We start from the raw sequence: 139,611 nt of genomic DNA on the forward strand, positions 1-139,611 counted from the left end.
AAAGTCTCCTGGCTCCACCCTCAAATTTTAGTGGGCCACGAAGGAGAAGTGTAAATATAATCAGGTCACATGGGGGGGGGGGAGTTTATTTATTTATTTGATTTATCTCCCTCCCTCTCCACCGGGTGGTTTGGGAATCCCTGTTCTACTGTATTGCAACCCTTTCCAATTTAGTATCATTGACAAATTTAATAAGCATTCCCTCTGTTCCTTCATCCAAATCATTTATAAAGATGTTGAACAAAAGAGGTCCCAGGACAGATCCTTGAGGCACTCCACTTGTCACTCCTCTCCAAGAGGATGAGGAACCATTCACGAGCACTCTTTGGGTGCGATCCGTTAACCAGTTACAGATCCACCTAACGGTAACAGGATCCAAACCACATTTTACCAACTTGTCAACAAGGAAAGTAAGTAGAACCTTATCAAAAGCCTTACTGAAATCAAGATAAACAATGTCTACAGGATTCCCCTGATCCAGAAAGGTAGTCACTTTCTCAAAAAAAGAGATCAGGTTAGTCTGACATGACTTGTTCTTGAGAAACCCATTCTGGCTGTTAGTAATCACAGTCATCCTTTCTATATGTTCCAGGACTGACTATTTGTTCTAAAACTTTTCCAGATTTAAACGTCAAGCTGATGGGTCAATAGTTACCCAGATCCTCCTTTTCCCCCTTCTTGAAGATGGGGACAACATTTGCCCGCCTCCAATCTTCTGGCACCTGTTCTCCAAAAATTATGACCAGAGGCTCAGAAATTACATCTGCAAGCTGTTTTAGTACTCTTGAATGCAATTCATCTGGCCCTGAGGACTTAGTTTCATTTAAAGAAACTAGGTGTTTATGTACAACCCCTATGCTGACCCTAGGTTGGAACTTCATACCCTCCTTATATGTTCTGTTTTTGCCATGTTGAGCACCATTTCCCTCAGAAGAGAAGACTGAGGAAAAGTAGGAAATGACTTGCTGTGGCCCTGGGGAAGGGGGGGGGCTCTCTGTCCCCAGGGCTCTGCCAAGAGTGCTTGGTTCCCCCACCCCCTGCCCTGTGTCTTATTGTACTGGGCACTGGACATCCTGGGGGGTGGGACTGAGGCCCAGCAACAATAGATGGGGCTGGGAGCTGGGGGAGCTCCTTTTCTGACCCAGCCCCCCCATACCTTCTGGCCAGAATTGTTGGCCTTGTGGTTTGAGCCCTCACAAATCACACCGTTGTGGATGGGGGCAAGATTCACAGCTACAGTTGTCTTGGGTGGACACACCGTTTCCTTCATTCTGTTATCTAGTTTTGCTGCAAGGCTGGTGATCTTAGACTGCTCTCACTGCACTTTTAAAAACTGCACAATTCACCCCGACTCTCGTTGAGAATGACAGGTTGTAAAAGATGACCGAACCCCACTGGCCTCATCTTGTGCCCTTCCACTTTGTTCCGGGCTCTTCTTCGACCTGCCTCCTCCACTCCTCAGCAGAGGCTGTGTGTATGCAAGATAGACAGGCACAGTGGGGTGTCTTGCGTTCCCTCCCTTATAGCTGGGATTGATGCATAAGAAGCCCTCTTTCCCTCCCCCTCTGCCAAGATGCTCTATGCTGCCACAGGTGGGTGACCCAGAGTTTTCTGCCCATGCGTGTGCCCTCCCCTCCCTCCCCCCCCTCCTGAGGCCCGTCTGCAATTTCCACTTGGATGCCTCACCTGCACTGCCACCGGCTGTCTCAGACGCCGCGTGTGCCCCAGTCTCAGCTTCTCATCTTTCCTTCCAAGCAGGACCAGATCTACATGTTTTTTGAGGGGGGGGGGATTAAAAAATGACACCCCCTTATGGGCCACTCTGTTTTATGATTCCATAGAATACAATGGACTCCATACCCAATTTGGCGGCACCTCCCTCTGCCCCCCCCCAGATCCAGCCCTGCTTCCAAGGCAGTGGCCTCCTCCTCTTGCAGCAGCACTGGCTCCGGGCCCTCCCCTTCCCTCTCCAGGGGTGTCCTCAGCATGGCTCTTGGCTCCTCCAAGTCACGCCCTTTTCCTCCACTTGCAGCTGCTGGAGTGACCTTGGGTCAGCCATAGCTCTGGCAGAGGTTGTCCTTGAAAGGGCAGCTGCTGTGAGAGCCCTCTCAGCCCCACCCACCTCACAGGGTGTCTGCTGTTGGGGGAGAAGACATGGGAGATTGTAAGCCACTCTGAGTCTCTGCTGATTCAGGGAGAAGGGCGGGGTATACATCTGCAGTTCTCATCTTCTTCAGTTTGGTGTAGTGGTTAAGTGTGTGGACCAGTTTGGTGTAGTGGTTAAGTGTGTGGACTCTTATCTGGGAGAACCGGGTTTGATTCCCCACTCCTCCACTTGCACCTGCTGGAATGGCCTTGGGTCAGCCATAGCCCTGGCAGAGGTTGTCCTTGAAAGGGCAGCTGCTGTAAGAGCTCTCTTAGCCCCACCCACCTCACAGGGTGTCTGTTGTGGGGGAGGAAGGTAAAGGAGATTGTGAGCCGCTCTGAGACTCTTCAGAGTGGAGGGCGGGATATAAATCCAATATCATCATCATCATCATCATCATGACAGGCCAAAGAAAACTCTGGTTTTTACCCCCACCCCCACCCCGAGTTTTCTTGCACCAGGACGCAGCTGCCAAAGCCGAATATTCCCCTCATTCCATGCTGACAAGATACAATTTAACAAGGATAAGTGCGGAGTTCTACATCTCAGTACCAAAAATGAGAAACACACATACTGGATGGGGGATACACTTCTGGGTCGCAGTGTGTGTGAACACGATCTTGGGGTACAGGTGGACCATAAGTTAAATATAAGCAGCCACTGTGGTGCAGCAACAAAAAAGGCTAATGCCATCTTGGAATACATCAACAGAGGCATAACATCCAAATCATAAGATGTTGTAGTCCTGCTGTATACTTCATTTGTCAGGCCGCAGCTGGAGCATTGTGTGCAGTTCTGGAGGATGCGGACAGAATGGGGCAGTGCAGAGGATGATGAGAGACCCTAGGAGGCCAATTCCTAGGAAGAAAGGCTGAGGAGGGACTTGGGAAGGTTCAGTCTGGAGAAGAGGAGGTGAAGGAGGGGCAGGATGGCTCTCTCTAAGTCTCTGAAGGGCTGTCTCTTAGAGGAGGGGGGCAGGGAGCTGTTCCTGTGGGCAGCAGAGGAGAGAACTCATCATCACGACTCTAAATTAAGGGTGAGGAGGTACTGACTGGATATTAGGAGAAACCTCTTTCTCATAAAAGTTGTTCAATGGTGGAATCAGCGGCTCAGGGAGGTGGTGAGCTCCCCCCCACCCCCTGCACTGGCAGCTGGATGAACACTGGTCTGGGATGCTGTAGTCTGGTCTGGGATGCTGTAGGCTGATCCTGCATTGAGTTGGACTAGATGGCCTCTATGGCCCCTTCCAACTCTAAGATTCTATTCATTCACTGAACCGCACCCACCCCCAGCAGTAGGAGGGGGAACCTGCCTGCACCCCTTCCCTTCATCAGCCTCATGGGACACTTTTGTGAGGGCTCCTCTGGCTCCCATCAGCTGCATCATGGGTTATCTCTGGCAAAGAATCATAGACTTGGAGGTGACTTCCAGGGTCATCTAGTTCAACCCCCTGCACAAGGCAGGAAACTCACAAACACCTCCCCCTCAGTTCACAGGACCTTCATTGCTGTCAGAGGGCCATCTAGCCTCTGTTGAAAAACCTCCAAGGAAGGAGAGCCGACCACCTCCCGAGAAGGAAGCATGTTAGAATCATAGAAGAGTTGGAAGGGACCTCCAGGGTCATCTAGTCCAACCCCCTACACAATGCAGGAAACTCACAAACACCTCCCCCTAAATTCACAGGACCTTCATTGCTGTCAGGTGGCCATCTAGCCTCTGTTGAAAAACCTCCAAGGAAGAGAGCGCACCACCTCCCAAGGAGGAAGCCTGTTCCACTGAGGAACCACTCTAACGGTCAGGATGTTCTTCTTAATGTGGAGCCAGAAACTCTTCTGATTTAATTTCAACCCATTGGTTCTGGTCCGACTTTCTGGGGCCACAAAAATAATTCCACACCATCCTCTAGGTGACAGCCCTTCAAGTACTTGAAGATGGTGATCCTATCACCTCTCAGCCGCCTCCTCTCCAGGCTAAACATCCCCAGCTCCTTCAACCTTTCTTCATAGGACTTGGTCTCCAGACCCCTCACCATCTTTGTTGCCCTCCTCTGGACCCCGTCCAGCTTGTCTATATCCTTCTTAAAATGTGGTGCCCAAAACTGAACACAAGACTCCAGGTGAGGTCTTACCAGAGCAGAGTAAAGCGATACCATCACATCACGTGATCTGGACACTAGACTTCTGTTGATACAGCCCAAAATTGCATTGGCCTTTTTAGCCCCCGCATCACACTGTTGACTCATGTTCGGCGTCTGATCCACTAAGACCCTGAGATCCTTTTCACACAGACTACTGCTAAGACAAGTCTCCCCCATCCTATAACCATGCATTGGATTTTTCCTACCTTAATGCAGAACTTTACATTTATCCCAGTTAAAATTCATTTTATTGGCTTTAGCCCAGTTTCCCAGCCTTCCAAAATCATCCTGTTTCTGTCTTCTACTATCTTTGCAACCCCTCCCAATTTCGTATCATCAGCAAATGTAATAAGCATTCCCTCTATTCCTTCATCCAAATCATTGATAAAGATGTTGAACCAAACAGGCCCCAGGACAGATCCTTGAGGCCCTCCACTTGCCCCTCCTCTTTGGCCTGGGAAGCAGCAGGCAGGGGTCTCTTGCGGGGCACTTCCAGCCCATCTCATCAGCCAGGCCGCTGTGTCAGGGCTGACCAGGGAGGAAGGCTCTCCACCTGGCCGTGGTAGGCCTTCATCACCCGTGCCCCTAAAGCCAGGGACGCATGCGCACATCCACACACACACACAGAGTGAGTCTCTGTTCAACTTGCTTTAATGTATCCGGAGAGCCAAGTGGAGGGGGCAGTGCCTAGGCAGAGCCCCCTACAGGGACCAGCAGGGGCCCAGGGCAAGTGGGCTTCCCTTCTCCTGGAGGAGCCGATGGGGCGAGAGCGTGGGTCAGGGAGGCGAGGGGGAGGGGAGGCGGCTGGCCCAGCCCCTCAGAGGTTGTTCAGTTCCAGCAGAGTTTGATCCAGGACTTGATGGATGCTGACATTTTCCTCTTTGGCACTGGCCAGGTTCTCTGCAAACAAAAGGCAGGCGGGCGGGCCAGCAGGACACCCGGTCACATCCACAGCCCCCGTGGGGCGGAGGAAGAAACACACACATGTACATACCAAGGAAGAGCTCAGTTCAGCAGCCTTGCTTCTGCAAATGAGCAGGTTCTTCCAGTGCAAGTCCATCCCCCACCATGGATCCTGCAGCCTCTCCCTCCCATCCACCCACCCACCCTGACGGTTCTGCAAGGAGCCACCAGCCCAGCCCTCCAGACACTCTGCACTGCCAGGCTGCAGCTCCCGAGGAGAGGAGGGGGACTGGGTGGGACAATCAGAAGACCAAGAGGGTCTGCACAGACACCCCCACTCCTCCCCCCCCCCCGGTGACTGGGCCTTGCATGCGAGGAGAACCACCCCCCACACCCCATGGGCACCACCCTCCAGCAGAGCTCCCCGAAGGAAGGGCGAGACGAAGAAGAAGGGCAACAGTTCAGGAGCCAGTCAAGAAGAGAGGCAGAGAAGAGGGAGCCCAGCAGGAAACGCCTGGGAGGGCAGCCTGCCTGGAGACCGCCCCCCCCCCCCCTGGGCAGGCATCAGAAAGAACTTCCTGACAGCGAGAGCGGTTCCTCCTGAGTGGAGAGGGGGTGGGCTCTCCTTCCCGGGAGGCTTTGAAGCAGAGGCGAGAGCCACCTGACAGCAAGGCTGATTCTGTGAACTGGGCAGCTCATGAGAAGGAGGGCAGGAAGGGCTGCGCCAGTGCTGAGTTCTCGGGGCCCTTTCTGACACGCCCAGGGGAATGCCGACTGCCACTTTGGGGTTGGTCAGCAGTTTTTCTCCAGGCCAGTTTGGCCAGGGATCCTGGAGGCTTTTGCCATCTTCTGGGCATGGAGCCTGCAGGGGCCACTGGGGATGTGTGTGTGTGGGGGAGGGGAGGTATTATCAGAAATCTCTTCCTGCCATGATTTGCATTCCTATTAGGCTCTGTGTTACTGTATTCTGGCATTACGTCTCCTGAGTTCTGCATGGGGGGAGGGGGGAGAACGTGTAGCTAACACTGCTTGGGAAAGATCCTCACTCCCCTGGCTGTAGGAGGCAGCTTCCCTGAGCTCCTCCTTGCTGTGACCCCAGCCATGATCGGCGCTGCATGGATACTTTGGGAAACTATCTCTGGACTGAAGGTTATGAGAACTGTTTTGAATGAAGTTTGAACTTTGAGCAGGAGCAACTCAAGTGGCAGAAGCTGGTGCTGAATCCTGACGGTTAACCAAAGAGCTGTTTTAATCTAGACAGAAATCGCTATTCTCAATTCTGCCAAAGCTCTTCTCACGAGGACTAGCATTGCTTTCAGCTTACAATAAACTTTGTCTGTTTCCTCAGAGAAGTCTGTATTTGTGAGTGTCCTGCCTTGTGCAAGGGGTTGATAAGGGACTCTTTCTCCTCCCTTTCCCATGTCCTCCTTTGGGACCCCAGCCACCCACCCACGGCCCGGCCCAGCCCTTGCAGGCAGAGAATGCAGGAAGGTCCCCCAGCCCCACCTGCACCAGGAAAGGGGCTCCCTGGGGGGCAGAGGAAGGGTGACTCACAGGGCAGTGGGGAGAGGACGGGCTATTGCCACCTCTTGCCCACAGCATTCTGCGGAGGAGAGAGAGAGAGAGAGTTAGCAGCCAGAAAGGTGCATGGTGGTGGTGGGTGGGGGGGCTCTGAGGAGCACAGGAAATAGGGAGGCCAGCAGTGAGGGGGGGGAGGATGCCCCCTTGTGGACCCTGGATCCCTTGGAGGAGGGGACTGAAGTCCAGATGGAGCAAGTCTGCAGCCCCCCACCCAGGGAGGGGGCTGCTGGCCAAGGCTTCTCTCCTGCCACAAGACAGGTGACCCCCTGCCCCCCCACACAGAGAGGGCACAGTCTGAGTGACAACCCCCCCCCCCGCACAAAGGGCAGGGGCCTCAGGAACCGTCAGGAGCATGAAAGAGAGAGAAAGAGAGAGACAGGGAGAGGCTTCGTCTGCCGAGAGAACGTTTATTGATTAGATCAGAGTCAGAAGAGAACAGAGTCCGGAGGTGCTCAGGTTGAGCGCAGAGAGGCAGAGCAAAGCAGACACCGCAGAAGGGCTCTCCTGGGGACCAGCACCGGACGGTGCCTCTTTCCTTCCTTCCTTCCCTCCTAAAGGTGAGTCTGTCCTCAGACCTTCCCTGGAGCGGGAAGGAGGCCCACACATGACACAGCCAAGGGGGCCCCGCAGTCTGGGGAGAGTTCCGCCAGCCCCCCTGCTCTGCCTGGGAAGGCACTTCTGGCATGGAAAGGGTGAGGGGGGGCTAGCCCTCCTGGAGGGGACATGCACACACATGGGTGTGAAGGGGGTCGAGAGCAGAGGTGTGCAGACCAAGAGAGGGCGGGGGTGGGGGGAAGAGGCAAGGGGTCGTGGCTCAGAGCGAAGTGATGTCGTTCAGGGCATTATCCAGCTCCTCGCTGATGGCTTTATACTTCATCTTCTGGGCATAGACTTCGTCTGCAGGCAGCGAGTGGAGGACGGAGGGGGTGTGGCACAGCCAGCAGAGTGAGGGAGAGAAGAGCGTGAGAGGAGGTGAAGAGAAGGGAAGGGAAGGGAAGGGGGGACTCACAGCAGAAGCATGCATCCCTCCCTCCCACCCAGCAGCCCCAGCCCCCACCTCCCTCTCCAGCCCCACACTTACCCTCCAAGTCGTCTATGGTCTTCTCCAGCTTGGCCACAGACCTCTCAGCGAATTCTGCCCGGGTCTCAGCCTGGGGTGGGGGGGGCAGAGAAGAGGGGTCAATGCCCAGCCCACAGAGGGGGGGAGTCTGTGAACACAGCCATGCACACCAACGGCCTTGTGGGCAGGTGCTGGTGAGGGGGAGGGGGGTCTGGCAGGGCAGGGGGAGTCCGGCTGGGATTTAAAGCTACATTAGTTCCCTCATGCAAACTGGCCAGGAAGGTTTAACAACTACTCAGATCTACATAAAATCAGTCATAGAGTTTCTATAAAAACAAAGCTCATTTTAAAAGGAACCTGGAATACAACCACCGACACCTTTCCCTTTCTCTGTTAAACCTGAGCCTGAGAAGGCTGCGGTTTCTCTTCCCACCTGAGGCCCCAAGATCTGGCGTGAAGGCAATTCAAGGAGCCATCCAGAGCTACCTGCAGCGTCTGACCAACAATGGCAACCAGGAAAATACCCCTTTTGCACCTGCGGCAGCCTGGTCCTCTCTGCCCACCTACTCTGGATGGCACTGGAAGCAAGCCCTCTCAGCCCCTCCCCCTCTGCTGCTCCCTTCCCTCCCTCCCTGGGATTTCGGCCAGGGGGCGTGCAGCAGGGGGGCAGAAGGGAGGGAGGCAGATTCTTCCCCCACTCCCCAGAGGCAGAGGAGGCCTTTCCTTGTGGAATCCCAGCCCCACGGGGCAAGCCAGATGGCAAAGATGCCACTGTGTGGGCAGGACTTTGGGGCTGGGCCATCCAGGGCAACAGCAGGAAGAGCCCGCCAATTCTTGGAGTGCCTTTCCTTTCCAAAGCCGCCTGAGATTCCTTTGGAAGCCACAACCCCTCAGAACTCAGGTCCCCAAGCAAGCTGGAATGCTGCCACACAGACCCATCCCTCCACCTCTCCCCACCACCGTGGCACCCCCCCTTCCTGAGCCCCCTCCTCTGCACACCCCTCACCTCTTTGAGTTTGTCTGTCAAGAGCTTGATCTCCTCTTCATATTTATCCTCCTTGGTGGAATACTGGCGGGGGGGGGGGCGGAGAAGAAAGGGTTCAAATCAGAGCCAGGAGAAGAACCCAGGCTTTGCTTCCCAGGGGCCTCTGCAGACCTCAGGAGCTGCTCCCCCACCCCGCCCCCTCCATCTCCCCACGGGGCCCCCCTACCTTATCTGCCTGGGCTTCCAAGGACTTCAGGTTGTTGGTGACAATTTTCAGCTCTTCCTCCAGGTCACCACATTTACTGTGGCCCAACCAAGGAAAGAGGCAGAGGAAGGAGGCAGGAAGGAAGGAGAGAGAGAGAGAGAGAGAAAGAGAACCCAGTGAGAGGACAGAGCAGCACTGCAGGAGAAGGAAGGAAGGAAGGAGGGAAGGCGGGAAGCTGCATGGCCATCAGACCCGAGCAAGGACTGTTGGGGGGCTCAGCAGGACAGGACATGGCTGGCACCCTCTAGGTGGCCACCACGGCCAGAAGATGTGGGCCCCTTAACTTTTGGGGGAGAGGAGCTGATATCCCGTGCATCCTCCCACTTCCTCCTATGTTTCTGCTTCACAACATCTGCTGCATGGACAGACCAAGCCAAGACCCGCCCCCCCTTCCTGATGGCAGTTCTGGTGGCCAATCTAATCTGAGTCCCCCCCCCCCCCGTGGGCCCAGCGCCCAGGGGACTCTCTGCTGCTCCCTGGCCAGCTGTCACCCACAGTCCACAAACGCCTGCAAGGCTTTCTGCACCCAAGCCAAGCACAGCGAGGGGGGGGGGGGACAGAAGAGCACCAGGCAGAGGCAGAGAGGAGAGTGGAGAGAGAGAGAGACAGAGGGGGGGGGAAGCCCCACTCAGTACCTCTTCCTCCGCAGCCATCAGGGATTTGAGGGACTGATCCATGGTGCGCAGCTCCTCTTCTAGCTGCCTCATGCGGCTGCCAAGGCAAGGCGGGGCAGGCGACACTTAGCCACGGCCCTTCTGCCCTCAGCCCCCCTCCCCCCGAGCCTTGGAAGGCGAGAGGCACTAAGGGGATGCCAGGTCAGCTCAAAGACCGCAAACGGGCAATGAAATGTGACACGTTCACACTCAAAGGCATTTGTCACTAAGCATGCAATGGGTAGCAGGGAGCGAGGGCAACCGGTTGGCACCCCCCTGACCAGGGCACCACCTGCCCAGTTGTGCCAAAGGGGGATGGGAAGCAGGAATAAGTGGAAGGGACACCCCCCCCGCTTCCTCTTGCAGCCCCCACCCCAGCATCAGAGCGCCTTCGCCAGACTGGACGGAGGCTCTGCTGCCTTTCTGAATGCAGAGGGGGCCCAGCCCAGCCCTTGCCCCCCTCCCCCCCAGCATCCATGCTCACCTCTCAGCCACTTCCGCCCTCTCCTCCGAGCGCTCCAGGTCTCCCTCCAGAATAACCAGCTTCCGAGCCACCTACCAAGCCAAGGAGACACAGAACTTAGCCCTGCTCTCCCCCCGCTTGGAGCCTCCCCCCGCCACACCCACCTCCTCGTATTTGCGGTCGGCCTCCTCAGCGATGTGCTTGGCCTCCTTCAGCTGCATCTCCTGGAGTTCCATCTTCTCCTCGTCCTTCATGGCGCGGTTCTCAATGACCTTCATGCCTCTGGGGAGGGGGGGGGCACAAGCACAGCAGCAGAGATTGGGGGCTTCCGCCAGCGGGCAAAGGCTTCCTCCTTGGCCTTGGCAAACTGCTCAGGGCCCACCTGCCCCCCTCCTCCCCCACCTCTTCAAGTGGGAAGGCACCAGTGTGACATTGCTGACAGAGTCCTTCCATGCCAGCTGGAGATCCCCAACCACCCCCCCCCCTCAGGCAGCCCCATTTACTCCAGAGAAAACCTCCTTCCTTCCTGGGCATGTGCGCCCAAGAAGGCTGCCACCAAATGCCCTGCAGCCTCGAACTGGCTTCTCCAGCCCAGGAGACACCAGCTGCCCAACCGGGCACAGCAAAGCCCCAAACTCTCTCCCCAGGGAAGGGGCCTCAAGCAGAGAAGGGACAGACCAGATGGCAAAGGCCCCAGGGAGGACAGGATGTTGCCCCCACTGGGCAGCCAGAAGCCTCTCTCTGTGGGCCCGTCTCCTCCATGACATCCCCGGGAGAGCACTGCGCTCCTGGGAGAGCAATTTGCTGGTGGCCCCAGCTCCAAAGACATCTGGCTTTCCTCAAGCAGGACGAGAACCTTTTCAGTCCTGGCCCCAACTGAGTGGGACTCTCTGCTGAACACCGGCAGGGCCTTAGGGGACCGTATGTGATGGGAAATACACCTTAAATTCAGAGGCTTGGAGTGGCAATCATTGGAGTCAAGGCTTAAGTTTATCAAAAGAAATAAAGTTTACTAGAAAACATCAGGAGAGGGTACTTGGGATAAAAAAGAAAAACAATTTAGCATACCAGCTGGTCTAACCATGTCTGTCCTCTCCATGGCTGCATTATACAACCCTTTGTCTCACAGTTCTCCTTCCCAAAGAGCATTTCGCCAGGCAGAAGAGCCATTCAGCTTGCATACAAGATCAAAGCATTTCACACCTAACATCCTTTCTGACCAATGTTGTATTTACATCTTTCATGGGTAAAGGAGATTCCGCTCACAATTGGGTTTAGGTTACTATACATCACTTCCTCTTTCAGGAAAACAAACAGTTAACTCTATAATAGCGGGAATGTGCATAGTTTGTATTCCAACAGTATGCCATTCCGCAGGGCTGTAAGGCAGAGAGGCTCCGCCAGGCTTTGGCTTTCAGGGCAGCCCCCCCCCCATTTCCAGCAGGACTCCAGCAATTCCCAAATGGCTCCACTTCAGGCCCCGTTCCTGAGCTCACAGCTGTGCCTCTGCCTGAGAGGGGCCCGGGCTCCGCCTTGCGGGAAGGAGGGAGGGAGGGAGGCCCGCTTCAGCCATCCCCGCCCTGCACAGAAAGGGCACGCAGCCGGTTCCCACCAAGCCCAGCAGAAAGACCCTCAGCTGTGCCCCAGGTGTGCCCCAGTCAGGGCAGGGGGGGCATGATTTCAAGGAGCACAGGTACTGCTGCAGGGATTGGGGGGGGAGCATCCGCCAGAGCAGCCCCCCATGAGGCACTGAAGGGGGGGAGGGAAGCCTGGAGACTCTGACTGGAGAGGCAAAGTGGACAGATGTGCAGATCTACAGTTGTGGGCCCAGAGCAGCTTGCCACAGAGGTGGAAGGGGCTCCTCCCAGTCACGTGTGGGGGGCAGGACCACACCCGTCCTGCAAGGGCAGCATGCTGCTGCTTTCGCTCACTTCTGTAGGTATGTCTCTGTTCGGCTTTGCCTCAAAGCATCACGTGCCTTGTGTCTCCCCAGGGCGATGATACCCAGGGCAGTGGCCAGAGCCGTTCCAGCCCCCCCCCCCCCCGCCAGCATCAGGCTGCTTCTTGGAAGGGGAGGGTGTCACCCGCCTGGCCTGCTGAGAGCTGCACCCTCCCTCTGGCCCAGCCCAGAGAGAAAAACCTTCCTTTGCTGACTACAAGGCTGATGGCTGCGTGTGATCGATGGGGTGGGAATCCAGGCCACAGTTCTGGTCAGCGTATCTCAAAAAAGGACATCACAGAGCTGGAAAAGCACAGAGGACGGAGGACAACTAAGCTGAGGCCCCTTCCCTAGGAGGAAAGGCTAAAAAGTGGGGAATTTTGCAGCGTAGAAAAGGGTGCACTAAGCCGTGGGGCGGGGCGGGGGTTATTGAATGATCCATGGAGTGGAGGAATTTTGCTCCCTCTCATGAAAGACTAGAACTCGAGGGCATCTAATGATGGGCAGGAGGTTCAGGAGGGACAAAAGGAAAGACTCCTTGACCCAGATTGAGATGTGGGATTCACTGCCAGGAGAGGTAGTGAGGGCCACAGGAATCAACAGCTTTATAGGGGATTTAGTAGATCCATGAAGGATAAGTCTAGCAGTGGCTACTAGAGAGCAGTGGTTAAGTGTGCGGACTCTTATCTGGGAGAACCGGGTTTGATTCCCCACTCCTCCACTCTCACCTGCTAGCATGGCCTTGGGTCAGCCATAGCCCTCACATTGTCCTTGAAAGGGCAGTTTCTGTGAGAGCCAGTTTGGTGCAGTGGTTAAGAGTGTGGACTCTTATCTCGGAGAACCGGGTTTGATTCCCCACTCTTTCTCCACATAGACCTGAGTCAGTCACAAGTTCTCTCAAGGCTGTACCTCTCAAGAGCAGTTCTTGGAGAGCTCTCTCGGCCCCACTGGCCTCACAGAATGTCTGTCTGTTGTGGGGAGAGGAAGGGAAAGGAGATTGGAAGCCACTCTGTGTGAAATGTAGGGTATAAACCCCATCTCCTCTTTTTCCACCACTAGGCCTGGTGACTGAGGGGAACCTCACGTCCAGAGGCACTAATCCTCTGAATCCCAGAGCCAGGAGGCAACGCTTGGGAAGGCCTCGGCCTCTGTGCACTCTTGTTGGCCCTCCAGAGGAACTGACAGGCCCTGTCTAGACAAGACGGACCCTCCCTGGCTCTCCTGATGTTCTGTCTAAAGCAAAGGCTTCTGCATCTGTGTTTCGGCACTTGGGATGAGTCTGAAGGAAGGCAGGAGAGAGAGCATGACCCTTCCAGGGCCAGCCCCCGGACCCACCCGCAGCAGAGGCTGCCAGCTGTGGCCAAGGGGGGAGCGTGCCCAGTGGGACCCCTGCCCCCCTTACCTCTCGCTCTCATCCGCCATCTTCTCCGTCTCCTCCAGTTTCTGCAGGGCTGTGGCCAGGCGCTCCTGGGCCCGATCCAGCTCCTCTTCCACTAGCTGGATGCGCCGGTTCAGAGAGGCCACATCGGACTCCGCCTGGGGAGAAACGCAAGCCCTGAGTCAGAGCCGCAAGGGCAGGACCTCGGCCAGCCCCCCCCCCAAAGCACAGCAGGTCAGGATCATGGAGGGGGGCTCATAATCTCCTCCCCACCCCCCACAGAAAGACAAAGGAGCTCCTATTCACAGGGCCAAGGACTGCCCCCCACCCCCCCACACACACATGCTGCTGCCAACGAGGCAGAGTGCCCCATGCCTGGCTCCCAACCCCCAGGGGCCAAACCCCGCAGCATCCCCCCCCCGTACCCTTTCCCAGACTTCCTCCCCACCCTTGCCTTGTTCTTTTGGCTCAGGCCGGAGACACGGTGGCCACGGGAAGCAGCAGCCTTGCCACCAGGACGCAGCGCGAGGAGGCCCAAGCGGGCCATGCCAGGCACCCTTCTCAGGCGCCAGGGTGGCGGATGGAGGAGCAGAGGCGGCAGGGAAGTGCTCCCAGTCAGGACAGCTCCACATCCCGCCCTGCAGACCGAGCTGTACTTCTGGGGGGCAGCCCCAAGCCCCCTGCCCCAGCCTCCAGCCCCCAGCAGCCCTGGCCACCCACCCACAAGCCTCCTGGAGGAGGGGGAGGCGAGGCAGGCCCAGCAGCAGGGACGGAATGATTCAAGCAACAGGAATGCCGGCAGAGCAGAGAGCTCCCAAAAAGGAGAGAGGAGTTGCTCACGAAGGAAGGGCTGGATTTCCTGTTTATGGCAGCCCTCTAGTCTGTGTGTGTGTGTGGGGGGGTGCTCTTCTCTCCTCCCCATCAATGCTCTTGCTGACGGGAGGGGCTGAGCCAAGCCAGTGCTCCCCCCACACCCCCCCAACGTGGACTCTCTGCCCCATAAGGGAGATGTTCTCTGCTTGGAGAAGGCACAGGAAGGGGGCACAAACCCAGAGCAATGGCCCAGCTGCAGGGAGCCTGGGGGTCTGGCCCCCCAACCAGCACTGCACAGAGGAAGAGAAGGGGCAGCCACTGCCAGGCAGAGGGGAGAAGACCTTGTGGGCAAGCGGGGTTCACCTGGCCTGCCTTTCCATGTGGGAATCCCAGCACCTCCTCGCACCCAGGTCCCACCTGAGCTGTTGGGGCTCACAGCCATGTGCAGAAGCACACCCCACGGAGCTCCAGAGTTTCTCTGCCCCAAAAGCCAGAGGCAGCCTGGGTCCCTTTCTGGCCTGCAAAGCCTGGCCTTCATTCCTACCCAACATGCACTTCACTTACAGAATGCCCAGCCAAGGGGAATGTGGCGGGGGGGGGGGGCTATTTGTCAGTTCTGAGCGGATGTGACAGACAGACAGACAGCGGGTGCTCAGAGGCACACCTGACGATGGGGCGCCTGTGCAAGGGGCCGGCTGGCGTCCCCCCCTGATCTTTGTCTGACCACTGCTGCAGAAACAGAACTGGCACCACAGGCCTTTCCCATGCAATCAAGAACCGGTTTTCTTTAAAAGGAAGCTGGCAGGATCTGCCCTGCTTGTCTGGCCCCAGGCCCCGCTTCCTTTCCACTGCACAACTGACTTCCCCACCAACTCCTCCGCTTTGGTCTTGACCCCCCAGTGCCCCTCCCCATGGAGAGGCAGGCTCGGCAACCCACGGACTGGAAGGGACACGTTCCCCTGTGTGCCAGCCAGCAAGCACCCTTCTGGCACAGCAGGGAGAGCCAGTCAGGAGCGGCTATTGCGAGTGATTCCAGAACCTCCGCTGAGCTGAGCTGGGCCCGGCGGCCGCAGGCCTGTCTCTCTCCCCCCTCCTGGGCCACCTCTAGGAAACAGAAGAAGGGGCAGGGCGGGCTCCTCACAGGCAGCATCAGGGCAGGCGCTTTGTCCGCCAAGTAGCAGCTCTCCTACCCAAAATAGGCAAGGCCTCTAAAGCCAGTCTCCCTCCGAGCCCAAGAGAATGTAGCAGCTGAACACCGATGTGGAGGGAAGCGGGGGGGGGGGGGTGTTCTTTCAGAAGAAGAGCAAGCAGCAGGCGGAGGAGACAAGAGACCCCCCTCCCCGGAATCCTGAGCAAGCAGCGCGGGGGGGGGGAGGGGGGTGTTCCCCAGAAGCAAGGGCCCTTTGGGGTCTGCTCCTGCGAAGCGCAGGGAGGGCCCGAGTTTGCAGAGGATCTGGGGGGGGGCTCTGTTGAGGGGGGGAGGTCGCTGTAGGGGGGGGCGTGGAGGACAGGGGGGTGGAGGGGGGCTCAGTGACCCCCCTCTGCTGCTGCTCTTCTTGGCTCCGCCCACCGCCGCGCAAGGGAAGGGACGGCGCAGCAGATAGCCCTCCTCCTTCCCTCCCCCCTCCCTCTGGCGCCGGACAGCCAGAGGCGGCTGGAGGGGGTGGGAGCCCTTCTGCCGAGCCCGCCTTTGTGGCCCAGCCTGGCGGGGCGGACGGCGCACCCGGGCACCCCCAGGCCGGAGTGGGGGGGGGGGGAACGAGCCGTCCAGGCCGCCGAGTCGGGACCCCGCGAACGAAGGACTCAGCTAGCGCTCCCGCCCCCGCGGGATGGGGGAGAAGAAGGCGGCGCCGTGGGCCCCTCCTGGCCCGGCGCTCGGTGAGCGCACTCACCCGCTGGCGCGCCTGGCGCTCGGCGTCGGCTTGGCGCTGCAGGTGCTGGGCGCGCTCCTCGGCCTCGTCGGCCACTTGCTGCAGCGTCTGGATCTTCTTCTTCACCGCCTCGACCGAGCTGCCGCTGCCGGCCATCTTCCGCCCACGGGCCGGCGGGCAGGGGGGGGGGGGAGGAGCGCGGCGGCTGGACTTCCCTCCCTCCCTCCCTCCGCCCGTCGCCCCTGGTGGGTGGGGAGGCGGCGAGATGGGCCGAGTCCGCCCGCCCACCGACCGACCCAGCAGCGGCGGCAGGCTGGCCGCCCTCGGCGCCTCCTCCTCCTCCTCTTTCCCGCTCCGGGCCGCCGTGCTCTTCAAGAGGCCGCCCAGCCCCTTCCGGCAGCCCTGTGGGGCAACAGCCACGGTCTGGGGCGAGGCGAGGCGCCTGCTGCTAGCCACCAGGCGGCGGGGAAGGCGGCTCGGTTGCACGCGTCTCTTTTCTTCCGCTCTGTTTCGTTTTGGTTAGTGCGTTTTGATCCTGCTTTCGCTCCAAAGAGCTCACAACTCTTACTTCCCCCGTGAGGCAATTCACACCCAAGTATTTGGGTCAGAAGTCCCACTTCGCCTTGTTTGCACTTTGTGAATGCTCAGAGGTTCAGCTCAATTTCCCATGGAACTCCGTTCTTCCTGAGCGCTTCCGGCAGTGTTTGGCAGCTGCAAGGCCGCTGCGACGCCAAGGAGGATTTGGGGGGCAGGGCGGGCTGACAATGGGCCCCAGCCTTTCTGCTCCCCGGCGAGGTTCCAGAGGAAGGCCGTGCCGCGGCTGGAGTGGAGCACGGAGGCTCTAGAGACAGGGAGGCGTTAAGCACCATCTCCTGGACAGTCTGACCAAGATACCCGAAACCCGAAACCGGCTTTCCTGCAGTTCTCTTTGCTAGCACAGCCAGAGAAAGAGGATATGGCTATTCCTGTTTGATTTTCTCTGCGCTCAGATACTTACAATTGGTTACACTTCAGTTGTATGCTTGTACCAACTGTATTCAATTATTCAAAGATAAAACTTTCTTTTCCTGAAACTGGTCTTTCAAACCATGGACAAAGACGAAGAATCTTAGAATCATAGAGCTGGAAGGGACCTCTAGGGTCATCTAGTCCAACCCCCTGCACAATGCAGGAAACTCACAAACACCTCCCCCTAAATTCACAGGACCTTCATTGCTGCCAGGTGGCCTTCTAGCCTCTGTTTAAAAACCTCCAAGGAAGGAGAGCCCACCACCTCCCCAGGAGGAAGCCTGTTCCACTGAGGAACCGCTCTTCCTAATGTTCAGCCGGAAACTCTTTTGAGTCGATGTCAACCTGTTGGTGGGGCCACAGAAAACAATTCCATACCCTCCTCTATAGGTCAGCCCTTCAAGTACTTGAAGATGGTGATCATATCACCTCTCAGCCGCCTCCTCTACAGGCTAAACATCCCCAGCTCCTTCAACCTTTCCTCATAGGACTTGGTCTCCAGTCCAGACCCCTCACCATCTTCGTCGCTCTCCTCTGTACACCTTCCAGCTTGTCTAAATCCTTCTTAAAATGTGGTGCCCAAAACTGAACACAATACTCCAGGGGAGGTCTTACCAGAGCAGAGTAAAGGGATACCATCACATAACGTGATCTGGACACTAGACTTCTGTTGATACAGCCAAAAATTGCATTGGCCTTTTTAGCCACCGCATCACACTGTTGACTCATGTTCAGCGTATGATCCACTAAGACCCCTAAATCCTTTCGCACAGACTACTACTAAGACAAGTCTCCCCCATCCTATTGGATTTTTCCTACCTAAATGCAGAACTTTACATTTATCCCTGTTAAAATTCATTTTATTGGCTTTAGCCCAGTTTTCCAGCCTGTCAAGGTTATCCTGTTTCCTGTTTCTGTCTTCTACTGTATTTGCAACCCCTCCCAATTTAGAATCGTCTGCAAACTTAATAAAAAGGTAAAGGTAGTCCCCTGTGAAAGTACCAGTGGTTTCCGACTCTGGGCTGACGTCGAATCACGACGTTTTCACGGCAGACTTTTTAACGGGGTGGTTTGCCATTGCCTTCCCCAGTCATCTACGCTCCCCTCCCCCAGCCAGCTGGGTACTCATTTTACCAACCGCGGAAGGATGGAAGGCTGAGTCAACCTTGAGCTGGCTACCTGAACCCAACTTCCGCTGCAATCGAACTCAGGTCTTGAGCAGAGGTTAGGACTGCAGTACTGCAGCTTTACCACTTTGCACTACGGGGTTGCATTCCGTCTATTCCTTCATCCGAATCATTGACAAAGATGTTGAACAAAACAGGACCCAGGGCCCTTGTGGTCAGCCACAAGTTCTCACAGAGCTGTTCCTCTCGAGCAGTTTCTCTCAGAGCTCTCTCTGCCCACCTCCCTCACAGAAGAAAAAGAGATTGGATTTATTCCCCACCCTTCCCTCCCCGAAGGAGTCTCAGAGCAGCTCAGAATCCCTGTGAGGGAGGTGGGGCGGAGAGAGCTCTCCCAGAAACTGCTCTGGAGAGGAACAGCTCTGTGAGAACTTGTGGCTGACCCAAGGTCATTCCAGCAGGTGAATGTGGAGGGGGTGGGGAATCAAACCCGGTTCTCCCAGATAAGAGAATCCGCACACCAAAATGCGCTAACGAAAACAAGGCTGTGGCTCGCGGGACGCAGAGAATTCCTTCCTAGTCCACACTGGCTGGGTTAAGCCAGGCTGCCAGGCTGAAATCCTGCCAGTGGCCTGCAGGTGGCAGTGGAGAGTAAGGCCTCTTTGCCAAAGGGAGGAGGGAGGGAGCGCCGCCTGGGACAGTTGAGCGACGCCTTCGTGCTCTCCGGACCGTGGTGCAAACCGGGGCCCGCCCGAGGGGGCATTTATAGCAGCCCCCCTCTCCAGTTGGGCCTTGCAACAATCCCGTGCTGTAGGTGCTGAGCGAGAGAGGGATTGGCGTGAAACCCCCCAGCAGGCTTTATGGCACAGGGAGAACAGACCCTGCATGGAGCGGCGGTGGGAGGGGTGGGGGGCGGACTAGATGGGCTGCGGGCCCCTTCCGACTCTCGGAGTCTATGACTGGCCACAGTCTGGCGTCCATTTTTGATCTGCATTTTTTTTTAAATAAATGTCTTTTATTTGGGGGCAATCAAGAAGTTTGGGGTCCACCTGGTGGCTTGTCTCTCAACTGGGAGCTTTCTAACCCCACCCCCCACCCCCGCCGCCAGGCCATGCGCGGAGGAGGCTCCGCGGTCTCCCTCCTGCCGGTGGTCTGGAAGCCCCGCTGCAAACCCCCTGGCCTGGGAGAGGAAGAGCAAAGGGCTGCAAAGGGCTGCTTGTGCGGATTGTCCCCAGAGCCCCCTCCCTTTCCTTGCCCAAGGGGCAGGCCTGTCTGCGGCCATCAGATCACGTCGGGGGTTGGGGGGAGAAAGCGGGGAGAGCTCAGCAGTTTAAAAAAAGACATGGGATGGCCTCCAGACCAGCAGCCCCGCCCCCTCAGCCCCCTGTGGCCAGCCCAGCCATGATTGCGGCCCTGCCCCCCCCCCTCCATGGTGGCATCACCCACCCAGCCAGCCGGGTCTCTCCCTCGCAAGCCCACCGCCAAGACACCCTCCTCCTTCCCCGCCCAGGGCCGCAGCACTCCATGGGAGGCGGGCGGGTGCTTCAAGGAAGGGGAGTGGGCCCCACCCGCAGCGGACCCAGGCCTCTCTTGCAATTCCGGGCTGTGGAGCCCAGGCTGCTCTCTGGGGCGGGGGGGGGGGGGCTTGTGGGGCCCGCCTCTGTGTGGCACGCAGCACCCCCCCCCCCCCGCCCTTGCGGGAGTCACTGGGAAGGTCTGGCCCTCTGCTGGGGGCAACAGGCGCCCTTCTGCAGAGGTCCCAAGCAGGACAGCGGAGGGGCTGCGACTTCAGAGGGCTCCAGCCAAGCTACAATCCGGGCCCTTTCCCAGGCCTGCCCTCCAGAGGCAGAAGAGCCCCTGCCCCGTTGCAGGCTGGGGAAGCTCCCCCCTCTCCCGCCTCCCGCCGGGGCCTGCAGCAGGGCTCGTGCCACCAGATGCCCCCCCCCCACCCAAAGACGAGCAAGCATCCCTCCGGCAGCACCTGCGGGGCAGGGCGGGGCGGGCTGGCCAGCAGGAGGCGGCAGGTTGCTCCCCGGGACCCCGCTTGGCCACATGGGGGGGGGATGGCAGGCCCGGCTCCGTGCAGCTGCTCCTCCAGCAGCCTCTGCCCCACCCCCGCCCCACGGCGCGTGGAGCTCCGCCCTCCTGCTCGGCAATCACCAAATATGAGCAAAGGCAGAGGCGGCCGGGCTGGGGCAGGCGCCAAAGGCTCCGCGGAGGCCCAGAGCTTGGAATCTCACAGCCCGCTCCCCCCCACCCCCCGCCCCGAGGACTGGCGGCTGGAGCACTGCCGCCTCCCCCCCCCCCTCGCCCCCAGGAACCTCCGTGGCTCTCTCCCCCGCCAGAGACCCCAGAGGCCCCCGGGGCAAGAGGGCGGCGGAGCCCCGAACTCCCTGGGCCTGCGAATGGCAGAGGATTTCCCGGGGGGGGGGGGCGGTGAGAGGACGGCGAGGCGGCTTCCTTCGCCGGAGGAAGGAACTGGGCGGGGCGGGGGGGCGCATCAGCTCCCAGCAGGGACCACCGGCCTTGCCCTGTCCTGTCCCGCCGGTGCCCAGCTGTCCTTGCCCGGCGGCGGGTCCCCTGGCTGCCCTCGGGGCTGCTGCGGGCGGCGGCGGCGTCCTCCCTCCCTCCCTCGCAGGCGGGCGGCGCGCCAGGCGGCTCCCTTTAGCTTCGCCTTAAGTTTCCCGGATCGCCTTGCAGGCGGCCTGGGCCCGGGGACGGATGAGCGTTTATTTATAGGGTGTTAAATACCCCGGGCGGGTGGCATCACCTCCGCCTCCCTCCTGGCCGGCCCCCTGAGCAGCTGGCTGGGCGGGGGGCAGCGGGGGCAGCGAAGGCCTCCTTAGCGGCCAATGACAGCTCCATCCCCGCCTCGACGGCACGCGGCGGCGGGAGGGGAGGGGAGGGAGCGCTTGCGCGGTCAGCAGCAGGAGCAGAGCCGCCCGCCCGCCCCCGCCCCGCGCTCCCCACTCCCCACTCACGTCGGCCGCCTTCTTCTCGGCCAGCTCCAGCTTCTCCTGCGCCTCCTTCACGGCCTCCGAGTACTTGTCCACCTCATCCTCCGTGCCCTTCAGCTTCTTCTGCAGGCCCTGCTGCTCCTCTTCCAGCTGCAGCCGCCATGGGGGGGGGGGGGGAGAGAAGGGGGGGTCAGTGGGGGGCCTCCAGGGAGAGAGGGCGGGGGAAGGGGGTCACTGGGGGGCCTCCAGGGAGAGTGGAGGGGGGGGCTTCCTTCCTTCCTTCCTTCCCGGAGCCTGGCAGCTCGAGGGCCCAGCCGTCTAACCCGGGCGGGGGTGGGGAGCGCTAGAATCCGTCCTCCAGGCTCTGGGCCTCTACCTTCCCCGGCGGGCGGGCACCTGTTTGCAGCGGTCCTCGGCTTGCTTCTTGTCGGCTTCGGCCTGCTCGGCTCGGTCGATGGCGTTCTCCTTGTCCAGCTTGAGCATCTGCATCTTCTTCTTGATGGCTTCCATGGCTGCGGCTGGAGCGGCGGCGACCCGACGGGACGGACAGAGGCGGCAGAGGAGGCGGCGAGCGGGACCGGGCGCGGCGGAGACTGGCTGGGCCCGGAGCCGCTGGCGCTGCCTAAAAGCCGGGGAGGGGCCGGGCCCTCCTCCCTGGCCGGCCGAGCAGCGCCTTTTAGGGACAAGCCGGCCGCCCCACCGAGCGAGCGACCGACGGGCCAGCAGGAGCGCACCCCCTCCCTCGCTCTCGCCGAAGCTGGCTGCGGGCCCCAAGAGGCGCAAGAGAGAGGCAGCCCAGCCGGCCCGCAGCTCCTCCGTTCCTGCCTTCCGCCCTGCCCTCGGGGGGCTTGCAGTGCCCCCTTCCCCCAGGGCAGGCGGGCGGGCGGGACGAAGCCTCGGCTGCTGCTGCGACCCCCACTCCCCCCCCCCCGGGGCTGGTGGCCCTGGCGCTTCTCTCGCCCCTCGGGAAAGCCAGCGGTCCCGGTGCGCGGTGGGGGGGCATCTGCTTGAGTCTGGACAAGAGGCGCGTCCGGCCTTGGGAGAGTGGGTGCCCCCCCCCGGGAAGAAAGAAAAGGAGAGGGTCGGAGGGGATTTCTTCTGGCCGTTCTCTCCGCCCACCATCGCACGCCTCGGCTTCTTAGCAGCCTTGGCCAGGCCCGCAGTCTTGCATTTCCCACCCTGGGACTGCGCCTGAATCCCCCCCCCCCCCGGCCCCTCCGAGTGTTTGGAGGGTCTATTGTCCGCCCCTCCCCCGCAGGGTATGAGGATGAGCGTCAGGCCCAGGGGACTCCGGGGGGGGGGGCAGGCGTCCTTGAGGGTCCTTCGGCTCAGAGGGGGTGTTGGGGGGGGCTTCCCACTGCTGCTTGTGGGCTAGCCTTCGCCTCTGTGTCTCCCGGAGGAGCGGCCAGCTTCCCAGGGGCGCCTCTGCCTCCAGGAACCCCCCCCCCTCAGGAAGGAAGGACACCCCCGCCTCTGCTGCCCCTTGAGAATTGCTGGCGAACCCGCCAGCGGCAGCTGCAGGGGAAGGATTGCGCTGGAGGCTGGACCCATTTCAGCCTGACCCAAGACATGGGGGGGGGGCAGGTGGGTTGCAGCCCGCAGCCCCCGCAGAGCCATGCCGCCCCTCTCCCCTACCCCGCCAATTGGAATGGAGGCAGGCGGCAGCGTCTCTGCCCCCTTGCTCCCCTGAGCCCCCCTTTCACTTGCCCCGGGACTGAGGACTGGGGGGCGGGCTCTGCAGCGAGAGCCGGGGCAATTCTGCGCTTCGGGACATTCCTGGGGGCAGCAGGCCCCCCGCCCCCTCCCCCCGCTCCACTCCACAACCTGCCGCTGCCCCTCGGGGCGCTTAAGGGCTGCGGTTCCTTCCTCTCCCCTGCAGAAAGCCGCCTCCTGCAGCACAGCAGCCCTTTCGGGGGGTGGGCGGGGGGAGCCGGAATAGCCGCGGCTCCTGGGAATGGCAACAGGGTCTCCCCCCCGCCCGCGGGCCTCCCAGGACAGGAAGCGCCCCCCTCCCCGCCTGCCCAGGTGCTTGGCCTCCCACCTGGCTTTGCGGAGCTGCCTTGGGGGGGGGGGGAGCCAGGAAGGGCTGGGGGACGGCGGGCCATGCAGGCCCAGGACTAGGGGCAGCAAAGAAAACAACCTCCCCCCTGCCGCCGCCCCCAAAAGGGGCAACTGACTGAGCGATTGACTTCATGGATTCTCCCCCTTCGCCCCCAGCAACAGGACCAGATCTACATGTTTTTTGAGGGGGGCAAAATTAAAAAACGACGCCCCCTTTTGCGCTATTCTGTCTTATGGTCCCATAGACCTGCATTGTATAGGGGGTTGGACTAGATGACCCTAGAGGTCCCTTCCAACTCTATGATTCTATGAGACTACAATGGACTCCATGTGCAATTTGCCCCCCCCCCTCCGTCGGTGCCCGGGGCAACCACCCCCCTCTGCCCCCCCCCCCCCCCCCCCCCAGATCTGGCCCTGCCCAGCAAGAACCCAGCGGGCCTTCCATCTCCCCGCAGCGGCTCTCCAGGTGAGGACTCCAGCCTGGCTCTCCAGACAGGGCAGAAGTCCCGTGGCCACAAAGGAGGGCATCCGGCTGGGCTAGGCAGGGCAGGGACGCCCAGTGAGGAGGGACACAAGCCCCTCCCTCCAGTGGGGCTGAATCTGGAGCAGATGGGGAGGAGTGGGGGGGCTTCCTCCACCTTACGCCTCCCTGCCTTCCTGGGTGAACAGCAGCCTTTGCCCTCAGCCCAAAGGGGAGGAGGGGGCAGTGGCAGCGGGAGGGGGAGGGGGCCTGTGGCAGGCCAGGAGGGCGACAAGGAGGGCACCTGTCCCGGAGGCTGGCGTGGCCTTCCAGCCAGGCAGACAGGGGGGAGGGGACTCCTGCATCGCTGGGGAAGGCCCCCCCTTGACCTCTGGCTCAGGCAGGCTTCATCCACACAAGGCACAGGCCGGCAGGCAGGCAGCTCTCTCCCCCAGTGGCCAGGCCATAGCCACAGCCCCGGGCGGGTTCTGTCCCCCGCCCTCCCCCCTGCAGAAGGGTTTCCTTGGGCTGCTGTGTTGGAGACCCAGCAAAGAAGGCCTGCTGGGTGGGCGGGGGTCACGCTCTAGCCTGACAACAGACAGATGGGACAGGACGGGAGTCTTCCTAAACCACCACAGGCCGCCTGTCAAAACAGCAAGCCTTTTGCGACGATGGGGAGAGGCGGGGACTGGGCAGAGTTGGGGCAGACTGGCAAAGGAGGAATTCAGTCGGACTCCTGTGCTGCTTCTGGCCCAGCCCCACCCCTCATGCCTGAACTGTGCACCAGCACAACTTTAAATATCCCCGCTGAAGCCAATGGAAAATGACTCCCCCTTGCCTTTTCCACCCTGTGGCCACAATGGAGGCGGAATTCTGCTGACGCCCACCGTGGCACAGGCCCAGAGGCATGCAAGCCCAGCCAGGCCCAGAGATCTCATCCGTCAGGGTTGGTGCCATGAGCCTTCCTCACACTCCCCAGCAAGGAGCCCACAATGGAGGAGGAGGAGGAGGAGCCATGGACCCAAACAGGGAACTAGAAGGGGGGGCCACGCTGCTCTCCTCTGGATCCTCCTGAGTATTCTGCGCCAGGCCTCCAGTCACCCCGCTCCCCCCCCCTTTCAGAAGAGGAAGGAGACATTTTCTGGTCCCCAGCCAGATTAGACCCTGTGGAGGCCCCCAGGCAGTTGAAATCTTGGGGCCTCCTTGCAAATTATCTCAGGGTCTGAGGACCCACCCCACAGCCCCTCTTAAAGCCCCTTTGACTAAGCTGTGGGGGAGAGGCAGAGAGAGGCAAACTTGGCAACAACGCCAGCAGCAGCCCTATCAGGCAAGTGGGACAAAGAGCAGCTCAGTGGCTGGCTGCAAGCAGGGGGGAAACCAGAGGGAAAGCCAGCCTGGGGCCCATAGGGCTGTGCCTCTTGGCCTAACTGTTCATCTGCCTCTGTCACATCTGGGAGGGGGGATCAAGAGCTTCTGCCCTGTGGGGCTGGTATTCTGCTTGTTGCATGGAGCTGAGGAAGCCCACCCTTAGCCCTCCCCACCTGCTGCTTCTTTCCGCAAGGGTGGTCTTCGCTGGCCAGATGTGAGGTTAGCCCTGCAGCCCCCCTGCTGGCAGAGCATGAGAGCCTTCCTTCCCGAGGCTAGAGAACAACCCATGCACTTTGGGAAAGCACCGGCTGGCAGTGCAAGCATGGGCTTGGGATGTCCTGGCTGGCTGGAATCTATGGGGCCACCCTCTCCTGCACCCTGGGGAAGCCAAGGACACCACCGCAGCCAGAGAGCCCACAGCTGTTCTCACCAACACAGCAGCCCCCCATGAGCCAGTCTCAGGATCAATCCAGGGGGAGAAGGTGGGGCCAGAGCTGGGTCCCAGATACGGAACCAGCAGAGACACAAGCAACTCGAGAGAGAATTGTGTTTTCTTTTTAAAAAATGACGTCACGTAGAGCCTGCCTAAGCAAGATGTGCCAATAACCACAGGCGACTGGAACACAAAGCTGAGAAGAAAATGAAGCAGGGGGTTGACTGGTGAAGGTCTGTGATGAGAAGAAATTGTCCATTGAAAACACACGTTTCAGGCAGCCCAACAGGCCGTTATGGACAGCACCAGATGGCCAACGCAGAAATTAGTAGATGACAGAATGGGAAGCAAAAGATGGAGAAGGTGGATTTGCATGACTCACTTCAAGTGAATGTGAACCAGAAGAACTGTGACACCAAGCAACAAGTCACAAAGATTATTCTTGTATCCAAAGAAATGAAAAGTCCCGATGGAGGACTGAAGAAATTCTTGAATTGTTACATGAGAAGCAAAAGGTAACAGAACAGAATCCAAAGTCCACCTGCAGTGGAGCCAAAGTGAGCTCTTATAATGACCAAAGCCACGGGCAGGTGGAGTCGGCTGGCATCTCCCAGGGGGGCCAGCATTGGCATAGGGAGCCCAGGGACTGAGGGCAGAGGGAGGGATGGCGGTGGGAGAAGGAATGGAAGAAAACGGAGATCTGGATCTGCTCTCTTCTTCCAACCTTCGTCCCATTCCAAGGCATGCTGGTGTGAAGGCTCAGACTACTAACTCCACTTGGACTTGTGCAATGCCCGGACCATTGATCATAAGACCAGAACGCTGCATGACTCTCTGGCAGCACAAAATGTGGGCTGGGTTGCATGGCCAAGCAGAAGGAACAAGAAGTCCTAATATGAGAAGAAGACTATGACCTAATCAACATTACTGAAGCTTGAGGGGGGGTGACACAATTGGAATAGTGGGATTGAGGGGTACAACATTTAAAAGGGACAGGCAAATAAGGAAGGGTGGAGGTGTAGCATCATTATTCGTGAAGGAGGGTTATACTTGTGAGAAAATAAGTGAATCTGAGCCTGGCAGTTCAGTTGAGAGTCTCTGGGTAAAAATAAAAGGAGTAAGAAATAACAGTGATATTATGGTGGGGGTCTGCTATAGACCCCCAAGCCAGGCAGGTGATTTAGATGAGGCACTCCTAGAACAGATTACAAAGCTCTCAAAGAGAAGGGACCCAGTGGTCATGGGAGATTTCAGTTACTTAAAACATCTGTTGGAAGTCCAACTCTGCTAAAAATGAAAGGTCAAATAAATTCCTGACTTGTCTTGCTGACAATTTCGTTTTCCAGAAAGTGGAGAGGGAAACCAGGGGATCTGCTATCTTGGACTTGATTCTCACCAACAGGGAAGACCTGGTTGATGAGGTGGAAGGAGTGGGCACCCTGGGCTGTAGTGACCATGTGATCTTGGAATTTACAGTCTTGGGGAAGGGAAAAGCTGTACGTAGTCAGACATATAGATTGGACTTCAGGCTAGCAAATTTTGATGAATGTAGAGTTATGCTGGATAAAATCCCACTGTCCGAAATATTTAAGGAGAAGGGAGTTCAAGAGGGGTGGGAGTTTCTTAAAAGAGAAATATTGAAGGCCCAATCACAGACGATTCCTATGAGAAGGAAAAATGGGAGGAGCCTAAAGAAGCCAAGGTGGCTCCCATAAACGGCTCTCTAAAGACTGGAGAAATAAAAGGACTCATTTCGGAAATGAAAGGAGGGTCTTATGGCAAAGGATGAATATAAGCAAATAACCAGTGTTTGTAGAGGAATTTTGGAAAGCTGAAGTTCAGCATGAGCCGAGGCTAGCAAGAGATGCTAAAGACAACAAAAAAGGGTTCTTTACTTACACACAAAGTGAGAAAGAGAGCAAGGACATGGCAGGCCCCTTGCAGGGGCAGGAAAGTGGAATTGCAACAGGTGGTGAAGAAAGGGCAGAACTGCTCAATTCCTACTTTTCCTCAGTCTTCTCTTCTCAACATGGCAAAAGCAGAAGACATAATGAGGGTAGGAACCCAGGACCAGAATAGGGGTAGTACATAAACACCTAGTCCTTCAAATGAAGTGAAGTCCTTGGGGCCAGATGAACTGCATCCAAGGGTACTAAAGATGTAATTTCTAAGCCTCTGGCCATTATTTTTGACAATTTTTGGAGAACAGGTGAGGTGCCAGAATGTTGTGTGTGTGGATTATCTATGTGGGGGAAGGTTGTTATGAAGTTCCTACATAGTGCAGATAAAATAAAATACATACCACAAGTCAGGAAAGGCACAAACAGCCATAAGAAAAGTCCTGCGTGGTTAACAAACAAAGTAATGGAAGCTGTAAAAGGTAAGAAGGACTCCTTTAAGCGGTGGAAAACCAGTCCAAGTGAGATTAGTAAAAGGGAACACAGGCTGTGGCAAATCAAATGCAAGACTGTGATCAGGCAGGCAAAAAGGGACTATGAGGAGCATATTGCAAAAAACATAAAGACCAACAATAACACTTTCTTCAAATATATTAGAAGTAGGAAACCAGCCAGGGAGGCAGTGGGGCCCTTGGATGACCATGGGGTCAAAGGATTACTGAAGGAGGATAGGGAAATGGCTGAGAAGCTAAATGAATTTTTTGCCTCCGTCTTCACTGTGGAAGATGAGAACTTTTTGCCCGCCCCAGAACCACTAATTTTGGAAGGGGTATTGAAAGACCTGAGTCAGATTGAGGTGACAAAAGAGGAGGTCCTACAACTGATAGACAAATTAAAAACTAATAAGTCACCGGGTCCGGATGGCATACATCCGAGAGTTCTGAAAGAACTCAAAGTTGAACTTGTGGATCTTCTAACAAAAATCTGTAATCTTTCATTGAAATCTGCCTCCGTTCCTGAGGACTGTAAGGTAGCAAATGTCACCCCCATCTTTAAAAAAGGTTCCAGAGGAGACCCGGGAAATTACAGGCCTGTCAGTCTGACTTCAATACCGGGAAAGTTGGTAGAAACCATTATCAAGGACAGAATGAGTAGGCACATTGATGAACACGGGTTATTGAGGAAGACTAAGCATGGGTTCTGCAAGGGAAGATCTTGCCTCACTAACCTGTTACATTTCTTTGAGGGGGTGAACAAACATGTGGACAAAGGAGACCCAATAGATGTTGTTTACCTTGATTTCCAGAAAGCTTTTGATAAAGTTCCTCATCAAAGGCTCCTTAGTAAGCTTGAGACTCATGGAGTAAAAGGACAGTTCCTCTTGTGGATCAAAAACTGGCTGAGTAATAGCAAGCAGAGAGTGAATATAAATGGGCAGTCTTCGCAGTGGAGGACGGTAAGCAGTGGAGTGCCGCAGGGCTCGGTACTGGGTCCCATGCTCTTTAACTTGTTCATAAATGATTTAGAGTTGGGAGTGAGCAGTGAAGTGGCCAAGTTTGCGGATGACACTAAATTGTTCAGGGTGGTGAGAACCAGAGAGGATTGTGAGGAACTCCAAAGGGATCTGTTGAGTCTGGGCGAGTGGGCGTCAACGTGGCAGATGCGGTTCAATGTGGCCAAGTGCAAAGTAATGCACATTGGGGCCAGGAATCCCAGCTACAAATACAAGTTGATGGGGTGTGAACTGGCAGAGACTGACCAAGAGAGAGATCTTGGGGTCATGGTAGATAACTCACTGAAAATGTCAAGACAGTGTGCGTTTGCTATAAAAAAGGCCAACACCATGCTGGGAATTATTAGGAAGGGAATTGAAAACAAATCAGCCAGTATCATAATGCCCCTGTATATATCGATGGTGCGGTCTCATTTGGAGTACTGTGTGCAGTTCTGGTCGCCGCACCTCAAAAAGGATATTATAGCATTGGAGAAAGTCCAGAGAAGGGCAACTAGAATGATTAAAGGGCTGGAGCACTTTCCCTATGAAGAAAGGTTGAAACGCTTGGGACTCTTTAGCTTGGAGAAACGTCGACTGCGGGGTGACATGATGGAGGTTTAAAAGATAATGCATGGGATGGAGAAAGTAGAGAAAGAAGTACTTTTCTCCCTTTCTCACAATACAAGAACTCATGGGCATTCGATGAAATTGCTGAGCAGACAGGTTAAAACGGATAAAAGGAAGTACTTCTTCACCCAAAGGGTGATTAACATGTGGAATTCACTGCCACAGGAGGTGGTGGCGGCCACAAGTATAGCCACCTTCAAGAAGGGTTTAGATAAATATATGCAGCACAGGTCCATCAGTGGCTATTAGCCACAGTGTATGTGTGTATATAAAAATTTTTGGCACTGTGTGACACAGAGTGTTGGACTTGATGGGCCGTTGGCCTGATCCAACATGGCTTCTCTTATGTTCTTATGTGCAGGGGGTTGGACTATCAGGGGTGGCCAACGGTAGCTCTCCAGATGTTTTTTGCCTACAACTCCCATCAGCCCCAGCCAGCATGGCCAATGGCTGGGGCTGATGGGAGTTGTAGGCAAAAAACATCTGGAGAATTACCTTTGGCCCTGGAGATCCCTTCCAACTCTACGATTGGGGGCAACTAAATTTTGTCCTCATCTTCAAGAAGGGAAGAAAGCAGGATCCAGGTACCTACAGACCTATCAGATTGATATCTATACCCGGAATAGTTTTAGAACAAATCATCAGTAAGTCAGTCCTGGAACACAGAAAGGATGATGGTGATTACTAAAATCCAAATGGGTTTCTCAAGAACAAGTAATGTCAGACTAAACTTATCTTTTTTTTAAAAAAAAAGTTACTACCTTGCTGGATTAGGGGAGTGCTATAGATATAGTTTATCTTTATTTTAGTAAGGCTTTTGATAAGGTTCCACATACTCTTCTTATTGACAAGCTGATAAAATATTAGGTGGATCTGTCACTGGTTGACAGATCACACCCAAAGAATGCTTGTGAATGGTTCCTCATCCTCTTGGAGAGGAGTGACAAGTGGAGTTCTGTAAGGGAGAGCCAGTTTGGTGTAGTGGCTAAGTGTGTGGACTCTTATCTGGGAGAACCGGGTTTGATTCCCCACTCCTCCACCTGCACCTGCTAGCATGGCCTTGGGTCAGCCATAGCTCTGGCAGAGGTTGTCCTTGAAAGGGCAGCTGCTGTGAGAGCCTTCTCCAGCCCCACCCACCTCACAGGGTGTCTGTTGTGGGGGAGGAAGGTAAAGGAGATTGTGAGCTGCTCTGAGACTCTTCGGAGTGGAGGGCGGGCTATAAATCCAATATCATCATCTTCTTCTTCTTGTCTCAATAACCTGTTAAGAGTTCTTTGAGGGGATGAACAAACATGTGGACAAAGGGGACCCAATGATGATGTTTACTTTGACTTCCAGAAAGCTTTGGATAAAGTTCTTCATCAAAGGCTCCTTAGTAAGCTCAAGAGTCATGGGGTCAAGCAACAAGTCTGGTTGAATGGCCTTCTGCCGCCATCTGCCCAGCACAAGAGAGGAGGAGCTAAGGAGTTATTCTATCCCCCAGAGAATCTGCGTCTCTTTCACTTTGGTGCCATCTGCAAGCTTGTTAATTGCACTGCTCAGCTGGCTCAGGCCTTTAATGAGGCCGGTCAGTGCTAGACCCAACAGTGACCCCTGCAGAGCATCTCTCAAGACTGCGGCCTCCCCCGAAGACACTTCTTTCACTCGACAGCCCCCTGAGCTGCTCCAGCCCGCATCCCCTTCCCATTTCAAGGCTGCTCTGTTAAAGCGGGGCCTGGGCCACCAGTGAGAGCAGCTCCAGTGGGCCAGGGTTGCTGCTTTGCTCCTGTTCCCTCTAATTCCCCTCTGCATGATGGGCCAGGAACAGGTGTGGGTCAGGCCTTCCCCCCTCCCACAGTGGCAGCTACTGGCCTGTCAGTTCAGCCCCTGGGGGCTATTTTGGGCTTTGAGCTCAGAGCAGGCAGCTGGGGATTAGGGGCGCCTCTGCATGCCAAGCGCATTGCCTCTCACAAGCCCACCTCTGTGAAAGCGGAAAAGGCAGGGGCTCTGCTCTCCAACCCTCCACCTAGGAGGGAGGTTGTCAGTTGAATGCAGGAGTTCCATTCCAGCAGCCTCCAGGGCGATGGGGTGAGGGACACTGCCCTGCATAGAGGGTATCGCAGCAGGCTTGCTGGAGAGCTGACTTTCCTCCCAGCCCACAGGAGCAGCTGTGGTTTCTGCACTGAGCTCACCAATTGCAGCTGGAAGAGGGAGGAGGCGGGACTCAGTAGGTACCTGTGAGATGAGCCAGACCAGAGACATTTCACCTCCTGTTGGCTTCCCCCAGGATTTGTAAGGAAAAGCCCCCTACTTTTCATACATATGGACATTGTTGCCAGGGTGCCTGGAGTTTTGACTCGCACACATCTGCTCTAAGAAGTGGGCTTTGCCCACAGTTTCTAAGGATACTAGAAGCCTCAGCTTTGCAGCAGCATTCTACATCTCTGGACGGGTGTTATCCAGAACTACAGACGAGATTCCAGCTGCTCCTTGTGTGCCCAGTCTTGGTCGCTGCAGTGGAAGAAGCCATGCCACCATGTTTCCAGCCTGTTTCCATGAGCCAAAGGCTAACACCACCAGAATCCATCTTGTTTTCCGGATTCCATATCCAACAGCTGCTTCAATTTCTGCATAAGGCAATCAAACTTATCCAGGCATGGATCCTGCCAGACCACTCAAGCCTTTGTCTAACGAGGCCCAGGACAAAGACTGGTGCCAGGAAGAAGACTAAGGAAGAGGAAGACCATCTTCAGCCAAAAGCCAAGTTCCGTTGCAAACCGAGTGTTACCTAGGCCAACATTTGATTCTCTAGTGTCACCTTTTTAGATAAGTCCATTTAATCTTAAGTGTTCCCCGCCCAGTAATCACTTCTTCCCAACTGTCACTTTGGAGCCTCCCCCTGGTCCGTTTCAATCTGAAAGTTCTCTCAGGTATCCAGGATCCAGGCAAGTCCATTGGTCAAGATCAAGCACCCAATTAGGTGTCACCAATGCACTTTCTATTGGCTACGGCAGAAGTCCAGCCTTATGGTCACTGCAGAGCCTCCCCTATACCTCCCAGCCCCTGAGGGTCTAAGGTAGTCTATTTAACCTCTGACCCAACTCCACTCATGTGTGCATCTAGCAGCACCCCAGTTCCACTGTCTAGATCCATCCCCAATTCTGGCCACAGTTTTGGGTCCATTTCCCCCGTCCTCTTACGTCGCCATTGGAGCCTTCTTGAAGACTACGATATTGGCTACTGCAGAAGTCCAGCCTTATGGTCACTGCAGAGCCTCCCCTATACCTCCCAGCCCCTGAGGGTCTAAGGTAGTCTATTTAACCTCTGACCCAACTCCACTCATGTGTGCATCTAGCAGCACCCCAGTTCCGCTGTCTAGATCCATCCCCAATTCTGGCCACAGTTTTGGGTCCATTTCCCCCGTCCTCTTACGTCACCATTGGAGCCTTCTTGAAGACTACGATAGGTAAATATCACCCTGTTTATCTACCCATGTGTTCCTCTATCTCTCTCTATATATTTCCTAGGACTGTATGTATGATTGTATGAGTATTTTATCTTGTATGGAAGCCTGTATTTTTCCTAATAAATTATAATTAATTTTACTAAATTAGAGTCCCCATTATTTAAGCAATACTCTCTGGTTGGTTAATCTTGTATACATTGGGGAAACGATCCCTAGTGAGCCAGGTGCCCACCTGACTAATTCCCCAACCTCGTTTTGAGGGCATTTCGGCTTACAGATTTGCCACCTTTTGACTTCTAAGCACCACCAGCCTGGCTGCTTCTTGAACGTTCAGGTCCTGCTTGTTCCAAAAAGCATCCCAGTGCCTAACAAACTTAAACCCTTCCTCCCTATACCAGAATCCCATCCATGCGCCGAGACTCCTAATTTGTGCCTGTCTCTGACCCTGACACGGAACAGGGAGCACTTCTTTACAGAATGTGAATATTTGCTTCAATTTTAGATTCCGTTCAAGCTTGGACCTCCAGGCTTGTAAAGCCTCAGCAGAATTGTAACTTGCTCTGTAGTCTTTATTACAAAAACCTGCTTAAGGCTTAGCCTTATCCATGAAATCCCTCTCCCCAGCCTGAAGAAGACGCCTGCAGATTTATACTCCGCCCTTCTCTCGGAATCAGAGTCTCTGAGTGGCTCACAATCTCCTCTACCTTCCCCCCTCCCACAACAGACACCCTGCGAGGTGGGTGGGGCTGAGAGGGCTCTGACAGAAGCTGCCCTTTCAAGGACAATTCCTGCGATAGCTATGGCTGACCCAAGGCCATTTCAGCAGGTGCAAGTGGAGGAATGGGGAATCAAACCTCATTCTCCCAGATAAGAGTCCGCACATTTAACCACTACACCAAACTGGCTCTTATTTTAACCTCTAAGTGTAATGAAATTTAAAAGTAATATGAGAGCATAAACTCGCCCTTCCTTGTATCTGAGGAAGTAGGCCTACACGCAAAAGCTCATGCCTGGAATAACATTTTGCTGTTCTTCAAGGTGCCAGACCGGGCTCAAAGCTTGTTCTCCTGCTTCAGCCCAACACAGCAACCCACCTGGATATAGCTGGGACCTCATTTTACTCCTTGCCCTTCCTTTGACCCGCTTTAAAACCTTCCCTTTAAAACTAGCTAAGAATCTCCCTGTCTGTTTAGAAACAAAATTAGCTACACCGGAGTAGTTTGAGGAGCTACAACACTGAGAAGTTACAAAACATGTAAAGGCATCCCTGAACTCTGTTGGCCTCCTTGCTATTTAAACCCTTTTCATTTAGCTTAATAGAATTTTATATCAAAATTTAGGCATCTATATTGTATGTATATATATATATATATATGGTAAGTGGCATATAGACACACATACACACGTATGCACATCTATATCTACACACAGGGTTTTTGAGCAGGAACGCACAGGAACACTGTTCTGGCTGGCTTGGTGTCCGGGGGTGTGGCCTAATAGACAGCTTCAAGAGGGGATTGCATAAATATATGGAGCAGAGGTCCATCAGTGGCTATTAGCCACAGCGTATCACTGCAACTCTCTGTCGGGGCAAATGATGCTCTGTATTCTTATGCTGGGGGAGGCAAAGTGGAAGGGCTTCTAGCCCCACTTGTGAACCTCCTGATGGTACTTGGGTTTTTTGGCCAGTGTGTGACACAGAGTGTTGGACTGGATGGGCTATTGGCCTGATCCAACAGGGCTTCTCTAATGTTCTTATGTGACACAGAGTATTGGACTGGATGAGCCACTGGCCAGATTCAGCAGGGCTTCTCTTATGTTCTTATGTGATGCAGAGTGTTGGACTGGATGGGCCACTGGCCTGATCCAACAGGGCTTATGTGACACAGAGTGTTGGACTGGAGGGGCCATTGGCCTGATCCAACAAGGCTTCTCTTATGTGACAGTGTTGGACTGGATGGGCCATTGGCCTGATCCAACAGGGCTTCTCTCATGTTCTTATGTGACACAGAGTGTTGGACTGGATGGGCTATTGGCCTGATCCAACAGGGCTTCTCTCATGTTCTTATGTGACACAGAGTGTTGGACTGGATGGGCTATTGGCCTGATCCAACAGGGCTTCTCTTATGTTCTTATGTGACACAGAGTGTTGGATTGGATGGGCCACTGGCCAGATCCAACAGGGCTTCTCTTCTGTTCTTATGTGACACAGGGTGTTGGACTGGATGGGCCACTGGCCAGATCCAACAGGGCTTCTCTTCTGTTCTTATGTGACACAGAGTGTTGGACTGGATGGGCCACTGGCCTGATCCAACAGGGCTTCTCTTATGTTCTTATGTGACACAGAGGGTTGGATTGGATGGGCCACTGGCCTGATCCAACAGGGCTTCTCTTATGTTCTTATGTGACACAGAGGGTTGGACTGGATGGGCCACTGGCCAGATCCAACAGGGCTTCTCTTATGTTCTTATGTGACACAGAGTGTTGGACTGGATGGGCCACTGGCCTGATCCAACAGGGCTTCTCTTATGTTCTTATGTGACACAGAATGTTGGACTGGATGGGCCGTTGGCCTGATCCAACAGGGCTTATGTTCATATATGACACAGAGTGTTGGACTGGATGGGCCACTGGCCTGATCCAGCATGGCTTCTCTTATGTTCTTATGTGACACAGAGTGTTGGACTGGATGGGCCACTGGCCTGATCCAGCATGGCTTCTCTTATGTTCTTATGTGACACAGAGTGTTGGACTGGATGGGCCACTGGCCTGATCCAACAGGGCTTCTCTTATGTTCATATATGACACAGAGTGTTGGACTGGATGGGCCACTGGCCTGATCCAACAGGGCTTCTCTTATGTGACACAGTGTTGGACTGGATGGGCCGTTGGCCTGATCCATCAGGGCTTCTCTTATGTTCTTATGTGACACAGAGTGTTGGACTGGGTGGGCCATTGGCCTGATCCAACAGGGCTTTTCTTATGCTCTTATGTGACACAGAGTGTTGGACTGGAGGGGCCACTGGCCTGATCCAACAGGGCTTCTCTTATGTTCTTATGCGACACAGAGTGTTGGACTGGAGGGGCCATTGGCCTGATCCAACAGGGCTTCTCTTATATGACACAGAGTGTTGGACTGGAGGGGCCACTGTCCTGATCCAACAGGGCTTCTCTTATGTTCTTATGTGACACAGAGTGTTGGACTGGAGGGGCCACTGGCCTGATCCAACATGGCTTTCATGTTCTTAAAAGAATTCTTGCTGGGCTTTTTCTACAAGAGTCGTGTATACACACACCACTTACCCTCTCCTTGCTTGTCTGCTAAACTCACCTGTTCGTTCCTTTGTTAGGACAGAGAAGGTGGAGAAAGGGGTACTAGGCGGAGCTCCTCCCCTGCTCTAGGCATGCGCTCTGCATGCCTGCTCCTCAGAATGGAGGAAGAGCCCGCCATAAATACGCTCCAGTGCTACTGGAATTCTCGGAGGATAGCTTTGAGCAAGGGCATGAACCCAAGTGTGTAGATTGCACAGGGACCACGAAGATCTCGTGGACACTCAATGAAATTGCTGAGCAATCAGGGTAGAATGGATCAGAGGAAGTCCTTCTTCACCCAAAGAGTGATTAACACATGGAATTCATTGCCACAGGAGGTGGTGGTGGCTACAAGCACAGACAGCTTCAAGAGGGGATTGGATAAGCATATGGAGCAGAGGTCCATCAGCGGCTGTTAGCTACAGCATATTGTTGGAACTCTCTGTCTGGGGCAGTGATGCTCTGTACTCTTGGTGCTTGGGGGGGGGGCACAGTGGGAGGGCTTTTAGTGTCCAGGCCCCACTAGTGGACCTCCTGATGGCACTTGGGGTTTTTGGCCACTGTGTGACACAGAGTGTTGGACTGGAGGGGCCACTGGCCTACCCAACATGGCTTCTCTTATGTTCTTAAGTATCTCTCTTCTGCTTGTCTGAACTGGCCCAAAGTCCCAAGTTTAGACGAGAGGCCTTGGCCATCAACCTGGCAGAAAATGTGGCAAGGGGAGGGGGAGGGCAAGAGCATGGCTGCCAAGGAGCCCCATTTATTTGTGTCCAGGCCATCCCAAAAGACAGCAGACCCCCCACCCACCCTCCCCTGGACCCTCAGACACCGGGTGTACATAGGCAGCTTTATTGACGTATCAAAATTACAAAAAGTGAGCTACCGCAGCGAGTGGGCACGTGGGATGGGGGGCTGGAAAGAAGGCAGTGTTGTTTTGGGGTGGGGGGAGCTTCAGCTCAGAACAGAACCTCTGCTGTTGGGTGAAGCCAGGGCAGGGGGGGGGAGGCACTTGGGAACAAATGAGCAGCAGCAGCAGCAGCAGCGGGGGTGGGCACAGGCCAGGTGAGCGAGGCGGAACGGCCTCTGGGCAGGCAGGAGCAGCGGTGCAGCCCCGCAAAGGCATCTGACGGGTGAGTCCGGAGGGGGCCAGACGAGGCAACAGCCCCCTCCTCATTGCACAGTCAGGCCACGAGGGGAAGGCACGGACCAGTGAGAGAAAGGCCAAGTGGCCAAGGCACAAGGAAGATTCCAGAGAGGAGGGGGGCAAAAGAGAATGGCAGCCCCCCCCCCTTGAGAAGGCAGCCCGGGACACGGCCTGGAGGCCTGTGCGGTGAGCAGAAGTTGCTGGTGCAGCAGCAGGCAGGCCTTAGAGCGCGGCTGGAGTCCCGCAGTGGGGGGCAGGAGGAGACCCGGGCTACAGACGCTCAGGTGGCTTGTGATTAAATAGAGGAAGGAGGTGGGTGGAGGCAGGAGGGCGGGCAGCTCAGTTCTGCCCTTCGTCCCGCAGCTCTGACGGCAGGAACTTGTACTGCTGCTGCCGGATCATGGCCAGCTTCTTACGTGCCTCCTCTAGCTCCCGCTCTTTGCGTAGCATCTCTTCCTGGGCGGCAATGATCTGGCCGGGAGGCACAAAGAGAGCACACGGTAAGGAGGGGATTAGAGCAGCCCTCCCACCCCCTTGGTTCCCCCCCTCCGCAGGGGCACCTTGGCCTCACCTGTGCAATCCCGCCCACCATCTTCTCCTTCACCACCACCGTCTCGTTCTCGTGGTCCTGGAAGGCGGCTGCTTTCTGGGCAGCCTTCACAAGGTTGTCCGATGCTCTCTTCACAGCATTGCCAGCAGCCTGGGCCAGGGAGAGAGGGGTGACTGCAGGGGCTGAGGGGGCAGCAGGTGGAAGGCCCTGGGTCAGCTCCCAGCATTAAAAAGGGGATCTGTCAGCAAGCAACGGGAAAGCCTCAGGAGGGCCACTGCCAGCCAGGGGAGGCAAGACAGACCGTGAGAGACCCGAGGTCGGCTCCTGCCCTTGCTGGCACTGCTGAGATTTTGGCCCAGTTTATGAAGACCAATGAGTCCAGCCCTGAGTTCTATACATCTGGTACCGTCTGATTGGTTTAAAATTGTTATTTACATTGATTCTTTTATGTTCTTATTTTCCATTGTGTTACTTATTTGAATAAACAAGAGAGAAAGGGACACACCTGACTGCATCGTTGCTCTGGGAATACGTGTACCTGGCCACGGCAGGGAATGCTTAAGAATGAGGATCAATATTTTTTTCCTTGGTCACAGAGCATAATGATCAGCATGACTTCATTCTGAAGAAGGGCACTTGCATGCAAAAGCTTCTGCCAGAATTCAGCTTCGTTGGCCTTAAAGGTGCCTGGCTGGACTCAGGCCTTGTTCAGACCCGGCCTCCGGAGAAGAGGCCCTGCCCCTTTCCACTATATTGGCGGACCTGGCCTCCGGAGAAATTGTCTACCTGCTCCTTTCCACTATATCGGCAGACCTGGCGTCCAGAGAAGTCGTCTACCTGCTCCTTGCCACTATATTGGCAGACCTGGCGTCTGGAGAAGTCGTCTACCTGCTCCTTGCCACTATATTGGCAGACCTGGCCTCCGGAGAAGTCGTCTACCTGCCCCTTTCCATTATATTGGCAGACCTGGCCTCCAGGGAAGAGATCTACCTGCTCCTTTCCACTATATTGGTAGACCTGGCCTCCGGAGAAGAGTCCCTGCCCCTTGCCACTATATTGGTAGATCTGGCTTCCGGAGAAGTCGTCTACCTGCTCCTTTCCACTATATTGGTAGACCTGGCCTCCGGAGAAGAGGCCCTGCCCCTTGCCACTATATTGGCAGACCTGGCATCCAGGGAAGAGATCTACCTGCTCCTTTCCACTATATTGGCAGACCTGGCCTCCGGAGAAGAGGCCCTGCCCCTTGCCACTATATTGGCAGACCTGGCCTCCGGAGAAGTCGTCTACCTGCTCAGTGCCACTATATCGGCAGACCTGGCGTCCAGAGAAGTCGTCTACCTGCTCCTTGCCACTATATTGGCAGACCTGGCCTCCGGAGAAGTCGTCTACCTGCTCAGTGCCACTATATTGGCAGACCTGGCCTCCGGAGAAGTCGTCTACCTGCCCCTTTCCATTATATTGGCAGACCTGGCCTCCAGGGAAGAGATCTACCTGCTCCTTTCCACTATATTGGTAGACCTGGCCTCCGGAGAAGAGTCCCTGCCCCTTGCCACTATATTGGTAGATCTGGCTTCCGGAGAAGTCGTCTACCTGCTCCTTTCCACTATATTGGCAGACCTGGCCTCCAGGGAAGAGATCTACCTGCTCCTTTCCACTGTATTGGTAGACCTGGCCTCCGGAGAAGAGGCCCTGCCCCTTGCCACTATATTGGCAGACCTGGCATCCAGGGAAGAGATCTACCTGCTCCTTTCCACTGTATTGGTAGACCTGGCCTCCGGAGAAGAGGCCCTGCCCCTTGCCACTATATTGGCAGACCTGGTCTCCAGGGAAGAGATCTACCTGCCCCTTCCCACTATATTGGCAGACCTGGCCTCCGTGGGCTGAGCCTTAGAAAACATACCAGCAGTTGGGTGTGTAGTCTACTCCGGGATGTGTGTGTGTGGCCTCAGCCAGAACTCCGCTTCCCTCCCTCCCGCCCGGAGTGTGAGTGGTCAGCCGAGCTCCTCCTCCTCTCTTGTGGACTGACCTGCAAGCGCTTCATGGCCTCTGAGTCCTGGTCCGCCTTCACCTTGCAGGCCACCAGCAGCTGGGCTGTGGAGGCGGCCACTTGCTTGGCGGAAGAGATGAGCTTCTCCTCGCTGGCGTGGCCCTGCACAGCTGCATTCGCTGCCTCACACAAGTTGTTGGTGGCAGCAGCTACCATCCGGGCCTGGGAGTGGGGGGGGGGGGGGAGGAGGAAGGGTGAGTCCACAGCCAAGAAGGGGCCTTCTCTAGGGCCTCTGACACTGTGGGGTATCAGCAGGCCAAAGGATCCCGCTCCAAGGATCTCAGGGAGGTGCCCGTCAGAAGAGGAGGGCGGGCCCTGGCAGATACCGGGACTCATCCTTCCCTGTGTTGCTCAAGAATTCCAGACCTCCCTTTCCTGATCTTCAGTGTCTTCCTGACTTGCCATTGCAGACCCAGCCTCCACAACCCGCCATTCCTCCAAGGACTCCAAGCACAGCTCTTCCTGCCCCCCACGGATCCCCAGAGCCACCGGTGAGGCAGGCCCGACAGACAGCATTCATCCTGCAAGCCTCCCCAGCTCTGCCCGCCTCCCCCCCGACTGGCTCTGAGTGGTGGCTGTGATGCTCGGGGGCCCATAGCAAGCCTCTCCCCACTTGCTCCCAGGGCTTCTCCCGCCCTCACCTCCCCAGCCCTGTCAGGCAACTCACAGCTGAAATGAGCCCTTGGGACCACTGCCCATCGTCCACTGCGTTGGCTGGGATTGTGCCCACCTGCACGGGGGAGAGAGAGAGAACAGTCACAGGTGAGCAGCAGCTGCAGGCCAGAAGACCACCCGCCCACAGCAGCCCCGACACTCACCTTCCCTTGGGCCACCAGCTCTCTCTGGGCGGCTGAGGCGGCTTTCACCAGGGCACTGGTTGCTGCAGCAATGGACTTGGCGGCCTCCAGAATCTGCTCCTCGAAGTTGAGGCTCTCGTCCGCCTGCTGCATGGGTGGGGAGGGGGGGATGGAGAGAGCAGAGGATGCTGGAGCCGGCAGAGAGGCGGGGGCAGGGGGTGTTGGAGCAGGGTCACCTCTGCTGACTCTCTGGACAGCTACCAAAACGCTCACGTGGCCTAGCAACCCATTCACTGGTTAATCATAGCGGGTGGTGAGGGGGGTCAAGAGACCTACTTCGAGGGGCTGTTCTGGTTCTGGGTGCTACTAAGGGAAGGAAACACAGACAGGACAGTGCAGACACAGCCTGGCTTTGCCTGGAGCTGAGGTTTCCATCTGTGAACTAAGATGGCACGAGTTTTCCCTCTGAATTTCTCAAACTTAGTTTTTGGATGAATTCATGAGATCGCTGCGTTTAACACTCCCTGGAGGACAAGACCGTGCTCTCTTGTGAGCACTTCTTGGATGTGGAATGAATGACAAAGTCACCTTCTCAGAAATACTTCCGGGTGGGAAGACAGGGCCCTCTAGCAGGTTTTGACTAGATCAAGAAGTGAAGAAGTGAGCAGTGACTCACATTTAGAATAGAAGAGCTTCCGACAGACAAACGTGTAAGGTTTAAAAAACATCATAAAGCACAAAAGAGGAGACTTCTGAACTGGTCTGGTTCAGCCGACAGTTTGCAGGAAACCAGCCATGCGGGGCTGAAGAAAAGAACAGCTTCCAAGAGTTCAGCAGTGGGTCTGCAGGCAGGTCTGCTCTAGCTGCAGGCACTATGGGCCCTTTGGTACCACACCAGGAGCAATGGCTGAAGTTCATCATCTTGAACACAGCTGTCTTCCAGCTGATGCTCAGAGGGACATTCCTACTGAGCCTCCCCACTCCCCCGGCCCTTACAGGCGGCAAACCTTTAAAGGCCTCCAAGGCACCAGCACTCCTGTTTGGACAGAAGGCAGGAAGCCAAAGGGCCCATTTCTGCAGCTGCTGTCCTGGGATGGAAAAGCTCCTGGAGAGCCTGACCTGATGCCTGGAGATCAGATATTCCCTGCTTGGTCTCTACAGTGTCCTGTCCAAGCCTTAGGAGGGTCTGTTTGCAACCATACTTCTAGTGTCTTGGCCCCACTGATGGACCTCCTGATGGCCCCTGGGTTTTTGGCCATTGTGTGACCCAGAGCATTGGACTGGAGGGGCCACTGGTCTGATCCAACAGGGCTTCTCTTAGGTTCTTATGTCTGGGGCAGGGATGCTCTGTATTCTTGGTGCTGGGGGGGGGGCAACTGTGGGAGGGATTCCAGTGCCCTGACCGCACTGGTGGACCTTCTGATGGCATCAGGGTTTTTTTTGGCCACTGTGTGACACAGAGTGTTGGACTGGATAAGCCATTGACCTGATCCAACAGGGCTTCTCTTAGGTTCTTATGTGACACAGAGTGTTGGACTGGAGCGGCCACTGGCCTGATCCAACAGGGCTTCTCTTATGTTCTTATGTGACACAGAGTGTTGGACTAGAGGGGCCATTGGCCTGATCCAACAGGGCTTCTCTGATGTTCTTATGTGACACAGAGTGTTGGACTGGAAGGGCCATTGGCCTGATACAGCATGGCTTCTCTTATGTTCTTATGTGACACAGAGTGTTGGACTGAAAGGGCCATTGGCCTGATCCAACAGGGCTTCTCTTATGTTCTTATGTGACACAGAGTGTTGGACTGGAAGGGCCATTGGCCTGATCCAACAGGGCTTCTCTTATGTTCTTATGTGACACAGAGTGTTGGACTGGATGGGCCACTGGCCTGATCCAGCATGGCTTCTCTTATGTTCTTATGTGACACAGAGTGTTGGACTGGAAGGGCCATTGGCCTGATCCAACAGGGCTTCTCTTATGTTCTTATGTGACACAGAGTGTTGGACTGGAAGGGCCATTGGCCTGATCCAACAGGGCTTCTCTTATGTTCTTATGTGACACAGAGTGTTGGACTGGATGGGCCACTGGCCTGATCCAGCATGGCTTCTCTTATGTTCTTATGTGACACAGAGTGTTGGACTGGAGGGGCCATTGGCCTGATCCAGCATGGCTTCTCTTATGTTCTTATGTGACACAGAGTGTTGGACTGGAAGGGCCATTGGCCTGATCCAACAGGGCTTCTCTTATGTTCTTATGTGACACAGAGTGTTGGACTGGATGGGCCACTGGCCTGATCCAGCATGGCTTCTCTTATGTTCTTATGTGACACAGAGTGTTGGACTGGATGGGCCATTGGCCTGACCAAACAAGGCTTCTCTTATGTTCTTAAGAGACACAGAGTATTGGACTGGAGGGGCCATTGGCCTGATCAAACATGGCTTCCCTTATGTTTTTTTTTATTTTTTTATTTATCTGAGATTTATATCCCGCCCTTCCCACCAGGTGGCTCATGTTCTTATGTGACACAGAGTGTTGGACAGGATGGGCTATTGGCCTGATCCAACATGGCTTCTCTCATGTTCTTATGTGACACAGAGTGTTGGACTGGATGGGCCATTGGCCTGATCCAACAGGGCTTCTCTTATGTGACACAGAGTGTTGGACTGGATGGGCCACTGGCCTGATCCAACATGGCTTCTCTTATGTTCTTATGTGACACAGAGTGTTGGACTGGATGGGCCATTGGCCTGATTCAACAGGGTTTCTCTTATGTTCTTATGTGACTCAGAGTGTTGGACTGGAGGGGCCACTGGCCTGATTCAACAGGGTTTCTCTTGGGTTCTTGTGTGACACAGAGTGTTGGACTGGATGGGCCACTGGCCTGAACCAGCAAGGCTTCTCTTATGTTCTTATGTGACACAGAGTATTGGACTGGATGGGCCATTGGCCTGATCCAGCAGGGCTTCTCTTATGTTCTTATGTGATACAGAGTGTTGGACTGGATGGGCCATCGGCCTGATCCAACAGGGCTTCTCTTATGTTCTTATGTGACGCAGAGTGTTGGAATGGATGGGCCATTGGCCTGATCCAGCAGGGCTTCTCTTATGTTCTAAAGAGACACAGAGTATTGGACTGGAGGGGCCATTGTCCTGATCAAACATGGCTTCCCTTATGTTCTTATGTGACACCGAGTGTTGGACTGGATGGGCCATTGGCCTGATCCAACATGGCTTCTCTCATGTTCTTATGTGACACAGAGTGTTGGACTGGATGGGCCATTGGCCTGATCCAACAGGGCTTCTCTTATGTTCTTATGTGACACAGAGTGTTGGACTGGATGGGCCATTGGCCTGATTCAACAGGGTTTCTCTTATGTTCTTATGTGACTCAGAGTGTTGGACTGGAGGGGCCACTGGCGTGATTCAACAGGGTTTCTCTTAGGTTCTTATGTGACACAGAGGGTTGGACTGGATGGGCCCTTGGCCTGACCCAACATGGCTTCTCTTATGTTCTTATGTGACACAGAGTGTTGGACTGGATGGGCCATTGGCCTGATTCAACAGGGTTTCTCTTATGTTCTTATGTGACTCAGAGTGTTGGACTGGAGGGGCCACTGGCCTGATTCAACAGGGTTTCTCTTAGGTTCTTATGTGACACAGAGTGTTGGACTGGATGGGCCATTGGCCTGATTCAACAGGGTTTCTCTTATGTTCTTATGTGACTCAGAGTGTTGGACTGGAGGGGCCACTGGCCTGATTCAACAGGGTTTCTCTTAGGTTCTTATGTGACACAGAGGGTTGGACTGGATGGGCCATTGGCCTGATCCAACCAGGCTTCTCTAATGTTCTTATGTGACACAGAGTGTTGGACTGGAGGGGCCACTGGCCTGACCCAACAGGGCTTCTCTTATGTTCTTATGTGATGCAGAGTGTTGGAATGGATGGGCCATCGGCCTGACCCAACACGGCTTCACTTATGTTCTTATGTGAAACAGAGTGTTGGACTGGAAGGGCCATTGGCCTGATCCAACAGGGCTTCTCTTATGTTCTTATGTGACACAGAGTGTTGGACTGGATGGGCCACTGGCCTGATCCAGCATGGCTTCTCTTATGTTCTTATGTGACACAGAGTGTTGGACTGGAGGGGCCATTGGCCTGATCCAGCATGGCTTCTCTTATGTTCTTATGTGACACAGAGTGTTGGACTGGAAGGGCCATTGGCCTGATCCAACAGGGCTTCTCTTATGTTCTTATGTGACACAGAGTGTTGGACTGGATGGGCCACTGGCCTGATCCAGCATGGCTTCTCTTATGTTCTTATGTGACACAGAGTGTTGGACTGGATGGGCCATTGGCCTGACCAAACAAGGCTTCTCTTATGTTCTTAAGAGACACAGAGTATTGGACTGGAGGGGCCATTGGCCTGATCAAACATGGCTTCCCTTATGTTTTTTTTATTTTTTTATTTATCTGAGATTTATATCCCGCCCTTCCCACCAGGTGGCTCATGTTCTTATGTGACACAGAGTGTTGGACAGGATGGGCTATTGGCCTGATCCAACATGGCTTCTCTCATGTTCTTATGTGACACAGAGTGTTGGACTGGATGGGCCATTGGCCTGATCCAACAGGGCTTCTCTTATGTGACACAGAGTGTTGGACTGGATGGGCCACTGGCCTGATCCAACATGGCTTCTCTTATGTTCTTATGTGACACAGAGTGTTGGACTGGATGGGCCATTGGCCTGATTCAACAGGGTTTCTCTTATGTTCTTATGTGACTCAGAGTGTTGGACTGGAGGGGCCACTGGCCTGATTCAACAGGGTTTCTCTTGGGTTCTTGTGTGACACAGAGTGTTGGACTGGATGGGCCACTGGCCTGAACCAGCAAGGCTTCTCTTATGTTCTTATGTGACACAGAGTATTGGACTGGATGGGCCATTGGCCTGATCCAGCAGGGCTTCTCTTATGTTCTTATGTGATACAGAGTGTTGGACTGGATGGGCCATCGGCCTGATCCAACAGGGCTTCTCTTATGTTCTTATGTGACGCAGAGTGTTGGAATGGATGGGCCATTGGCCTGATCCAGCAGGGCTTCTCTTATGTTCTAAAGAGACACAGAGTATTGGACTGGAGGGGCCATTGTCCTGATCAAACATGGCTTCCCTTATGTTCTTATGTGACACCGAGTGTTGGACTGGATGGGCCATTGGCCTGATCCAACATGGCTTCTCTCATGTTCTTATGTGACACAGAGTGTTGGACTGGATGGGCCATTGGCCTGATCCAACAGGGCTTCTCTTATGTTCTTATGTGACACAGAGTGTTGGACTGGATGGGCCATTGGCCTGATTCAACAGGGTTTCTCTTATGTTCTTATGTGACTCAGAGTGTTGGACTGGAGGGGCCACTGGCGTGATTCAACAGGGTTTCTCTTAGGTTCTTATGTGACACAGAGGGTTGGACTGGATGGGCCCTTGGCCTGACCCAACATGGCTTCTCTTATGTTCTTATGTGACACAGAGTGTTGGACTGGATGGGCCATTGGCCTGATTCAACAGGGTTTCTCTTATGTTCTTATGTGACTCAGAGTGTTGGACTGGAGGGGCCACTGGCCTGATTCAACAGGGTTTCTCTTAGGTTCTTATGTGACACAGAGTGTTGGACTGGATGGGCCATTGGCCTGATTCAACAGGGTTTCTCTTATGTTCTTATGTGACTCAGAGTGTTGGACTGGAGGGGCCACTGGCCTGATTCAACAGGGTTTCTCTTAGGTTCTTATGTGACACAGAGGGTTGGACTGGATGGGCCATTGGCCTGATCCAACCAGGCTTCTCTAATGTTCTTATGTGACACAGAGTGTTGGACTGGAGGGGCCACTGGCCTGACCCAACAGGGCTTCTCTTATGTTCTTATGTGATGCAGAGTGTTGGAATGGATGGGCCATCGGCCTGACCCAACACGGCTTCACTTATGTTCTTATGTGAAACAGAGTGTTGGACTGGATGGGCCATTGGCCTGATTCAACAGGGCTTCTCTTAGGTTCTTATGTGACAAAGAGTGTTGGACTGGAGGGGCCACTGGCCCCTCCAGTTCTTATGTGTTCTTATGTGACAAAGAGTGTTGGACTGGAGGGGCCACTGGATCTAGGGCAATTCCGCAGGGCCTGTAAGACAGCCCTCTTCCGGCAGGCCTATAACATTAACTGACAATGAAAATATCTTGGATGGAACAAAATGCATCTATAGACCGCCGGTTTTATTCTATCTTGTTTTTATTAATTTATGGTTTAATTGTATTTTAATGGTATTTTTAAATGTTTTAAACTGAAGTGTTTGAATTATTATGCTGTAAGCCGCCCTGAGACACTTAGGTGAGATGTGCGGGGTATTAATCCTAATATAAATAAATATAACTATAAATAAATAAATAAATAACTAAATACCCAACAGGGCTTCTCTTATGTTCTTATGAGACACAGAGCGTTGGACTGGATGGGCCATTGGCCTGATCCAACATGGCTTCTCTTATGTTTTTATGTGACATAGAGTGTTGGACTGGAGGGGCCACTGGCCTGATCCAACAGTGCTTCTCTTATGTTCTTATGTGACACAGAGTGTTGGACTGGATGGGCCATTGGCCTGATCCAACAGGGGTTCTCTTATGTTCTTATATGACACAGAGTGTTGGACTGGAGGGGCCACTGGCCTGATACAACATGGCTTCTCTTATGTGACACAGAGTGTTGGACTGGAGGGGCCACTGGCCTGATCCAAGAGGGCTTCTCTGATGTTCTTATGTGACACAGAGTGTTGGACTGGATGGGCCATTGGCCTGATCCAACAGAGCTTCTCTTATGTTCTTATATGACACAGAGTGTTGGACTGGAGGGGCCACTGGCCTGATCCAACAGGGCTTCTCTTATGTTCTTATGTGACGCAGAATGTTGGAATGGATGGGCCATTGGCCTGATCCAGCAGGGCTTCTCTTATGTTCTAAAGAGACACAGAGTATTGGACTGGAGGGGCCATTGTCCTGATCAAACATGGCTTTCCTTATGTTCTTATGTGACACAGAGTGTTGGACTGGATGTGCCATTGGCCTGATCCAACATGGCTTCTCTCATGTTCTTATGTGACACAGAGTGTTGGACTGGATGGGTCATTGGCCTGATCCAACAGGGCTTCTCTTATGTTCTTATGTGACACAGAGTGTTGGACTGGATGGGCCGCTGGCCTGATCCAACATGGCTTCTCTTATGTTCTTATGTGACACAGATTTTTGGACTGGATGGGCCATTGGCCTGACCCAACATGTTCTTATGTGACAAAGAGTGTTGGACTGGATGGGCCATTGGCCTGATTCAACAGGGTTTCTCTTATGTTCTTATGTGACTCAGAGTGTTGGACTGGAGGGGCCACTGGCCTGATTCAACAGGGTTTCTGTTAGGTTCTTATGTGACACAGAGGGTTGGACTGGATGGGCCATTGGCCTGATCCAACAAGGCTTCTCTAATGTTCTTATGTGATGCAGAGTGTTGGAATGGATGGGCCATCGGCCTGATCCAACAGGGCTTCTCTTATGTTCTTATGTGACACAGAGGGTTGGACTGGATGGGCCATTGGCCTGATTCAACAGGGTTTCTCTTATGTTCTTATGTGACTCAGAGTGTTGGACTGGATGAGCCACTGGCCAGATTCAGCAGGGCTTCTCTTATGTTCTTATGTGATGCAGAGTGTTGGAATGGATGGGCCATTGGCCTGATCCAACATGGCTTCTCTTATGTTCTTATGTGACACAGAGTGTTGAACTGGAGGGGCCACTGGCCTGATTCAACAGGGCTTCTCTTATGTTCTTATGTGACACAGATTTTTGGACTGGATGAGCCATTGGCCTGACCCAACAGGGCTTCTCTTATGTTCTTATGTGAAACAGAGTGTTGGACTGGATGGGCCATTGTTCTGATTCAACAGGGCTTCTCTTAGGTTCTTATGTGGCACAGAGTGTTGGACTGGAGGGGCCATTGGCCTTACCCAACAGGGCTTCTCTTATGTTCTTATGAGACACAGAGCGTTGGACTGGATGGGCCATTGGCCTGATCCAACATGGCTTCTCTTATGTTTTTATGTGACATAGAGTGTTGGACTGGAGGGGCCACTGGCCTGATCCAACAGGGCTTCTCTTATGTTCTTACGTGACACAGAGTGTTGGACTGGATGGGCCATTGGCCTGATCCAACAGGGGTTCTCTTATGTTCTTATATGACACAGAGTGTTGGACTGGAGGGGCCAATGGCCTGATCCAACATGGCTTCTCTTATGTGACACAGAGTGTTGGACTGAAGGGGCCATTGGCCTGATCCAACAGGGGTTCTCTTATGTTCTTATGTGACTCAGAGTGTTGGACTGGAGGGGCCATTGGCCTGATTCAACAGGGTTTCTCTTAGGTTCTTATGTGACACAGAGGGTTGGACTGGATGGGCCATTGGCCTGATCCAACATGGCTTCTCTTATGTTTTTATGTGACATAGAGTGTTGGACTGGAGGGGCCACTGCCCTGATCCAACAGGGCTTCTCTTATGTTCTTATATGTGTTATATGTTCTATATATGTTTTTATGTGACACAGAGTGTTGGACTGGATGGGCCATTGGCCTGATCCAACAGGGGTTCTCTTATGTTCTTATATGACACAGAGTGTTGGACTGGAGGGGCCACTGGCCTGATCCAACATGGCTTCTCTCATGTGACACAGAGTGTTGGACTGAAAGGGCCATTGGCCTGATCCAACAGGGCTTCTCTGATGTTCTTATGTGACACAGAGTGTTGGACTGGAGGGGCCACTGGCCTGATCCAAGAGGGCTTCTCTGATGTTCTTATGTGACACAGAGTGTTGGACTGGATGGGCCATTGGCCTGATCCAACAGAGCTTCTCTTATGTTCTTATATGACACAGAGTGTTGGACTGGAGGGGCCACTGGCCTGATCCAACAGGGCTTCTCTTATGTTCTTATGTGACACAGAGTGTTGGACTGGATGGGCCATTGGCCTGATCCAACAGGGCTTCTCTTATGTTCTTATATGACACAGAGTGTTGGACTGGAGGGGCCACTGGCCTGATCCAACAGGGCTTCTATTATGTTCTTATGTGACACACAGAGTGTTGGACTGGATGGGCCATTGGCCTGATCCAACAGGGCTTCTCTTATGTTCTTATGTGACACAGAGTGTTGGACTGGAGGGGCCACTGGCCTGATCCAGCATAGCTTCTCTTATGTTCTTATGTGACACAGAGTGTTGGACTGGAGGGTCCACTGGACTGATCCAGCATAGCTTCTCTTATGTTCTTATGTGACACAGAGTGTTGGACTGGAGGGGCCACTGGCCTGATCCAACATGGCTTCTCTTATGTGACACAGAGTGTTGGACTGAAGGGGCCATTGGCCTGATCCAACAGGGCTTCTCTGATGTTCTTACGTGACACAGAGTGTTGGACTGGAGGGGCCATTGGCCTGATCCAGCAGGGCTTCTTATAATTACTCTATGAAGAGAAACCCTCGCTGCACTGTGGCCAGAGAAGCTGAGAGTTCACTCAGACAAAATGTGTGTCCCTGCCTCTGAGAGACGGGGTGCCATGCTCGTCATGCCTCCTGCAGTCAAGGGGGAAGCTACGCAAGGGGTGGGGCGAGGCTGCCAGGCTGAGCTCCTGCCCTCTCTGGCTTCTTTAAGAAAGACCTCTTGGGGAGGATTCCCAAGTGCAGAAGGGCCGGCCTTCCTTCCACCCCAGGCCCTGGCGTCACTGAGGCCGCTCTTCCCAACCCCCTGATATGCAGCCTGACTGGAAGAAGGGAACGGTTTCTGCTTTGCAGCACGGAGGGAACTTCACTGTAGCCAGAAGCCTGGAGAAGGGCTTGAGAGCAGTCGTGGGTGTGGCTTTTTTGGCAGCCACTCACCCACCCACCCACCCCATCGTTCATTCATTTATCCAGGAAGGCCCACCTTGGGTTTAGCCCGTGGCTTCAGCTGCTCCAGCTTCTTGGCTGCTGCCTCAATGGCTGCAGCTGCACCCAGCAGTTCGTTTTCTGCAATGACCGTGGGATCCTCCGGGTCAACCCACTCGGTCCCTAAAAGAGAAGAGACCTCTCAGAGGATGCTGAGCTGTGTCCCTCCCACCCCCCCACGAGAGCCTTCCTGTTCAAAAAGGCAGGTCTGCCCTGGCCCAATGCTTGGCGCCTTTCCAGTCCGACACGTCACTATTCCCGCACTGCTGCTCTGGCCCCCACCGACTTACCCTTCATGGCTTCTGCGGCCTGAATTAGTTCAGTGACGGAACCGGCCACCCGCTTGGAGTATCCAGCCAGCTGCTGCTTCAAGTCGTGGCTTGGCTTCTGGAGGATCTGGGGCAGAAGGAAGGGAGGGAGGGGGGTTCAGCAAGGTGCTCCTGCCTGGCACTGGAGTGACCCACAAGCCCCTCCGCAGCACTGAAGAAGAGGAGGGGGGAGGGGGAGGGGCGGCACCCAGGTGGCTTGAGAAGGGCTGCCGGCTGATCCCAGCTCCACAACACCCAGTGGCTCAGGCAGAAAAGCAGCTCTGGCATTTCTCTGCTTCCATAGCAGGAACATCACTAGGCAGGTTAACTCTTTGCACGCTACACCAAGGTCTTTCTCAGACTCTGCTGTTGTTGCTTACGGAGCCTTATCCCTCTTTCCAAACCTCCCCTCCTTTCCCTCCATTTCCCTCCCACTCCGGGTATGTGTGTGTGTTTGTGTGTGTGAAGTCCCTTCCCATGACTTCTGGAGACTGTATGAATCAATGTCCTCCAAAATGCCCTTTTGGGTCTTGCAGGCGGAGGGGGGGCTCTCCTGGGGCCTTCCTGGCTGGAGCCCACCCGTCCACCCACCTCTTCTTGGGTCTCCCTCTATTCCTGCTGCCTTCCACTTTCCCTAGCTGTGCGTCTGGGTTTTCCAGAGGCTCTTGTCTTCTCAGAATTGAACAAAAGTCCGACAGGCTCATCAGTTTGGTCATTTCAGTTTCTAGGGAGAATCTGAACTAGAGCCCTCTGGTTTGCCTTTGGCGGTCCACACTGGTCTCCATGAAGCTCCCCCTTCTTGGATCCACTTCCTTCCTGTCAGCTTTCACACCCATCCATAGTAACAAGGAATCGCGCAGTATGAATCATCTTGACCGTGGTCCGCAGGGACACATCCTGACCCTTGGAGATCTTTGCCTTCCCCGTCTCCGTCTTCTTCTGACTTCTTGTTTGCAGCCTCTCTCTGGATTGGTGATGGAAACAAGGAAGAGGAAATCTGTAACCATTTCAAATTCTTTATTGTCAGCCTTCAAGCTGTGAAATCCCCAGCAGTTAGTACTTTTGTTTTTCTGATGTTCAACTGTAATCCTGCTTTGGCACTTTCCCCTTCAACCTACATCAAGAATTCTTTCAAGTTGTTTCAAGGCTGAGAGGTGATATGATCACCATCTTCAAGGGCTTGAAGGGCTGCCCTATAGAGGATGTTGTGGAATTGTTTTCTGTGGCCCCAGAAAGTAGGACCAGAACCAACGTGTTGAAATTAAATCAAAAGAGTTCCCGGCTCAACATTAGGAAAAACTTCCTGACTGTTAGAACGACTCCTCAATGGAACAGGCTTCCTCCTTGGGAGGTGGTGGGCTCTCCTTCCTTGGAGGTTTTTCAACAGAAGCTAGATGGCCATCTGACAGCAATGAGGATCCTGTGGATTTAGGGGGAGGTGTTTGTGAGTTCCCTGCTGCAGGAGGTGGTGGCGGCTACAAGCATAGCCAGCTTCAAGAGTGGATTGGATAAAAATATGGAGTAGAGGTCCATCAGTGGCTATTAGCCACAGCGTATTGTTGGAACTGTCTGGGGCAGTGATGCTCTGTATTCTTGGTGCTTGGGGTTGGGGGCAAAGTGTAAGGGCTTCTAGCCACAATTGTGAACCTCCTGATGGCACTTGAGTTTGTTTGTTTTTTTTCTTTTTTGGCCACTGTGTGACACAGATGGGCCATTTGCCTGATCCAACATGGCTTCTCTTATGTGACACAGAGTGTTGGACTGGATGGGCCATTGGCCTGATCCAACAGGGCTTCTCTTATGTTCTTATTGTGCAGGGGGTTGGACTAGATGACCCTGGGGGTCCCTTCCAACTCTATGATTCTAAGTCTTCTTCACTATTTTCTGTCAGTCATGTGGTGTCATCTGCATATTTCCAATTGTTAATGCCCCCTTCTGCCAATTTTCACCTTTATCTAATTTAATCCAGCTTTCCTTACATATATTCTGCATACAGACTGAAGAGAGAGGGAGATAAAATACTTCCTCGTCTGACACCTTTGCCAATTGGAAACCATTTTGTTTCTTCATATTCTGTCCCAACAACAGAGTACTGGTTGCACATCAAAACAGTCAGATGTTGTGGCACACCCATTTCTTTAAAAACCAATCAAAAGAGTTCATGATCCATTCAGGCAAAAGCTTTGCTGTAATCTATGAAACACAAGTTGATTTTCTTCTGAAATTCTCTCAACGTATATCTACAATCTGATCTCTAATGCCTCTTCCTTTTCAGAACCGAGCTTGAATATCTGGCGTTTCTCATTCCACATATTACAGCCTTTGTTATAAGATTACAGATTGAGTGTATCTAAGCCATGGGCCATTGTTGTCTTCCATATTTTGGGCATATTTTGTTAAGATTTTGATGGACTCTTTCTGGGGCTTGAATTAGCTCTGTGGATATCCCATCTGCTCCTAGTGATTTGTTTCTCCCAACTGCTTTGATAGTAGCTTTCACTTCACTTTCTAAAACTGCAGGTTCTTCTTCAAAAGACTCTTCTTTGAAGGAATTTGTCACGCTTTCATCTCTTCTGTATCGCTCTTCAGTATAGAATCATAGTGTTGGAAGCGGCCTCCAGGGTCATCTACAGTTTTCAAAAGTTTTATTAGTTTCAGAAAAGACTGGGAGATAGGAAAAGAGAAAGGTAAAAGCACAATACATTCTGGCCTTGTTTTACATAAAATACTTTCCAAAAAACAGAAGGATAATTCTACAGTATTTTCTTTACATAAATTGTCCCATATTATTTTATCTAAGCTATATATGATCCATTTTAAAATGTTATAGTATAAATCTTTTATTATCTAATAATTTGACAATTCCAGTAAAGATGAACTTGATAATTCTAGTAAAGGTTAATATTATAATATAAAATACAGGGAAAAAGAAAAACAAAATCAGTTCACACCAGAGAATCTTAAGTGTCTTGAGTGTTCAACCAGGCATACAGTTTCATCCAATTTTTTCTTGCTTCTTCTTTAGATTTCCCAGCCATCAACTGGGATAAAAAGTCCAGTTCTGCTGTCTCTAAAACTTTTCCCACCAAGTCCATTTTCGTGGGAATTTCTGAGATTTCCATCTCTGTGCCAGAAAGATCCTAGCTGCTGTATTAAAATGTGCCAATAGGTGTCCCATCTCCTTAGAACAGTCCTCTGGAAATATGTTCAATAAAAAGAAGTTCTGATTTGAAATGTATCTGGTTTGAAATAATCTTCTGTAACATTTCATGTACCATTTTCCAGTAGTCTTTCACCATCTCACACGTCCACCACATATGGTAAAAAGTACCAATCTGTTTAGTGCACTTCCAACATTTGTTAGACATATTGATATAAATCTTACACAATTTCTGTGGCGTCAGGTACAATCTATAAAACATCTTGTAAAGGTTTTCTTTCAAGGTTACTGATCTGGTTAATTTAACATTAAGTTTCCACAGTCTTTCCCATTGTTCTAATGTAATATTATAACCAAAAATTTTTCCCCATTGAACCATGCAGTCCTTTTCAACTTCATCTTGTGTCTTCATTTGAAGTAGATAGGCATATAATTTGGAGATTAGCTTTTCTTGTGGGCCCAAAAGAATTTTATCAAATAAGTATTGTTCAGTAGTGAAGCCTATCACCTTGTCTTTAGCATATCCAGATTCAACTTGCATTCTCAACCACCAATTCATTTTAATGTCCACATTTTCCAATTCTTCTTTGGTTTTCAGTTGATTATCTTTCCCCAACAGATCATCATACCTGTAACTCTGATTTAATTTTAAAAGATTTGGGTGAGTAAATGCTTCTACTGGTGAAACCCTTCTTGGAATTTTTTGGTAGATTTTAGGCTTTAATCACGACCAGGTATGATATAAGGATTTCCGAAACCAATGATTCTTAAAATAAAGAGTGGCCTTCCAAGTCTTTGATACCACAAATAAGCATGCCATCCCATAGTCAAACCATGTCGTTCTAACAACGATTGTCTCTTGTCTTTCAACAATATCCAATCTCTTATCCACAGAAGTGCAGATGCTTTATAATACGATTGCCAGTCTGGCAGGCTCACACCTGCTCTTAATTTAGAGTCCTGCAATGTCTTTAATTTGATTCTAGATTTTTTGCCTTGCCACACATATTTAACAACCATCTTGTTTAATTCTTGAAAAAATCCACTATTTAAAAACATTGGGATAGTTTGAAACAAAAATAGTAACCTCGGTAAAATATTCATCTTTATTAGGGCTATTCTTCCCATTAAGGATAAGTTCAAATCATGCCATTTTTCCAAATCTTTTTTAATTTCTTTAAGTAGTTTGTAATAATTATCTGCTTTTAATTTGCTACATCTGTTTGAAATAACCACACCTAAATATTTGATTCTTTTTTCATACAAAAATCCTGATCTTTGCTGAAAGGCCTGAATTTGTTCTGCCGTCATATTCTTTGTCAAAAATTTCGTTTTGTAATAATTAATCTTTAATCCTGCCCAATAGCCAAATTGTTTAATCTTATTTATAAGACAAACTATTGAAACCATTGGTTGTTCTAATATAAAAACTAAGTCATCAGCAAAAGCTCTGAGTTTATATTGTTCATCTTTTATCATAGCTCCCTTTATGCTTGTATCTTCCCTTATTTGATTGTTCAATACCTCTAAGGATAAAATAAAAAGTAGACAAGACAGTGGACAGCCTTGTGCTGTACCTTTTTGAATGTTGATTACTTCTGCTAGTTCACCATTCACTGTCACCCTAGCATTTTGTGAAGAATATATTGCTTCTACCGCTCTCAAAAATTTTTCACCACATTCCATACCTTTCAGTTGCTGTAATATAAAGTGCCAACGAACATTACCAAATGCCTTCTCAGCATCTAAACAAATTAAAGCCAATTGCTTCTCTGGATGATTCTCATAATATTCTAAAATATTACAAACTGTTCTGACATTATCTTTCAAATATCTTTTCGGAAGAAATCCTGCTTGGCCATAATGTATTATAGATTGTAAAACTTTGTTCAAACTTTGTGCCAATATTGCAGCAAAAAAATTATAATCCACATTTAAAAGAGAAATTGGACAGTAATTTTTAATATCTTTCAAATAATTATTTTCTTTCCGAATCAAAGATATCATAGCTTCTTGCCATGAAGCTGGAATTTGACCTTCCTCTTGAATCTTTTCAATCAGGCGTTTAAATGGTAAAAGTAAAGACTCTTCATAAACTTTGTAAAATTCTGCAGGTAATCCATCTGGTCCTGGAGATTTACCATTCTTTTGAGATGTTATTGCCTCTCCAAGCTCCCTTATCGTTATAGGCTCATTCAAAATTTTTTGTTGTTCTTCTGTAAATTTACTAAGATTATTTTGTTTAACATATTCTTCTGTTTTATGAACTTGCTTATCTTCATATAATTTTTTATAAAACTGTTCCAAGATTTGACGTATTTCTTGCTTCTGAGATTTCTCTTTATTATTCTCATCTCTCAATGTCGTAATTATTCTTTAGCCTTCTCTTTTCTCATCTTATAGGCCAACCACCTTCCAGCTTCATTGCTAACCGCTTCATTGCTAACCGCTAATGAATTTGTTAAAGGTGTTATTGATTAATTTATTTGATTTTAGTCAATTAATTAGCGTTTGATTATTCACAATATATTTATATATATTAACATATATATATCTATATTTAGAATTTTAGCACATTAATTAATAAGGGTGGGAGGGTTTATTTATCTATTAATAGTGCTGGAATTGAATAATTTATAATATTTTACTAATTGAGAGGGAAATTGGGATGAGCTTAAATTAATTAAGTTAAGGTAATTAGTGGGTTAGCAGTAAGAACCGGAAGAGCTGACAGGGGGAGGATAAAGTGAAGGGCAGGTGGGGAAAATCGGGAAACAAACTGTGAGAGGTTATACTGAGAGCTATCCAGACAAGTGCGGATGTCTGCCCAAGGGATTCCAGTGCTCCTGGGGAGGGGAAGATAGGATGGTGGGAATAGACAGACATATAAGGGAAGGAGACAGAGACAAAACGGGGCTCGGCCACCTTCCAGTCTACGTCCCATCCCAACGGTGGCAGGTAGTGGGCCTAAGAGGAAATGCTCGTCTCCGTCACTGGTGTTATGCAACGCCAGGTCCATTAACAATAAGACCTCAACCCTCAAGGAGTTTTTGCTCCAGCAGGATGTGGACCTGGCTTGCGTGACCGAGACCTGGGTGCAGGACGGAGAGACAGTAGCTCTCTCCCAGATAACCCCCCCCAGGTTACTCGGTCTTTCACCAGTCACAAAGTAACGGGCGGGGGGGAGGGGTGGCGTTGTTCATACGGGAGGGTTACTCCTTTCGGGCTCTCCCGGCTCCAAATATTGATGGCATTGAATGTGCCGGTCTGACATGGGATGTTGGAGAGGGGTTGGCGATCTGGCTGGTGTACCGTCCGCCTAACGCACCAGCCGGTGCCTTACCATCACTATTGGAGGCAGTGGCGGGCTGGGCTTTGGAGTACCCGGGGCTTATGGTCCTGGGTGACTTCAATGTCCACGCTGATGACACGGCCTCCACTCAGGCGATGGACCTAGTGTCTTTCATGGCGACACTGGGGCTCTCTCAATTTGTCACAACACCCACACATCAGGCCGGACACACATTAGACCTGATCTTTGCGTCTGGGATTTTGGTGAACGATATCGCGGCTGAAGCGGTTCCATGGTCGGATCACCTAGCCCTTAAGGCCCGTATGGAGATGTCACCTCAACCCTGTATGGGCAGAGAGACAATTTTGGCTCGCCCTCAGGGCTTGATGGATCCGGAACGGTTCCAAATGGCCCTGAGGGATCCCTGGCCCACTGGCAATTCCCTCGATGACCTGGTGGAAGTCTGGCAAGGCCAGCTATCCAGGGCTATCGACGAAATTGCACCCTGGCGCCCTCTGCGCCCTCGTATGAAGCTGGCCCCATGGTACACCTCGGAATTGCGCCAGCTGAAACAAGGGCTCAGACGACTAGAGAGGAGGTGGAGGCATACTCAGGATGAAGTGACGAGAACATCCTATAGAACGTTTATGAAGTCATATGAGATGGCAGTCAAGGCTGCAAAGAAAGAATACTTTGCAGCCAAGATTACATCTGCAAAGTCGCGCCCAGCACAATTGTTTAGGGTAATTGGGGACCTTATAACATTGCCACAAGGCAAACCAAACGTTAGAGAATTAGAGATAGGCTGTGAGGCATTTGCGAAATACTTTGCAGATAAAATCTCGTCACTCCGCCAAGACCTGCCTATCACATTAGATACAGTAAGTGAAATTGAGGCTCCGCGCCTGTCTTCGGATTTAATGCTGGACCACTTCGACACACTCAGCCTGGAGGAAGTCGATAGAATCCTCTCTGCTGCTCGCCCAACAACATGCGATTTGGACCCTTGCCCCTCTTGGCTGATTAAATCTTGCCAGAGGGAGCTTAGATGTCCTTTACGGGACATCATAAATAGATCCCTCCTAGAGGGGCGTTTTCCAACACCTTTGAAAGAGGCCTTGGTCCACCCCCTCTTGAAAAAATCTACAGCAGACCCGGCCGAATTGGCAAATTACCGACCGGTGTCTAATTTACCATTTTTAGGTAAAATTATCGAGAGGGCGGTGGCGTTGCAGCTACAGAGATTTCTAGATGACGCTTCTGTCCTAGACCCGTGCCAGTCTGGTTTCCGGCCAGGCCACGGGACGGAGACGGTCCTGGTCGCCTTGGCAGATGACTTCCAGAGGCAACTGGATCGAGGCGGGGTAGCAGTGCTGATGTTATTAGATCTGTCGGCTGCATTTGATACAGTCGACCATCAGCTGCTGATCCACCGCCTCGCCGACATAGGGGTTAGGGGGTTGGCCTTAAAATGGCTTTCCTGCTTCCTCATGGGTCGGGGACAAAGGGTGGCGATTGGGAGTGAATGATCCCAGAGGCGCACACTAGATTGTGGGGTGCCCCAGGGAGCAGTTCTCTCCCCGATGTTATTCAATATCTATATGCGCCCCCTTGCCTAGAGGTTTGGGCTGGGTTGTCATCAATATGCAGATGACACCCAGCTCTATCTGCTAATGGACGGCCGGCCCGCCTCCACCCCGGGGAACCTGGACCAGGCCTTACAGGCTGTTGCAACGTGGCTTAGACTGAGTGGGCTGAAGTTGAATCCAGCGAAGACAGAGGTTCTCTATGTGGGTTGTGGCACTCTGGGGAAGGAAATATCTCTCCCGACCTTTGACGGTGCGCCACTGAAGGCGGCGCAGCGGGTGAAGAGTTTGGATGTTTTACTGGAGCCTTCATTATCAATGGAGGCCCAGATAACAGCCACTGCCAAGTCAGCATTCTTCCATCTGAGGCAGGCAAGGCAGTTGGCCCCTTTCCTAGAGCGCCAGGACCTAGCAACGGTGATCCATGCGACGGTCACCTCAAGACTGGACTACTGTAACGCCCTCTACATGGGGCTGCCTCTGTGCCGGACCCGGAAGTTACAACTAGTGCAGAATGCGGCGGCCAGGCTGTTACTTGGTCTCCCAAGATGGGAACATATACAGCCGGGACTACGCGAACTGCACTGGTTACCGATTGTATACCGGGTCCAGTACAAAGTGCTGGTCATTACCTTTAAAGCCCTATATGGCTGAGGACCGGCTTACCTGAGGGACCGTCTCTCCCCGTACCAGCCCCAGAGAGCACTGAGGTCAATAGGAAAAAACAGATTGACTATCCCGGGGCCAAAAGAAATCAAACTCCAGAACACCCGCACACGGGCCTTTTCATCTGCGGCCCCACACCTTTGGAATCAGCTCCCAGAGGAGGTGCGGGCCCTGCGGAACCTCGATCAGTTCCACAGGGCCTGCAAAACTACCCTCTTTAAACTGGCGTTTATGAATAGCTGAACTACAAGTGCATAATAAGGAAACATCCGCCATCAATACCAACGGACAGATATAGCGTCAAAGATAATACCACGGTTAGATTTAATTCAAGGTAATTAGATTAATAATGGTGTTTAATTAAAGTATTAATTGGTTTTAAGACTAATTTAATGTCTACTAATGTAATGTTTTTATTAATGCATTATATTTTTATGTTGATGTTAGCCGCCCTGAGCCCGCTTCGGCGGGGGAGGGCAGGATACAAATAAAAATTTACTTACTTACTTACAGGCTTATTGGCATGTTCAAAATTTTTTTATCTAGCATACCTTAATTTAATCTCCACCTCTTCCATAGGAATTAAATTCAATTTGTCTTGCATTTCTTTCACCTTTTTCTGAAATTCATATTTTGTTGGTTGTTTTTTAAGATTCTTCTCAGCTTCTCCAGCTTGTGACATAAAATTTTGAAAAATTTCAATTCTTTCTTCTTTTTAATGCTGTATCTAATTGCAAGACCCCTATAAAAAGCTTTAGCAGTGTCCCAAACTACTTGCATCTTTACCTCTTGTGTTATATTCTGTTTGAAAAAAAGATTCCATTTCCACCTTAGAGTCTTTAAGAAAATCTTTATCTTTCAAAATTGAAGTATTTAACTTCCATGATCTTCTTATCCATGAACCTTTTAGTTTTATCATTACAGGGCTATGATCTGAAATGACTCTTGTTTGAATTTCTGTATCCACTAGGTCTTTGATCAAACTAATAGAAAGCCAGCACATATCAATTCTTGACCAAGTTTGGTGACTAGGGGAATAGTAAGTAAAGTCTCTGGAGTTGGGATATCTTGTTCTCCAAACATCCACCAAATCCATTTCTTCTGCTAATTTCCAAAAACTTATTGGGAGCTGAGGACCTTTACTTTTCATCTGCGTTTTTTTTTATCCAACTGTCTGTCAGGAACAGCATTGGAATCGCCTATTAAACAGTATTCTACATATTCCAATTTGATAATTTAAGACTCAAATCTTGAAAAAATTTATCTTGATGATCATTTGGAGCACAAATATTTGCAAGCAAAATTTTCTTGTTGTCGACTGTAATTTCCACTAATAAAATTCTTCCATCTTCAGAAGCAAATTGCAGTTGTGGATTAAATTTATCTTTAATATAAATTGCCACTCCCCTTTTCTTCTTGTACATATCTCTTGCTGTAAATAAACTGCCAAGTTTATTTTTCAAAAAATTTTGATCTTTAGTTAAGATATGAGTTTCTTGTAAACAAATTATGTCCATTTCCATTTTTGCCAGATATCTAAATGTCTTTCTCCTTTTGTCAGGAGAGTTGTCCATTCACACTAATTGAAACAATTGAAGCCATTATAGGTTTTGCTTATCATGATCTTTCTTATTATTTTTAGAAAGCTGTCTTGTATGGTATCTCCGTGGTTCATTTGGGTCTTCTTCACCAGAACCTTCTTTCTCCTGCTCCTCCTCATCGTTCTTTTCTTTGCCTTCTTTTTTCTTCATTCTTTCAAAAAAATTCTGATCTTTAAAAGTGGAGTTAATCCTATATCTGTTCTCCTGGTGCGTAAAAACAAGGTCTTCTGGCATTAGCCACATGTAAGGTATTTCTCTTCCTCTCAGAAAATCTGTTAATGCTTGATATTCTCTCCTCTTTTGTCTCACAGGCCAAGGAACCTCTCTTAAAATTTTCACCATGTTTTCAGCTATCACCATAGGTCTATCTCTTACTTGTTTCAAGATATCTTTGGTCTTCTTTCTCGTGAATCTCAAATCAACTTCACTAGGGTAATTTGTTTCGTCTTGTATAACTCAATGGCACCCGTCTAACTTGATCAAATTCTTCCATCCTCTGAGGAGTCACCTGTAAGATTTCAGCCAAGGCTTCACTTAACATTTTCTGTAGGTCTTCATTTTTCTCTTCTGGTATATTTTGAAACCTCAACATATAGGCTGCTTTATCTACTTCCAGCTGCAAAAGTCCTGAGTCTTGTATACTCTGTTCTTTTCCTAGATGTTCCACCTTTTGGATATTCTCTGTCACTTGACCCTCTAATGCCTTTAAAGCTTTATTGGTCTTTGCTGTCTGTCTGCTATTCTCCATAAACTCTTGTTTAATCTCTGCCATCTGTTCACCTATATTGTCTACTTTACTTGTTAACTGCAGTCATTAACATAGTTTGCCATTCTTTCATGTCTCCTTGCATAGGTGTAAATTTCCCTGGCCCCGACAGGCCACTGGGTGAATGAGATGGTTTTCCTTCTTTAATTTCTTTTTTTTTTGACAGTTTCCTTGGGAATGGCCCCTGCTTTATTTTCCATTCTTATTAAAGTAAGCACACTCACAACCACAAATTAGATAAGGTCTCTTCAACGTTTGTTTTGAAACTCTGTGTTCTGTTTGTGGCAGGTAAATAATCTTCTCCGATCAATGCCCTTATTACAAAACAGTTCTAAAAAGAAAACAACTTTCTAACTTCTCTCAACAATTTATGCTAGTCAAAACAATGCTCAAAATAATAATAAACAAAACTGTTCACCACAGTAGATATTCAATAGACAAAACAAAGGCAGCAGTTCACTGTCCAGTGACTTCCAACAATGTTAATTCAGATGCAAAGCAGCTCTCCACCTCGTCTTTCAAATATCTTCTAAGCACAGCAACTGCCAAGCATGGCCACCTTCAAGAGGGGCTTAGATAAAAATATGGGGCAGAGGCCCATCAGTGGCTATTAGCCACAGTGTGTGTGTATATATAGAAATTTTTGCCACTGTGTGACACAGAGTGTTGGACTGGATGGGCCATTGGCCTGAGGGCTGAATATCCTATTTATAATCCAAAAATGAGAACCAAAATTGAACAATAAAGCAATAATCCAAACAAAAAAGAGAGAAATCCAGCAAGACCAAAAAACCCAAAAATAAGAACAAAAAGCAATAAACCAAGTCCAAGAAAAAATAATCCAACCACAGGTGAAAAATAATCCACAGGTAAAAAATAATCCAACCACAGGTAAACAAAGGGCAAAAGGAAAAATAAAAACAAGCTCAAAAATTATATTCAAAAAATTATATCCATAACATCCACAGAGCTAGATCAGAATCCACTTTTAAAGTTGTAAAGCTATCCATAACATCCACCAAAATAGAACTAGATCAACTTTGCAAGTTTATAAAGATATTCTTCCTACAGCCAAAGATCCTACAATGCAATATCAGGTATCCACCAGCTTTTAAAAGTTGATTAGAAGGTTAATTAGAGTTCTTATAAATTAAGTCTGAGCACTTCAGTGCTTCAGCTTCTGCTTCAAAGAGTCTTTTAGCCAAACCTCTTTCACATCCATGTATACTTATCAACAAGCATCTTTCCCCAAAGCCAAAGCCTTTTTCTCCTTCAGCAAGGTTTGAAATAAGTCAATTAAATTCGGCCATCAAGTCTCATATAAAGTACAAATTGGTGTAGTCTCCTGCAGGTATTTCCAATATTCAGGATAGGCAGAAACTTTTGCAAGTTCCACCCCACCTTTCTCAGTCTTTTGCCTCAATTAAAGTCTGCAATTCTACTTATTCCTGCTTCTCAGGCATGTTACCTATCCAGAAGAAAATGTAGGAAAAGACACACTAGTAGAAGAATCCATGTCACTTATCGTGAAGTTACAAACTTGCTTGAAGATCCAGAATGTAGAGTGTAGGAAAGTAAAGAAAAAAAAGCCGGTGGCTGACTCTCTTGCCTTTTAAAAATGGATATCGGAGCGATGAGGCTTGGGAAAAGCAGGATTGGGGAGCAGCCGCCTCCGCTGACCCCCTCGATCCACCGCTTAAGAGAACATAAGAACATAAGAACATAAGAACATAAGAGAAGCCATGTTGGATCAGGCCAACGGCCCATCAAGTCCAACACTCTGTGTCACACAGTGGCAAAAAATGTTATATACACACATACACTGTGGCTAATAGCCACTGATGGACCTGTGCTCCATACACTGTGGCTAATAGCCACTGATGGACCTGTGCTCCATATTTTTATCTAAACCCCTCTTGAAGGTGGCTATACTTGTGGCCGCCACCACCTCCTGTGGCAGTGAATTCCACATGTTAATCACCCTTTGGGTGAAGAAGTACTTCCTTTTATCCGTCTTAACCTGTCTGCTCAGCAATTTCATCGAATGCCCACGAGTTCTTGTATTGTGAGAAAGGGAGAAAAGTACTTCTTTCTCTACTTTCTCCATTCCATGCATTATCTTGTAAACCTCTATCATGTCACCCCGCAGTCGACGTTTCTCCAAGCTAAAGAGTCCCAAGCGTTTCAACCTTTCTTCATAGGGAAAGTGCTCCAGCCCTTTAATCATTCTAGTTGCCCTTCTCTGCACCTTCTCTAAAGCTATAATATCCTTTTTGAGGTGCGGCGACCAGAACTGCACACAGTACTCCAAATGAGACCGCACCATCGATTTATACAGGGGCATTATGATACTGGCTGATTTGTTTTCAATTCCCTTCCTAATAATTCCCAGCATGGCATTGGCCTTTTTTATTGCAAACGCACACTGTCTTGACACTTTCAGTGAGTTATCTATCATGACCCCAAGATCTCTCTCTTGATCAGTCTCTGCCAGTTCACACCCCATCAACTTGTATTTGTAGCTGGGATTCTTAGCCCCAATGTGCATTACTTTGCACTTGGCCACATTGAACCGCATCTGCCACGTTGACGCCCACTCACCCAGCCTCAACAGATCCCTTTGGAGTTCCTCACAATCCTCTCTGGTTCTCACCACCCTGAACAATTTAGTGTCATCCGCAAACTTGGCCACTTCACTGCTCACTCCGAACTCTAAATCATTTATGAACAAGTTAAAAAGCATGGGACCCAGTACCGAGCCCTGCGGCACCCCACTGCTTACCGTCCTCCACTGCGAAGACTGCCCATTTATACTCACTCTCTGCTTCCTATTACTCAGCCAGTTTTTGATCCACAAGAGGACCTGTCCTTTTACTCCATGATTCTCAAGCTTTCTAAGTAGCCTTTGATGAGGAACTTTATCAAAAGCTTTCTGGAAGTCAAGGTAAACAACATCTATCGGATCTCCTTTGTCCACATGTTTGTTCACCCCCTCAAAGAAATGCAACAGGTTAGTGAGGCAAGATCTTCCCTTGCAGAACCCATGCTGAGTCTTCCTCAATAACCCGTGTTCATCAATGTGCCTACTCATTCTGTCCTTGATAATGGTTTCTACCAACTTTCCCGGTATTGAAGTCAGACTGACTGGCCTGTAGTTTCCCGGATCTCCTCTGGAACCTTTTTTAAAGATGGGGGTGACATTTGCTACCTTCCAGTCCTCAGGAATGGAGGCAGATTTCAATGAAAGATTACAGATTTTTGTTAGAAGATCCACAAGTTCAACTTTGAGTTCCTTCAGAACTCTCGGATGTATGCCATCCGGACCCGGTGACTTATTAGTTTTTAATTTGTCTATCAGTTGTAGGACCTCCTCATTTGTCACTTCAATCTGACTCAGGTCTTTCAACACCCCTTCCAAAATTAGTGGTTCTGGGGCGGGCAAAAAGTTCTCGTCTTCTACAGTGAAGACGGAGGCAAAAAATTCATTTAGCTTTTCAGCCATTTCCCTATCCTCCTTCAGTAATCCTTTTACCCCATGGTCATCCAAGGGCCCCACTGCCTCCCTGGCTGGTTTCCTACTTCTAATATATTTGAAGAAAGTTTTATTGTTGGTCTTTATGTTTTTTGCAATATGCTCCTCATAGTCCCTTTTTGCCTGCCTGATCACAGTCTTGCATTTGATTTGCCACAGCCTGTGTTCCCTTTTACTAATCTCACTTGGACTGGTTTTCCACCGCTTAAAGGAGTCCTTCTTACCTTTTACAGCTTCCATTACTTTATTTGTTAACCACGCAGGCCTTTTCTTATGCCTGTTTGTGCCTTTCCTAACTTGTGGTATGTATTTTATCTGAGCTTCTAGGATTATAGTTTTAAATAGCGTCCAAGCTTTCTCAAGGGTTTTGACCGTATGTACCTTTCCTTTCAGTTTCTTCCTCACATGCCTCCTCATCTCAGTGTATTTACCCCTTTTAAAGTTAAACGTGGTTGTGGTGGTCTTTTTGGACAACTCCCTATTTATACAAACGGTGAAATCAATAACATTATGGTCACTGCTCCCAAGCGGCGCAATCACTTTTACATCTCTCACCAAGTCTTGGGCATTACTTAGGACCAAATCCAGGATCGCCCCACCCCTGGTAGGTTCTGAGACCATCTGCTCCATAGCACAGTCATTGAGAGCATCAAGAAACTCAATCTCTTTCTCTCGACCAGAACACATATTGACCCAATCAATCTGCGGGTAGTTAAAATCACCTATTACAACACAGTTTTTACGTTTAGCCGCTATCTTTAAGCCTTCCATCATATTATAATCGTCCTCTCTCTTTTGATTTGGTGGGCGATAACAAACTCCCATAGTTAAATTTCCTTTTGGGCCCTCTATTTCAACCCAAAGCATTTCTAAAAGTGAATCTAATTCTCTGATCTCAGCCTTACTGGACCGTATATCCTCTCTGACATACAGAGCCACCCCACCTCCAACCCTTCCCTCCCTATCCTTCCGATATAGCTTATATCCAGGAATCACCGTGTCCCACTGATTCTCCTCATTCCACCAAGTTTCTGAAATTCCCACAATGTCTATGTTTTCTCCCAGCACTAAACATTCCAATTCACCAATTTTACTTTGAACACTTCTAGCATTTGCATACAAACATCTATAATTTCCCAGGCGAGCTAGGCCCGCCACCTTCCTCCTGCCGCTTGGGTTCCCCTGCCTTCTGGGACCCTTCCTGGGCCTCAGAGTCGAGTCATTCTTCAGGGGGCAACCCCTCAACGAACCGATTTGAAAAGTGGCTCAGGACACACACCACCGAAACCGGAACTCCTCCAGGGTCATCTAGTCAAACCTCTCTGCTCATGACCTAAGTTCGATCCCAGCGGAAGCTGGTTCAGGTAGCCGGCTCCAGGTTGACTCAGCCTTCCATCCTTCTGAGGTCGGTAAAATGAGTACCCAGCTTACTGGAGGGAAAGTGTAGATGACTGGGGAAGGCAATGGCAAACCACCCCGTAAAAAGTCTGCGTGAAAACGTTGTGAAAGCAACGTCACCCTCAAATCGAAAATGACTGGTGCTTGCACAGGGGACTACCTTTACCTTTAAATTCATAGGATCCTCATTGCTATCAGATGGCCATCTAGCCTCTGTTTAAAAACCTCCAAGGAAGGAGAGCCCACCACCTTCTGAGGAAGCCTGTTCCTCTGTATCTCCTTCCCATATTCTCTTTATTTTTGTCCTGTTCAGTTGATGTATTTCTGTGTTGTTCTTTCAGCATGCTGAGCTTTTAGGACTTCTGATTCTATTTCTGCTACTTTTTACTTTGCTTCCTGTCTACCTTCAATAATTGTTGGATTTTCACCAGTTGTCTATTGAAGCTTTTCATTTCTTTGCGCTATTGGAGTAGTCTTTCAGCATTCTTCTGCGATAATATCTCCAGTTTCAGACCACAGTTTTATTTATTTATACTTTTGATTACTTTCCCACCCTTCTGGTCTTCTAATTCATGTTCACTTGGACTCAGCAATGCAAATTTGTTCGTTACATGGCCCTGTAAACTCTTCAGGAATGCTGTTTAGATTGTATTGTGGCATTACAAACGTTCTGATGTTTTTCTTCAGCTTAATTCTGATTTTCATTGTCTGTACCACAGTTGGCTCTTTTTCTAGCAGAGATAATACAGCTTCTTCATCCTCTGGGTGACATGACAGAGCTTTACATGATTATGCATGGGATAGAGAAGGTAGAGAAAGAAGTACTTTTCTCCCTTTCTCACAATACAAGAACTTGTGGACAGTCAATGAAACTGCTGAGCAGTCAGGTTAGAATTGATAAAAGGAAGTACTTTGTCATTCAAAGGGTGATTAACACATGGAATTCACTGCCACAGGAAGTGGTGGCAGCTACAAGCATAAGTTTCAAGAGGGGACTGGATAAACATATGGAGCAAAGGTCCATCAATGGCTATCAGCCACAGGGTATAGATGGAAATCTCTGTCTGGGGCAATGATGCTCTGTCTTCTTGGTGCTTGGAGGGGGGCACAGTGGGAGGGCTTCTAGCATCCTGGCCCCACTGATGGACCTCCTGATGGCACCTGGTTTCTTTGCCCCTGTGTGACACAGAGTGTTGGCCTGGATGGGCCATTGGCCTGATCCAACATGGCTTCTCTTATGTTCTCATGTCTGGGGCAGGGATGCTCTGCCTTCCTGGTGCTTGGGGGGCAACAGTGGGAGGGCTTTTAGTGTCCTGGCCCCACTGATGGACCTCCTGATGGCACCTGGTTTCTTTGCCCCTGTGTGACACAAAGTGTTGGCCTGGATGGGCCACTGGCCTGATCCAACATGGCTTCTCTTATGTTCTGATGTAATCTATCTGATTTCTGTATTGGCCATCCAGTGATGTTCATGCAGGGCTTTTCTCTTGGAAAAAGAGGTGCCAGAACTTTCTAGAGGAAAATGAAGGAGAAACACACAGGTGCCCCTCATGAACTTCTGAACATTTTTTGAGAATTTCGTTTCTACAAAGAGGTTCCGGAACTCACTTCCACCGCTTCCCCCCAGGGAAAAGGCCCTGTGTCCATCTATAAGCCATCTCTTTGGTTGCCTGAAATGTGTGTTTACAATGAAAAAATTGTTGTCTTCATAGAATTCTATGAGTTGCTCCCCTCCTTCATTTCACGCTCCTAACTCAAATTTCCTGACAATCTTTGATTTTGCTTTATTTTCCACTTTTGTATTCCAGTTACCACCTATATGATTCCCAGCACATCTTGTCAAGGTGTGCAGCCACGAGGAGGAGTATCCACACACGAGTATGGCCAAAGGGCTGGGTGGTCTTTCCTCCTCCCCGGTGGGCTGAGCAGCACCCTTGGACAGGCGTTCTGCATCTCACTCGCTTTGCAGACAGTGCTCGGCAAAGCCCCACCCGATTTCCCCATTTCTGGCTAGGGGTGATTCCCTAGTTTGTGGCTTGGAGAAACTCTCTCTCAGCTCTTTTAACTAGGATCCAATAACAGCCAGAAGGAGAAAATGACCAGGTACTTTGGGGCCCACTGGAAATCTTATTGGGCTCCTTGGCAAGGAGCAACGAGAAGGGACTCTCTTCCGACCCACACCTTTCAGTCTTCCAACCTCAGCTGGCCGAGGAGGCATGCTGAAGACCTCCATCTCCCCTTGGGTAAGCAAGAGGTCCAAGATGTGACCGCACAGATCACCCCCAGTGGGCCTCCTGCCGCTGAGGTCCGTCTGCTTTGCCCTCCTTACACTCCTACCACGTGTTCCTCCTCCACCCCCCTGGAGCACGACCCAGATCTCCCATGGAGGTTTCGTTATGTTAATTGCAAGGAATGGTTAAAGTGAGCCTTTTAGTCTTGCTAGAGTAGCAAACAGGCTAGTATCAAGATGCACTCCCATGCTAGAGAGACTTGTCATAGTTTGTAACTCGCATTTTTCCTACTAAAAACAAACGAGCAGCCAATCAGGCTTCTGTGGAGGCGACTGTCAAAAGACTCCAGGTGGGAGCTGTGCAAGGGCACTGGACTTCTAAACCTTTTAAAGCATTCTGAGACAGTTAATTGAAACCGGATTTGCTTTGAACCTCATCTATTCAGTTAGGCCCAAGAAATGTTAGACAATCTGATCTTCCCATCATGCGGTTTTTAAGTACTCATTGGATTGCCTGGCATTAGTATGTTTCTATTACTCTCTTAATAGCATAGAGGACTGGGGAAGGCAATGGCAAACCACCCCGTAAAAAGTCTGCTGTGAAAATGTTGTGACGCGACGTCACCCCAGAGTCGGAAACAGCTGGTGCTTGCACAGGGGACTGTCTTTACCTTTTTCTATTAATCTCTTACCTAATAAAAAGTTTTGTTGCTTTTTCAATAAAAAATTATTAACTCACTAAAATGTGGAAAAGGTTCAAATGCTCAGAGCCCTCAATTTATTGTCCTACAGAGATACATTCTCTATCAGTGACTTTATAGCTGTCCTGGTACTTATGGATGCTTAACTCATAAGAACATCAAAAGAGCCCTGCTGGATCAGACCAATGAAGGTCCATCTAGTCCACCCTCCCGTCTCACACAGTGGCCACCCAGTTCCTATGAAGGATCAACAACAGGGCAGAGAGACTGAGGCCTTTCTAAGAACTCCAGAACAACCCTGCTGGATTAGGCCAGTGAGGGTCCATCTAGTCCAGCCTCCTGTTTCATAGTGGTCAGCCAGTTCCTCTGGAGGGCCAACAAGTGGGCAGAAAGGCCGAAGTCTTCTCCTGAGAAGAACACCAGAAGAGCCCTGCTGGGTCAGACCAGTGAGGGTCCATCTAGTCCAACCTCCTGTCTCATACAGTGGCCAGCCAGTTCCTCTGGAGGGCCAACAACAGGGCAGCGAGGCCAAGGCGTTCTCCTGAGAAGAACACCAGAAGAGCCCTGCTGGGTCAGACCAGTGAGGGTCCATCTAGACCAGCCTCCTGTTTCATAGTGGTCAGCCAGTTCCTCTGGAGGGACAACAACAGGGCAGAGAGGCCGAGGCCTTCCCCTGAGAAGAACCTCAGAAGAGCCCTGCTGGGTCAGACCATCTAGTCCCGCATCCCTTCTCACACCATGGCTCAAGAGATGAATTCTCACAAAAGTTAATGGGTGCAGGACATGAAGCCATGGCCTCATTGCAGCTGTGCCTGGGCACGGAGGCAGGGATCTTCTGCGCCTGCACTCTGAGGTCTGTCCGCTGCTGCAGGCAGATGAAGCCAGAGAGGCTCCTTCCTGCCGACCACCAAGCATAGCAATTCCATTGGCTCCCTCCCGCCACACAGTGCTGCTGGCCCAGAGTTAAACCCAGCCTCCCTGCAGGTGAGAATGCTTCCCCGGCTGGCGTGGCAACACTTTCTCACAGCATGACACAGCACCAGGGTGAAGCTGCACCACACGTCCATGCAGTTGCTGGGACCCTCCAGCCCAGCCAGACTCCAGCTCACCCCTGAGGCCTGGTGCCCAACGCCCCTTCCCTCCTTCTGCTCCACACAGCACCCGTGACTTGCCTCGCTCCTCCCTCCTTTCCCACACACGCACACACTCCCATGCCAACACACACAGTACTCACCGGCTGCCCGGGCAGGGAGGGGAGAAAAGAGAGAGGTGAGAAGAGGCTCCTGCTGGGGCCCGGAGCCACACCCACGGCACCAGCCAGGCACTTACCACCAGGACGTGCTCCAGCAGTTCCAAGTAGCCAGTGGTGCACTCCTTGCCAAAGCGCAGCGCTCGGTGCCGGACCTCCGGGCTCACCTCAGGGTGGTAGGCAGCTTCCTGTGAAGAACCCGCGTGAGAAGGGGACAGATGCAGGTCAGGACTGCCCCTTTGGACCCCCCCAGCCTCCGCCCTGCCGGCAGACACAGCACTGAAAAGGAGAGCTCCCTCCTGCTTAGAGCCAGTCTGGTGTTGTGGTGAAGCGCGCAGACACTTATCTGGGAGAACCGGGCTTGATTCCCCACTCCTCCCCTTGCACCTCCTGGAATGGCCTTGGGTCAGCCAGAGCTCTGGCAGAGGTTGTCCTTGAAAGGGCAGCTGCTGGGAGAGCTCTCTCAGCCCCACCCACCTCACAGGGTGTCTGTTGTGGGGGAGGAAGGGAAAGGAGATTGTAGGCTGCTCTGAGACTCTATCTTTGAAAGGGGAGCTTCTGGGAGAGCTCTCTCAGCCCCACCCACCTCACAGGGGGTGGGGGTGGAAGGTAAAGGAGATTGTAGGCCACTCTGAGACTCTGTTTTTGAAAGGGCAGCTTCTGGGAGAGCTCTCTCAGCCCCACCCGCCTCACAGGGTGTCTGTTGTGGGTGGAGGGAAGGTGAGGGAAACTGTGGCTGCTCTGAGACTCAGAGCGGTGGGGGGATATAAATTCAGTATCTTCTTTTTCCAGTCTCATCTTCTTCTTTTCAGAGATGTGCAGGGCCAGCCCCGTCATTCCTGACCAACTCTACTAACCTGGAGAGAAACTGCGGGTCCCCAACACAGAACAGGGGCAGTCAGCATCCGGACAAGGGCTCTGAATAGCTGTATTCTTCAAGCAGGGTGGCGAAGAAAGGCAACCGACTGGCCTGCCCATGCTGCTAGCAAGCCTTGCCTGTCCCCGAAGCAACTAGCTGCTCTGGAGATCCCCCCTGGCCGTTCCGGCTAGCCTGGGCCCACCTGCTCTTTTGTCTGCTCCAGCTGCTGGGCCCCCCTTCTTCCCCATCCCCATCCAGATCAGAGCCGGGCCCCTGCCCAGTCCACAAGAGTACCTTGCAGGAACGCAGCGTGTCTGCGATGGCCCGGCGGCTCAGGTTGGCAGTGGCGATGACGTCCTCCTGGCGGCAGGAGTTGCCCGCTGCCACAGCCTTTGCGGTCGCCATGGTGATGCCTTTTGTCATGCGGATGAAGTCCTCTGGGGTGGAGGTCTTGGCTGGGGGCACCTGGGAGCAGAAGGTCTGCAGGAGGAGGGAGGCAGGGAGGGGTCAGGCTGGGTGGGCCACGGCCGAGGCAGGCACAGCTTCCCAGGCACCGCCACACTCACCGCCAGCTCCTGGCGGATGTGCTCAATCGTGGCCTCCAGAGCACGCGTCCCCTTCGTGGCCTCGTCCTCCACCGCCTTCACCGTCTTCAGCAGGGATGTGACGTTGGTGACCATAACCTGCCAAGGGAGCAGCCGGAGAGTGGCTCACTGCGGGGAAAGGGCTAGAGCCACTGACCGCAGGCATGCAGGCCCGTGTGCCCAGGGCAGCTCCGAGCCCCTGCCGCGGGAGAGCCAGCCTTCCGCCCAGAGCTCCCTCCCTCCCTCCCAGCCGCCCACCTTGGCAGAGTTCTTCAGCTGGTACACTGCGGGGTCGTCTCCAGATTTGCCAGCTGCTGCCTTCGTGGCGCTGATCAGGTCCCCGAGTGCTTTGGCGACGTCCTTCACAGCATTGATCAGCACCACCTGAGGGCAGAGGGGTTGCAGGTCAAGGGAGAGGTGGGGGAGGGGGTGCACGGGGGAGGGGGGGCTTCTTCGCCCTCGGTACCTGAGTCTCAGGGTCCTCGGAGCCCAGGCTGGATGCCCCCAGCTTCACCACCTCTGCCAGTCGCGTGATGGTGCCCACCGAGGATTGGGCAGCTTGGGCCAGCTTCTCCTGGCTGGCCGTGGCGTTCTGCACCAGAACTTTGGTGTCCTCCACCAGGGCCTTCGCTGTCTTCAAGATGCCCTCCCTGCCAAGAAAGGACACGCAGAGGTGGGCGTGAGCTGCCCAGGGGTCTGCCTCGCCTCACCCTCCAGACTGCTGTCTGTCGCGCCCCCCCCCACGGGCTTCCATACCGGTGATCAGCAAAGGTCTCTGCATTCTCACGGTTCAGGGTCCCCGCTGTAGCAAACATAATCGTGGTGTCCAGATCGGCGATGATGCCCGACACGGCGCTGGCTGCTGTGATGCATGCCTGGGTGCCGCGATTGCCAGCCTGTAGCGCGGCCAGCACATGGGACACCTGTGGAGGGGGGGGCAGCACAGAACACGCCTGCTGCCACCAGCGTTCTGTGGGCCGGAGAGCCTGCCCCCCCCAGCTCAGCAGGGGTCATTGGGGGAGGCTCCTGCCCTGGGCCTCTCTGGGGGCACCAGAGTCAAACCAGGCGGCCTGGGCCTGCGCTCCCCCCCGCAGGTACCTTCTCTGAGACCCTGCGGGCACACTCGATCAGCTCCTTCTTGGTGTAGGCGTCCGTGGGGCTGCACTGGAGAGCCCCCGCCTTGGTCACCAGCGCTGCACAGCCGTGGCCCAGCTCCTGTACCCGGTTCTTGATGTGGGAGCCAATCTGGGGACAAGGACAGGGAGGAGCTGCCTTCACTCACCCAGAGGGCTTCTTCTGCTCTCTGCTCTCCACCCCACAGAGGCCCTGGCTCACAGCAGCCGGAGATCCTGTCCCAGAAATGCCCTTTGGCGGCACTTCGGTCTCCAAGGGTTATGAGCAAGAAGACTAGCAAAGGTCTTCCCGGAGTCCCACCCCGATGTGGAAAATCCTCCAGTCCTCTGCAAAACACCTGCAGAAAAGTGTTTGTCCCAAGTAAAAGATCTCAGTCCTCTGCTCCAAGACGCCTCCCCTCTCACCTCCTCGTTCTCGGCGGTGAGGGCAGCCGGCTTGGCTTGGTGCGCCAGCTGGCCATAGTCGCTGGTCAGCTGGTTGGCCAATGTCCCCAGCTCATCTGGGTTGGTGGTGGACTTTGTGACCTGCAAAGAAAGAGGGGCGTGGCAGCCAGAAGAGAGACAGGGCGGGGGGGGGGCTTGACCCAGGTTCCCCCCTCCCTCCAGGTCGGAGGCAGTCCAAGCAGGACGCCACGTTTGCTTCTGGAGGGCCCTGCTGCCCTGTCTCACCATCTCCTGGACGGTCACAGCGATGGCTTTTGCCGTCTTCACCATGGTGGTCTGGTAATCCACAAAAGTCCCCTCAGGTTCTCCCACAGGGCCTTCATCCAGCTGGGGGGCGGGGAAGAGAGAGGACACTGTTCATGCGGCAGCTGCCACTCGAGAGCTGAGCTCCCCTCCCCGGGCGTTCCGCCTCCTGGCTCCAAAGGGCCTCCAAGCCCCGTCCGCTCAAGGTGCTGGTTGTGACCGACAAGCCCTCCACCCTCCCAAGGCCTTCTGTCCAAAGGACCACCCCCCTGCCAGAGCCTTAAGGTCATTCAGCAGCAGCTTGCCTGGTTGATGGCTTGTGTGATGGAGTCCACCATGCCGCCCACCACCCCTGCAGCGCTGGCGGCTTCGTTCAGGGTGGCTGTGAGGTCCTCCACCGCCTCCTGCATCATCTGCACGGCCTCCTCCAGGGCTTCCTGCGTATGAGCCGCTTGCTGCAGAGAGGGACAGGCCCTGTCAAACACGGGGAAGGGGGCGGGGGGGTCACGGAGCAGGAGCTGGACAAGCCTTATGGCTTTGCACACCAGGACAACGGGGGGGGGCATGTCCCCTGCCCATCCCACCAGGCAGGACCTCTGCTGGCCCCCTCCCCCCACTGCACCTTCGGGTTGCCCCCCGCCTCCTTGGCGGTGTAGAGCATCTGCAGGGCAGACTCCGCCAGGGTCTTGGTCTGGTCCAGAAGGTTCATCTGCTGCTGATGGTTGATGGTCTTGGAGGCGGCCCCCACAGCTGCCAGCACCAGGGGCTCAAAATACTGGGCCAGCTGGGACACCTGCAAGGGGAGAAGCCACGCAGCTGAGCGGGGGCCGGCTCTCTTGCTGCCTTCCACACCCCAAAGGAGCAGCAGCAAAGAGAGCAGGTCCTTGCTTCGCCCAGCAGGGCTCTCAGGGCATCCTGAGGAAGCGTGTCGGACGGGGCTTTGCCTCCCCCCCACAGCTCCAGAGCTTCTGATTCCTCACAGTCATCTACCCCTGGAGTGTGGTGGCGCCATCTGCACAGGCCTGCCCTCCCTCCCCCCTTTCCCAGCCACCCTCCACGCAGGGCCAACCGGGTCCTCCTCCCGCCCCATTCCTCAAAGGCCCTGAACACTGCCCAGGGGTGGCCCAGTCACCTTGTGCCCCAGCTGGGAGGCTTCGGCTCGTGCCGCGTGGGCCACCGGCTCAATGAGGTTGCTGATCTCCCGCACAGCCGTCAGCATCTGGTCGTGTAAGGCCTGGAAGAGGAGCGGCTAAGAAAGCAGCCCCAGGAAGGGCAGGGAGCCCAAAGAGGGCAGGACTGACAGCCAAGGGAGAGCAGGCAGCACCACACAGAGCCCCCATTTCTTCCCCTCCCCCAGCACCACTGCCAAGAGCGGAGCCCAGAGCTCCGTGGCCTCTCCACTGGTCAGGGACATCGCCCTGGCTGGGAATGAGCCTCACGGAGCCCCCGCTCAGCGCTGCCCCCTCACCTCCTGGGAGATGCCCTCGCGGGGGGCCAGCTGTTGGCTGATGGCTGCCAAGGAGGCCTGGTCCACATCCCGGATGCACTTGGCCAACACCTCCACAGCCTCGTCGCACTCCCGCTGCCCAGGGGCCTTGTCCCTGCAGAAACAGCCACCATCTGCTCACCCCACGGAACAGCACTCCCTCCTCCTCCCAGCTCAGGCAGCAGCCAATGAAAAACCAGAGCTCTCACTGGCACCCATTCACAAGCCCCGGGCAGAGTAGTGATCAGAAAACAACCACCATTCGGCGTGTGCAAAGTCCAAATCCAGCACTCCAAAGCCAAATCCTATAAGAAACCACACTAACTAAGCCCACACAAAACCCTTTTTCTTTGCACAATGTCTTCCGCAGAAGCTGCCCATCGCTGGAGCCCGTCTCCTGGGGTCAGGGAGTAATTTTGGCCAGGGAACTTGGAAGCTTTTTGCCATCTTCTGGGCACGGAGCCTGCAGGGGGCACTGGGGATGTGGGGAGGAGGTATTTGTGAAATTCCTGCATTGGGCAGGGGGTTGGACTCAGTGACCCTGGAGGTTCCTTCCCAATCTATGATTCCTGACAAGTCTTTCTTTCCCTCCTAATGCCAGGTTTCCAAGCTTTTGGCAGGTTTCAGTGACCAATGAGGGCTAGAAAGCTGCTCATTTTTAAAGCAAGAGCCCGAACTCCTGTTGCTCCTCAGAGACCAGCAAGATTTTCGGGGCATGAGTTTTTGAAAGGTCAAAGGTCCCCTTGTATCTGACGAAAGGAGCTCCTGCCTGCCCCAAGGCTTCTTGTGCCCTGCGCCCCTCTCTCTCGCTCATTGGCCCCTGGGGGGCGTGGGGGCTCTCGCAGGAAGAGGCCCTGCTGCAGGCCAACCCTTGAGGCTCTCCCAGGGAGCTGCTGTGGCTTCTGGGTAGGCCTGGCCACATTCCTACCATGTCCTGTCAATCAAGGGGGAAGGCAACTGAGGTGTCCGTGCGGAATGCGAGGCTGCAACAGGTGGCTCTGCAGAGAACTAATCCCTTCCAGGACGGGAAAGGCACATGCTCTGGCCTGAAGGCAGCAGGAGGAGGAGGGAGGCCTTTGGCCCGCAGAGGCAGCCACGGCCACTGCCCCCCACCCCCTTCTGGGCCCAGAGGCTGAGCTTCTCTTGCTGGGCGGAGAGGCGCCCACAGCACAAGCCTTCTGAAGGCTGGGTCCCAGTCCTCTGCCTTGGAGGCTGAGCTGTGAGCACCACGTCCATCCTGCCCAGCATGCCACAAGACGGGGGAGAGGGGCCCAGGCAGCATCTCCAGCCAAAGAGACGGGGAAGGGCCTCTCTCTGGCCCTAGAGAGCCTGGCTCAGCACAAGGGAGCTTCCCGCCTCCTCCCCTCAGGGACAGGCCCTGCTCTCACTCACCTCATGTTGGTGATCAGCTTCTTGATGGAATCGGAGACCGTCCGCGAATGCCCGGCCAGCACTGACCACTTGGGGGGGTCCTTCGGGTTGACGGCCAGTGAGCGAGCAGTCTGGATGAGGCCGGCAGAACTCTCCAGCATGGTCTTGGCAGCAGCAAGGATGGGCTCCATGGCTCTGCGCCCCTGGGGGGGGAGGGGGGACACACCAGCGCTAAGCGGGGAGGGGAGGGGGGACCGCTTCTTTCCCCTCTGAACAGCCAGAGCTGGAAGGACCCCACTTGGGCGGGAACCCCCCCATGGGAATTCTGTGAGCTGTCCTCTGCGAGGTCTCCCCCCTGGGCTCTGCAGTGGGCTGCAGCCACTCACTCCCTCACTCACCTCTGGGCTGATCTGGGCAGGCACCGTGGCAAACTCTGGGTTGGAGGCAAAGGCCGTCAGATTGTCCACAGCCTCAATGAGGGGGGTGGTGGCTTCGCGACAGAGCTCTCGGTTCTCGGGAGTGAAAGCCCCATCCAGAGCCTGGCGGGAGGGAGGGAGGGAGAGAGAGAGGCCCGGACAGGCTCAGGCCCGGCTCACAGCGCAACATCCCCCACTCCAGCCCCACACTTCCCAGCAAGGGAATTATTTGCCGAAATGGTTCTTCTGGCAGAGGAAAAAACAGTCACACAGCCAACTGTTTTGCTCCTGGCCAGAACAATCTGTAGACAACTGCTGGGCAACAGCGACCGTGGGACAACGGCGTAGTGTAAATTCTGAATGCAGGGGAAGAGGACGAGGTGGTTTTCACCTTCCCTTTGTTCCCTTAATCAGCCTCAAGGCTCAAACCAGACGGCATGTTCATTTATTCAACTGCAGCCTGACCCCTGCACAGGGCCAGTTCAGCCGCACAGTGGGGAAGCAGCTGCCCCTCCCTTCTGGGGGCACGGGGGCTTGCCGTGGTGGTTGTGACACATCGCTCCTGTGGGAGCTTGCAGGAGAGCAGCAGGAGCCGTGGCAACCAGGCACACAGCCTCTACACAGAGTGTGAGACACACAATTCCCTTTAAGCAGAAGATGCTCTCAGAGCTGCTGGTCGCAGAGGCGAGTTCCCACCCATGTTCCCTGTACGCTGAGTTAGTGTGAGCTAGCTCACAGTTTCTTTGCCTCCAGCTCACACACTTTTGTCTTGGCTCAGGAAGATGGCCCCAGAGCACACTAGCGTCTGCAGCAGCTCACCACTTGAATGCAGGAGCCCACAAAGCAGAATTCTTGCTCCCAAGAAGCCTCCCGAGCGTAGCGGGAGCACTGGGCCCCAGTGTGTGTGTTTGGCATCCCCGGGAGCCGGAGGGAGGGAGGGAGGGAGAGGCTTCCCTGACCCCCTCCAGGCACGAGCCCCAAGGGAGGAGGCTCGTGTGTCCTCTCCTTTCACAGTAAGGGGGAAAGCCCTCCTTCCTTTCAAAACAACTTTTACATATCATTTCACAACAACACGGGAGGAGCAACAGAACCAAGTCCAGAGTCCAGGGACACCTTCAAGGCTCACAATGTATAATTCCAGGGATGCGCTCACACTTTGACAGACAGGATGGAATGAGACTTATCAGTCCACACATGTGTGTTAGGGCGCCAGAGGTGTGGGCTATGAAGTCTCATTCCACCCTATCTGACAAAGCCCGCCTGCACACGAAAGCTCGCGCCCAGAATGAAACCTGGTTGGTCTGAAAGGTGCCCCTGGGTTCTAGCTCTGTCCTGCTGCTTCAGGCCACCATGGCTGCTGCCCACCTGGGTCTGTCTTCACAGGAGGAACGAAACATTCGGCCGGCGGGGGGGGGGGGGGGGAGGAATCAAAGCAGCTGCTTTATATCCAGACTTCCCTCTTGACTCAACATGCCGGACAGACTCATAAGACTGAAATTTGCTTTCACCAATTTTAGTTTATTAACTGAATCTTCCTTCCTGGTAATTATGCGAGGGGGGGTGTCATGCCTAGCATGCAGGAGGCCCCCGGGAGCCTCCTCTGGAAGCCACGGCCAGGAACAGCAGCTCTGCTTGGCTCATGGTCAGAGAAGAGGCTGCCAGAGAGGTGGATGCAGCAGACAGCTCCACGCACATTCACACTGCCTCACTCTTCTTGTCTCTCTGCAGCTCCCTCCACCCCCCTCACCTTGATGGTCTTGACCAGGTTAGCGGTGCTGTTGGCCACCTCCTTGGCCGACTGGACAAACTGGCGCTTGGCCACCGGGTTGGCGGTGTGGGAGGAGGCCAGGCGGCAGGTGTTGCAGAGGGCGGAGGTGTGCTTGGCCACGATGGTGGCAGCCGACAAGACCTGCAGAGAGGAGGGCAGGGCAAAGGCAGCCGCCTCAGAGGGAGGAGGTCCCCCGCTCCGCCTTCTCTACCTTCCTGCCCCGCAAGGGCCGGCCCTCTCCCCGTCAGCCCAAGCCTTCCTCCCCTCGGAGCGCCACAACCTGCCCCAGTGCATCTTGGGGCACCCCTGGGCTGGGCCAAGCCCCGCCCCCCAACGCCCTACCTGTGACTGCGTGCAGGCTGGGTCCACAAGGTTCTGGCAGGCCATCTGGATGGCTTGGTTCGCTCTGGCAAACTGGGTGGGGTCCACGAGGCCTTGCTGGCCAGCCTGGCTGTTGGGATCAGAGACGCCCACGAGGTAGGCTGCCTGGGGGGGAGGCGGAGAGAGGAGTGGGGTGGCTGGGCTTTGGGACGGCCCTTTCCCCAGCCTGAAGGAGGAAGCAGGAGCTCTGCGCCTCTGCTTCCCTGGCCAGGAGGGAGGAGGAGACGCCCACGAGGTAGGCTGCCTGGGGGGGGGAGGCGGAGAGAGAGGAGTGGGGTGGCTGGGCTTTGGGACGGCCCTTTCCCCAGCCTGAAGGAGGAAGCAGGAGCTCTGCGCCTCTGCTTCCCTGGCCAGGAGGGAGGAGGAGACGCCCACGAGGTAGGCTGCCTGGGGGGGAGGCGGAGAGAGAGGAGTGGGGTGGCTGGGCTTTGGGACGGCCCTTTCCCCAGCCTGAAGGAGGAAGCAGGAGCTCTGCGCCTCTGCTTCCCTGGCCAGGAGGGAGGAGGAGACGCCCACGAGGTAGGCTGCCTGGGGGGGAGGCGGAGAGAGGAGTGGGGTGGCTGGGCTTTGGGACGGCCCTTTCCCCAGCCTGAAGGAGGAAGCAGGAGCTCTGCGCCTCTGCTTCCCTGGCCAGGAGAGAGGAGGAGACGCCCGCGAGGTAGGCTGCCTGGGGGGGAGGCGGAGAGAGGAGTGGGGTGGCTGGGCTTTGGGACGGCCCTTTCCCCAGCCTGAAGGAGGAAGCAGGAGCTCTGCGCCTCTGCTTCCCTGGCCAGGAGAGAGGAGGAGACGCCCGCGAGGTAGGCTGCCTGGGGGGGAGGCGGAGAGAGGAGTGGGGTGGCTGGGCTTTGGGACGGCCCTTTCCCCAGCCTGAAGGAGGAAGCAGGAGCTCTGCGCCTCTGCTTCCCTGGCCAGGAGAGAGGAGGAGACGCCCGCGAGGTAGGCTGCCTGGGGGGGAGGCGGAGAGAGGAGTGGGGTGGCTGGGCTTTGGGACGGCCCTTTCCCCAGCCTGAAGGAGGAAGCAGGAGCTCTGCGCCTCTGCTTCCCTGGCCAGGAGAGAGGAGGAGACGCCCGCGAGGTAGGCTGCCTGGGGGGGAGGCGGAGAGAGGAGTGGGGTGGCTGGGCTTTGGGACGGCCCTTTCCCCAGCCTGAAGGAGGAAGCAGGAGCTCTGCGCCTCTGCTTCCCTGGCCAGGAGGGAGGAGGAGACGCCCACGAGGTAGGCTGCCTGGGGGGGAGGCGGAGAGAGAGGAGTGGGGTGGCTGGGCTTTGGGACGGCCCTTTCCCCAGCCTGAAGGAGGAAGCAGGAGCTCTGCGCCTCTGCTTCCCTGGCCAGGAGGGAGGAGGAGACGCCCACGAGGTAGGCTGCCTGGGGGGGAGGCGGAGAGAGAGGAGTGGGGTGGCTGGGCTTTGGGACGGCCCTTTCCCCAGCCTGAAGGAGGAAGCAGGAGCTCTGCGCCTCTGCTTCCCTGGCCAGGAGAGAGGAGGAGACGCCCACGAGGTAGGCTGCCTGGGGGGGGGAGGCGGAGAGAGAGGAGTGGGGTGGCTGGGCTTTGGGACGGCCCTTTCCCCAGCCTGAAGGAGGAAGCAGGAGCTCTGCGCCTCTGCTTCCCTGGCCAGGAGAGAGGAGGAGACGCCCACGAGGTAGGCTGCCTGGGGGGGAGGCGGAGAGAGAGGAGTGGGGTGGCTGGGCTTTGGGACGGCCCTTTCCCCAGCCTGAAGGAGGAAGCAGGAGCTCTGCGCCTCTGCTTCCCTGGCCAGGAGAGAGGAGGAGACACCCACGAGGTAGGCTGCCTGGGGGGGAGGCGGAGAGAGGAGTGGGGTGGCTGGGCTTTGGGACGGCCCTTTCCCCAGCCTGAAGGAGGAAGCAGGAGCTCTGCGCCTCTGCTTCCCTGGCCAGGAGGGAGGAGGAGACGCCCACGAGGTAGGCTGCCTGGGGGGGAGGCGGAGAGAGGAGTGGGGTGGCTGGGCTTTGGGACGGCCCTTTCCCCAGCCTGAAGGAGGAAGCAGGAGCTCTGCGCCTCTGCTTCCCTGGCCAGGAGGGAGGAGGAGACGCCCACGAGGTAGGCTGCCTGGGGGGGAGGCGGAGAGAGAGGAGTGGGGTGGCTGGGCTTTGGGACGGCCCTTTCCCCAGCCTGAAGGAGGAAGCAGGAGCTCTGCGCCTCTGCTTCCCTGGCCAGGAGGGAGGAGGAGACGCCCACGAGGTAGGCTGCCTGGGGGGGAGGCGGAGAGAGAGGAGTGGGGTGGCTGGGCTTTGGGACGGCCCTTTCCCCAGCCTGAAGGAGGAAGCAGGAGCTCTGCGCCTCTGCTTCCCTGGCCAGGAGGGAGGAGGAGACGCCCACGAGGTAGGCTGCCTGGGGGGGAGGCGGAGAGAGGAGTGGGGTGGCTGGGCTTTGGGACGGCCCTTTCCCCAGCCTGAAGGAGGAAGCAGGAGCTCTGCGCCTCTGCTTCCCTGGCCAGGAGAGAGGAGGAGACGCCCGCGAGGTAGGCTGCCTGGGGGGGAGGCGGAGAGAGGAGTGGGGTGGCTGGGCTTTGGGACGGCCCTTTCCCCAGCCTGAAGGAGGAAGCAGGAGCTCTGCGCCTCTGCTTCCCTGGCCAGGAGAGAGGAGGAGACGCCCGCGAGGTAGGCTGCCTGGGGGGGAGGCGGAGAGAGGAGTGGGGTGGCTGGGCTTTGGGACGGCCCTTTCCCCAGCCTGAAGGAGGAAGCAGGAGCTCTGCGCCTCTGCTTCCCTGGCCAGGAGAGAGGAGGAGACGCCCGCGAGGTAGGCTGCCTGGGGGGGAGGCGGAGAGAGGAGTGGGGTGGCTGGGCTTTGGGACGGCCCTTTCCCCAGCCTGAAGGAGGAAGCAGGAGCTCTGCGCCTCTGCTTCCCTGGCCAGGAGAGAGGAGGAGACGCCCACGAGGTAGGCTGCCTGGGGGGGAGGCGGAGAGAGAGGAGTGGGGTGGCTGGGCTTTGGGACGGCCCTTTCCCCAGCCTGAAGGAGGAAGCAGGAGCTCTGCGCCTCTGCTTCCCTGGCCAGGAGAGAGGAGGAGACGCCCACGAGGTAGGCTGCCTGGGGGGGAGGCGGAGAGAGAGGAGTGGGGTGGCTGGGCTTTGGGACGGCCCTTTCCCCAGCCTGAAGGAGGAAGCAGGAGCTCTGCGCCTCTGCTTCCCTGGCCAGGAGAGAGGAGGAGACACCCACGAGGTAGGCTGCCTGGGGGGGAGGCGGAGAGAGGAGTGGGGTGGCTGGGCTTTGGGACGGCCCTTTCCCCAGCCTGAAGGAGGAAGCAGGAGCTCTGCGCCTCTGCTTCCCTGGCCAGGAGGGAGGAGGAGAAGGAGGGACCAGGGTGGACCGCCTCGGGCCTCCTCACCTGGGCAGCGGCTTCCGTGAAGCCACAGAGGGCCTTGGAGGCGGTGCTGATGGAGTCGCCAAACTCAGGCAACTTGCTGTTCTTGGCATTCTGGGAAATACCAGCCATCGCCTCGCCCAGGACCTGCCGGAGGTGGAAAGGCCACAAGAGAGAACCACCATGAAGAAAGAGCTAACACCAACTTGCTATCTTCTGTTAGGATTGTTACTTATTCTGATGCATAAAACTCTAGTTATAATATTTCCAAATATAAACATCAATAATCCCCGCTATCATCGCCTGCAGAAGCCGCATCAATCAACAGCCACTTCTGTTATCAACTGCACAGTCCAAATTGTGAATTTAAACCGTCTCAAGCGCAGATGTCTCCTGAGCAGAGCAGGCCAAAGGGCTTCTGCTGATCCTGGAGGTGCTGCAAGAAAGGGCTTGCTGAAGGCAGCAGCTGCTAAGAGGAGGGGCGACAGCACAGGCCCCTCCCTGGGGGAACAGGACCCTGCCCCCCCCCCAAGGAACAGTCTGCCCTGCCCAGCAGCCTCCCTTGCAGCCCTGCCCTGAGACCCGCCCACGGCTCACCTTGGAGTTCTCCAGGACGCTGTCCAGGCAGCTGAAGTAGGACATGTCGTTGACCGCCTGGGTGGGGTTCTCCAGGAGCTCTCGCACCGTCTGGCCAAGGGGGAGGAGAAGCGAGCTCAGAGGAGTCCCCTGCGTGCCCCCTCCCCCTCCCCCCGCTAGCCCTCGGCCTCCGCCCACTCACCTCCAGCTCCCGCAAAGCGTTGGCGCATTCCTTCTGGCCCGGGGCTTGCTGGGTGCACATGGTGATCAGCTGGTTGATGCTGTCCGTCACCGCCCTGCGGAGGAGGCAGAGCGTGTCTGTCCTGGGAGCCCCTCAGCGCCAAGGCCAGGAGCTCCTGCTGGGGAGCCCCCCCCCCACTCCCTGGCAGCCCCCCTCGCCCTACCGTGCAGCGGCTGCCAGCTGGTTCTTGAGGGTGGGGGCAGCAGGATCCGCAGAAAGGGCTTTGGCTGCCAGCAGCAGCTTGCTGGACGACATGGAAATGCTCCTCAGGTTGGACACCACCTGCGCCTGGCCCTCCTTGGACTGCGAGGGGGAGGGCAGAAGGGGGGTTGGAGAAGGGGGGTCGGAAGGCTCTTTCTTGCCCGCCCTCCCTCCCTCCCCCGTGAGGCTTCGCCAGCGCCAAGCAGCAGCCCAGAGGCCTGCAGAGACACGGACGGAGCCGCCAGCCTCTTCTTCAGCATTCTGGTACCTGCTTGGCTTGGCCTGACTACATGGCCAGAGATGCTGCAAGTCCCTGTTGTAAGAAATGCTGCAAAGGAGCTTTCATGTTTTCTACCACAGGAATTAAAAAACCTAATTTATGTCTCAATCGTTATGAACGGAGTAAAACCTGAAGTGATTCTGCAAAAGCAATTTCTGCTAAGTCTTGATTTCTGCACAAACAGAAACCACCAAGCTCTCTGCACCAAGCAGACGCAGTCCGACCGACAGCCAGAGAACCCCAGCAAGGACACAGGACACTAATCTACCAGCTGGGAGAGGAACGGCAGCTCGGAAGTCCCAGGAAAGGGAAGGCCAGCGCTTCCGGGGCTTTCCTCTCTTTTCAGTTGTGTCATTTACAGTACCAAGAGCAGACTATAAACAGAATCAACACACTCTTTTCCCTCTCTTCTTTCACATTCCCTGCTCTTTGAAAATCCTCCTGTCTCGTGCCTTCTGTTTGCTGTCTTTATTCAAGTACAAAATTCCTCTGGACATTTGTGTGCCAGCGTGATAGGCAGGGCCACTCGGTGACCTCAGGCCCTTGGGGAGGCTGACTGGCAGTGGTGGCCGCCACACCAGAGTGAAGGCTGGGGGCCTCTCCGGGGCGGGGGGAGAGGGAGCAAGCGAGTGAGTGAGGAAGGGCTGAGTGGGGGCAGTGCAGCAGCGAGTGTGCTCTGAGGGGCCTGGCGCCTGCCCCCCCCCCGCAAGGCGCCTCAGAGCACCTGTGCTGCCTCTGCACTCAGCGGAAGCACAGAGCCGGGAAGGTGGGGCAGGAGCAGCCCAGCGAGGTTCTTGCCCTGGCTCCAAGGTGCTCAAAAGCCTTGCCATGGCACCACTCTGCTCACCCTCACCACCCTCCTCCACCTCACCTGGCTTTGCGGGGGCCCCGCCCTGGTAATGGGGGCCTGTCATTTATTCAGACCGTTTGGCCCCCTCTTCAGAGACCTGTGAAGAGGTGTATGGAGCTCTCCCCAAACTGAAGGAGTTCTTGCAAGCCCCAGTTATGAATCCCCATGATTTTTCAGCAACCAGAGCCCAAAGGAAAAAGAGAAATAAACTCCCCAAGATTAGCCTCTTGTTTGTGACGCCCACCAAGCTACTGCAATCTCCCAGGAGCTGAGAAAGTCAGGGCCAGGGAAACCTACCCCCCCCCAACCCCCAGCTCAAACACCTTGAGATGCATTCTGGGAGCTAAAACATCAGGTGGTCCCCTCCTCTCTGTAGAGGGAGGGCTGAAGGCTAGACAGCCCGGGGCAAGGGCAATCCAAAGGCACTGCTCACTAACCCCTGCTGGGCGCAGGGACTGCTGCCTGCCAACATCTCCTGCTGCCTCTGAGGAGGGCCCATGGAGCTCTCACTGGCATTGCCCCAGCCTCAGGCCGTGGGCTGACCTCTACCAACCCCATCAAGTGTGCCAGAGGGCCTTGCAAGGGGAAAGAGGCGGGCCCTGCCCAAGTCAGCCCACTTCACCCCTCCCCCTCCCCACCAGCTCTTACCGGGGACTGCCCTGCCATCTCCACGCCCGCCTGCAGGAACTCGTCGAAGTCTTGGCCAAACTTGCCAGAGGCCTTGGCCAGGTCCTGGGGGGTCCCACGAGATGCCTGCACCAGTTCATTGGCGGATTGGTTCAGGCCAGCTGCTGCCCGGTTCAGATGGCTCTGGGCCTCCTGGAAGTTCTTGCTGCTCGGAGGGAACTAGGAGCCAAAAGCAGGAGTCAGATGCAGCCCCGGCAGGCGAGCAGTTCACAAACACTCTGGGAGGCCTCCCTGCTCCCACAGCAGCCCAAGCCACGGAAGCAGAAGACACAGAAGCAGAGTTAGACCGCTGTACTGCCTGCCCCTCCTCAGCACAACGCCCAGGCCGAACGATTCCTCCTCCTCCGGCACAGGCAGCTGCTCAGCTGAGGGAACAGGGACCCCTCCACACCCCCTTTGCTGGAGGCGGGAAGTGCTGCCAACCTGCAGCCAACTCACGGCTGCCCTTCCGGAAGTTTCCAAGGCAGGAGATGTTCAGAGGGGGTTTAGCATTGCCTGCCTCCGCAGTGGGACCTTGGCATTTATTTCTTGGCGGTCTCCCATCCAAATAGTAACCAGAGCCAACCCTGTTTAGTTATCCAGATCTGACAAGATCGAGTCACCCCCTCCCTTCGCCAGAGTGGCCCAATTATGCAGCACCCAGACAAAAGGAGGAGCCCCCACCCCCGCAGGAAACATCCTCTGCTCTGCTCTAAGGCTCCAAACCAGCCAGCCTCACAAATGGCAATAAGAGAACTGGCCGCCTAGGCTGGAAGGAGGCAGAATACAGATAAGAACCCAAGAGGAGCCCTGCTCAGGCCGTGGCTTCGGAAGGGAAAGAAGAATAAATGAGCGGCTACTACGTCGATGGTGTCCTCAGGAAAGGTGTGGATTTTTGGCCCATGGCTTACATTTTGAAGATGAAGCTCTTCTATTGGGAGATGGTTTGCACCTCATGAAGGAAGGCGAAAAGGTGTCTGGTAAGAGCCTTGCTAACCTAATAAGGAGGACTTTCAACTAAATTGTACGGGGGAGCAGGACAATAATCCAAAGCTTAGTATGATGCCAATAACTGGGAATAAGAAGCCTGAAGTTCTGGCAGAGTGGCACATATGCCAGGTAACATTACCTCGCAGGTCCGTAAGGAAACAAAAACCTCAGGTGCATAAAACATGGATTCCAATGTCTCTCCACTAATGTGCAGAGAACGGGAAACAAGCAGGAGGAACGGAAAGTCCTAATACAGCAAGGGGTCTATGACTTAACAGGTCTTATTGAAACGTGATGTGATGACACTCATAACGGGAATATTAGGATTGAGGATAACAACTTATTTAAAAGGGACAGACAAATAAGGAAGGGTGGAGGAGTTGCGTTATATGGAAAAGAAGCATATACTTGTGAGGAACTACATGAATCTGACCATGGAAGTTCAGCTGATGCTCTCTGGGTAAAAATAAAAGGAAAAAAAATAACAGTGATATTATGGTGGGGGTCTGCTATAAGACCACCAAGCCAAGCAGAGGACTTGGAGGAGACACTCCTAGAACAGATTACAAAGCTCTCAAAGAGACGGGACACAGTGGTCATGGGAGATTTCAATTTATTGGATAGCTGCTGGAAGTCCAACTCTGCTAAAAACGAAAGGTCAAATAAATTCCTGACTTGTCTTGCTGACAACTTCATTTTCCAGAAAGTGGAGAGGGAAACCAGGGGATCTGCTATCTTGGACTTGATTCTCACCAACAGGGAAGAATGGCCTGATGAGGTGGAAGGAGTGGGCAACCTGGGCAGGAGTGACCATGTGATTTTGGAATTTACAGTCTTGGGGAAGGGAAAAGCTGTACATAGTCAGATATATACATTGGACTTCAGGAAAGCAAATTTTGATGAACTTAAAGTTATTTGGGGTAAAATCTCATCGCCAGAAATATTTCAGGAGAAGAGACTTGAAGAGGGGTGGGAGTTTCTTAAAAGTAGAATACTGGAAGCGCAATCACAAAGGATTCCTATGAGAAGGAAACATGGGAGGAGCCTAAAGAAGCACAGGCGGCTTCATAAACAGTTCTCTAAAGACTTGAGAAATGAAAAAAGGCTCGTTTAGGAAATGGATGGAAGGCCTTATAACCAAGGATGAATGTAACCAAATAACCACAGTTTGCAAAGAAAAAGTTAGGAAAGCTAAAGCTGATTAGGGCTCAGACAGCCAAGGGATGCTAAAGACAACAAAAAAAGGTTTTCTTATGTTCAAAGTAAGAAAAAGAGCAAGGACATGGAAGGCGTGTTGTGGGGCAGGAAAGTGAAATTGTAACAGGTGAGAAGGCAGAACTGCTCAATTCCTACGTTTCCTCTTTCTTCTCTTGAGAGGAAAGTGATGCTCAACATGGCAAAAACAGAGCGATGATGAAGGGAGGGAGTTGTAGCCTAGGATCAGTACGGAGGAATAGCACATAAGCAGCTAGTTTCTTTAAATGAAACGAAGTCCTCAGGGCCAGATGAACTGCGTCCAAGGGTACTAAAAGAAGTTGCAGGTGTGATTTCTGAGACGCTGTCTATTATTTTTGGGCATTCTTGGAGAACAGGAGAGGTGCTGGAAGACTGAAGGTGGGCAACTTTTGATGAGGGTGAAGCCGCCAGTTGCAGGGCAGCAGGCCTTGCCTGCCAAGGAGAGGCTGGTGGAAGAGGAGGTTTCTCCTCCGAGTTCGAGTCTTCTGGCTGCTTGCTGAGGCCAGGAGCGGTGGTGACCGGAGGGTCAGTAAGAGTCTTCTTGGAACCCTGGTGGGTTTGGCCGGACCGTCCCAGAAGGGAGTGCCTGTGGAACTCTGATCCTTTTTAGCTCTCTACAATTGGCCTGAGGGTCAAGGTAACTAGCTAGCTGTTAAAGCCTTTTATTATTTTGTTATATGGTGTTGGGAAAATACCTGTACTGACAAGAATACATTTTTGTTAACCTTTTGTTTGGTGCCAGTGGCTTACAAAGGGGCCAGTGCTTTTCGGCCCAACTCAGAAGGAGGTATGAATGCTAGAAGCATCTTTTAGTGATCTGGAGGTTGTTGACCCCTCAGGGGAACAGGGGGGACTGGGCCCTGTAAAAAATACCAGTCTGGTGGCAGCAACCGGGGGAAAGGTGGAAGAGCTTCCCCCCACCCCGATATTTGATTTAAAGCGCGCGGGTAGCAAGTCCCCTCACAGGGCCCATTAATAACGGGAGGTGCTGCCGGAGACTGAATACGGCCGTCACCTGGGGCCTGATCCCAGCACAGCTGCTGTCCTGTCCTCTGTTGCAAGCCCACACACACCCCTTTCAACACTCACTGAGTCAGCCAGGAGCTTCTTGCTGGCCTCGCCAACCGTGCGGATGGCTGCGTCCACGTCCCTCTGCCCAGGCAGGCAGTTCACACAGCGGTTCAGGGCCTGCGACACGGCCTTGGCCACCTGTTGGGAGAACCCCAGAACGGTCAGCTCACTCCCCCCCCATGCAGGCCAAGAAGCAGGAAAGGCAAGGGAGGGGGCAGGAGGAGAGGGACGGGGGGGGGGGGGGGGCTCACCTGCGCCAAGCGCTGCTGGCTCTCGGGGTCCCCCGGCTTCGCCACTGCCTTGCGGGCCTCCTCAATGAGGTTGCCCGCCTTGTCCATCACGTCCCCGGCACACTCCAGCATGGCCGCCTGCGCCACTGGATCCTCTGTGCTGGCTGCCACGCCCCGCGCGGCCTGGCTGAGGGAGCGCAGGGCATGTGCCACATCTCGGGCTGCCAGCCCTGTGGGAAGACAGAGGGGGGAAAGAGTGCCAGCCCAGCCCCGCCCTGCCCCCTCGGGGGAAGGTGCAAGAGGGCTGCACCAGGAGAGGGAGGAGATGGGCAGGGCAGGCCGAAGCAGAACTTGGTGGGAGAGAAAGGGGTCTGGGAGAAACCCACCCATTACGCCAGCCAGTGGGGGAGAGAGAGGCAGCTCAGGGAGGACCTGTACCTGTGTAGTTCTCGTTGCCCTGGGCCACCTCTCCCAGCAGCTGGGCGATGGCAGAGCTCACAGCTTTGGTGCTGTTCCCCAGGTCCTGGGCGCTTTTCTCCATCTGCGGCAGAGGCAGAGTCCGTGGCACACCAAGCCTGCTGCCCAAGGGAGCCCCTCCCGCACCCCTCCTCACCAGCCCCGCAAAACCCACTCGATCCCTTGGGGCACAACAGCCCACCCCCCCGCCCCACTCACCGTCTCTCCAGGCAGCGGCTTCAGCTTGCCCTCCTGGGCAGCCGCCCTGGCTTCCTGCAGGTCTCGCTCCAGGCTCTGCACCAGGCTGAGGGCAGAATCGATCTCCAGGGGTCCACAGGCCTCCTGGGCCTGCCAAGGGGAGAGACGCCATCACTGCAGCCGCCCTGTGCCCAGGCAGGCCTGGGGGGGGAGGGAGGGAGGGGGCAGCTGTACCTTCTGCGCTGCGGTGCGGAGCTCAGCTAGAGCCGCTGCCAGGTTCTTGGCACACTGGCTAAGCTGCATGGCAGACGCCTGGTCCGAGATGGTGGGCACGGTGGCCTTGGCTGCAGCAACCATCTTTCCGCCGGGCTGCAGAGAGGACAGACAAAGCCTTGATGGCACAGCCGGGCATCCAGCTGGAGCCTTGTGCCAGTTTCGGGGGGGGGGGGCATCTCCTGACCTGCAAGAAGTTCTGGCCGGCAGCGATGAGCGAGAGCTGGGCACTGGGGCTGTCGGGCTGGGCCTGGCTGCCACGCACACCCTGCACCAGCATGGGGATCTGGTCGGCCACCACCTACAACCAGACAGGAGGGGAGCAGGCTGAAGATCCACACATTCACAGGGGCCGGCAAGCCACAGCTGCCCCATCCAAAGGCTGCCTGCTAGCCCCAGTCTTTTTTTTTTTGTTTTAAACACTTCCAAATCATAGTCTCTTAAAGTTCTTGTTAATTTGAACATCTCACTCCACGATAAAACTTTCACGATCCAATCCCATTTCTCTGGTATTTTTTCTTGCTTCCACAACTGCGCATACAATGTCCTAGCAGCTGAGAGCAAGTACCAAATTAGAGTTCTATCTTCTTTGGGAAATTTTCCCATTTGTAACCCCAACAGGAACGTCTCTGCAACTTTGTTAAATTCGTATCCCAAGATCCTAGAAATTTCTTGTTGAATCATCTGCCAGTACTTTTTTGCACTTTCACATAGGGTAGAAAGAACCTTCATGCTAGCCCCAGTCTTGTCCCTTCTCCTGCCCTCCCTCCCCCAGCGGCCGCTGCCCCAGGGCCTGCCCACCTTGGGAATGGGGCTGAGGAGGAGAGGTGCTTTCCTCACAGCCAAGCGGGTCACGGGGCCCTAGCTGAGCCACTGCCCCACAGCCAAGCCAACTCCAAGGGGAGGGGAGGGCTGCTTCATTACGGCCTGCCTTTCTGACTCTGGCAGGCGAGGAAGCAGGCAAGGGAGGGCCTTGCCCCCCCTTCCGCTGTGTGTGTGTTTGGCTGGCTGGGCCTCCTCCAGCACAACCAGCCGGCCGATGTGTGAGACCAGATATGCTGGACCACATGGGACCGCCCCCCCCCCAACACTCTGCTGGGATCCCGCGGGGCTGGCAGGGCAGGCTGAGGGGGGGGGGGGAGACCCCTGCGTCTCCCGCCCTCTTCTGCTTACCTTACAGCTCTGCACGAGCTGCTGCTGGGCGGAAGGGTTCTTGTTGGTTGTTGCCGCGTGCTGTGCTGCTGCGATGGTCTGCGTGGCAGCAGCAGCCGCTTGCTTGGCTGCATGCTGGGTGGGGAAAGAAGCAGAGTTGCAGATGTATACCCCGCGCTTCTCTCTGAATCACTCGGAGCGGCTTACAATCTCCTCTATCTTCTCCCCCCACAGCAGACACCCTGCGAGATGGGTGGGGCTGAGAGGGCTCTCCCAGCAGCTGCCCTTTCCCCTGGCTGGAGACCCACCTGCCTGGGACAAGGAGGCTCCGAAGCCAAAAGGGGGCCTCCTCCAACTCCTCACCTCCAGCCTCTGCACCAGCTTCTTCTTGATGGCGTTCTGGGCTGCGGCGTTGGTGGCCATCCGGAGACCCTCCGCTGCCTCCCGGAGGCGCTGCTGCTGCTCCTCACTGTCCGGATGGGCTGCAGCCCCCTGGAGACAGCAGTCAGAACTGAGCCTCACACCCACCCACCCACCCTGACGACTGCACCACAAGAGCTGTGCTCAGGGGCTGAGCCAGACCAAACCGCATGACAAGCAACAGCAAATGGCTCTGCTCAGCCACGTCTGCTGCCAGCAGCAGCTTTCCAGAAAGCCACAGAGGAGCCATTTCCCTCTTGAGACAACACAGGGCCACTTCCCCCAGCCAGCTGAGCAGGCAGCAGAACGTGCAGGGCTCCCCCTTCAGCCCCCCAGGAGGGCCTGGCTGAAGACAGCAGTGGGGCCCAGGCCTAGGGGAGGGGCCCAAGCCACACCTGCCTCCAGGCGCTTTCCTGCAGGGTCCCCAGCTCCCTCCCTCCCTCCCGCCGAGCCTTGCGGACCTTGGCTGCCTCCACCATCTTGGCCGTGGCGTCAGCCAGAATCTTCGCAGCACTCAGCAGTTTCCGGGAGTTCTCGAGGTCTGTTTCCCCCTCAGCATCAGCCTTGATGGCGTTCACCAGATCAGAGGTGGCCTGGGCCAGAATCCGGGCCTGACGCACCATTTCCCCTGGAGGAGGAGAAGCAGCAGAACCTTAAGAACCTTGGCAGAGCCCGGCTGGCTCAGAACAGTGGCCCATTTGTCCAGCATCCTGTCTTGCACAGGGGCCAACCAGTTCCTGGGGGCAGACGCCAAGGCCTGCCACTGAGGTTGCCTCCTGGCTGTTCTGGGCTTCAGAGGCTGCCTGCCTTCGTGCCTGGGGGCTCCCTTAAGCCACCCTGCCCAGTAGCCCGATGAGCCCCCTCCTCCATGAAGCTGTCTATGCCTGCAGCCACCACGACATCCTAGGGCAGGGAATTCTGCATTTTAGGAAGCATTTCCTTTTGTCCCTAATGCCCGCCAGCTTCACTGGGTGCCCCACAAGTGCCAGTGGTATGGGAGAAAACATTACCCAAACCACCCTGGTCCCACCCCTCCACCCGCACCTGAGTTGTTGGGAAGCTGCAGTCTCTGCTGCCTTCCTCCTGAGGAGTGGGCCAGTGTCGTTCCAAATACTGCAGCCCAGCCGCTGTTCTCTCGCAAGAGAGGGGGCCGTGGGCTGCCGAAGGTCCCGCCCAGGTTCAATCCCCGGGGGGGAGGGGGAACGAGGTGATGGGGCTGATCCCTCTCTCCCGAGAGCCTGCCAAGACTGACCTCGCTGGACCAGCAAGGTCCGAGTCAGCGTGAAGGTGTCTGTGGTGTGTGAGAGTGCGCAGCAGCAGCAGCAGGGCTGGGCTCACCTGCATCCCCCATGGAGCTGAAGATGTTCTCTGTGACGTTGAGGATGGTGTCCGTGGCCTGGTCGTAGCGCCCGATGGGCTGCCCCCCCGTGGCATGCTGCTTGATGTGTTCCAGGAGGTCGTTGAGGGCCTGCGTCACGGCTGTGGCCGCCACCCCCACTTGCTTCAGCAGCTGCGGGTCCTCCGTGGCAGCCTGAGAGGCATCCACGCAGCTCTCCACGGACTTGGCCACCAGCCTCCCCGCCTCAATGAGCTGTTCCTGGCAGACGGGCGAGCTGATGGTGGGAGCCACCACCTGCCAGGGAGGAGAGCGGCCAGCTGAAAGGCCTGTCGTCCTGGAGCTGCACGGACAGCAGGGTCTTGCCCAGTCCTGGTCCCCAGCGGGCCCTCCTGTCTACCTCATGGCGGGTGGGCGGGCGAAAGGCCCCAGACCTGCTTCTGAGGCTGCTGCCACTCACCTTGGTGCATGCCACCAGCTGGGAGGTGGAGAGGGCACACTGCGTGGCTGCAGCGATGACTTGGGTCTGCAGCACGGAGTCCTCTGTCTTCTGAGCCACGCTCTTGGCCTTCAAGACCAACGCTGCTGCAGCGCTGGCCACAGCCTTGGCCAGGTGCATCAGCATGTCCTGGGGGGGAGGGGAGGGGAGCATCAGCCCCGAGCAGGCGGCAAGAGCATCTCCCCAGGCCCAGCCCCCTCCACCGACAGGCAGCGCCACCTGCAATGCTGAGCCCCCCCACCCCGCGGGTTCCCCAAGATCTGCTCACCCCCCACCCTGAGCCATCATCCTGTCAGCCGCCGCCACCACCCCCAGCCTCAATCACGAGCCTGGAGACTGCCGCACACCAAGCCCCCACCACCAAGACCAAGGACCAGCAGCCAGCGGGGCCTGGAGGTGGAACCGGGAGCTGTGTTCAAATCCTGCTGCTGCTGCTGACTTCCAGGGCTCACCTTGCAGCTGAGAAACTGCCCAATAACTCCCAGATCTGTCACTGTGTGAATATGTGGCAGGGGGGGAGGGGGCTTGACCTTTTCAAAGAGCAAACAGCACTGAACACATGAAGCTGCCTCACACTGAATCAGACACCCCCCCTCCCCTCCCTAACCCTGCTCTACCCAGGGCAGCCTTTTTCTATGCAGGATGCCAGCGGCTCTCCAGGGTCTCCAGCTGAGAAGGGCCTTTCACCTGACCCACTTTAACTCGAACTGAAGCCGGGACCTTCTGCATCCAAAGCAGACGCTCTGCCCCTCCCACACAGACATCCCCCCCCGGGACAGGCAGGGCCACTGGGAGAGGGCTGCTGCTGCCCCTGCCCACCGCCTGGCAGAATGAACTGCCCTCCCTACAGGCACCCTGATGCAGGACCTGCCCCTGTGCCGGAGGGTCCCCCAAGAGAGCAACTCCCTGCATGGGGAGAGGTTCCCCCCATGGCTTACAGCTCCTACTGCCAGCGGGGGTGCCCCATCTCTGTGGCCCACCAGAGAACGACTGAGTGCACCAACTAAAAGCAATGGATTGTAAGCATCAGCCAACAGGGGCAAAGGAGGCAAAACACACCCCTCCTCCTCCAAAGAGATTGGATTTATACCCCGCCCTTCACTCGGAGTCTCAAAGTGGCTTACAATCCCCTTCCCTTCCCCTCCCCATAACAGACAGACATCCTGTGAGGTAGGTGGGGCTGAGAGAGCTCTGAGAGAACAGCTCTGACAGAGTTACGACTAGGAGGGACGGTGGCTCAGTGGTAGAGCATCTGCTTGGTAAGCAGAAGGTCCTGGGGGTTGGAAAATGCTGAGCTGAACTGCTTCTCAGAAGGGGAGCAAGCTGGAACTTCTGTTCGGGGTAGTGGAAGGCAATCTAATGCCTACTGCCTACTTTTCTCAGCCAGAGATCAGTCCAAGATATGCACAGGAAACTTTGAGGAGATTTACTTTGGCTAAAAGAGAGTCCCTGGGGGGGGCTCCTTTGAGGGGTCTCCGGAGACAAGTTGCATTTTCATCATCTGCAGAAGTTTCCAGAGTCATTTATTTGACATAAGCGCGACAGGATCCTAATCTTCTTTGATACTACTAAACATCTAAAGCTACACAAGACCAGTGTTGATCTGGATAACTACAGAAAAGGTACAGATCGCTATCTTTCATTCTGGGACTAATTAAAGTTAAACAAAATAAAATCAGAAAGTGGGAAATTGAAATCTAGAAAGCTTGGAAGAAGAAGGGGCAGAAGGGGCAAAATTTGGACTTTGCAAATTTAAAGGACAGTGCTAAAAAGTGGAAAGGAATTTATTGTTTGGTCTACTTGCGGTTTTTGAGAAAAAGCCCCATCGTCATAGAATTGCAGCTCCCACAGTCAACACAGGAAATACGTCAAGTATCGTGAGATCTCTCTACCAGCGAAAACGGGATTTGGTGGCAAGTAAAGCAGGAAGCATTGGATGGAAAAGGGACATCATCGAAGCAGCCAGCCTACTCTAGGACTATAATATCATCAAAAAACATCGGCGGCCCAGGAGGCTAAAGTTTAAATAAAATGTTTAAAGTGTTCGGGACATTAAAAATTGGGGAGCCGACAGAGGTGACGTTTATAAGGTAAATGCTACTGGACATTATTGTTAATAACTATTTTATAAGCCTCTAGAGAAAAAAGAAGAAATTTTTTTAAAAGTGAGGCAGAAAGTCGCGACCGCCATTTTGGAGAAAATAAAAACTTTAAAAATTAATATCTGAGCCCAGGAGGCTCTGAGGACAGCGAAATTAGCCGTATTGAAGAAAGCAAGCTTCACTCTTTTAAACCTGATAGTTGAAATTTAATTTGGTGAGGTCAAAATTTTTGGTGTTTTTACATGTCAGACCACAAGCAAACCTGTGCAACGACTGCTTCACTGGAGAAAATGCAGGACCAATTAGGTGCAATGGAAGCCAGGATAATGAAAGGGATAAAGGAGATAACTGCTTCCAAAAAAGAAATTAGAAAAGACATTTAAGAGCTAAAAAATGATATAGAAGATCTCAGAAATGAGACTGTGGTAACATCAAAGAACGTGTAAGAGGAGGAAGGGAGAGTGAAAGTACATGATTCCACCTTGTTAAAAATACAAGAAAAAGTGGCAATTCATGACTGCAAATTGATGGAGACCCAGATCCGTCTGAGAGGAGTACCTGATGAAGAAACTGATTTGAAAGAATATATAATAAAAAATTGTGGAATTTTTGGAGGAAGATCCTGAAGGGACTAGAAATATGTATGACTATATGTATAATAATAACATTTTATTTATATCCCGCCCTCCCCGCCGAAGCAGGCTCAGGGCGGCTAACAACATAATCAGTCTATACAATGAGTTACACAACAAATTTTAAAATCAACATTTAAATTAAAACATTCCAATTTAAAATTAACAATGTATAGAGTGAACTCACTTTGTGCCAAAAAAAATAATCTACCAAGAGATGTGGTTATAAGATATATGACAAAAGAAATGGTGGGAAAGATCATGAATAAAAACTTTGAAAAGACATTGATAGCGGGAGGCAGCAGAGTAAGAATTATTAAGGAGTTGCCAAGACAAGTGATAAATGACAGAAGAGCATACAAGAAACTGACAGAAAAATTATGGGACAATGAAATGAGGTATAGATGGATAATACCTCATTTGAGCTTTGAATTTCAAGGAAAATGGATTACAATTACAAACACACAGGAACTGCGTAGATTTTGTGAAGAACATAAAGAATTTGCACCATGATGGATTACAAATTATTATCTTGGAATGTAAATGGACTAAATTCACCACAAAAAAGAAAGGCAGTGTTTCATTGGATTAAAAAGCAAAATTGTAATGTAATTTGTTTACAAGAAGTACATATCAAACAAAAGGATTATAAATTTTTATGGAATAAGCAATTGGGACTAGAATTTCATTCACTGGCTGAACAGAAGAAAAGGGGAGTGATTTTTTATATTAAACAAGAATTGGAGCCGAAATTAGTGTTTAAAGATAAAAATGGAAGATTTGTAGCAGTAGAAATAATGTTAAATGCAAAAAAAAGTTGTTATTGGGACTGTATGTACCAAATGGAGCAAAGGATGCTTTTTTTAAAGACATTATACAACAATTTGATGAAGTGACATTTGATCAAGTTTTGATAATGGAGGATTTTAATGGAACAATCCAGAATACACTGTATAGTTCTGGGGAAAAAATAATAAGGAAGGAAAATTGCCAAAGTCTTTTTTTGAATTGGTCAAACAAGAAAACCTGGAAGATATATGGAGAAAATTTAACCCTGAAGTACGAGACTATACCTTCTTTTCAGCAAGACATAATACTTCTTCCAGAATTGACATGTTGTGGGGCACTAAGGATTTAGGCCTTATAACAAAGAAAATAGAGATTTTACCTAAAATAGGGGCTGATCATAACCCAATAATGTGGATTACAAAATTGTCTAAAAGTCGAGAAGATGGAGATTAAATGAAGATTTACTACAGAATAAAGAAATAGTGACATCTCTAGAAAATGCAACTAAAGTTTTCTTCCAAATAAATGATAAAGAAGATATAGAATTTCAGACGGTGTGGGATGCTTATAAAGCAGTAATGAGAGGAACACTGATTACATTGAATAATAAAGACAAGAGGGCAAAAGAAAAACAGATGTTGGACATTCAAAATGAAATTTAAAAAAAAGAAGGGGAACTGAGAAAAAGACCAGGGAAAAAGAAAATCATGAGGGAGATTACAATATTACAAACACAAATGAGACATTTGTTAAATAAAGAACTGGAATGGAATCTAAAAAGATTACTGCAGAAATCTTTTGAGGGAGCAAATAAACCTGGAAAGTATTTGGCCTGGCAACTGAGAAAAAAGAAAGTAAAATTATTAATAAAATTGTGGTTGATGGAAGAGAGTTGGTAGATCAGGAAGGAATAAAAAGAGAATTCTTTAATTACTATGCTAAATTATTTAAGAGTGTTAAAATAAAGAAAGAAAAAATGGAAACGTATTTACAAAATATTAAAATAGCACCCTTAACAGAAAATATGAAAAAAGTTTTGAATGATCCAATTGAAAAAATAGAAATTGAAGCAGCGATTAATGCAATGAAAAATGGAAAGGCACCTGGGCCAGATGGATGTACAGCTAAATTTTATAAAATCTTCAAAGAGGAATTAATACCGAAACTTCAGAAATTGATGAACATTATAAGAATAAAAATACCAAATACATGGAAAGAAGCTGTTATTTCTTTGATTCCAAAAGAAGATAGTCACGAATATAAAAAATTATAGACCAATTTCACTATTAAATAATGATTATAAAATATCTACAAGAATATTGGCAGAATGGCTTAAACATCATTTGATAAATTTTATAAAGGAGGATCAAGCGGGGTTTCTTCCCAAAAGGCAAATAAGAGACAATATTAGAACTGTTGTAAATATCGTGGAATATTATGAAAGGCATCCAGAAAAGGAAGTTGCATTATTCTTTGCGGATGCAGAGAAAGCATTTGATAATTTAAACTGGGACTTTATGTTTGCAGTAATGGAGAAAATGGAGTTGGGGGAAAACTTTATAAGGATGATAAAAGCAATATATACTGAACAACGTGTAAGGCTATGTAAAAATGCAGATCTTACAGAAGACATGATAATTAGCAAAGGTACAAGACGAGGCTGTCCGCTTTCCCCACTGTTGTTTATAATGACTCTTGAAATCTTACTGATGCAAATCCAAGAAGACAAAGAAATAGAAGGATTAAAAGTAAAAGGATTTACTTATAAATACAGGGCATTTGCAGATGATATTTTTATAAATGAAAATCCCATACAAGTAACACCTTTGTTGTTAGCTAAAATACAAGAATATGGAGAACTGGCGGGACTTTATATTAATAAAGAAAAATCAAAACTTCTATGTAAAAATATGCAAGTAAGCAAACAAAAGCTGCAGAAGCTAAGGGGTTGTGAAGTTACCTCTAAGGTAAAATATTTGAGTGTGGCGATAACAATGAAGAATATTGATTTGTTTAAAAACAATGATGAGAAGCTATGGCGTAAAATGGATGAAGATATGATAAAATGGAATAAACTTAATTTGTCATTGCTTGGCAGAATAGCTGCCATTAAGATGAATATTCTGCCAAGAATAATGTATTTGTTTCAAACTATTCAGATTGTGAAAGACAGTAAACAATTTAATAAATGGCAAAGGAAAATTTCAGAGTTTGTGTGGGCTGGGAAGAAACCAAGGATCAAAATGAAAATTTTAACAGATGCAAAAGAGAGAGGAAGATTCCAATTACCAGATTTAAAACTATATCATGAAGCAGTTTGTTTAGTGTGGATAAAAGAATGGGTGACACTGTTAAACAAAGAACTCTTAGCGTTGGACGGTCATGGAAATAAATTTGGCTGGCACGCTTATATGTACTATGGGAAGAAAAAGATGGATGATTTTTTCTCTCATCATTATATAAGAAACAATTTGGTAAATATAAGAAATATGGGGATGAGAGAACCGTTATGGATAGTGCCAGCGGAAGTAATAAAAATAACAGCTGAGACAGGTGAAGAAAAGTGGTTGTCATATAATCAACTATTAAAAATACAAAGTGGCAAAACAGAATTGAAAACTGAAGAGCTGAATAATAAATATGATTGGTTCCAAATGCAACAAATAAAGAGCTTGGTGGAAAATGATATTAAAACTGAAGGAATAAGAAAAAACCAAACAGAAATGGAAAAAGTTCTGCTTGGAGACAATGAAATATTAATTTCAAAATTATATAAATTACTCTTAAAATGGTTTACGGAAGATGAAGTAGTGAAATCTCAAATGATTAAGTGGGCAATTAATGTAAATAAAGAAATACAGATGGAAACTTGGGAATATTTGTGGAAGAATTCTATAAAGCTTTCGAAGTGTCATAGTATTAAAGAAAACTGTTTTAAAATGATGTATAGATGGTATATGACTCCTAAAAAGTTGGCAAAGATGAACAATAAGATGCCAGACAGATGTTGGAAATGTAAAAAACATGAAGGTTCTTTCTACCATATGTGGTGGACTTGTGAAAGTGCAAAAAAGTACTGGCAGATGATTCAACAAGAAATTTCTAGGATCTTGGGATACGAATTTAAGAAAGTTGCAGAGACTTTCCTGTTGGGATTACAAATGGAAAAATTTCCAAAAGAAGATAGAACTATAATTTGGTACTTGCTCTCAGCTGCTAGGACATTGTATGCGCAGCTGTGGAAGCAAGAAAAAATACCAGAAAAATGGGATTGGATTATAAAAGTTATGACATGGAGTGAAATGGACAAATTAACAAGAATTTTAAGAGACTATGACTTAGAAGTTTTTAAGATGGAGTGGAAAAAGTTTAGAAGATATGTAGAAAAAGAGTGGAAAATAAAAGGACATTGGACAATTTTTGATAATGAAGGAAGAAGAATATTAATCTTTCTCCAGTAGAACACGGAGGAAAACTTTCTCCAGTAGAACACGGCACTTGAGCCCGAAAGATTCTACAAATCCTAATATTAATCTTTGTTTTTATTAGTTAAGGATACCTTTAAATATTAGTATTTTAAGTAAATAACACCAGGGGTCAAGTAATGGGGAGAGGGGTGGTTAGAAAGTAATATATGGGATAGATAAAAAGAAGTTATTAATGATGTAAGAAATAGATATTGTTACCATATGTTACTAAATAAAATTGTTTTAACTAACTAAGGTAAGCAGAAGGTCCCAGGTTCAATCCCTGGCATCTCCAACTCAAAAGGGTCCAGGCAAGTAGGCGTGAAAAACCTCCACTTGAGACCCTGGAGAGCCGCTGCCAGTCTGAGTAGACCAGACTGACTTTGATGGGCCCAGGCGGGCCTGATTCAGTAGAAGGCAGCTTCAGTTCATATGACACAATGGCTCTCTTTGGGGAGGGACAGTGGCTCCGTGGTAGAGCATCTGCTTGGTAAGCAGAAGGTCCCAGGTTCAATCCCCAGCATCTCCAACTCAAAAGGGTCCAGGCAAATAGGCGTGAAAAGCCTCAGCTTGAGACCCTGGAGAGCTGCTGCCAGTCTGACTAGACCAGACTGACTTTGATGGACCCAGGGGGCTCTGATTCAGTAGAAGGCAGCTTCACATGTTCATATATGACTGATCCACAACACAAAGGAGCTCTCCCGTCCTTTCCACTGGGACTGGGCTGAGTTTGCGGGGCGGGGTGGAGGCAACACCCTGCTGAGCTCTCTGGCAGCCTGGACCCCATTTATAGCGCAAAGAGTCAGGATTTGGGAGGGGCCCCCTAAGCGAAGGGAGCAGCAGCGGCAGCAGCAGTGCCACCTCCTCCTTGGACGCAGCCGCAGAAGCCCCCGCAGCAGAGGGAGCCCAGCCCCACCCTGCTCTGGAGAACCAGCAGCAGCAGCAGCAGCAGCTGCCAGTTCCCTTTGCCAACAGCCCCGGGCCAGGAGATGCCACGAGAGCCGCCGCCCTTCCGGGCTCCTTTACCGTCTTGGGCTCGGGGGCAGACAGGGTCCGGGTGCGCCGGCTCTCCACAATCTGCGCAGGAATCCACAACACACAAGATGTCGTTACTGGGCCAAGTCCCACCCCCGCAGCATCACCCCCGCACCCACATGTTGCTCTTGGGAGGCTTCCTTCTGCTGCCCGCATGGCCGGGAAGGACACACAGCTCACCTGGAAATGGGGGTCCGTGTCACTCTCCCCAATCTGCTGCAACAGCTCTCCGCTTGTCTGTCCCACCGCGCCGGCTGCTTGCAAGAGGTTCTGCCGGGGCTGGAGGAGATGGGGCAGGGTAAGGGCCAGCAGCCGCCAGGGAGGGGACCCCTGCCTCCTGAAGCCCCTCATCCACCTGCCCCAAGAGAGCATCCCGTCCCCAGGGCCTGCCTGTGGCTGCTTTCGTCACCCCTGGGCGGGAGATGAACCCAGACACTTCCTGACTCCTTCTTGGGAAAAGGGCTGAAGACAAAGGGGGACTAGCACGTGGGATTCACTGCCACAGGAGGTGGTGGCAGCTACAAGCATAGCCAGCTTCAAGAGGGGACCAGATAAGCATCTGGAGCAGAGGTCCATCAGTGGCTATTAGCCACAGCTTATCATTGGAACTCTCTGTCTGCGGCAGAGATGCTCTGTATTCTGGCTGCTTGGGGGGAGGGCAGCAGTGGGAGGGCTTCAGGAGTTCTGGCCCCACTGATGGACCTCCTGATGGCACCTGGAGGTTTTGGCCACTGTGTGACACAGGATGGGTCCTTGGCCTGATCCAACATGGCTTCTCTTATGTTCTTATGTCTGGGGCAGTGATGATCTGTATTCTGGGTGCTTGGGGGGGGGGCAACAGTAGGAGGGCTTCTAGAGCCCTGGCCCCACTGGTGGACCTCCTGATGGCACCTGGGGGTTTTGGCCACTGTGTGACATAGAGTGTCAGACTGGATGGGCCACTGACCTGATCCAACATGGCTTCTCTTATGTTCTTATGTCTGGGGCAGTGATGATCTGTATTCTGGGTGCTGGGGGGGGGGGGCAGAGTGCAAGGGCTTCTAGTGTCCTGGCCCCACTGGTGGCCCCTCCTGAGGGCACCTGGGAGTTTTTGGCCACTGTGTGACACAGAGGGTTGGACTGGATGGGCCACTGGCCTGATCCAACAGGGCTTCTCTTATGTTCTTATGTCTGGGGCAAGTGATGATCTGTATTCTAGGCGCTTGGGGAGGCACAGTGGGAGGGTTTCTAGTGTCCTGGCCCCACTGGTAGACCTCCTGATGGCACCTGGGTTTTTTGGCCACTGTGACGCAGAGTGCTGGACTGTGGGGGTCTGATCCAAGATGGCTTCCACAGCTGAGTGCTGCTCAGGGTCCTCCTCGACTGAGTTGGCTGCAGGGATCCAGGTGGGCTGCCCATCCCACAAGCACAGCCAGGGAGGAGGAGGAGGGCTCAGGGGGTCTCAGTCAGCCCTGCCTGCCAAGCAAGCACCACCAACTGCCTCCTGGCCGTGCTCCTTGGACACCCGCAAACGTCTCCCAAGGCCATCAGCCCAGCCCTGGCGATGCCGTTAGAGAAAACAGTGAGGGGATACTTTTCACCCCAAAGTCACAACACGATTCCGCTAGACAGGGGTGGGGAACGTCTGGCCCTTGGGGATTGCCAGGGCAGGCTGAGCTGTGGCCGGTGAGGATCGTGGGGCCCAGTCGCACGTGCAGCGGCCTCCCCAGGGCCCAGCTGGCTGGCCAGGATCACTGTGGGGCCTGGAAAAGTCACGTTTCCCCCTCATTCCTTTACTTCCCTTCCCCCCCCCCCACATGGTGGGAGCAGCTGCAGTTTCCGCATGAAGGGAGGGAGGCAGGGGTGGGAGCCAGCTACCACATGGTCAATTTAGATAGATTTAGATTAGATTAGATTAGATAATTTTATTTATATCCCGCCCTCCCCGCCGGGGCAGGCTCAGGGCGGCTAACAGTAACAGTAACATTCCATTGTATAAAAACAAGGTTACATTCAACATTAAAATTCTAATAGATTTAAAATTAATTACAGTTATAAAAGTGCTAATGCTATTGCTATTTGTTCTTTATTATGATGGCGGTATCATTAGTACTTAATTTTCTACATCATCGAAAGCCAGTCGGAAGAGGAAAGTCTTGCAGGCCCTGCGGAATTGTTCAAGATCCCGCAGGGCCCGCATTTCCTCTGGAAGTTGGTTCCATAAGCTCGGGGCCACAGAGGAGAAGGCCCGATTGCGGGTGCATTGCAACTTCACCTCTCTTGGTCCGGGGATAGTCAGCAAGTTTTTTCCAGCTGACCTCAGTGCTCTCTGGGGTTCATATAGGGAGAGACGGTCCCTTGATTATCCCAGATGGCATGGCCTAATTTGCTAATATTAGGGGGGGTTGTTCTAATATGCTAGTGAGTTCCTGCTGAACCTAGGTATGGGTCTAGGGCAGCGGGCCAGGGGTGAGTGGCTGTGCCAAATTAGGCTCTCCCCACAAGACTTCAAATAAAAAACCAGTTATTTGCATTAATTTTGCCAGCCTGAATCGTTCTCCCTTAGCGGAGCACTGTTTTTTAAGTTGATAATTTTGTATGGCCCGCAAATGATGTTATAAATTAGGGTTTGTAGAATCTTTCGGGCTCAAGTGCCGTGTTCTACTGGAGAAAGTTTTCCTTCCAGATGTTTCGTTCTCAGCTGTGGAGAACATCCTCAGTGGCGTTGCAGCCGGAGCAGGCGCTCAGACCTTCTTGGCTGCTGTGCAGTGAGTCAATGCACAGCAGCCAAGGTCAGAGCGCCTGCTCCGGCTGCAACGCCACTGAGGATGTTCTCCGCAGCTGAGAACGAAACGAAACGTCTGGAAGGAAAACTTTCTCCAGTAGAACACGGCACTTGAGCCCGAAAGATTCTACAAACCCTAATGATGTTACCAGCCATGAAAACCTGAAATCTTTGATGTTATAAATATCCAAATGGCCCTTGGCAGAAAAACAGTTCCCCACCCCTGAGCTAGAATCACAGGACCACAGAGTGGGTAGGGGCCACAAGGATCATCTAGTCCAAGCCCCTGCACAAGGAAGGGAACTGAGAAATGCCTCCTCCTGCCCCACATGCCCCCCCCTTCCTCCCTCTCCCAACAAACGCAACTGCTTCTTCACGCCAGCCCAAACTCACGTTTGTCTCGAGAGGTCAAGCTTTCCCCTGGGGGGGGGGGGAAGAGGTTGTGCCTGATGCCTGTCTGCGCAGCCCGCCCCTCCCCCCGCCCCGCTCACCTCCGTGCTGGCCGGCTGTGCAGTCTTCAGCAGCTCAGAGACGGCTCCGGCCAGGTTCTTTGCCGCCTGGAGGAGCTGCCGCCCGTTGCCCCCCTCATCCTCCATGAGTGCCGCCAGCAGCTTGACCCCCTTGGACATCTCTGTCAGGTTGGAGGAGATGGTGGTGACGGCGCAGCCCACAGCAGTGTAGTCCGTCTCAGCAGGGTCCCCCGCCGTCAGGTTCACCACGGAGGCGGTGCCCGCAGTGATGGCGTCCACCTGGGAGTGGATCTCGTGCTTGGATTCATCCATCTTGTTCTTGCGCCAGGCTTTGGAGGCCTGCAACGGAGAGCGGGGAAGGAGAGGCAGTCAAGCCCACTGGGGGAGACCGAGAGAGAGGGAGCAGACTTCTCCAGCCCCCCCTCGGCCCCGTCCCACTCACCGCATCCTGTCCCAGGGGAGGCAGAGTCTCAAAGTCGTCCAGGTTGGACTGGGCGGCGTGCACGGCCTGCATGCTGGAGTTGATGGTGCCCGTCAAGGCCTGCTGGGCGGAGGTCTGCAAGAGAAGGAGGCGGTGCTTGAGGCGGGAGGGAGGGGTGGAGGGAGAGAGGGAGGGGGTGCCCAGGGCCCTTACCAGAGGGGGCATGTGCCCGCGGTGCATCTGGCCGCTGGTCACCTGCTGCTGGGCCTGGGGCATGGTGCCCATCTGGAAGTTCTCCGGCCCTCCCGCTCCGGGACGGATGATGGCAGGAAGGGCCACCGAGCCGTGCTCCACCTTGTTCACCTGGTTGAACTGCTGCTGCAGCACCGTGGACCTGCCAGGCGGGAGAAGCAGCAAACTGACAGCCCTGCCCCCCCCCTCCCCAGCGGTGCCTCCCTGCCGCCCCCCTGCCCCGCCTTACTTTTTGGGAGAGACAGAGTCCTCAAGCATGGTGGATTCCTCATCCCCCTCCAGCCCAAAGTGGTCCTTGCTCTTCTTCTGTGGGCCAGAGAGGGAGTCAGAACGCCCCCTGCCCAGCACCCCAAGGACCCCCTGAGCCTGAAAGCCCGTCTCCCCTGGTGGCACCGGATCCTCCTCACTGGAGATGCTGCCAGGGGCTCAGCCTGGCTCACAGAGGCAGGACAAGGCCTGCCTGGCTGCCGTAGGAGGCAGGGAGTCTGACCCCAGCAGCGCCACTTGACGGATGGACGTGGCCGCAGCCTCACAGTCCGGGCCAGACGTCACGCCCAGCCAGCCCAGCGCTTTGTGACAACCAAGCCCCTTTTGGCAGCTGGCAGACAGCCCCCCCCCCCAGGCTCTGCCCCCACAACCGGCAGCAGCAACAGACCCCCAGCCTCTCCAGGGCCTCCTTCCTCACCTTCTTCAAGATGATGTCGATGTAGCCGGCAATGAGCTGGGCGATTTGTTCCCCTTCTGTCGTCTGCACAGAGTAGTAGCCATCCTGATAATCCCCAAAATCCTGCCACAACCAAGCAAAAGCCACAGGTCCCGTGGCCGCAGCTCTCTCCGTGGAAACGCCCCCCACGAGCCCCTCCTCCCTCCTCCCCCCAGGGCAGGCGGAGGGGACAATGAGAGGGAGGCCCTGCAGAAAAAAGGCACCTGGCCAGGACTCCTCCTCGGGGCAGAGGGGGAATTACCAGCGTGAAGCTTTTGGGAGAGGCGGCCCAGCGCTTGATGTTGGTGAGGTTCCACTCCTGAATGACCTCCTTGGTCTTCTCGTCCACCCGCATGACGCACTCCTTGGTGATGCCCAGCAGGCGGGGGACCAGCTTGTTCTTCCCCTTCATCTTCTCCTGCAGGCAACAAGAGAAGAGATGAGGCCACCCGCCTGCCCGTCCCTGCTGCTGCAGCTTCCCAGCCTGCCAGCCAGACAGCACGGGCCATGCAGGGGGATGCCCACAACACAGCAGAGGGCCCAGGTAGAAGGCGCTGCCACCCCCCCCCCCACCAAGTGCTCCAGAGCGATGCACACAAAGCTGCCTTCACACGGAATCACGTCCGTTGATCCCTCAGCATCAGCCTTGTCCGCTCAGACTGACAGCAGCAGCAGCTCTCCCTCCAGGGTCCCAGGCAGAGAAAGGTCTTTCCCCTCGTCTCCTGCCTGGTCCTTTTCGCTGGAGATGCTGCTGCCGCTGGGGACTGAACCGGGGACCTTCTGTGCGCCAAGCAGAGGCCCTCCCACTGAGCCTGGGCAGATGTCTCCATGCTGGCAGCAGGGCCCCTCCCTCTGCCCTAGAGCAGCCCACACCTCACCTTGACCAAGAAAAAGGAGACCCCGTAGGTCTTGAGGGAGCGGGCCAACTTCACGTAGCGCACCTTTGCCTCAATCTCACTCATGTTGCCGCAGTTCTTGTGGGCCTGCAGGAGGAGCAAGCGGAGAAGCCCTCTGAAGCCTCCCCTCCGGCTGCAGCACACTCCCCACCCCCACGAGCCCAGCTGCCCAAGGAGCCCTCCTTGCACTGGGCATAGGCCCCCCCCCCCGCTCAGGCACTGGAGGAACCCAGCTGCAGCCGCTCTTGCATCCCTGCGTGAGGCACGCAAGAGGCGTTCAGAGAACAGGCTGCCTGCAGACACCTCCCACCACCCACAGCAGGAGCGGAAGGTGGCTGGGGGAAACCAGGGCTCCCCAGAAGCCCTTCACTGCCCACTGCACTCACCATGAAAATCTTGCGCTCCCCCTTCTGTTTGATATACTCCTTGGGCAGGAAATCCTTCAGACTGTCAGGAGGGAGAAAGAGACCTGAGCCCCTGGGAGGTGGAGCCCGGCGGCCCTGCTCAAAGGCCTCCCCTGGTGACAAAAGGAGTGGCCCAAACCACAGGGGGTGGGGGGGAGATGACATCCATAAACATTCCCCAGGGAGGGAGCCTGCATCCCCCCCACCCCACCCTGGGCCAGGCCCCTGCTGCAGGGCCAGCCGCACTCACTCCAAGAATCCTGGCTTGTGCTTCTGCTCGTTATGAGGGCCAAACTGGATCTGACACTGGTATCCTGCAAACTCACAGGCCTTGTCGAAGGAGACGGGGTGGGAGCCATTCAGGATGTCATCTCGGGCCTGCAGGGGGAAAGGGGGAGAGCGGGGAGAACAGCGCCTTGACCTCTCCTTCCAGGCTGCATCTCCATTCCCCCCGAGAAAGGCCCAGGAAGGCAGCTGGGGTGGGGTGGGGGGGAGGAAAGCCCCTTGACCTCTCCCTCCTGGGTTCAGGGACTCCATTCCCCCAGGGCTCAGCTGCCTCTTCTTCTCTTGCCAGGACCAGAGGGGGGGGAGGGGACACACCTGCACGTAGAGCAGATTGAGCTGCACCGGATCTCGTGAATCCACGTTCTGGTCCGAGTAGAAGAACTTCCGCCGGAGGAGCAGCGTTTCACTGTCCTCAATGCCTTGCTCGCGCAGAGTGCGCCCATGATCCAGCCAGTTCACTGTGCCAAGGGGAGGGCAGGAGACATCCTCTGAACCCCAGAGGCAGCTCTCGTGGCAGGCAGCCACTCGGGGCCCTCACAGACCCTGCCCTTTGCCCCTCCCCATCTTGGCCTTGCTGACACCCCCTGGGCCAATGACTCCCCCCCCCCACACTGAGGGGGCCTGCTCCCAGCATGAGAACAAAAGAGGAGTCCCTCTGGGTCAGTCCAGCCTTCTGCTTCACGCGGCAGCCAACCTTCTGCCCTGGAGACAGGACACAGGGGCCACTGCACTCCGTACGATGGAAGGCTCACGTGTCCATTTATTCCCCTCAATAAAGGAGCCATCCTCTTATCCCATGCTGGATAATGTTCTTAATAATGTCCTCTTTAAGAGCCGTTTCTACTAATCTACCTGCGACAGATGTCAGGCTAAGTGGCCTGCAATTCCCTGGACCGCCTCTTGGCAGGCTCCTTCTAAAAACCTCTTCCTCCCAGCCCCTGATACAGAGGTCAGTTTGCTTCTCAGATCCAGCACACTCTGCCAGGCAGCCAGGACTGCGGAGGGGGAGGAAGGCCCGCCTCCTCCTCCTCTTCCAGTCAGATCAGCGGGAGTGAACAGGGTGGGAACGCCTGCCCCCTCCCCCGCTTCCGCACTCACGCTCGTCATCTGTGTGCAACTTCTGCTTCAGCTTCTCCATCTTCTTCTCGTCCCGCAGGAGGGTCTTGTCTTTCTTGAGGGTGCCGGTCTGCTCCTCCTTCTTCTCCTCCATGATCTCCCGCACCAGAGAGTACTCGTCATGGTTAGTGATCCCTGCCGGGGGAGGGGGGGGAGAGAAGCGCTCTTGCCAACATGTGCCAGAAACACGCTCAGCCATGCCCCACCCCCAGTTAGCGAGAGGAGGATCCTTTCCCAGGGTGCTCTGCAGAAACTGGCTTTGGGTGTGAGGAGCAGCCCCTCCTGCCCACTGACCCCCCCCCCCTTTGCTCTCACCTATCCGGGCACAAATGGTCATCAGCATGTCCGTCACTGTCTTGGAATCATCCACCATGACGGTCTTGACCGTCCCGTCCAGCATGCGGACCTTCAGGGGCCGCTGCTTCTTCTTGTATTCCATGGTGTCCTGAAAAGGCAGGGCGACCCGGCCAGGTCAGCTGCAGCAGATGGGCAGGCAAAGGGGGGGCCGGGGGTGAAGGCCACCAGGCAAGGGGGGGAGGCAAAGACGGAGCCAGGCCCGCCATGGAGACTGAGGAAGGGGCGTCGTACCCCATTGCGAAGCATGTAGTAGTCCAAAGCCTTCCCAGCTTCCAGCCAGATCCCTTTCTTCGGGTCCTCGTCTGACAGAAACAGGCCGAAGTCACTGGCTGGAAAAGAGAAGGTGCCCTTGAGCCCGCAGCACGTGTGATTTGAGTGCTCACAACGGCACAGTCCCAAATGAATCTTCCACGGGGATGCAGCCAATCATAAAGGCCAGCTGCTGTGGTGGCACAGAGTCTAAGAGGCACAAAGGAAGCCTGGCTGCACGCCTGTGCCAAGGGTCAAGCAACAATCCTTCTCCAGGCCAGCTTGCGCAGGGATCCTGCAGGAGGAGTTGTTGGCGTTTTGCTATCTTGTGGGCATGAGCAGAGGTCACTGGGGGGGGTGTGTGGGGAGAGATACTTGGGTATTTCCTGCACTGTGCATGGGGTTGGGCTAGATGACCTTGGAGGCACCTTCCAACTCTAGGATTCTGTGAAAAGTTGCTGAAGTGTCTGTGCTGAAGTCAGATCAACAAGCAGCGCAAAAAGCAAGCAAATGTGAACAGATCGCTCTCTTCTCCCCCACCCCCCACACGCCAGCTTCCACTGCAGTCTTCTTAGCCGTCCAATACCCAAATGTGTCTTTCTGGGCCAAGCCAACAGCTGCAGAAAACCTCCAGACAGACCTGCATGGGAAGACACCCATTTTGTGAAAAGTGATTCCCACGGGAGTCAGGAGGGCCCCCGAGTTCCTGCTATGGGTCACGTGCAGTTATTACTGTTATCCGTATGCAGGAAATCACCTGGCCTCTGACACCGGGGAAATACCAAGATCCCCTCGTTTACATGGGGAAACTTTGAGGGAGAAGGATGAGGACTGGGTGGGAGTTATGCCAGGGAGTTCCTTGTGCTACTTTTGATCTCTACAAGGACCAGGCTTGATTTTTCACTTGGGCAGTCTGATCAACTGGTACCTCTGCGGGCCTTGGGGCTGCAGGTCAGAAGCCAAGAATTTCTGGCCCAACTTTTTGGACTTCAGACATATGAACTCTTGTACAGGCTTTAGGTCACTGGCAAGAACAAACAACGCATTAAGCCAGAACAACGTCTGAGTCCAGTCAGACACCCTTCAGACCAACTACGTTTTATTCCAGAGAGAGGCTTCCGTGTGCACGCACACCCCTGCAGCTCCACAAGCAGCCTGCCTGAGGAATGGTCCCAATCCAGACCACGCCAGGCTGCTCCTCCCCCCAGAAGAGAGATTCTGCTTCCCTTCCCAGGACACCGTTCAAAGGAGGCAGCAGTGGCAATTCTGCCCAAGGCAACTGAGGTCAGCCTCTTAAGCAGGCAGCCACGAGCAGGTCTGAGGAGGCAGCGGTGGCAATCCTGCCCAAGGTGACCGAGGTCAGTCTCTCTAGCAGCCAGCCACACCTGGGGTCTGAGTCTGAAGAGAGAATACCCAAAGACTAAAGTCACAATGCCAACCAGAAGGTCCCTCTCCCCAAGTCACTCTGGCTTCAAGGGACCCGCCTCCCGCCAGGAAACAAGACCACCAAAGCAGAAGGCATCCAGGGGTCTTCCCTTGTCAGAAGTGAGGACATAGGCCCAACCCAGCCAGTTGGCCCATCACTTACGCTGCCCCATCTGTGCCTCGGGCACCCGCTCCCGGATGATTCGGCAGGCATCGTACACCATGGTGGAGGGCTCAAACTGCATGGTCTTGACCACATTGCCGATGCTGATCTTGAGGGACAGGGCAACCATGGTGGCCGACAGACGGGAGTCCCCACTCCTGCTTCACCTGCAAGAGACGTGGGGTCAGAGGAGGGGAGTGAAAAGAGAGAGCGCACCCCTGCATGGCAGGCACTGGCGGCTGCTTCCTGCTGCAGAAAACACAGAAGGCTAGAGAGAAGCGGGTGAGTCAGCCAACCTGGCCCTTCCTTGGCTCCCTCTAAAAAGGCACCCGATGCCCCTCGGCACACCTGCGGGCATCCACCCTCCCGTCCTTCTTATGACGAGGACCTGCCTGCCACACGAGGCTGGCGCCTGGATGCCCAGCCTCACAACAAACACTTGTCTCGCTGCAGCTCTCTGGGCTCCACGAAGCCTGCTTCTCTGTTCCTGAGCCCAGCCACCAGGACCCACCTGGCTGCTTAAGGGCAGCTCCCACTGGAACAGAGGCCCCCTCCTTGAGAGACCCAGCGTTTGCCTCCGCTGCTTCCATCAACCTGGCAAGGAGGCCTGCTTGACCCTGGGGCCTGGCAGAGCCCCACTGGCACGTGCCCCACAGCCAAAAGCTGTGGCTTCCAGGGGACATCAGAGAAGCTAGGAGGGGCAGGAGCCTCTCAAGCACAGGGTCTGTCCACAAGAGGAATGGAGCCGATCAGCGCCCAGAAGGGGCAGTCCGCAAAGGAAGGAAACCGTGAGATATACAGCTGGGGGGAGAGACACGAGGAGGACACGGAGCTGACAGGAGGAAGCCACAACTGGCCTGCCTGGGGCACCCTGCTCCATTGGCACACTTCAGCTCCCGGGACTCCAGGGAAGGTCTTCCAGCCCCCTAGGGTGGGATCCGGCTGCAGCTGGATATTGCTTTCCATAGGCTCCTCTGCAAAAGGATGGGGCTGCAGGAGACGGTTCTGGAGATCCTTCCACCCCCACCCCCGCTCTCTCCCCCCCAGGCATGCTCTGGGGCCCCACCATGCCCCCACTGGGGCCAAGCGAGGGGCGGCCTTTGAGCACAAGGTGGGTGGGAACTGCCACCAGAAGCTGGCTGCCAGTCATGGATGGGGCAGAGCAAGCAGTGGTGGAAGAAGTGTGCTCTTCCACCCTCCCTCCTCCCCCTCCTCAGTGTGGGGAGGGACACCGGCAGTCACCCCCCCTCCCCGCCCGCATCCGTCACCCATGGCTAAGATTCGTCTGCCTGGGCACCAACTCTAAGCCGGCTGTCACTCTGCAGGCGGGCTCTGCCAGCTCAGACATCACGTGAGTCTCCATTACGCTCTTTGGAGCCACCCAGTCGGCGGCCTTCAAATAGGCCCATGCAGGCCCTTGCGCCCTTTGACCTGCCCCCCTGCCTCGAATCAGCCTCTAAGCTTGTGGCCTTCTGTAGAAGACGCTTCACCCCCATCCACCCCGAAAAGAAGTGTGCCCGCCATTCCTCCCTCGGTATGCCAGGTCTCCTACCCCACTGCTGCTGCTAGTCAAGTCTGCTCTCCTGCTGGGAAGTCCCTCAGCTCCAGCCCCAGTCCCTGCAGAACCGTCTCCCCCAGGAGGGCTGGGTTGCGCTTCCCAGTATCTGCTGTCCCAGCCCACTTCCTCTTGCCCTAAGCAGCCCAGAGTCACTTCCTCCCAGCTGGCGCGCCCAGCTCCCAAAGCCCCTCCCCCCCTTGGGGCTTCTGTCCTGGCCCGGCCCCCTCACCCACCCCGCTGCACAGGAGGCCACTGTTGTTCGGCCTGGAATTTGGGCAAGGCCTGGGGGGCCACTTGCGAATGCAAACTGTTTCCATGGTGGAGGCACATGCTAGACAGCAAGCTGGGCAGCAAGGCTCCCCCCCCACCCCTTGCCAGCATTAGGATCTTCTCTTTATGGCCCGCCTTCCTCTTGTGGGGCTTTCAATATTAGCAGAAAGCTGGTCCAGCCAGGCTCCTCTTTGGCCACTGCCTTGGGGGAGGCTGGGTGGGCACAGGAGCTCACTGCACTCAGCATCTCTTCCCCCTCCCTTTTCTTGAAGGGAGTGAAGGCAGGGGGCAGAGGCTGGACCCCTGAGGGGAGGGGCTGCAGAAGAGGGCGGGGGGGAGGCCCAAGCATCAGAGGCTGCAAGAAAACACCAGGAGGAAGCCACTGCAGAAGGTGAGCACAGCGGCTGGGCTGGCCCACGGGACAAGATCAACACCCAGGTCCAGTGGGGAAGAAGAAGAAGGCAGCGCCCAAGAAGCCTGCCAAGGAGGTGGCTGAGAGGGGATAAGATCACCATCTTCAAGGACTTGAAGGGCTGTAACAAAGGGGATGCTGTGGGTTTGTTTTCTGTGGTCCCGGAAGGCAGGACCAAAACCAACATGTTGAAATTAAATCAAAAGAGTTTCCGGCTCAACATTAGGAAGAACTTCCTGACTGTTACAGCGGTTCCTCAGTGGAACAGGCTTCCTCCTTGGGAGGTGGTGGGCTCTCCTTCCTTGGAGGTTTTCCAGCAGTGGCTAGTAGGTCACCTGACAGCGATGTGAATTTAGGGGGAGGTGCTTGTGAGTTTCCTGCATTGTGCAGGGGGTTGGACTAGATGACCCTGGAGGTCCCTTCCAACTCTTCTATGTTTCTATGATTAGGAAGAACTTCCTGACCATTAGAGCGATTCCTCAGTGGAACAGGCTTCCTCCTCGGGAGGTGTTTGTGAGTTTCCTGCATTGTGCAGGGGGTTGGACTAGATGACCCTGGAGGTCCCTTCCAACTCTTCTATGATTCTAACAGGCTTCCTCCTTGGGAGGTGGTGGGCTCTCCTTCCTTGGAGGTTTTCCAACAGAGGCTAGATGGCCACCTGACAGCGATGAAGATCCTGTGAATTTAGGGGGAGGTGCTTGTGAGTTTCCTGCATTGTGCAGGGGGTTGGACTAGATGACCCTGGAGCTCCCTTCCAACTCTTCTATGTTTCTATGATTAGGAAGAACTTCCTGACCATTAGAGCGATTCCTCAGTGGAACAGGCTTCCTCCTCGGGAGGTGTTTGTGAGTTTCCTGCATTGTGCAGGGGGTTGGACTAGATGACCCTGGAGGTCCCTTCCAACTCTTCTATGATTCTAACAGGCTTCCTCCTTGGGAGGTGGTGGGCTCTCCTTCCTTGGAGGTTTTCCAACAGAGGCTAGATGGCCACCTGACAGCGATGAAGATCCTTTGAATTTAGGGGGAGGTGCTTCTGAGTTTCCTGCATTGTGCAGGGGGTTGGACTAGATGACCCTGGAGGTCCCTTCCAACTCTTCTATGTTTCTATGATTGGGAAGAACTTCCTGACCATTAGAGCGATTCCTCAGTGGAACAGGCTTCCTCCTCGGGAGGTGTTTGTGAGTTTCCTGCATTGTGCAGGGGGTTGGACTAACTAGATGACCCTGGAGGTCCCTTCCAACTCTTCTATGTTTCTATGATTAGGAAGAACTTCCTGACCATTAGAGTGATTCCTCAGTGGAACAGGCTTCCTCCTCGGGAGGTGTTTGTGAGTTTCCTGCATTGTGCAGGGGGTTGGACTAGATGACCCTGGAGGTCCCTTCCAACTCTTCTATGTTTCTATGATTAGGAAGAACTTCCTGACCATTAGAGCGATTCCTCAGTGGAACAGGCTTCCTCCTCGGGAGGTGTTTGTGAGTTTCCTGCATTGTGCAGGGGGTTGGACTAACTAGATGACCCTGGAGGTCCCTTCCCACTCTATGATTCTAAGACAGGCAGGGCAGGCAGAGAGAGAGCTGGAGCCGGTTTGGAGCCTTGCATTCACCCCAGGTGGCAACACTGCCTGGCCAGAACGTCTCCTCTCCAGCTTGCAAGCTGCTCTAGCCTGACTGGGAATCCAGGCGGAACAAGGTCAGAGTAGCTGGCTGCAGCCACCAGGCCAGATCCAGGTTAAGAAATGGAGGGAAGGCCCAGGAACCATGCACCCACCCACTCAACACCCCCCTCAGGAGCAGGACTGGGAGGAAAGCCCTCCCCATGGTGAGCTCCAATTCTCTCCGCGGGGGTGGGGGGGGAGCCATGGCCGTGCAGAGGGAGTGCCCAGGTGCCCACCGAGGCCACTACTCTGGAGGAGGCAGCGCTTTCCCCTCTCTGCTGCTGCGGCTCCTTCGGAGACTTTCCAGGCCTGCATTCCTGAAGAGTTCCACAATGCTTGTGGCGCATTCAGAGGCCCTGGCTCCCATTGGCTGGCAGCACACATTGGAGGAGGCAAAGAAGCGCCTCTCCCTCCCTCCCTCCCTCCGGAGGGGACGTGAGTGCAGCCAAAGGAATTCCAGAAGCATGCCGCATATGTGGGGGGGGGGGGTAAACAAATCCTGGGTTTTCTGCATAATGTCAGAGATATTTGCACACACATCATACACTCACTCCCAATGGCAGTGATGCCACGAGCACAGGACACATCTTGTCCCCCAACACTCCCCCCTCCCCGCACATCCTCAACACTGAGCCCAGGGCGCCATGCCCCTCAGCAGGCCAGGCAGGACTTCAGGGAATAATGTACCATAAGCACATTTCCTCTTTCCTCCAGCAGCCTCAGCTCTCACACCCACACCCACACACACCCCAACAACACAAGCTTTGAGCACCCATTTCCCTCACGTCCTGGGGATGACTTCACTTGCACAAACTGTCTTGAGATGGGATTAGTTACCAAGTGCTTAAAAGAAGGATTAGCCTGGAACGGGATGCAGGACGGCAGGAAAAGGAGGTCTCAAGGAGCAGAGAAACAGAACGTGGCTCCAAGATCCCAAGGGAGGCAGAGTCTCCCCTGCAAACTCCTCTCAGGCTCCAGAAAGAGGCCCACGGGGCAAACAGCCCTACAGGTATGGGGCTGCAGTGGGAAGGGGGGGGAGGCGAGACTGTCCCTCCTCCATCAGAACTGCACTGGCAGAAGGGGGGGGCAATTTCTCTGCTCCTAGCAGCAGTCCCCCCCCCCATTTGTCCACCTGGGTCCCAGAGCCCCAAGAACAGTTGAAAGCTCCCCGCCCCCCTGCTCGGTTCCAGGCAAGGGAAACTCAAGCAGCTGACGGCTGAAGTGGCCGATGGTGGTTTCTGGGACCACACCAAACACTCCCTGAAAGAACAGAGATGCCGCCCTGGGCCTGTGACACATGGGGGGGAGAAGCGGAGGAGGGACAAGGCAAAGCCCTCAAGGAAAAGGGTTTTGATAACAGGCCACAGATGTGCCTCACACGCCGGGCCATGAGATGACTTCCTCTTCTTCCCGCAAGATCAGAGAAGGAAACGCCTGCCCTTTGGTGACCCTTCCCGGCCCAGTGAGTCAGCACACAGGCAGGCAGGCAGGCAAGCTGAAGGGCAGGCAGGGAAATGCCCCCTGCTGCACCAGAGCAGCTGGAAGCCCACAGGTGGGACAAGGAGGAAAGCAGGCGGCCAGCCCAGGAGACTCACAAGGATCAACGAGCTTTCCGCAGAAGATGGAGCGCATCCAGGGGTTGTTCTGCAGCTGCACCTGCTCTCAACAGACAAGGAGGGGGAACTCTCAGAAAGGTTCAGGAGCTCCCACTGAATCCGAGGCCTGGCTAACATCCTCTTCCTTATCCTGGCTGTGTCCCTGCCCTGCCTGCAGAGGCAACGGGCAACCATGAAGGCTGGTGGTGGCACCACACCTCTGGCATGCCCTCCCTCACTGTCCTTTCCCCTCAGGGTAAACGGGTTCTCTACAGTCTGCTTCTAGACTGAGAACAACTTTATGAAAATCCCATGAGGATGCAGAGTGGTGGCAAGCCTGCCACGTCTTACCGTGGCTGCTTTTACGGCTTTACTGCACTGTGCTTCCTTCGTGAGTTGCCGCATTTACTTCTCTATATAAACCCCCAAAGCGCTTCACACTGGTTTGAGCAGCCCCTGAATCTGCCCTGCAGGTGAGCGAGGAAGAGCCTTCCAACCCCCCCATAGCAGCAGCAGCAGCAGCCGCAAGCGCTTTTTTTCTGCCATGGCACCTTCCTAACCGAGAGAGCGGAGGGGGGGCCTTGGTGAGATGCTGACCCAAGAGAAGGGAAGAAGAGGAGGCTGGATTTCTACTCCGCCCCGCCCTCTTGGAGCCTCACAGTCTCCTTTCCTTTCCCCTCGCCACAACAGACACCCTGGGAGGTAGGTGGGGCTGAGAGAGCTCTGAGAGGACTGCTCATGAGAGAACATGGGGGTGACCCAAGGTCACTCCAGCAGCTGCAAGTGGAGGAGGAGTGAGAGTTCGCACTCTTAACCACTACGCTGAGCTGGCTCTCCAGGGCACTGGCCCCCTTCAAGGCCACTGAGCCATGCAGCTGGGCAGACTCCCAGGGAGGCAGCAAAAGCTAGCCAAGGGACCCAGCCACAGCCCCAGAGAGCAAAGAAAGGGGATTCCATGGGCCACGCCCCACCCCCACCAAGTTTCAGGGGCACGAACGGCAGAGGCCACAGTCTGGGGGTGGAAGGAAGGAAGAGGTCTACTCATGTCCGCTTCTGGCAGGGCCTCAGCTCAAGGACTGCAAGGCGAAAGCAGAGAGCGAGAGCTTCTGCCAGGCACTGGAGACGAACCAACGGACTGACTGGGGATGAGAGGCTGCGGACAGAGGCACCCCAAGTCCAGATGCTGGAGGAAGACCAGGTGGTGCCACTTCCTTTCGCCCAGAATGCTCAGCTCCCCCACCAGACAACTTCCTTGGGGGACTTTTCCTGGAGACCAAAGCAAAGAAGTGCTTGCTCCGCTCAGCTAGGAGATTAGGCAGGAAGAGCTGGTAAGAGCATCCAGAGGATGTGGGGCCGGGGGCGGTGGCTCCAGAGAGAAGAAGAGTGCTGCTCCAAGCAGCCTCAGGTGTCACCCAGCGATGCGGGAGAGGAGGAGGCCTCTGGTCCCTGGAAGGGAAGCCGCTGCTGAGCCCCAGCCCCGAAGAATCTGAAGAAGGCCGGCCCAGCAGTGCAGAGTTCCCACTGGAAGCCTTGAGGTGCAATGCACCTCTAGCAGTGTGGCTGAGAGGCAATGCACAGCCGAGGCCAGAGGGGGCACGACTTGAGGGAAGCACACAAGTCAACCAGGACCCCCTAACACGGCTGTGGAGCAGAGCAGCCGCCAAATGCCATCAGAGCCAGACCCCCAGCAGAGGTTCTCTCACATCACAGCCACTGGGACCCCATTCAAATGTGTTCAGCCCCACCCCCCACCCCACATCTCCTCCTGCCAGCAAGGAGGCTTCTGGGCACCAGGGCTGCAGGCAGACTCCTTCCTCTCCTGACACCTGGAAGCCTCAGGGGTCAGACTGACAAGCACAAGAGCTGAGAAACTCCTTCCAATTCTTGCACTTTCACAACATGAAAGCTCCAAAGCAGAAGCTCCAGGGGGCTGCACCCCAACAAAAAGGGGGAGGCAGTTCTCTCCTCCACTGCACATCCCCCCCCCCCAACACACAAGTTCATCCCAAGGAAAGCCTTTCTGCACCAAATGACAACCTACTAAATGTACTGCCATTTTCTAATTACATAATAGGAATGTCTATTTTCTGGCATCTCTAAAAATATGCCTCCTCTGCTTCTGTGTGATGATGCAGAGGCCACTGCTGCCAAGGACAGATAACAAAACCTTCCTTTCTTTTGATTTCTCCACTTTTATTTCTTTCCCCAGCCTCCCAGCTCTGCTGAAGTGAAACAACTTGCTGCTCTCCGCCCCAATTTATATTAAAGCTTTATAAATTTAGATTGTCAGCCCTCTGGAAAAATAAATACATCTGGAAGCCATTCTGAGCCTGAAGGAGAAAGCAAAATATAAATCAATCAAACAAAAAAAAAGGTAATTCTTTCCTTGAATAAGACCAAGATATTTACATTTCAAAATGTCAACTGCATCCATTTTAGCCATCAGACTTGAGATTTCCAGGAGATCTTTAGCTTTGGGAGTCCCTGGAAGCTTTGCCTTTCCTCAAAAGCTCTTCCCCTGGAAAGCTTGCCAGTCTCTCAGGGGCTGCAGGACTCGAACTGAGCTCTCCCACTGCAGACAAACAGGGCTACCCCCTGAAGCTACTTTTATCCACATTACATTCTCTATTCCTCAATCGGCAGAGTATACTGCAGGAAAAGGCCCAAAAGAAAGCCATCAAAATGCAGCTTCTGGTCCACAAGAGACAAAATACACATGAAGCTGCTGCCTCCTACTCTTGACTGGCAGTGGCTCTCCAGGGTCTCAGGTACAGGACTTTAACATCACCTGTGACAGGAGTGGCCAAACTTGCTTAATGCAAGAGCCAGGTAGAATAAATGTCGGATGTCTGAGAGCGCCAAGATATCAACAATTACATACGTCTCTTTATTAAAACTCTTAATACTTTCTTTGCACAGAAAGATAAAATACACTATGAATGCACTTTACAACACGCCCATGATAGGAGTCTTCTTAAAAAACAAAAGCTGGGAACAACAGTCCCTATAAGACCAGCATAGGGAAAGGTTAGGGAATTATTTTTTGGCACGAGTGAGAGGAGACACAGATGTACCAATCACTGGCCACTGTTTGCATTGTTATGCTTCTCTCTTTGCCTTGACACCAAGCTTAGAAAATGCAGCTCCACAAGAACGATGAAACTAAGGAGGGGGGGGGGGGACCCTGCGCCGCCGTCTCTAATTCTGCCCCTCTTTCCTGTGGCTCCCTCAGCTCTTGCACTCACTTTCCCCACTCTAGGTCTCCAGGCAACCTCTGTGGTGAAGAAGAGCTTGCAAAAGCCTGCCTATTTTCCTTTCCTTCCCCACTTCACACACAGCGGAAATAGTTGCTTACCTATGGGTCAGCCAGCCTCTGACTGAGGTCCCGATGCTAAGCACATTTACTTGAGAGTAAGCCTGCATTAAGTCCCCCCTTGACCTCTGGGAGCTGCACAATGTGTGTGAAAGAGACGCATGTGGCTTCCAAGTAGCAGTTTGGCCACCCCTGACCTCTGACCCAAGTCCTTCAAGTGGAGATGCCAGAGGCTGCAGCTGTGATTCCCTGCATACTAAGCAGATGCCCCCCCCCCCGCGCCCCCACATAGCTGGCAGGCAAGGGAACTTCCTCTGCATATTTACAAGCAAGTTTGGGCCTACTCATATATCTGGGGAGACTGGGAACCTTGGGGAGTCCTACTGCCCCCCCCCATGCTCCCTCTAAGCTGCGGAGTCTTGTGAGCAAACATTCTGCTTTGGGAGCTCCTGGCATTAAAGTTGTGAGCAAGCAATTTGGCTCCTGCATCAATGAGTTTGCTCTGGGGTCCTCCTTCCTGAGCTGAGACAAACATGTATGAGTTGGAGGCTAAAGAACAGTGAGCTGCCTCACGCTCACTCAGGCTGGCGGGGACCCTGCCCCCACCACAGAGAGTCATGTCCGGCAACAAAAGAGCTTCTTGATAGATCAGGGAAACAGACACCCTTGAGAGATTCAGAAAAATGCAGTCAATGTGGATAACCAACCTTCCTCCATACAAACATAATTATCTGAAAAAGGAGTGCCCAAAATATGGAAATAAAAAGCTGCTTCAGCCTTCTTTCTGCACAACCTTTCCCAGAGCCAGTTTGGTGTAGTGGTTAAGTGTGCGCTCTTATCTGGGAGAACCGGGTTTGATTCCCCACTCCTCCGCTTGCAGCTGCTGGAATAGCCTTGGGTCAGCCATAGCCCTCACATTGTCCTTGAAAGGGCAGCTTCTGTGAGAGCCAGTTTGGTGTCGTGGTGAAGTGTGCGGACTCTTATCTGGGAGAACCGGGTTTGATTCCCCGCTCCTGCACTTGCAGCTGCTGGAATGGCCTTGGCTCAGCCATAGCTCTGGCAGGAGTTATCCTTGAAAGGACAGCTGCTGTGAGAGCTCTTTCAACCCCACCCACCTCACAGGGTGTCTGTTGTGGGGGAGGAAGGTAAAGGAGATTGTGAGCCGCTCTGAGACTCTTCGGAGTGGAGGGCGGGATATAAATCCAATATCTTCTTCTTCATCTTCATTACAGAATTTCTTTTCTACGGCAACAGTCAAGAGACATGTGCACAGAGGCAGCAAAGAGCACAGCAGCTTGGAGCTCTTAAGTATCAGGTAGTCTATCATTTTTTCTTATAGAAATCGAAGACTTTTGTACTTTTAAATTCTGTAAATATGCCAAATAACACAGTTTTATATTCCAGCTAAGTTACAAATGATTCCTTGTATGTTAAATCAGTAAAATAAGTTTAGGTTTGATAGGAAAATAAATATTGTATATATTTCAATTTCCCCCCAAAATGTATATGGTCCACGCCCCCATGGTTTGAAATTTTTTGGGTATTTTACATCTCTAGCTAGTCTTTGCCCTGGTATGTTTTCTCTCCTGGGGCAAATGACACCGCTGAGCATCCATAATCCTGCCCCACTCAGCCCCAGAGTCTGCCCCCCCCCCTTCAGGGCTGTCACTCAGAGAACGAAGAGCGACCAGAACCACCAGCTTGGTTTCTGACGGGGCATTTTGGAACCTTTGTTTTTATACTTTTGAATTTCATAAATATACCAAATGGCACAATTTCATTTACTAACATCATACATTTTATGTTCTTGATAGTAAATTCAGATCTGATTTTTTTTAAAGTAATGATTGCATGACCTTAACTACGTCTCGCTCTCAATGTGTTCATTCTCCAGGAAACCAACTGACAGGTTTCACACCTGCAGCCAGTCAGGACTGGAAAGGACATTCTCCACTGGATCCCATTAACACTGTCTTCTCCCGCCCTGAGCTTCAATTCTAAGTGCGGGTGCAGCTCCTGAGTCCTGAAATGGCAGGGGACGCATCCTGCAGACGGAAGAGCTGCGCTGCACGGCCTGCTGGGGCAGAGGCGGGCGGAGGAGACGTGGCCCTCTCCGCAAGGCCTGCTCTCGACAGGAAGTTGTGCAAAGCAAGGCAGCAACGGCTCCTGCTCATCTCTAGGGCGGTCAGGCGGTGGGCCCCACCCCCAGCCTGCAGCTCTCCTCCCCTGCTTCTGAGCTGGGGGGGGGGGGGGGTGGCTGACAGAGGCATCAGTTCACTGATCACCACAAGCTCATGCATTAAGTCAGCCAGGAAAACTGTCCTCACGTTAGCCAAGTTCCCATCAAAACAGAATGCATGAATGCATCTCTACATGTGCACACACACGCACACACACAGACAGAGCGCCCCTGTGCATTTCCTCCATGAAGTGCCAGAGTCAGCACTCAGCCATTTCCATGGCAGGAACCTCAAACTGAGCCAGAGTCAAGAAACCCTGCAGCAGAACAGGGAACAGAGTGCTGGGGGAGGGGGGGGAGAAATTCAAGCAGCTGCAGAACATGAACATACGAAGCTGCCTTACACTGAATCAGACCCCCCTGGGTCCATCAAAGTCAGTATTGTCTTCTCAGACTAGCAGCGGCTCTCCAGGGTCTTCAGCTGAGGTTTTCACACATATTTGCCTGGACCCTTTTTAGTTGGAGATGCCAGGGATTGAACCTGGGACCTTCTGCTTCCCAAGAAGATGCTCTACCACTGAGCCACCGTCCCTCTCCTGAATACACACACACACAAAGTACTTGACACCCTTCATAAACACACATGTACATTTTGTGCCATGTTACAGAGTAAGGAGAGAAAGAAACCGGAGACAAGGATAACTCAATTTAAGAAGGATGCAGACCAGCTGGAAGGGGTCCAGAGGAGGGCGAGGAAGATGGTGAGGGGTCTGGAGACCAACTCTGATGAGAGAAGGCTGAAGGAGCTGGGCATGTTTAGCCTGGAGAGGAGGCAGCTGGGAAGTGATATTATATTGTACCCCGTGCAGTTTTGGAGCCGGTGGCAACATAGAGGGATCCACAGGCGTGCCTGCAATTGGCCAGAGGTGTGGCTATTAATCCCCCTCTGCTCTCCTGCCCAGTGTCTGCAGCCGCCCCTCAAGTGGAGCTAGTTGTTCCCAGCAGCTGAGCAGTTCAACCGGGCCCAGGAAGAGGGAAGAGCACCAGAAGGGGCGGGGGGGGGGGAGGCCGGCCTGCACAGACCTTCCTGTTTCAAGGCCTGCTCTGCGTCACCGCAGGCCATTGTGGGATTCAGGGTCCACGTGAGAAGAGCTCCAGCCTCCCCCCATTTTGGGTCATCACCCTCCCCTCCACACACACAGCTCGCCCCGTCTTGGTGCTGGAATTGGCTTCTCCCCCTGAGTGGGACCAGAGCAAAATCCCACAGGGCTAGTATCAAGGGCCTCAGTAACTAACTGGCCAGCCCTCAGCCAGAAACTCCACCTCCCTCCTGTGTGAATTCCCCTTTATCAAAGGCAGGAGTTCTGGCCTTGCACTTTCTGACCACAGCTCAGTGTATCAGCTGAGCCAACAATGCCGCCTCCCAACCAGCGTTCCCTCGAAGCTGAGTTAGCGTGAGCCACCTCACAGATTTTTAGCTTCCGGCTCGCACTTTTGTCTTCGCTCCGGAGGGCTGGCCCCAGAGCACACGCATGGATGCAGCAGCTCACCACTTGAATGCCAGGAGCTCAAAGAGCAGAATTTCTGCTCACCAGACTCTGCAGCCCCCTGAAACCTCCCCTCATTTGGGGGAGGGCTATTGGAAAGAGCCCAGCCACTCTTTCTCCAGCCCTGCTACACACCCCATTCTGCCATCTGATTCCTCCCAAGCTGGTGTTTCCAGAACAGAATCCTTCTGGAGTTTTCCAAATAAGTAAAACCCTGACTGGCTCAAAACCACCCCCAGCTGTGTAGCCGCTGAAGCCCCACCTGCCACAGCGACAACACTCTTCTTGCCTTTTCGCCTTCTGGACTACCTGAAGAAGACCGTAGATGTATACCCCGCCCTTCTCTCTGAATCAGAGTCTAAAAGCAGCTCACAATCTCCTATGTTTCTCCCCCCACAGCAGACACCCTGTGAGGTGGGTGGGGCTGAGAGGGCTCTCACAGCAGCTGCCCTTTCAAGGACAACCTCTGCCAGGGCTATGGCTGACCCAAGGCCATTCCAGCAGCTGCAAGTGGAGGAGTGGGGAATCAAACCCGGTTCTCCCACATAAGAGTCCATGCACTTAACCGCCATACCAAACTGGCTCTCACCTGTTGCCTAGCTGTTTGGATTGAGACTCCTCAGCAGGCACATCCACTTCCCTTCTCTTTCTCTCCCAAACCTCTTCCTCTCCTCATGTCTGAATCGTTTTCACAGCACTTGGATGCTTGGAGCAAATCCTTCTTTAGCAGACTGTGAATGTTTGCTGTTATTTGGACAGCTTGAGATTTCCTCATGCCTCCACCCACATTTTGTCATTCTCCTTGACAAACTCTGTCCTGATTGCAGGTGACTTGTGGTGTGTTTTCACTCAAACTGGAAAGCAGGCCTGATCCGCGCGCGGCCTGTGCGCCCACAGCTCCTGCCCGCACAGAGCAGTAGCCGGATGGTGCAATGAGAAACCCCTACCGGGAGGGCTGCCACTGGTACATGGGGGGCACTGTCATTGCAGACTGTAAAAGACGTAAGAGAGCCATCAGCACCTCAACGCAAGTTCAGAAAGCCAGGGAACTAAGGGTGAGGAGTCTGGAGACCAAGTCCTGTGAGGAAAGGCTGAGGGAGCCGGGCATGTTTACCCTGGCCAGGAGACAACTGAGAAGTGATAGGATCACCATCTTCAAGAATTTGAAGGGGTATCATCTAGAGGATGGTGCAGAATTGTTTTCTGTTGCCCCAGAGGGTTGGACCAGAACCAGCAGGCTGAAATTATTCCAAAAGAGTTTTTGACTAAACATTAGGAAGGACTTCCTGACAGAGCAGTTCCTCAGTGGACACAGGCTTCCTCCTCGGGAGGTGGTGGGCTCTCCTTCCTTTTTGAGCAGAGGCTAGATGGCCATCCGACAGCAATGCTGATTCTGTGAATTAGGCAGATCATGAGAAGGACGGCAGGAAGGGTTGCATCAGTGCTTCGTTTTCGTGGCCTTTTCTGACACGCCCAGGGAAATGCTGCCCACCAATTTGGGGTCAGTCAGCAGTTTTTCTCCAGGCCAGTTTGGCCAGGGATCCTGAAGGTTTTTGCCATCTTCTGGGCATGCAGCAGGGGTCACTGGGGATGTGTGTGTGTGTGTGGGGGGGTATTTGTGCAGGGGGTTGGCCTAGATGACCCTGCAGGTCCCTTCCCACTCTATGGTCTACAGTGGAAGTTAATCCACAAGCCAGCTGGGGAGGAAGGGAGCGTGGCTCAGATGGCAGAGCAGTTCAACCCTGGCATCAGGCACTAGGAGATGGGAAAGGCCTCCACCTGAGAGGGTGGTCAGAAGAAACAAGATTGCCTTTGACAGGCCAATGTGTGACAGCAGACGGCAGCTCTGGGTGCACGTTAGTCAGGGGGCTGCAGTTTTGCCTCTGGATCCAGCAGATGAGAGCGGAGGGAGCCAGCCTCACGGAAGTCCCCTGCTGGCCGCCAAGGCATCTGACCTGCGCAGGCACTGCCCATGACCCCTTCAAGGCTGGCACCTGGCTCTGCCCATGCCGCTGGCTTTGCTCCGGTGAGACAGAAGGCAGAGGTGAGGCACGCTGGGGAAGTGCTCCCGGGGCACAAAGGATGAGCCATGCTCAGACTTGGATGTGAACCTTCCCCAGAGAATCCTGCTTAGTACCTGGGAAAAGCAAAATCCAGCTGCAGCTTTCCCTGGGAGAGAAACAAGCAAGACTTTTTCTTGTCTCCTGCATGGAAACTGCACACTCACTGCCTGTCCCTTTGCAGTCGAGGCAGGCAGGCTCTTGCCTTGTTCTAAAGCAGCTCAGCTCTCCAGAGAACGAGGCAGAAGACCCCTCCCGTGAGACATCAGAGGCTGAACCCCGGAGTGGGTGTGATTTCATCCCTCCCCTCCCCTCCCCACCGCTATTCCTCCACAATACCAGGCATGATCTGGCGGTGGGGGGGGGGGGGCAGAAGGGGCTGCCAGGAGACCTAGAGAGACTGCTGTACCCAGATGGAGCCACCCACCTATCAGAGAAACCACCCAGTTAAAGAGGCAGCCAATCCCCAGGGCAAGCCACTGGCCAATACTGGTTACCAGGAAGCCATTCAATAAATGAAATGCCAAGGAGGAAAGGGTCCACAGGCAAAGAAGCAAAGGCAGCCCTTCAGTTCTAAAGATGCAAACGCAAAGTCTGACAAACCCCAGGCACCATGTCACCCTGGAGCCTGAAAAATTTTACAGGTCAAATCAAATTCGCACACCTCTTTCACATGGAGGAAAGTCTCATACAAAGCTACCAAGTAAGGCAACAGAAGGCAGTCGCAGTGACCGTAAAGCCAGGCTGCCCCGGTGACCTCCAGAGACAAACATTACATCCTAATGAATGGATGAGCCAATGAACATAAGAACATAAGAGAAGAAGATCAGGCCAGTGGCCTATCCAGTCCAACACTCTGTCTGTCACACAGTGGCCAAAAAACCAGGCGCCATCAGGAGGTCCATCAGTGGGGCCAGGACATCAGAAGCGTGAAATGGCCACTGCATCTCATGCAGAATTCTCTGGGTGTCACATATCCCTTTGGCTCCTTTCTTAAATTTAAATCATGCCAGGGAAGTACATGGTATATCATCTATATCTATTTTACAAGCATTATTTAAACAAAAAATAATTCCCACATAAAGCTTTGAATTTGACTGAACATTTAAACCACAAGTGACTGGTTTTCCCCAAACATTTCTGTTGAAGTATTTGTTAGTAATGCGACATTAACATGGAGCGTGGAAGCGCTGTCCAGTTGCTTTCGATTTATGGCGAGCCTACGAATTAATGACCTCCCAAAAACCAGGACTTGAAAATGGCGGGCTGCGACGTCCTTTGGTGAGTCCATCTGCCTCATGCTGGGTCTTCCCACTTTTCACAGCATGATTGTCTTTTTCAGTGACTCTTCTCTTCTCACAATGTGGCCAAAGTTAATATAGAGCCTCAGTTTGGTCAGTTTAGCTTCTACAAAGAGTTCAGATAAGGGGTGTCAAACATGCAGCCCATGGGCCAAAACAAGCCCCCAGAGGGCTCCTATTAGACCCGAGCAACTGGCTGTCATCTGCTTCCTACTCCCACTCTCTTGCTTCCTTCCGCATCACAGCTTGCTTTGCCAGGCTTGCTCAATTGCACAGGAGCTACAGAGCAAAACCTCTATTTTCTCCATTGGCTTAGGCTCCTCCCTAGGGGAGGAAGGGGGAGAGGCAGAGCTTGCTTTGCCAGGCTCTCTCAATCACACAGCAGAACTACTGAACCAGGCCTCTCTCCCTTCTATTGGCTGAGGTTCCTCCCCTTCCTGGTCCTCTGGGGAAGGAAGGAAAGAGCCAGAGCTTCCTTTGCCCGGTTCCATGGATCCCATGGGAGAGATACAATGGCTAAAGAGTCCTAACATTTTAAGCTTTTTTAAAAAAAATCTTTAATTGTGTTTGTCCTTTGTCCTTTATAAAGTTTGTATCTCTGCTAAAAAAAAAAAAAGGTAAAGGTAGCTGCAAGCACCAGTCATTTCCGACTCTGGGGTGACGTCGCATCACGACGTTTTCACAGCAGACTTTTTACGAGGTGGGTTGCTCTTGCCTTCTGCTCCCTAATCTTAAACAGGAACCAACATGGTCCGGCCCAACAAGGTCTCATTTATGTCAGATCCAGCTCTCATAACAAATGAGTTTGACACCCCTGGTTTAGATGGTTTGATCTAGAATCCACTTATCTTTGTCAGTGGTCCACACCGGTAACCATAAATCTCTCCCCCAACTCCATACCTCAAATGAATCTATTTTCTCCTTTTCAGTTTCTTCACTGTCCAACTGTCATGGCCACACACAGTAACGGGGGAAACTACGAGCGTGGCTTCACTTGATCTCAGTACCGCAGCCTTAAACTGCAGGCTCCTTTCTAGCCACGTCATGGCTGCCCAGGGGTACTTCAAACATATACATTAAACTCAAAATGAGTATGCTAAAACAGATCACACTATTTAGGGTGTCCAAAAATTTTACAATTCAGTTTTTTCTGGAAACCTCCCCCCCACTACTAATGTTATATCACAGAAACTAGAGGAGGGGTCTGCCTTGGCACCCCCCCCCCCCAACAGGCAGCAGTTCCTTTTTGATGCGGCCACAACTTTGTGACAAATGAACAAACAAAGCAACTGACCTGTCCATGCATCACGCCAGCAGGGGACCGGGGATGGCCACCACTCTGGGGAGGCCTGTCTGGGAGGGCCAGAGCACCACCCACCCTGGGTCTTTCTTACTAGCAAACACCTTCTATCTGTGACCCAAGAGATGTGAGGTCCTGGCAGCATCACAACAAGAAGTTTCTTATAAGAGCTCTAGAACAACAAACGGGTAGTAAAACATTTAGTGCACAGCAACTATAGACAATAGTAAAGGTTGGTATAAAGAAATAAAAGCCCTGATGTGTCTAACTAGACACTCCCTTCCTCTAATGTCAAGTGGGCTCACCCCTCTGGCTGCCTTCTCTCCAGACTGCAGCCTCTCCAGAGAGAGCAACCTTGCCTGTAGCTTGGCCTTTTTATGCTTCCCACCTCTCTGGGCCGGCTTTCCCTCCAAAACTGCTTTTAGGACAGAGATACAGAAGAGATCCTGGGAGACGTAGGCCCTGTAGCTACTTCTCTAGAGCCTGAGGCCTCACTAGGACTAAAATCATACCTTCCCCCCACCCAGCCCCCACTAGACCAAATCATGGGGTCTGACAATCTGGACCCCACTGATGAGATCTACCCAAAACTAGGGTTGCCCTTCTTTTTTAAAAAAAGAAAACTAGAACACAGCAATAAACCACTTATATCCAGTATACTGACTAATCCTCACAGTCTCTGTTTCAGGAGCGGAGGGCTGGTGTGTTTGGCTCCGTGTAGCCACATCCCTCCAGTTTTCGCAACCCATGAAGCTTTCTGAACTGCAGCCACAGTTTTTTTGACCAGTAGCAGTTTGCATTTTCCCCTTTCCTATTAAGTGAGCATTGGGTTTCCCAGAATTCCCTCAAGGAACCATTCTCTTTAGTCCCACCATCTGTAGTCCGTCCACCATATGTGGCTGAGCTGCCAATGCAGCATTTACCTGCTCCGTGCCAGAAAAGGTTACAAGACCAAACCCACAGGAACGTTTTGTCTCCACAGAGTCAGAGAGTGGGCCCCAGGTTTCAAAGTGCTCCCTTAAACTATCATCAGTAGCTTCAAAGCTCAGAGCACCAACAACAACGGTTTCCTCAACTGTTCTGGTTCCTTAGGATCCTGGCCCTGTGGAGATCTTCTGCTCTCCCTCTTGTACCTCCAGCTTTCCTCCCCTCTTTACAGACCTCTTTGGGAGAGTCTTCTGACTCCGTCACAAACAGCCTGCCTCCCCTGCCCCCCTCCTTCCTGCCACTGAAGCACACGTTCAGCCAAACCCTCCCCTACAAAGATAGCCACAGGGGGCTGTTCATATACAGCAACCTTCCACTTTCTGCTCCAACCCTCTCTGGCTTCGTGAAGGTGCAGCCCCTGCCTTCCTTCACCTGGGACTCAACAGTGAGGGTCAACAAGAGAACAGACAGACAGATGTCAAAAGGGAAGCAGTGTCTCACCAGGCTGTAACCCCATGCCCATCGACAATCACTTCCTTGCGGTGATGCTGAGGATTATACTTGGGGTCTGAATCAGAAAAAGTGGGTTTGGGGCCCACTGGGATCACGTGGTATGCCACGCTAGCACTAGACCTCGGGCACTGACTCTGAATATGCCCCAGCTCACTGGGGTACCTTCAGATCTCCTGTTGGCAGTTTCACACCAGCACTTGGGAGAATCAGAAGGCTGTTCCTGGGGTGCCCCCCCCTCAACTTCTGGCTGATCCCCAGGACCAGAGCCAAGAGGGAGCCTCGCGTTTTCCCTCGAGCACCAATCATGATTGGTGCTGGGTCTCTGCCCTCCATATGCCTCAGCCAGATGTTCTGCCCACTGTCCAGCTTCTTTGAGGATGGAAGGGCTCTTGTCTAGGAGCAGGCGTCTGACGTGCTAGGAAAGGAGAATCAAGAACCGATCACTACACATCAGAGTCTTTACATCAGCGAGGGTTTTAGCATCAGCCACTTCAACCTGAGCCTGTCCTACAGGAAGGGCGGGCTAAAAATCGAACTAAATAAATAAATCATATGCCTTGCCCAGCCTATACACCCCTATTAACTATGGGAGACTCCTCGGGTTCAGGTTTCACTTCCTTGAACCTCTTGTGGGCTCCTTCTTTGGAAAACCCCACCACCTCATGCACTCTCTAAGAGAGTGAGAGCCAGTTTGGTGTAGTGTTTAAGTGTGCAGACTCTTATCTGGGAGAACCAGGTTTGATTCCCCACTCCTCCACTTGCAGCTGCTGGAATGGCCTTGGGACAGCCATAGCTCTCACAGAGCTGTCCTTGAAAGGACAGCTTCTGGGAGAGCTCCCTCAGCCCCACCTACCTCACAGGGTGTCCGTTGTGTGTGGGGGGGGGGAGGTAAAGGACATTGTGACCGCTCTGAGATTCAGAGTATACAGCAGGATATAAATCCAATATCTGCATTCTCTTTCTCCTCCCTCAGCATCCTTTCTCTTTCTCATTCTATCCGGGCTGTATTCTCTTGCCTTGCCAGTTCTATCTTGGCTGCATTCTCTTTCTCCTTCCTCAGCATCCCTTCTCTCTTTCATTCTATCGAGACTGCATTCTCTTTCTCCTCCCTCAGAATCCTTTCTCTCTTTCTCTCATTCTATCCAGGCTGCATTCTCTTGCCTTGCCAGCTCTATCTTGGCAGCACTCTCTTTCTCCTCCCTCAACATCCTTTCTCTCTCTCATTCTATCCAGGATGCATTCTCTTGCCTTGCCAGCTCTATCTTGGCTGCACTCTCTTTCTCCTCCCTCAGCACTGGTTCTCTCTGTAACTCTACCTCAAGCCTGGCCTTCTTGAGGTCTGTGTCAAGTCCCTTATTTACTGCCTACACCTGGTATATGTATCTGATGGAATACGTGTGTAAAACGTAGCTAGAGAAACGAAAGTTAAATTGCTGTGTCTTCTGTGAGTGGGAAATCATGACCCCCAAGGACATGCCAACCACCTCAGAATGTTCTTATCTATTGCTTGTGCTTTGTAGTAATTGCAAGACATGATTTGTAACCCATTAAGTTTGAACTGCCTGCATGCCCAAAATGAGGTGCGCTTTTTACTGCTTGTATATATAACCTTTGCCATCTTGAACCAAGTCAGTTTCAACACTGACCCAGTGTTATGAGCACCTAGTATAACCTTCTATTGAATGCTTATCTGAAAATACGGAGAGCCTCTTTATTTGAAGAAACCGAGGGACTAGACAGTCTGCTTGCTTAAGCTGCAGTTGGAGATGGAAGGACTCTTCAAGCAGAGATGCCATCGCTTAGGATGTGGTTGCTTCAGTCGAAAATCATCTTTAAATGACATTAGCCCAGGGACCTCCAGGGTCATCTAGTCCAAACCCCTGCAGGAAACTCACAAATACCTCCCCCTAAATTCACAGGATCCTCATTGCTGTCAGGTGGCCATCTAGCCTCTGTTTCAAAACCTCCAAGGAAGGAGAGCCCACCACCTTCCAAGAAAGCCTGTTCCACTGAGGAACCACTTCAACTGTCAGGAAGTACTTAATGTGTAGCTGGAAACTCTTCTGATTTAATTTCAACCCATTGGTTCTGGTTTCAACCCGTTTTCTGGGGCCACCGAAAACAATTCCACACCATCCTTTATATGAAGAAGATGAAGATATTGGAAGATATTGGACTTATATCTCGCCCTCCACTCCGAAGAGTCTCAGAGCGGCTCACAATCTCCTTTACCTTACTCCCCCACAGCAGACACCCTGTGAGGTGGGTGGGGCTAGAGAGGGCTCTCACAGCAGCTGCCCTTTCAAGGACAACCTCTGCCAGAGCTATGGCTGACCCAAGGCCATGCTAGCAGGTGCAAGTGGAGGAGTGGGGAATTAAACCCGGTTCTCCCAAATAGGAGTCCGCTCATTTAACCACTATGGCTGACCCAAGGCCATTCCAGCAGGTGCAAGTGGAGGAGTGGGGAATCAAACCCGGTTCTCCCAGATAAGAGTCCTCACACTTAACCACTACAACCAAACTGGCTCTCCTTATGACAGCCCTTCAAGTACTTCAAGATGGTGATCATATCACCTTTCAGAACTTACCCTTTCAGCTTCTTCATAACTAATTCCCTCTTCTGGGGAAAACAGTGTGGTGATACTGGACACTTGCATGTAAGCACTGAGCTCAACAGCCCTGCAATAGGTTTCTGCAGCACTCGCTCTCACCCCAGACCCTGTGCACCACTGAGAATTAAATTCAGGGTTGCCTCCACTCCATGACTTAACTGCTGCAGAGCACAAGCTATGAGTGGACTCAGGCCCCTTTAAGACCAGCAAAGTTTTAATCAGGTTCCGTGAGCGTTCGTGTGCACACACACTTCCTCAGATACACTGAAATGGAAATTTACAGTCCATATATACAGACCAAGGGTGAACAGCAAGTTAGTCTACAATAATGACGATGTTTTAACAGATACAAGGACCAAGCAGGAATAACAAGCTAAGTTTATATGGTCACCACTTGTTTGGATTTAATTATGGAGGGAAACACTCTGAAACAAATAAATATGTAAAAATACAAGACCGAAGCATAAATGTGTCCTTCTAAGTTGTTGAATGCTAAGAGTAATTAACTGACACCCTGCTGTTACGCTCCATTCATCTCCTCTCAAGCACGGAGGTAACTAACAACAACCTTTTCTTTGAGGTGGGATGCAGTGTCATATCCCCGGAGTAACGCAGATGTGGGCCAAAAATCCTAACCATAAATACAAGTTGATGGGGTGTGAACTGGCAGAGACTGACCAAGAGAAAGATCTTGGGGTCATGGTAGAGAATTCACTGAAAATGTCAAGGCAGTGTGCAACTGCAATAAAAAAGGCCAATACCATGCTGGGAATTATCAGGAAGGGAATTGAAAACAAAACAGCATCATAATGTCCTTATATAAATCGATGATATGGCCTCATTTGGAATACTGTGTACAAGTCTGGTCACCACACCTCAAAAAAGATATTATAGCACTGCAAAAAGTGCAGAAAAGGGCAAGTAGAATGATTAAAGGGTTGGAACACTTTCCCTATGAAGAAAGGTTAAAACGCTAGGGGCTCTTTAGCTTGCAGAAACATTGACTGCGGGGTGACATGATAGAGGTTTACAAGATTATGAATGGGATAGAGAAGGTAGAGAAAGAAGTACTTTTCTCCCTTTCTCACAATAAGAGAACTCATGGACATTCAATGAAATTGCTGAGCAGTCAGGTTAGAATGAACAAAAGGAAGTACTTCATCACCCAAAGGGTGATTAACACATGGAACTCACTGCCACAGGTGGTGGTGGCAGCTGCCAGCATAGCCAGCTTCAAGAGGGGATGGGATCAACATCTGGAGCAGAGGTCCATCAGTGGCTATTAGCCACAGCATATTGATGGAACTCCCTGTCTGGAGCAGCGATGCTCTGTATTCTTGGTGCTTGGGAGGGCTTCTAGTGTCCCATCCCCACTGGTGGACCTCCTGATGGCACCTGGGGGTTTTTTGGCCACTGTGTGACAGTGTTGGACTGGGTGGGCCATTGGCCTGATCCAACATGGCTTCTCTTGTGTTCTTATGACTGGGGCAGTGATGCTCTGTATTCTTGGTGCTGGGGGGGGGCGTGGGAGGGCTTCTAGTGTCCCATCCCCACTGGTGGACCTCCTGATGGCACCTGGGGGTTTTTTGGCCACTGTGTGACACAGTGTTGGACTGGGTGGGCCATTGGCCTGATCCAACATGGCTTCTCTTATGTTCTGTGTCATCAGATCAGCAAAATACATTCCAATATTCACTACCTTACTTTACAATCAGTATTCCAAATAAGAAACACTAGAACAAAGATGTATAGCTCTTCTTGGGGAGAACACATATGTAAAGACTAAATGAGGTTAGCATATGTTTGAGAGAAAGAACCAGTATTTTAGTAATAATCTGCATGGCAGCAAATCCCAGCTTCCTTATTCATTGGATGCAGGGTATCCACGATTGGCTAATGAACTGTCTGTCACCATCTCTGGCCTCCCACTGGCTGACTCCCCTGCCCCCACCTACTGCGGGTCCAGGAATGTTGAACAAACTGCCCAAACAGTCTTACATCTGAAAGAGACGCATCTCCCATGCTTCTCCCGTCTTCTCTGTCAACTGGCCTCAGAAAGGCCGCCACTCTACTGCATCCTCACAGCCCCTGCCAGCAACAGACCTCTGCTGCCGCATCAACGGCTCACAGCACACACACTCTCCAAAGCCTGTTGAAACAGCCAGGGAGCCTGCCACCACCGGAAGCGTTTCCCCAGAAGGCATGGCTGTCCCAACTTTCCCCCCTCAGCCTTGCCCCAGGATGGTCACCTGAGAAGGAGACAGGGAAGCTTCACAGGGTCAAAGGGGAGAGAGGAATGAGGAGAATGATATCAGCTCCCCCCCTCCACTGCGAAAACTGTCCTTTCCCTATGTAGAGGCTGAAGGGTTGCCAACTCCAGCTTAGGAAATTCCTGGAGATTTAAGAAGTGAGGCCTAGAGACGGTGTGGTTTGAGGAGGGGTGGAACCTCAGACAGGTTTAACGCCATTTCCTCCTGGGGAACCACTGTTGCGATCTGCAGGTGAGGTCTGGAGATCACTCAGAATTACAGCTGCTCTCCAGATGGCAGAGATCAGCTCCCCTTGAGAGGTGTGTGTGTGTGTGGGGGGGGGGGGTGAATGCCTTCACTTGGGTGGGTGTGAAGACAGCGGGGGGGGGGGCACTCAGCCAGAGCCTCCTTCTAGAGCCTCCTGTATTGTTCTTCACAAGGGGCCTTACTCCTAGTAACTTTTAATTCCGCAATTTCCCTTCCCAGACTGTTCCTGAAGTTCTTTTGCAATGAAATAGCTCCTTTGCGGTCACCCACTGAATCTCCTGAAAGCCTGAAGGTTTCTCAGTCTTGTGATTCCTGATGCTAGATGTGTGTGCATTTATCCTTTGGGGCAGACCTGTTATGTCCTATGCAGAGAACCAAAGGGCATTGTTGGCATTTAATGGCGTGACTTGGCTGCCCACCTGGATCTATGGCAGGCACAGACTATTACACATTTCTCTTTTTTGGTGGTGGGGGGGAAGATCCTGCTTGCATCAGTGTCAAATGCTCCTCTGGCTTGCTGTGTCCTCAGTCCTTCAAACAGTGTGGCCAGGAGAGGCCCGGCTGCCTGCGAATTCCTTATTTGGTAACAGTCATTGTTTATTCCACACGGGGGGGGGGGGGGGGGGGGAGAGGCATACTTTCCGCATGGTTCTCAGGGGCTACTGGAATCCACTGCTTGTCCGATTGAAAGGACTGCGGGGGGCAAAGTCATGCAGAAATTGCAATCAGTTCCCTGCACTGGACCCCCTCCAAAAAATAATATTTTTCTCCGCAACGTGTCCTGGAAGCTATTCCGGCTGTGCATGCCAGGAGCGGGAAAGCCTTTTCTGCCTGAGGTGAAGCAAGAAGCCCATTCCCTTCTCTTGCAGAGCAGCGGTGACCGAAAGGGAGGGGAGGGGGGCCGGGCACTGGGGGTCACACTCTTGCGGAGCCTCCCTCGCGGGGGGGACGAGGGCTGCAGCCTGACATGTCCGGGGGGGGGGGGAGCGGCTTCAGGGCTGTCCCGCTGCCGGGGGGGGGGGCACAAGAGCCCGGAAACGCAGCCCCCCCCCCGAAGGAAGGAGGCTGCCGCTCCGCCGCCCTGGCAGTTTGTGGTTCCGCGGGGCATGCAAAGCCGCCGCCGCGCCCACAAGAGGCAGCCAGCCAGGCACAGGCGCTTCCGCTCCCCCCCCCGCCCGTCTCCCGCCCTCCCGCCCTGGCTCTGCAGCGCGGCGGGGGACGCAGCCTCTCTCCCCCGAGGCCCGAAGGAGCCCCCCCCCCCGCGCGGCCTCCCTACCTGAGGGGACGCGGCGGCGGCGGCGGGCAGCTTGCGAGGGAGAGGCGAGGCGAGGCCGGGCGAACCAGGCGGCGCTCCCTTCCCTTCCCGCCCACTCCCAGCAGGCCCCGCCCCGCCCTGCCTGCGCCCCGGGACGCCATCTTGGAGCCGGGCGGCGGCGCCGTGACGCACCCGAGGGGACGCCACGCCCGGCCAATCAGCGGCCTGGGAGGCGCGCGTCACCTTTGCCGTGCTGGAAGCGGAGCCCGGCCGGGAAGGAAGGAGGCCAGGTAGGCCCCCGGGGGCGTGAGGAGAGGGCGGGAGGGAGGGAGGGAGGGGCGCTTCCCCCCCCCTGAAGGAGGCCTCCCCTTCTCCCCCCCCCCCCGCAGAGGAGATGGCGGCGCTGGCGGACGAGCAGGAGCTCCTGGACTTCCTCCTCCTGCACGACGGCAGCGGCGAGGGCCGTCACGCCCTGCAGCACAGGGGCCACCACGGAGGAGGCCCCGCGCCCCCGGAGGACTGGAGCCCGCTGGAGCCGGAGGTGAGCCCAGCCCCGGGAGGGAGGGAGGCAGGGAGCGCCGCCACACCCCTCCCCTCACCCCCCCCCCCCGCCTTCTGCCCTGGCAGGACCTCGGGGAGGAGGCGCTGCAAGACCTCCTCGGCTGCCTCCTGACCGCCTTCGGAGACGACCCGGCCGACAGCAGCCCTGCGACCCTGGAGCCACCCGCGGCCTCCCGGAGCATCCAAGCCGACCACAACTACTCCCTGCACCCGCCGAGCCTCCCCGAGAGCGACGTGGCCATTCAGCTGGGTGAGCCCCGCAAGGGGGGGCGGGCTGGGAGCTCCAGCCCCTGTTCCCTTCCGTGCCTGACTTAGGGACTCCTTCCTCTTCCAGAGACGTGGGGGGAGGCAGAGACCTCTGACGAGTCCAGCGGCAGCCCTGGGGGCCACTATGGCCCCCCTGTTATGGTGTCCATTGAGGAGCCCCGCCCTGGAATGGAGCTGCAGGTAGGGCTCAACTGGCAGGTGTGCCTCTCAGGCAGAAGCCTGCATCTCCCAGCTTTGCTCCTCCACCCCACCTCATCTCTCCCTTTGCTTATTTGGGGACATTTTCAGATTGTTTTCCCAGAGCTGATCCTGACCGACGAGGAGAAACGGCTTCTGGAGAAAGAGGGGGTTTCAATCCCGTCCAACCTTCCCCTGACCAAGGCAAGTGCCCCTTACCTCAGCCCAAGCCTGCCCCAGAAATGGGGTCCCGTGCAGCAGGGGAGGGAGTTGGCATGTGTGGCAGAAACACCCCTCCCCCGAGCCCAGCAGAAGTTTCCTGGGGTTTTATGCCGGGCTGAGAGTTGGAGGTTTCAGTTAAGATGGAGGAGGTTCCCTATCTAGGGCAATCATTGTCTGTAGCACAAGCACCAAGTCCATAAGAACAAGAGCCCTGCTGGGTCAGACCAGCAACGGTCCCTCTAGTCCAGCCTCCTGCCTCACACAGGAGCCAGCCAGTTCCTCTGGAGGGCCAACAACAGGCCAGAGAGGCCAGGGCCTTCCCCTGAAAAGAATATCAAAAGAGCCCTCCTGGACCAGACCAGTGAGGGTCCATCTAGTCCAGCTTCCTGCCTCACACAGGAGCCAACCAGTTACTCTGGAGGGCCAACAACAGGCCAGAGAGGCTGAGGCCTTCCCCTGAGAAGAACCTCAGAAGAGCCCTGCTGGGTCAGACCAGGGAGGGCCCATCTAGTCCAGCCTCCTGTCTCACACAGTGGCCAACCAGTTCCTCTGGATGAGCAACAACAGGGCAGAGAGGCCGAGGCCTTCCCCTGAGAAGAACATCAGAAGAGCCCTGCTGGATCAGACCAGGGAGGGTCCATCTAGTCCAGCCTCCTCTCTCACCCAGTGGCCAACCAGATCCTCTGGAGGACCAACAATAGGGCAGAGAGGCCGAGGCCTTCCCCTGAAAAGAACATCAGAAGAGCCCTGCTGGGTCAGACCAGTGAGGGTCCATCTAGTCCAGCATTCTCATATCTCACACATTGGCCAACCAGTTCCTCTGAACAGCCAACAACAGGGCATGGAGGCTGAGGCCTTCCTCTGTTGTTGCTTTCTAGCTCTGGGATTCAGAGGTTGACTACCTCTGGATGTGGAGGTTCTTCTCAATCCCTATGGCTAATAGCCATTGTTGGATTTATCCTCCATGATTCTCTTTTCAACCTGCCTGTTCTTGTGGCCGTCACAACATCTTCTGTGAGCAAATTCCACATTTTAATCTCTTTCTGCAAAGTAGTATTTCCTTTTGTTCATCCTGCACCTACTGTCCAACAGTTTCATTCACTGCTCTCAAGTTCTAGTATTTCAAGAGAAAGAGAGAAGAAGTTCACTTTGTCTCTTCTGTCCACCCCATGCATCGTTTGATAGACCTCTATTTTGTCCCCCCTTGGTTTCCAAAAGTGTAAAGTCCCAGTGGCCTTAGAGAAGGGGCTCCAACCGCCTCATCCTCTTGGTCGCTCTCTGGACTTTTCCCAGCTCTGCCATGTGCTTCTTAAGATGCGGTGATGAGAACTGTGGGTGAACTTGTCAGCAAAGGGGGTGGCCGGCAGCGTTACCCAGCTTGGTGAGTGGGGCTGGCTGGGCACGTCTTTGCCAGGAAGACAGTGAGTCACAAACTGCCGCTTTATTCTAAGTTCAGTTTATTATGTTCCAAGTAGAATACAGAAATCCGCAGTGCACACCACGTAAATAAGGAATGTATTCTGGCTGCGGCTTCAAGGCTCCTTGGCATTGGTGAGCATCTCCAGCCATTAGTATATATCCTTCGTGGACCTATAGCTGCGAGTGTCCCTGCTGATGTGCCTGTCATGTAGGAATACCTCCGATATGGCAGAGGTCAAACTAGAACTGACCTGATGTACCGACCCAAACCCTTCCCCTTCTTTCTATCTGGCGGCAGGAAGCTGGGTTCTGATACCCTGTCTGTTTAGCCTCTGAT

At 53.4% G+C, this 139,611-nt stretch overlaps 3 protein-coding genes across 10 annotated transcripts in view; 1 reads left to right on the forward strand and 2 right to left on the reverse strand.

The window, feature by feature from the left end:
* Nucleotides 1–4,916: 4,916 nt before the first annotated feature.
* On the reverse strand, nucleotides 4,917–21,874 carry TPM2 (tropomyosin 2). 8 transcript variants are annotated; one of them, XM_060263517.1, is made up of 9 exons: nucleotides 21,680–21,874; nucleotides 21,308–21,433; nucleotides 13,535–13,668; nucleotides 10,358–10,475; nucleotides 10,215–10,285; nucleotides 9,713–9,788; nucleotides 8,834–8,896; nucleotides 7,849–7,918; nucleotides 4,917–5,183 (listed from the first exon to the last, which is right to left on the reverse strand). In XM_060263517.1, the coding sequence occupies exons 1-9, from the start codon at nucleotides 21,791–21,793 to the stop codon at nucleotides 5,101–5,103; spliced, it is 855 nt and encodes a 284-aa protein (XP_060119500.1). In that variant the 5' UTR covers nucleotides 21,794–21,874; the 3' UTR covers nucleotides 4,917–5,100. The 8 variants fall into 8 exon arrangements, with proteins under 8 accessions (XP_060119500.1, XP_060119503.1, XP_060119507.1 ...); XM_060263520.1 differs by lacking the exon at nucleotides 9,713–9,788 and adding an exon at nucleotides 9,039–9,114 and having other exon boundaries at nucleotides 21,680–21,871; XM_060263518.1 differs by lacking the exon at nucleotides 4,917–5,183 and adding an exon at nucleotides 7,158–7,664 and having other exon boundaries at nucleotides 21,680–21,871.
* Nucleotides 21,875–37,215: 15,341 nt separating this feature from the next.
* On the reverse strand, nucleotides 37,216–111,788 carry TLN1 (talin 1). Its single transcript, XM_060263529.1, has 55 exons — nucleotides 111,618–111,788; nucleotides 110,012–110,109; nucleotides 109,739–109,868; nucleotides 109,406–109,558; nucleotides 108,623–108,765; nucleotides 108,273–108,400; nucleotides 108,005–108,065; nucleotides 107,601–107,705; nucleotides 106,985–107,140; nucleotides 106,705–106,806; nucleotides 106,249–106,325; nucleotides 105,981–106,161; nucleotides 105,789–105,902; nucleotides 105,368–105,685; nucleotides 102,293–102,391; nucleotides 94,049–94,216; nucleotides 93,591–93,885; nucleotides 92,714–92,880; nucleotides 92,196–92,324; nucleotides 91,854–91,967; nucleotides 90,868–90,981; nucleotides 90,642–90,776; nucleotides 90,429–90,557; nucleotides 90,192–90,294; nucleotides 89,775–89,983; nucleotides 89,542–89,661; nucleotides 86,209–86,406; nucleotides 84,393–84,532; nucleotides 84,191–84,284; nucleotides 84,010–84,099; nucleotides 83,437–83,559; nucleotides 80,054–80,197; nucleotides 79,691–79,852; nucleotides 77,926–78,066; nucleotides 77,549–77,730; nucleotides 76,139–76,271; nucleotides 75,803–75,904; nucleotides 75,293–75,463; nucleotides 74,976–75,125; nucleotides 74,653–74,754; nucleotides 74,389–74,508; nucleotides 73,949–74,095; nucleotides 73,607–73,773; nucleotides 73,317–73,500; nucleotides 73,109–73,234; nucleotides 72,833–72,949; nucleotides 72,561–72,746; nucleotides 71,488–71,595; nucleotides 51,209–51,314; nucleotides 50,917–51,041; nucleotides 40,942–41,067; nucleotides 40,791–40,853; nucleotides 40,103–40,285; nucleotides 38,098–38,226; nucleotides 37,216–37,997 (listed from the first exon to the last, which is right to left on the reverse strand). The coding sequence occupies exons 1-55, from the start codon at nucleotides 111,745–111,747 to the stop codon at nucleotides 37,866–37,868; spliced, it is 7,629 nt and encodes a 2,542-aa protein (XP_060119512.1). The 5' UTR covers nucleotides 111,748–111,788; the 3' UTR covers nucleotides 37,216–37,865.
* Nucleotides 111,789–137,022: 25,234 nt separating this feature from the next.
* The window catches only part of CREB3 (cAMP responsive element binding protein 3), a 7,769-nt gene continuing 5,180 nt past the window's right edge, over nucleotides 137,023–139,611 (forward strand). Inside the window, exons 1-4 of the mRNA XM_060263513.1 lie at nucleotides 137,023–137,169; nucleotides 137,256–137,439; nucleotides 137,524–137,636; nucleotides 137,745–137,837. Of these exons, the coding sequence (XP_060119496.1) occupies nucleotides 137,023–137,169; nucleotides 137,256–137,439; nucleotides 137,524–137,636; nucleotides 137,745–137,837 (537 nt within the window). The remainder of the gene's footprint in view (nucleotides 137,170–137,255; nucleotides 137,440–137,523; nucleotides 137,637–137,744; nucleotides 137,838–139,611) is intronic.

This window comes from Heteronotia binoei, unplaced genomic scaffold (genome assembly GCF_032191835.1).
Source record: "Heteronotia binoei isolate CCM8104 ecotype False Entrance Well unplaced genomic scaffold, APGP_CSIRO_Hbin_v1 ptg000322l, whole genome shotgun sequence".
NCBI classification, from domain to species: Eukaryota; Metazoa; Chordata; class Lepidosauria; order Squamata; family Gekkonidae; genus Heteronotia; species Heteronotia binoei.

What these genes read in the sequence shown, in the direction of transcription:
- TPM2 (XM_060263517.1), bottom strand. Translation starts at nt 21,793, where the DNA reads ATGGAAGCCATCAAGAAGAAGATGCAGATGCTCAAGCTGGACAAGGAG. An exon ending in AGGGCGGAAGTGGCTGAGAG is followed by an intron (nt 9,789 to 10,214) that starts GTGAGCATGGAT and finishes TTGCCTTGGCAG; the next exon opens with CCGCATGAGGCAGCTAGAAG. An exon ending in TGACAGACAAACTCAAAGAG is followed by an intron (nt 7,919 to 8,833) that starts GTGAGGGGTGTG and finishes CCCCCACCCCAG; the next exon opens with GCTGAGACCCGGGCAGAATT.
- TLN1 (XM_060263529.1), bottom strand. Translation starts at nt 111,747, where the DNA reads ATGGTTGCCCTGTCCCTCAAGATCAGCATCGGCAATGTGGTCAAGACC. An exon ending in CACAAGCCAGGATTCTTGGA is followed by an intron (nt 108,066 to 108,272) that starts GTGAGTGCGGCT and finishes CCCTCCTGACAG; the next exon opens with TCTGAAGGATTTCCTGCCCA. An exon ending in AGATGGCAGGGCAGTCCCCG is followed by an intron (nt 84,533 to 86,208) that starts GTAAGAGCTGGT and finishes TCCCCCTCGCAG; the next exon opens with TCCAAGGAGGGCCAGGCGCA.